This window comes from Nyctibius grandis, chromosome Z (assembly GCF_013368605.1).
Source record: "Nyctibius grandis isolate bNycGra1 chromosome Z, bNycGra1.pri, whole genome shotgun sequence".
In the NCBI taxonomy this organism is placed as follows: domain Eukaryota; kingdom Metazoa; phylum Chordata; class Aves; order Nyctibiiformes; family Nyctibiidae; genus Nyctibius; species Nyctibius grandis.
In genome coordinates, this window is record NC_090695.1 from 96,571,540 (window position 1) to 96,690,022 (window position 118,483).

At 42.6% G+C, this 118,483-nt stretch overlaps 2 protein-coding genes across 2 annotated transcripts; one reads left to right on the plus strand and one right to left on the minus strand.

Moving 5' to 3' along the window:
• The first annotated feature begins 215 nt into the window (after positions 1-215).
• On the plus strand, positions 216-98,314 carry USP22 (ubiquitin specific peptidase 22). The gene is made up of 14 exons (XM_068422701.1): positions 216-414; positions 36,340-36,472; positions 47,544-47,657; positions 48,200-48,244; positions 53,058-53,159; positions 72,481-72,650; positions 79,463-79,610; positions 85,212-85,317; positions 86,995-87,153; positions 88,957-89,083; positions 91,915-92,006; positions 93,505-93,567; positions 95,503-95,652; positions 97,435-98,314. Exons 1-14 carry the CDS (start codon positions 289-291, stop codon positions 97,475-97,477), a joined length of 1,578 nt encoding a protein of 525 aa, XP_068278802.1. The 5' UTR covers positions 216-288; the 3' UTR covers positions 97,478-98,314.
• A 5,652-nt stretch (positions 98,315-103,966) lies between these two features.
• Positions 103,967-110,229, minus strand: TNFRSF13B (TNF receptor superfamily member 13B). The gene is made up of 5 exons (XM_068423996.1): positions 110,103-110,229; positions 107,671-107,811; positions 106,503-106,619; positions 105,619-105,870; positions 103,967-104,241 (listed from the first exon to the last, which is right to left on the minus strand). Exons 1-5 carry the CDS (start codon positions 110,227-110,229, stop codon positions 103,967-103,969), a joined length of 912 nt encoding a protein of 303 aa, XP_068280097.1.
• Between the last annotated feature and the right edge of the window lie 8,254 nt (positions 110,230-118,483).

The window sequence follows — 118,483 nt, forward strand, 5'->3', positions numbered from 1 at the left end:
GCCGTGGCGGCGCGGAGCCCCGGCTCTATGTGCCAGCCGCTCCCCGCGCCGCCACAGCAGCCCGCGGGGGCGGCGGAGGCCGCGCGGCAGGCGGCGGCGTGAGGGGCCGCAGCCCCTGAGGGCGGGCGCGCGGCGGGGGGGTGGGGGGGGCGCGCGGGCGGGCGCGCGGCCGCCCCGGCCCGTGCCCGCGTCCGCGTCCGTGCGGTTGCCGGGGAGCGGGGGAAGGGGCCGGCTCGCTGCCCGCCGGCCCGGCCCGTCTGCGGGCGGATTGATGTGGGGGCGTCTGACATGAGTCCGCCGGCGGCCGGGTGCTGCCATGTGACCGGCTTCAAGGTGGAGAACTGGAAGCAGAACCTGCGGGCGATTTACCAGTGCTTCGTGTGGAGCGGCTCGGCCGAGACCAGGAAGCGCAAGGTACCGGGGGCGGCCCGCACCCACCCCCCTTCCCCTCCCGTCCCTTCCCCTCCCTCTCTCCCTCCCTCCGCCGACCCACCCGCCCTCCCTCCCTCTGCCGCTCACACGCACTCCGCCGCCTCGGCCTGCCCGCGGGCGTGGGGAGGGGACGGCTCCCCCGCCCTCCCTCCCTCCTTCCCTCCCCACGGGACAGGTGGGCCCGAGGCTCCCCCGGCCCCGGCACCGCGCCGCTGGCGGGGAAGGGGCCCGGGCTGCGGCAGGCGGTCCTGGGGGCAGGGAGGCAGGAGGCAGCAGTCAGTGTCTCCGGCCTCTGGGGCGGGGGGTGGTACAGCTGGGCCCGTCACCGGGATGGAGGAGGCAGGGGCCTCCCTGCCTGCCACCTGCCCCGGCGGCGGGGACGGCTTTCCGCAGCGGGGCTGTTCCGCAGCGCCGCCGCCTCCTCCCGGAGGTGCGGGAGGCAGCGAGGGTTTCCCGGAATACGGCGGCGGCGGCGGCGGGGGAGGGGAGGCCCGGGGCAAGGGGCACGTCCGGCCCTGCGGCGGAGCTTTGTGCCGCCGGGGAGCCCCGAGCCCCGGGGGGCTGCGGCGGGGCCACCCGGAGCACGGCGGGGGAAGCGGGGAGGCACAACGGCTGGGAGCGTGTCTGCGGGTCCTGGGGGAGGGGACTGGTGGGTTTGTTTATTTATTTATTTTCCTTAAAAGAAGAAAAAAGCTGCTCGTTGTGATAATCCACTTGGAAAAGCGGGTTCCTGCTGTAGTGGGGCGGGGGGAAGGAACTGAGTCAGTCTGGGGTACGCGGAAGGGGAGAGGGGAGTTTGCTGTGGGAGCGTGTTGGTGCTTGGGGCATGCCCTGCGCAGGCAAACACGGGAAAAAACCCTGTTCGTGACACACAACGCGAGGGGAAGAGCACTTTTCCCCCTGTATCTTCCAAAATTACATCCCTGTCCACATGCGTGTTTCTGGAGGGCTTCTCTCTTAACTATGCAATTACTGTTTTCCTAGGATCAACTAGTTTTTACTTCAAAGTGACTTGGCAAATTTCTATCAGTCGTCGTATTCATGGCTGAGGAGGGGAGCGCAGCGGCTACACGTAGCAAAACTTGGGGTTTGGGACACCACAGATTGTGCTGATGTTCAAGCAACCCATTGAAAACTTTCTAATCTAAGTTGCTTTGCATTAAGCTGCTCAGATAATAGAACTAGAGTGTGAAAGATGTACTTCAGGTATGAGGCGGCTAACCATTTTTCTGTGTTCAGTTTATGTTCTCAGGACAATCCAATTTTCCAGTTTTTTACTTAGGAAAAAAATGGATTCTGAGAAGAAACATTTTAAATGTATTTAATTACTTGATAGCTCTGCAAAATATAGTCAAACTTGTTTTCAGTATTTATAAACCCCCACAAGTCAATATTATGGAGTATATTTGTCAAAATCTGGTTTTATTTAGCCTTTAGTGTGTCAAAATACAAATTGGTATTTAATACATGGTACTTAGAGCTTAAATGGAGAAAAAATTATATATGTGTTGTGGAAGAAAAAAATGACAAGGTAAGGAGGTGTCTCAGACAAATATAAATGGTTACGTGGAAAAATGAAAATAAAATTTCATTAGCAAAATTAACTCTTCAGCTTTTTTTCCCCCCCCCCCCAGTGCGGAGCATCTTTTGTAACCTGCATACCATTTGTATGCTGCAACAGTTTGGGTTTTTTCTTCTGAAATCTAATGGTAGTGATGTGTTCATCAGTGCTTGAAGAAACAGCTGGAAATAGATAATATTCCATTGTAATCAATCTGCTCTCACTTCCTCTTTGCATAGCCAGGCTCATAAAGCAGAACAGGATTGTTTCAAAATTATCCATCATCTCGTGGAAAACGTCAGTTTCCCAAATCTATGCTAAAAATGCTTTCCCCCCCTTTCTTTTTTGAGCAGATTACCAGTCTGAAAATAGTTGGATTCCTGAATTCAGCCAACCTGAAATATGTGGGAGTACATGATCACATATAGGGAAGCATTTTGGCTAGCTGAATTTGGGGTTCAATTCCTGATCTATGTTCATAAAGATTGAAGAGAGTATGTAAACGACAGTTACGGTATTTACCTCTTCTGCATATGGACATGAGACCTTCTTCCATGGAATTTTTCTTTACTGAAGTTCTCTGTCCATGTGTATGCCTTACAGTTTTACATGAAAAATATGATAAATGGTGTTTTCTGTTTGGAGGCATGTTTATAGTCTAATAACTAGAAAACAATCCTTTGTCCTTTAATATTTTATATACACATATGTATGTATATATATATTTTAGGAGCATAGCTCTGGCTGCTTAAGAGTACCTATTTCTTAATCCTAATCAAAATGATGAGGTCAAATTAAAGGTTTGGTAGAAGGTGATTGTCTTTTCTGTTGCAAAATCAAGGACAACCTCATCACTCATGCATCACAGAAAACATTCGACGTACGTAGTTGATCGTTAATGGGAAGCGTTGGTCAGTTTATCTGTTAGTCAGATGAACTTAGCTGTATGTGAAAAATGTCTTGGCTGTCTGGTGGGAGCCAGAAGTAAATGGTACCGTCCTGTCCCTCCTAAGGCTGTCTTAAAAATCTGGATGGCGATGGGAACTGCAGGGGGCAGAAAGGGTCCGTTCCTCCTGCTCCACTCACACTGCCTACTGCATTATGCTTTGGAAGACCATTTTAACGCTGCTTGCTGTTTGCTCGTCATTTTTAATACGTAGCTTTTGTGTGAATAAGCTTTTATGAGCATCAGCTCTCGGTTCAGTATGCTTTACACCCAGAGTTTTGAATAGAATAGCTGTAAAGCACGGTTTGTGGTTGGAAGGCTGTCTTCTGAATGTGTGTTTGAATTCTCCGTCAGAAGTGAGAGGTAATTATGTGCATATCTTCACAGATACTGGAATTCTGGTGAAGGTTTTAGGAGCGTGTTTTCTTCTGAAGCATCTACACTGGGGTTTGAGCTGTCACCATGGCACGTTATTGTATCTACACGAAGGCTGTAGCTTGCCTCACCTCACTGCATCTTGGCCAAAGTAGTAAAGCGCAGTGGTCGTAGTACGTGCTGTTCCAGGAAAAGGCTTTGCCGTAGTGTCAATGCTTTGCCGATGGTAAAGCCCAAGTGAAGACAAAACCTGTCTGTCACGCTATTTGAAGAGTGGAACAGGAAAAGGGGCGGAGGAAGGAATCTGAAGAATGGCTCTTGGAATTGTGATAATTGTGGTTAAAAGTTGGAACTAGATTTCAGGGCTTAAGTTGTATGTTCAGTGGCACAAAATTAGGGTCGACCGTTTTGGCTTTAGGACTTTGACCTGTAACTCTTGATTTTTAATTTGTGATAGTTTGCCATCAGGTTATGAAACAGATTCTAAGCTTATGATTCTGTAGGTCATGGACTTTACCTTGACTATTTTGATGTGGAAATTACCTCCCACTTAAGGACCTCTTATACAGTGTTACTTAATTAAATTCAACACCTCTACTTCCCATTCAGGAATTAAGGAGCAGACAGAGGATGTCAAGGCTTAACTGCCAGCCCTTCGTGCCAGCTTTTCCCATTTTTCTGTAGGGTCACACTTGAAACCCTTTGCTTATTCCTTTAGAACTACAGATGAGAAAAATCTGTTTTGCAGTGCTGAATGTAATTTTTGGGCCCCATCAGTGAGCAGTTAGACATGTAGATGCATCTTTGTGTCTAGGAATTGGTAAGTAATGGTTTCAGTGCTTGAATTGCAGCTGAATTTACAATTAAATTCTGTCTTACTGGACTGTATGCCTTGGAGGAAAACTGTCTTTCTCGTTCTGAATGGTTCTTGTTATCACTGCTCTGAAAAGGTTCTTGATAATAAAAGTAAACTGCTCATCATGACCACAGTCATGATATGCACAAGGTCCTATCTGGAATTTCAGAATGTTTGTTCTGTGCTTCTGCCAATAGATCAAAGAATAATTGCCTGTCAGGGGTTGTACACTGGCATTGACAGCGGGTGCATTCTAGCATATTTCTTCCTGTTTGAGAGCTTCTGTTGTTTTTTCCATTATTCTCGCTTTAGATGGACCCTCCAGGCTGATGGATGCTTTCAGATATGAAGAAACATTTTGTTTTATAGGTGATGACCTTTCCGTAGGTATCCTTCTCTCCATATACTTACAACTTCAGTCCTTCATTCCTTCTAATATTCGACAGATAATTGATTCATAGATACACTTAAAACTGAAATGACTTGGTTCATTTCCTAACTTTCAAAGTAGAAAAAGCTTAATAATATCTTAGCAAATAAATGCCGTGTCATGTTTTCATTAGCAAGTATTGTGGTTCACAGTCTAAATCAACGTGTTAAATTCTTGCTGAAATGACCTTGTAGTCACAGGGTAAGCTAATGGTGGAACTTCTCATTGCATGCCTGTTGAGGCATGCTTGCTCCCTTGCTGTCTCCCTTACAGCCTTGCCCCATATACCTGTCCAGGAACGGGGAAGTGTTGCTTAGGCGATTTGCTTTGTACTGTAACAGATGGGCAAGGAACCTTACCAGGCTGTGCCGCCTTCTCAGGCTCGGTGTTTTGATTGTTTAGATTAATCAGGAAATTTTAGCTTGTTTTTCTTTGACGTTTTTAGCATATGCACCAAACTTTTGGATTACAAATCCTGTGGAGAATTTGAAAGACTCGTCCCTGATTGAAGAAGTGTGTCTCTTTTTCAGCTGCGTACTCCGCTTTGGCTGCCTCTGTGAACTGTCTGATTCACTCAGGAAGGATGTTCTTTGCCATGTGTTGTGGGGACTGCCTTCTCCCTGAAAGCCCATAAGAAGTGTCAAAATCAACGGCAAGCTTCATTGTTCAGGAGGTCTCCAGTTTCCTAACAGAACAATCTTCCTTAGTTCTTAACCTCTGAGGAGTAGAAAGGTGTTTAGACCTGCTGAAGGTAATGTTCTCTTTCCTCTTGGTGTGAAGACACCATCTTGGTGTGAGAGGTATCCAGACATGAGATTTTTAGCTCCATACACAGCTGAGCCTTGCATATGTGGGCAAGGCAGATTGAAAATGCTCCCCTGAGCTTATGTCTTTGGCACCGAAGAATAATTATAATACAAGGCCATCATCTTCCTAGTGGTGTTAATCCCTATTTTGTATCCCCTGCCATGTTTTTTTATATAAATCGTTGGTTTCTGGGCCAAAGTTTAGGAATTAGTCTTGTGCCATGAGCGCTGCTGTGGTGAATAGCAGTTCTTGAGTTGTGGGATCTGAACCATCAGGACTTACCCAAAGACTTGCTCATATCTCTCTCTCAGGTCAGCACTTACGGTCTGATTTAAAGATTACACAGACTTCTGTCACTGAAGCTGACTCATGAGTAGTGGTTGTATTGGAATCATTTCTTTCTCTGTTTTTTCAGTATGGATGGAGAGACAAACGAGCACAATAAATGCAGTTTTCCTCATACTTTTGTTTGTTCCATGTTGCAGAGAAAGAAGATGGATCTGCACAGGCTGACAAAGGAAAAAAATAGGGACATGCTGGACAAGGAGGCTTCTTGTTTTCTGTAGTCTTATCAGTACTCAAGGTTTGCTGGTAGCCAGGCTGTTTGTCGGGAGCAATTGTAGCATCTCTTTAATTTTGTCTGCAGTCAACTATCTTATTTGCTTGATGTTGAAAGCTTTCGAACTAGAATGGCAGCTAGTAGTGAGAAGGTGAGCAGAGAGGAATGGCTTTGTTTGATTTGCTGGACTATCTGTTGAGCTTTATTTTAAGCCGTCAAAGCTTTAAACCCCAAACAAAGGTTAGCTGGTATTCTTATTTTTGTTTCAGGCCTTAATCTGTAGCGTTAACGTGAAACTGGAGCTGCAAATCAGTTTCCAACCTTCTACCCTCCTTCTTTCATTTGAGGATTTTCTGTCTTAGTAACTGGAGTAACAAATCAGCGGGTAAATGCTACTGACTGATAGTGGAAATAGCCTGCTTGTGAATTGCTGACTCCCCTTCTCCTGCCTTACGACTTGATCTGAGCAAAAAAAAGTCTGTTTTCCTTTGGGACATGCTCTGGGGATCCTGCTCTGTAGCAAATGCTGTTGCAACTGTTAGTTTGATTCCCAGCGGTGGCTGTGGTGGCTGATCTGTTTTAAACCAGAGGAAGATTCACTAGGTTTAAAAGCTTGTGCTTCTCACATTAAACCTAGCACCTGCAGTTTTTCCTGTTTATGTGCAATTGACTTGGAACGGTGGTTTCTTGATGTCTTTTTCCTGGTAGATGTAGGACTTTTTTCTTGGCTGTACCTTTTAGTTTCATTTGGCTGGTAGCTACTTGAAAAGGTTGGGCTTGGGTTTTTTAGTTCTTGTATTCCCATGGTTCTCCGAGTATTTATAATGTGTCTGTAGCATCATCTAAGGTGAGGAGATACATATATACTCTTCCTTATATATCAATTACAGTGGCATCACAAGAAAGGCAATATGAAGGTGACCTGTATGCATTTTGCTGGATTTACTATAACTATATTTTTTTAAAGTAATTTTTTTTTTTTTTTAAACCCTGCAAAGAGTTGTTGTTAGAGCCTTTGTAGACTTGGACAGAAAGAGCTGCCTAGAGCAGCTATCTCCAGTCTCTTGTTAATGGGCAGTGGAGCTAAGTGAGTGAAATGCTACGATGACATTACAGTTTATTATGTTACCCTGGACTGTGTTGTCAGCAAGCAGTGATGGAGCGTAGGGAGAGCCATATGTTATCCGAGAGGCCTGAATTGGGAACCTTTTCTTAGCAGAAGCAGTTCTAGAAGCAGATAGATCTGTTCTGACTGGATGAAAGCTCTGTCTTGGTAGTTGTATTATTTTACATACTGATTTGGCAGTCCTTTATGTACACTCTGCTTAATTCAAGAGAAGAACTTTGCTGCAGTAGCTAGTAATATAATCACTGTTGTAAAGAGTTGTTGCAAAATTAACCTGCGTTCTGTTTGGTTCAAAAGACATGCAACTTATGTAGCAACTCCAGAACGATCTGTGGTTTACTGTAGTGCTAGAACAGCCTCCACCATGTTGATATCTCTCATTTAAGAAAAAGACTCATTTTATCTATTTCAAGACCTATTTGACAATCAGTAAAGTGAACTGTTACCAGACACCAGTTGGCTCAAAGTAACCTGAGATTCACTTTATCAGTTGGTAACTGATTAGCAGGAAGCGTCTGTATTGTTGCATTCTTTTGTGTGTGAAATACAGCAAATACTTGACTTTTTTTTCAGTTCTATACTTAGGTAGAATGTTACTCAAGGTTTTTCTTTAAACCCCCTCAGTTATATGTAACAGTAACTTAAAATTCTTGGTTTTTTTTCTGTCTCTGCTGCTTTTCCAAGTTGGTAAAGATAACTTTTCCCCTTCTCCTTCTTCTTTTCCTGTGTTTAATGGAGCTTGAAATTAACATGGCTGCTTTTGTCTACCTTTTGCATAGTATCACTGGTGATGTCAGCATATCCCCAGGAAATATTTCTGTGAAGGTCTACAGTGTGCTAAATTTGTCATTGAATTAAAAAATTGGGTGTTAGACAAGGTGAAACTCAAAAAAAAAAAAAAAAAAAAAAAAAGAAGAAAGTAGATGTGGTAATAAAAGAGGTTTTCAACACACTTAAAATGTAGTGTCTTTTTAGCATAAATATTGGGGCCAGTGGAAGTTCTGATGTCCAGTAACAAATTCTGACATTAAACATGCCAAATACATTGAATATCCTCATATTAAAAGAAGTAGTGAGAAGCAGCTCACTAAATGTGACACTACCTTAGTAATAACTCTGAAAAGAGAACCTGGGCTGGACTAGGTTTGCATGGTCTTGTTCTTACACCATGCTGGTTTTGCAGTCTGGCAGTTGGTTTGCACACACAGTCGAGCTCTTCTGCACATACATCTAAGATGTAAAAATATAACTAGTCATAAATTCAGTTAGTTGTATTTATGTAGAGTTAAATTGTAGAGATGATTAATCTACATTTCAGTTAAGAGGTCATTAGAATATCTCTTTTTTCATTAGCATCTTAATCTGGAGTTGTGTTGCAAGTCTTGCCCTAGTAGATTAAACCAAGTTGTTATTATCCATATATATATATATGTTAATCCACAATTTAAAAAGTAGTATGTATAAATCCAGAAAGTAAAAATGACAACATTAGTAACAACTTTATTTTTGCCTAAACACATGAAAGACCTTGTAGTACTCAAGTATAGTTAAGTGATGGGAACGATGGAGTATCAAACACTGTTGTGATGCCAAGTTCCATTTGTGGCAATTGCCTTGCTTGTCACTCGGAAGTTCACGCATCCAAGCAGCCTTTTTTAGGTAGGATTTGAGTCTGGATTCATCTTACTGAATTGACTGCCAGGGCTTTTCTAGGTATGTTTTGCTTCTGTCTTTAAAGGGCTTTTGTTTTGCATGAAGTACAGACTTGAAGTGTGTGCCAGCACAAGGAGAGAAAACAGCAGCTCTAATCTTTATTTTTGCCTTCTTCCCCCCATAATTTCTGTTGTGTTTTTGTTTGGTTTTTGTTTGTTTGTTTGTTTTTAAGGTTAATCTTCCCCTCCTTTTTTCTTTGAACCACCTAATGTTATTTCACAAAGTTTGTCTAATTATAATCTGGGCTTCTGTCCTGTGCATTCAGGCTTGTTATTGCATGCAAGTCAGACTTCAAGGGACATTCTTTAGAATATACTTGGTAAATAAAGCGAAGATTTATTGCGCAGCAGATGTATGATGACTTCATAAGTGAAGACAGCTGAGATAGCTGACTGATTTCAGTACCTCATTTGTGTTAGGTGAGGTTTTGTGACCCTGTGCTCTCCAGTGACAAATGCAAAATTAGTCTTAAGACTTTATGTTTTTCTTTGCTGTGCTTCGTTTTCCTCATGTTACTGCACAGTTTTCTTCTTAAACAGGATCGCTGTCCTGTGTGGCAGCTAGTAACCAGGGTGAAATTCTCATATAATCTTGTTTTCTGTACGTTGCTGACTTCTGTCATGCTCTTTTAGCAAGTATCCTCTCCCAAAAGGTAATTATTGAATATGGTTACCTGAATGGCTAACACTCAATTCTTTGGTAATTTGTGACTACATTTTATGTTTTTGGTTGTGGGATGGTCTTAACAGTGATGTGGAGAACAGAATGAGGAAGGCAGTGAAAATAGTTTCAAGAGTTATTGCAGTTATGTGCATAAAGAGGAATAAGGCTCTCTTCTCTCATTATGAGGCTGTTCCCTGACAAAATTGATCTTACACTTTGTCCAGCATAATTTTATATTATTACCCTTAGTGATGTGTTTCTTTGTCACACAGTAATTCTGCTGCTTATAACTTTTCTTGATGTTTAAATTCTAGTGTTGCCCCAATAGATTTAATTTCTTTCCTGCCTCTCTTTATAATTCTTCTGCATTGATTCAGTTATCTGAATTGATGCAGACTTGCACGTGCAGAAGAGTTACTGTCAACCACTTGTTTGCTGATTGAAGATATCTCAGTCGCAAAGTGCAATGGAATGGCACCAAAGTTCATAATTATATGGAGTATATCGCTGTGTATCTGTGAAATAGTGACAAGTTTAAAATAAAAAATACACATGGAGCATTAGAGAAATTGCTTTATAATGCTAAGTAAATCTTCATCCATGTGGTTAAGTATTTTACGAGAAGGAAACTTGAGGGGAGAGATCTGGGTATGTCTGAGGTCACAGGGACATCTCATAATTGGAGTGCAAGTTTTCAGGCCCTTAACGAAAGATTTCAGGCAGTAAGAGGTGGGGTTTTTTGTCTGTCTTAGGCTGTGTATTGCAGAAGTCTGACTGTAGAAAAAGAGAACTCCAGTTTAACGGTAACCTGAAGAATTACTTTATTATAGCAATTCTTTATAAAGGAAGCAATTTAATTCTGTTAGCACGTTGTACCTGTAGGTTGAAGCTCTTTTGCAGACAAGTTGTTTTAAGTAGTGGAAAAAAAGAACACAAGAAAATTGCTTTAAGGAGGAAAAGGCAAGTTAGCAAATCTGACAGATTTTAAAAGCTTGAATTAAAATTTAAAAACTAGCTATATCTGGGGGTACTGGAGAGACACAAGTATGTGATGGAATTGGCAAATGGTTTGGATGACAAAAATGCCACTCAGGTACAGGACAGGGCAATATTTGATTTACCAGAGGAGAGCAAGAGATGTGAAATTTGGACCTTTCTCTGCATTATCACCAAAAACTAGTGAGTGGGAAACATGAAATCCAGCTCTTTGGCTGTGGCTGCAAGTGTGTCTTCCCTTAACAGTCTAAGGAATTACCAGCTCTTGGCTGCATGCTCTTGCTGTCGTACCATTCACTGCATTGTGTTGGTGTGATTGTGCTGTGAACCAGAAAGAACAGATACGGATGAAAAAGATTATTTTTCTACTAATAATATTTCATCTCAATTGGCTCTATGTTACGTGTCAGTGCAGGGTTGAACAAACAGCTGTAGCGTTGGTAGCTTGAGGGGAGGAGTGCCTGGGCGATGGCAGAGGACCTGAGGGGTGATGCTCGGAGGCTGTGTGAGGCAGTTTGAGTAACAACTGCTGCCAGTGTGCAACTGCTGCTTTCCTCTGGACTTTGCCACTGCCAGACTGACTGTGTTGTAATGTTCTCCATGTACTAATGGCTTCTTCTGTAAAGTGTGGCTAATACTGACTTCATTTGAAAGGTTCCATGAAGGTACACCTCAGATTCTGCTCCAGTTGTGTGATTGTTCCTGCTCCTGTAAGCATTGCATGCTTTCACAGATGTACTAGTGTATGCTGAGCCTGATACGTGAAACTTGTCTTATGTTTGCAGTCATTAGAACTTATTCCTGTATGCAAATAATTTGCTTCTACTCCAATTTCCTTGTGAAAAATAAATGAACCAGGGAGTGTAGAATGCCTGTAATCTGTGATCAGCTATTACAGAAAATCCACTTTTCACATTACATTTAATTTAATGAAATGAATAGTGTTTTTCTAAGTAATCAAGTTATGAGCCACTTGTTTCCCTCTTTAAACAGGCCTGTCTCCAAGTTAAGATTTCCGTCTTTTATAATCAAACTCTGTTAAGATGTTTCAGTTTTTTGTTGTTGTTGTTGGTTTAAAGCATCTGGTCAGGGGGCATGTGCCTAGGTCATGCTCATGCTGCATGTAGTTGAGAATGATGGGATAATGGAATTGTAAATTAGCTCTTTATGGTACTGGTTTTCCTCTGGCCTGCTCCCTTGTGTGCTCTAGAGCAGCCCCAAGGCTGTTCTGAGCTGTACCAGCTGGCTGTAGCCCTGCAGGACTGGTGTGCCAGATGGAGACAGCAAGAGACAGCAGCACACCAGTAAAACCCTAACATGCTTCTTAGGGTCGAGGAGAAGCTAGCTATGTGACCCCATCGCAGCATCCTTGGGCAGGTGGTTGTGCTGGTACTCAGTTACTCTTGTACTGGTGCAGCCATGGAAAGGACTGGGCTAGGGAGTCTGTAGGTCCTTTTTTTTTTTTTTGAGGAGATGCATAATACAGGATTGAGCTTTTGAAACATTTTGCATGTGTTGGCATCTCTTTTTTCCTAGTTTTATGCTTCTGTTCTGTGTCTGTGAAGTGTTTAATTCCCTAGCTTGTACAGATAATCAGATTGAAAAAAATCTGTCTTAATATTGAGCAAGTGTGGTGTTCCCTGATATGTTATCCTGTTTTTTTTCCCCCCCAACTACTGAAAAATGCTGTTTCTATAAGATAGCCAGACAAGAAAAAAAGCTTGTTAATGCTGATGCTTTTTCTTTTTCTATTCGAGAACAAGCTTAGTCAGAGCAGTCTTCCAGCAGCAGCAGAACAGCCTCATCTGTAGGAGATGTACCCCACAAAAACCATGCGTTTGAAAATCTCCATCTTGGGGAGATGAGGACAGTAAATGTGTGAAACTCCTTGAAGAATTGTATTACCTGATGGCTGCTCAAAAAGTAGACATTTTCTGGAGGAGCTGAGATACACCACCTTACCTGGTGTTTCATCCCTCTCTTGCCACAGAAGACTTTGTTCTCATTGCCTCATTAATGCAGCTAACACTTCTAATCCAGCAGCCCAAAATAGCTGTCGAGCCTGGATTTTCCTCCAGTGATGTTTGCTGCACAGATAGTTGATAAAACCCAATATGCTGAATGATAGCTGGGAAAAAACCCAACTGAGGTGCATAAGCCTGAGATGTTTCAAATATCTGATTTAAATAAGCTAATAAACGCAACATGATGGTATGTAAAAAGGCCTTTCTTTTCCTCAGAAGAACAACTTAGTTTCTTTGAGACAAAAAAAAAATCCTCTATCAACCTTCACAACTATGTGGACAGTAGTGGAAATATATAGGCGAGCAAGGATGTGCCGTGTAGCTTCCTTGCTCCAGTGATTTTCTGTGCTGGAGGAGTCAACTAGAAGGAGAATGGACCACAGAAAGCAGTGGCTCTTATTTTCTCTCCCAAGTAGTATCTCTTTCTGCTCTTGAAGACAGAATGCTGGTATTTCTGTGATCCAGTAGGCCATTAATGTAGATTTGGGAGTCAGCATTTTGTCTTTGTTAGCAAAGACCAGTGGTTTAAGGCCATGTCTATCATGAAAGATACAGTAGCTTGAAGTGATGAAGTACTGGGAAGAAGGTATGGGGAGAAATAGTTTACAGGCTGCTCTGTGGGAATTAAAAACAGAACTTTCTGCTTTACCCCCTTGTAATTTCACAGGGGACGGGGGGTGGTGTGTTTTTGTTAGGATTGATTTTTTTTGTTTGCTTTTTTTGCCTTGAGTGATCAGCCATAGATGGTAGCAGCAAGTGCGATCTGTGTGAATAATATGAATTAACTGGTGTTTCAGAGCAGTTCAGTGGAGCTTAAGTGCTAGCACTCTGCCCCGGAAGACGGAGCCCAGTCTGTGCACACCTCACACTAAACTATGCCCCTTGGATAAAGGTTGGTCTTCCCAGCCAACACAGTATTCATTTCGTCATTACAAACCAGTAATAAAAAGCTTTCGTTGCACTTCCCTAATTTCTTTCCAAAGTAGATTTTTCCAAACTGACTTCAGTTACAGGATCTGCTTCAACTCAGTGTTTACTCCTCTTTGCTAGACAACATTTTTGTTACCTTCTTGCTTATAGAGAAGCTTCTAGTCTCCGGGAATTGGAGCTTATTTCCTAGCAGGATAGTAGATTCATTGTAATCACTTCCTTACAAAATTCTCAACACATATTGTTCTTCTAATTCTCTCTCATGCTGTCGTATTTGAGAGTTTGGAGGTATGTTATATCCACTTACAGGTATGTGTTTGAACTAAAGCTTTTCAAGGAAATTGTAAAGTTTTCCTTTTGTCATACAGAAATTTGTGTTCTATGTAAACCCATGCTGATTGTGACGCCCATTTGACTTTTCCTGTCACTTTAAGCATAGTTTTATATCCAGCTACTACTAACAGTGAATTAGATTTGTTTTTCTTTTTTTTTTTTTTTAAAGAGATTATATCCTTTTGTCCTGGTTTTCCTCAGTGCTGAATCCCTTAACCTCACCTATTCATATGCTTCAAGTCACACTGCTTAAATTGTTAAAGTATTTCCTTCAAGTTAAGATCTTGTAAGTAGAACACATAATCTGTGAAATCAATTCTATCAGTATTACTGTTGCACGTTTCTTCTGGTTCATGGAGCAAAGTGAAGTTGCATTAGAGGTGAAGCTGATGATTGGTGGAATCTCCTGACTGCCTCTATGGAAAAATTTCTAGCAAACCAGATCAAAGAGCAGAAGTCCTGCTTTACAGTCCTATCAATTCTGCAAAGCAAAAGAAGGTCTAAATATGGTGAGTGTTCAAGCATGAAGGAGATTCCACCATGTTTTCTTCGGCTTCATGGCTTTCTTCACTTCCCTCTGCAGTTTTTGTTTTAAGAAACTTGTGGTAAGGAACTTTGTTTTCAGGTTTCTTCACTTTGTGGTCAGTTAGCTGGAAAAGTGGAATGGATGGCCATGGATCTGCCAAACAGGACTCCGTAGTAGAGTTGGGTTTGATGTAATGTCGTCTCTGACCTTCCAAGGACACCAAAGCTGTTTCTGAATCTGCATTTAACTGACAGGTAATGGCATGCAGTGTTGGAAAACAGAAAAGATTTCACAAACTCTTTAACTTTACACGAGTGACATCCTCAGTTGGACTCAGTGGTGGTTGTTTTTCTACAATTTGCCCATAGCTTTCAGAGTAGCTTATTTCATGTTGGATTGGTTTGACTGGATGCTTCAGTGTTTTTGTATTAAGCAGGAGAAATCTGGTGGGCTGTTTTCTGATTTTTGTTTCTGGTCTGTAACTGTTCTTTGGAGCACGTCCTCCATTGTAGGCAGTACCTTGTTTTCAATGACTGGCTTTCCTTTTTTTTTTCCCTTCCATACCTTGACTTTCCCTTGGTGTTCCTACTTCTTTGGCTGTACACTGCTTTTCTCCTTAGAAATTATCTGTTTGTTTACAGTTTAGACAAATGTCTGTGTTTCTGTGCTCTTAATTTCTTAACGTGAGCCCACCCTTTCGAGTCATGGAGCACTACTTCTGACACACTCTCTGAGCAGACTGCTCTTCATGCCAAGGTTGTAAGTGTTAATCTTGCTGCAGACTGGGGTGATAATTCATTACTGTCACAGCAACACATGCTTAAAGTTGCTTCTTGCCAGATTTGTTGGCTATATGCTATGTTAGAGAAAATTATTTCAAGAGTCTTATTGCATAGCCAGATGCTGTAGAACTAGTGCAATCAACCTCCCCTCCCCCTTTTTTATGACTGTTCTGACTTCAGGGAGGAAAACTATTATATAGTGAAACACATTCCTGTGGAGCACTAGTAAAGAGGTAGAGGAACTTCTGATCATGGGTATTTTTTCTGGTTTTGCTTCTAGGGAAGTTCTGTTTTGTGTTCAGGTTAAAAAATGAAGGAAGGCTTCTAAGGTAGGGTGAGGGGAATTAAAAAAGGAATTAAACAGTGTCCCCCTTGCTGTTTTAGTTATGTTCTCTGCAGTAGTGGAAGTTTTATGTTTTCTTTAAGAACATGTGCTAATGACTAGATTGGCTTGGTTCTGAAGAACTGTAGCTTCTCCTGCTGCCTGTGTCCTTATGATCTTTCAAAAGAAACAAACTTTGTGAACTCTCATTTACTAATGGCCAACATAGCTAGGCACTGGCCTGTAAGATGCTGTTTGATTTAGTTACAACTACTTTAGCTAGGTTAGGTGGTTGTAATTTTATCTCACTTGGAATTTTTATTCTATGTTGCTCTGTGAATGCTCAAGGATACATATCCTGCTCCTGGAACTTATGGCTGTAACCTATAAACCCCTTGTTATTTGGGCTCATTGGAAGATGATACTGTAAGCCAGAGCACAGGTCACCACTGTTATTTGGTCTCACCTGCCCCCTGTAAGGCTTCTACAAGCCCCTGCAACAACAGTTGTTCTGTCTCTGAGGTGTTGAGGAGAATTTGTGTTTTTTTGGTAGAGGATCTGAGGTCCCCCAGAACAACTTAACATTTGCTTTCATATATGTACTGTAAAAAAATGCCAGTTATTTAATGCATAGCTTCTGAAAAAACTCCATTTTGTGCACAGTGGCGTTTGATTACCAGGGGAGTGAGATTTACTGATTACTTACTCAGGCATGAACTTGCTAATACACTTTTCCCAGTGTATTTCCAGCATAAATCTTATAATGTCCAGTGGCTAGGCATTGTGTCACCAATAACTTCATCCTTTCTTACATTTCAAGAGAAGTTGCCATAGAAGTTATGTTATTATGAGTGTGTTCCTGTAGGTCAAGGTCCAGGCAAAAACATGGCATAGGAAAATTTGTTCTAGAATCACCCAAATTATGTGTGTCATGCAGCCTTCCCTACTTTTTATTCTTTGTGTCTTAATTATTTGCACTACCAGATTACAGGAAACACTATCGTGAAAAACAGAACTAGGAAGGGCTTCTTGTAGACCTGAGTAAACCACCTCTTTTCTTGGCAGGGATATCTTTTAAGCAACTTGAGATACTCTCAGGAAGGTCTGAGGCAGTACTCTCAAATTCTTTTTTAATCTGGCTGTAAAACGTAAAGACCATGTATTTGTCCACAAAACACTGCACGTTAGTAACCATAGAAACAAAGCAAGAGCTCAGATTTAGAAATCTGTATGGGATCTCGTGTAATACTTTTGCTCTACTCTATGTGAGATTACTTGTTGATTTGCAGTTGGAATACTTCCCTTAAGAATCCCCTGGTTTTGCTTCAAGCTCCTAACTGGTTTTTCAAGTGAAGTATGCCAAGGCAGTTCTGTTTTTTTGCTCAGGTAAAACACTTAGTAATTCACTTTCTCTATCACTCCAATCTTTTCCCTGGTCACCTCCACCCCAACACTGTGGTTTGTGCATATGTATTAGCCTTTCATTTTTCTGTATACAGAGGCTTTAAGAGCCCAGACAACTTTATCCTGCTGCTGGGGTCGCCTGTGCAGCTCTTCGGAGCTGACAAAAGAAAGGTTGAGTTCCCTGTTGTATTTCTGGCCTCCACTGACCTGTCTGAGTAAACGATAGATTGAGGCTGAATCTGTCTTGCCGTGTATAAGTGTTGAATTTATTACTGGTACTATTTCCGTGAGTGCAGGAACAGAGATTTGTTTAGAACAGAGATTTGTTTAGAACAAATTGCACGATGAGTTGTCTGTTCTGACCAAAGTTCAGCTTGCAGTGTGGTTATTTTTAATAGCAAATAGAATTTGTTTCTTTTTTTTTTTTGTTTAGCAATGCCAAGCATGCACAAACTTCTGCTATTATGGTAACTTTGGTGAGGGGTCTGGAGCTTTAATGAGCTGTTAGTGTACCAGCTAATGCCCTAACCAGCAGAAAGTGTTGGTAAGTCTCTCTGAGTTTTGGAAACAGGGATGAGCTAGATCAATGGAAGAGCATACTAAAAAGTATGCCTCATCTGCCAAAGGAAATGTTAGTATGTTGGGAGCAATAAATAATTAAGAATTTCTGAAAACCATTAATGTTCCTGTAGTATGGGGAAGAACAAGGAAAGCAAGTGATGATAAATACCCTAGTTCTCTTTTTCCCAGTGAGCCTGCAGTTTCAGATCTTCAAGTCCAAAGCAGCTGTTCCCCCCTCCCACATTCAATTGTTCAGTTGGGACACAAGAAGCATTAAGCTTATCTATTTGCTTGGACTGATTGATTTCAGATCTCGGTCATTTGCAGCTTTGGGGCAGAGTTTGTGGATTCCTACCTTTTGATGGTGTTTCCCTGTTGGAATGCAATGTGGTAACTTTTGAGATTGCATCAAGTGGATTTGCTGCTTAAGGGGAAGCTGTGGATACCATCAGACCATCGATGTGGGGAAGAGAACTGAATTTCGGAAGGGAAGGCAAGACACACAGAAGCCATGCCATCTGTTCTCGGGCTTGTTCAGGCTTCTCTGCAATTCAATCTTCTGCTTATTTCCACTTGATATAAATTATTACCTTTGAGCACAACAAAAAAAAAAGCTTTTCCATTTCCATATGGAAAGTAAGTAAACTGAAAATAATGAGAGATGGAAGCCCATACAACATCTAATCCAAAGTGAGGGAAGGTAGAAAAGTTGAAAGCAAAACCTCTTGTTTTGGGTGGGGAGATGATGGGGGAAGAGAGTGTCATAATGTGGATGGTTCAGGAAACCCCTGGGGTAAGCAGTGAGGATACACCAGGGAAGTAACTCTAGTGACTAGCTACTCAAGCAGCATAGAACAAGCCAGAGTGCTGTTCAGGTGTGGCTGTCCCTCTGTATCTCAAAGGTGAAATACGATTTTGGCTTGATTCTGGCAGAGTGGTTTTGGTGGTATAGCTGATTCTGTCCATCCCAGCAATGTGTTCTCTCATACACGATGCTAACGTGAGGCCCTGGCGCAGACACTGTTGGCCAAGTTTCATTTCCCCGAAGGACATTATAATGTGAGCAGAAATTATTGTGTAGACTTATCCTCCCTGTTTGTGTGAACACAGCTTTTTCATGTGGATGGACCTCCTTGCTTTTTTGTCTTTCTTTTAAACGCTTAAATTCTGTGCAAAGTCCGTGTAGTTGCATGTTAAACATAACTTTCTCCATTGGTGCATGCATGTGTTGAAATTAAAATTTGAAACCACTTAACAAAAGAACATTATTCTATCAGTCTGAAAAACAAGAACCTGTCACTTTCATGTTGTAGGAGCATGTAAGAGTTCTTGATTCTACCACCATTTCTTGTTTTTAGAGAGAACGTGAAGTAACCTTATATTGGCTGATGGGAAGCCAGGTGGAAATGATAACTTTTTTTAAATTGGAAAACCATATGAGTATACTCTTATACTTGTGTCCCTCAAAAGCACTGCTCGTGGTATCTACTGTCTGTTAATAACTTCTTAGGAGAAATTATGGAAATACTACTCAACGCACTAATTTTCTACAACTTTTCTCATTACTTCATTGATTTTTGAGGCGTAGATTTGTGCCAAGGTACACTGGGGTACAGTTGAACAAAATACAGAGCAATAAAACTGTAATTGTAATTCATGTATGAGCAACAAACAAAGCATTAATTGTATTAGTTTTGCTAGCAGTCTGTGTTCGAAGCGTGTGCTTTTTTAAACTTTTTGCACTGTTCTGTCTTGTCTGTAAGGCAGTTTCTTGCATTGAATTGTTTTTTATGTAGATGTATGTGCATCTGTAGGTAATTAATTTTTTAAAATTAAAGTCCCAAAATGCTAAGTTTTCAGACTCAAGCAGGTATTTCCTTCACAGCTCTGAGTAAGCTCTGCTGTCCTCGAGTAAGCGTCCTGAGGAATAGTACGCTCTGCTTCACCGTTAGACAGACTATGGGAGTTCAGCTGGAAAGAGGAGACTTCCTTTTCTTGTAGCTTGTTTGACTTGCGGCAGCCTCATTAAAGTGAGATTCTGTTAAACAGAATTACGAGGTCAGTGACTACCAGTCTGGCTTTCTGGATGCCAGCGATACTCCCATCTCTGGATGATCAAAAAAGATGATTTGATTTCTGTCACAACTGCTGTCTGCAAATAGCTCAGTCATGTTTGCTGTAGGACTTAAAAAGCAATTTGTTCCACCAGTGCATGTTCCAATCTTGAGCTGTGTCTTTTTTCAGTTGGGAGTCCTCAGATCTATGATTTTTGCTTTCCAAATAGATTATTTAAATCACATGATTGTTATACAACTGAGATTGTCTCTTCTGTGTTCTGCTTTACACAGAAATGCATGTCCACCCAAGTACCCTTAAACTCTTCTGATAAGATAAACTGTAAATTATATCTGAGTAATTTTTTTTCTGAAAGCAGTCTGCAGCTTTACTGTACAGATGCTCTTTTGGTAAATGAAACACTACTTATCTTGATTATTAGTATTAATGGACTCACTGTGGGCACAGTATTTGCTAATGCCAGGTAGAATCTAAGATGTCTTTTTATGCTTGACAAATGTGACAGTCACTGTAGTCCTGACTGTCCTGTCTGAATGAATCAACGGCATGTGCATGAGTAGTTGCTGGCAATCCCCTGTAAAGCATAAGCAGGCTCTGTTCTTCCCTTTCAAGCATCTTTTACAGGCACGGTTATTACTGAAATGCCACATGCAACTAATTTTGTGTTCCAAAACCCTCTCTGTAACTGATGAATGTCTTGTAGTTTTTCCTTGCGCACTTACTTCTTTTTAAAGGTCTCTCTGCTCTTACAGAAACCGATATGCTTCTGTCCAAGTGTGTGATGCTAACTACTGAATGTCTATGGCATTAATATAAGTAGACATAAATAGAGCAAGGCCTCTACAAAAAACAGATCTTTTCCCATCATACAAACTATACCAGTGTTCAGATACTATTTTTGGATAGAAAATTTGCAGTGGCTTCCTGGAGCTCAAGGTGTACTCAATATTAAGAGTACATAAATTACCTTCTGAAACTATCTTTACAGGAAATTGAAATTCAAATTCCCTTTTTCTTCTTCTAAGTAAACAGTTTCACTTTTTTAACATATATATCTGTGTGTGTATATATACATACATAAGTTGAATTTTCATTTGACAAGGAATGTTCATATACGGGACAATTCTTCTCAAAAGCCAAAGTTTCCCAAGAGCCAGTGGAGAAAAAAAGACATGAATGAAGTGGGTTGAAACAGTTTGGATCTTATTTGCAATACTTCTGTTTTGCAAGATATAGAGAGGAAAATAATTTATTTTTTTCTTGAAATACAAAACCAGAGCTGGTTTACAGAATTTGAAGGGTTATGTACAAATAGCTATTCCTGCTTACTTGTTATCATGGGTGTTATTTGAGGGGTTACTGTCTTTGTTTTCATGAAACAGTTTGGAGGACGAGCTGTATGTCTTACATAAAACTGAGGATGAATCTTTACGTGAATGGTGAAATTAACTTTTAGCTGCACTAAGTGCTTGCATATTTAAATGTTCTAGTAGTTGGACAGTGCACAGAACAGCATTTATATATACTTCATGTTCCTTGTACCAAGTGCTAAAGGAGTTGCCTACAATAGTGATACCCAAGAAGTTGTCACATTCACTAGAGTTCTGTTTTCCCCCATTCTTCATAGCGTTCCTGACCTGTCCACTACGTGCATTTTTTTCTCCTGTCTCTTTTTAGTGTCATCATTTGAATTTTCTCTAGCAAAACTGTAGTGATGAGTTTGCTGTGCAAAAACATTTGTCCAGAGGGTCATGTGGAGTATGAATCTATTTGATAAATCTTTTCTTCGTTTTTCTTAGGAGATAAGTTTTACCTGGGATTGGTGAACTGGGGAGTCCTAATGCAGATCTTGGGCTAAACACATGTAGGTAGTACTGTTCCTCCACTTCCATCATCAGTTACCACTGCTATCACTTGATTATCAGAAACGGGATGTTAGGAGATCCTCCTCTGATTAAATCTTTTGGCACTTTAATTCCAAGTGTTATTTCCTTACTGAGAAAGAAATGCCTGGGCACGGATTCACAGTACTGATGAGAAACACTTGAACTTGACTGCAAACTTGCAGAAAAATTTTCCCTCTCTTAGAAAACCTTTTCTCTGCATTCTTAATTTCTGTGTGATTAGTCAAAGAATAACTGGAGTAATTCATTAACTTTGACAAGCAAATTGTCTTCTACATCAAAGTACTGTTCTAGCTCTCTGGCAGTGGACAAAATTAAATCTTTAATAGAAATCTTAATGTCTTCACCAAAAAGAAGTGGAAAATGTTATGTATTATGCAGCATGTTACTTTTTCTTGCTTACAGGGCACAGACGTAACGGCTAGTAGGTTGAAAGGTGAGAGTATTGTGTTTGAATAGTTCCGCTGATCTGATGTGTATGTAAGAGCTGGGGCTCTTCAGCCTGGAGAAGAGAAGGCTCCGGGGAGACCTCATAGCAGCCTTCCAGTACCTGAAGGGGCTACAGAAAAGCGGGAGAGGGGCTTTTTAGAAGGGCAAATAGTGACAGGATGAGGGGGGATGGTTTTAAACTGAAAGAGGGGAGATTTAGATTAGATATTAGGAGGAAATTCTTTGCTGTGAGGGTGGTGAGACCCTGGCCCAGGTTGCCCAGAGAAGCTGTGGCTGCCCCCTCCCTGGCAGTGTTTAAGGCCAGGTTGGATGGGGCTTGGAGCAACCTGGTCTAGAGGAAGGTGTCCCTGCCTGTGGCAGGGGGTTGGAACTAGATGATCTTTAAGGTCCCTTCCAACCCAAACCGTTCTATGATTCTATAATGGCAGTAGTTAAAACTGCTGAAGGTGAATCCATTTGCATTTCTTTTTAAAATCAGGTCTTTGTCTTTCGCTGAGATTTATATGCATTTTTTGTATTGGATATAGTTTTAAGATGTTCTTCGGCACCTTTAAACGTTTTTCTTTGCTGTCTTGTAACTTGAGTTCCAGTATTTTAATTTAAGAGCATTCTGTTGTGAGAATGTGAAGCAACGTGCATATTATACGTTCTGAAGTATTGTCAAAAAGATGCATCATGGAATGAAACAATGGCGTTGTGTCGAAAGCGTTCTGTCTTGATGGTTCGTGTTCTGCAGAACTCTGAATAGTTTCAAGAGTTGAAATAGTTTTAGGATTTTTTTTTAAGTTGTTAGCCTCAGCTTTTCAATCATTTAAGTAAAAGCTGTGTTCCTTTCAAAAGGTTGCTAACAATTGTTTGGAACCAGCTACCAGAAATTATTCTCAGAACTTCCCAATTGCTTTGTAAGATAAGTCTTTACCCCATGAAAGTGTTGTGTTGTTATGGTTTTTGGTTTGTTTTGGTGTGTGGTGTTGTGGTTGGGGTTTTTTTGTTTTTACTTTTCACTCTCTCCTGTAGGTACTTCAAAGGAGGCTCAGCATGTGCCGTATTTGGTAGCATGACGGTGGTTTGGTTTTTATCTCACCAGGATTGGTAGCACTTTGGCTGCAATGTCTTCTTCCTTTCCATCTTTCATATTTTAATAGGGGTATTAGAATTTTATGAAACCTAATTAATTCAGAAAGAAACTGGTGTTTACACAGCCGGATTGTATAATACTTACGGCTCTGGGTTTGCTTTCATGCTTGCTATCAAGGAAAGAGGAGGTCTTTTAGGTCCTGAAAGTAATGTTATCTGCACTTAATTATATTTTCACCCTTTCTTCTGCAGCCCTTCCAACGCCTTCCTTTGGAACAGTAGAGGGTAGGTGAAGCTTTTCTAGAGACAGGCTTCTCCTTAAAACCTGGCTAGCAAAATGGCAAAAGTGGAGGTGCCTTGTTTTTGTTTTATTTTGTCCTTTAAAGAGCAAAGAAAATAGGAAGCAAGATCTGTTGCTGATGTTATGAAACAGGCCTTCACTGTAATTAACAGCCTGGGAGTTTTTCTGCTTGCTTTTCTTATCCCTGTGTTGCAAAAGCTTGCTGTCCTGCTGGGATTTCTTTTTGGAATGCAGAGGTGTGTTCTAGCTAGAAGCATGTGCTTTGCCTAATAAGCTTTCCTGGCCATTGAGCCCAGCTGGCTGCTGCAGTCTGTATTTGTTTTGTCTTAACTAATTTTTATATCCATGCTTTAAATTAAACTAACAGTTTTTGCATTAAATGACAAACCAAACACAATGTCCATAAATGAAACCAAACACTATAATCTACTAATTTTTGTTTTCAATGTGCAACATTATGTAATCAAGCAGCCTACTAAAAAAGATGATGTGGAACTAATACTGGTGGTATGTAAATAGTGCTAAACTAAGTGATGGGCCTTTGTTGAAGGGTGTGTTTTATACTGAGTTAAGGGTTTAGCACTTCCTCTTGTAAATACAAAAGACAGGTGAAGAGAGCAGGGTCTGGCTGGTCAGCACAAAATGTTCTTGTCAAATCTTTATATCTTTTGCTGTAGGAGATCATACATGCCATCAACATGTCACGCTTAGCTGGAGTCTACTGATGGGTTAATTTGCAGGGTTGCTGCAATCTTGCAGCTACCTCTGAAGCTGATAAAAGTTCCAAGTATGCAAACTCTCTGAAATTCAGCCATGTGTCTTTCTGGTTTGGTCCAAATTATGAATGGACAGAATAAATGTTAGAAGATGAAGCATGGAATAGAAATTCTATTTCAAAGTAATCATGAATCACTATTTACAAGCCTACAACAGTGACACTGGAATTGTTACTGCAAGATTGTTATTCACGTATTCGTGGAAATGAAAAATGTTTTTGTTCTTATGCTCCCCTTGTCTCTCAGTTTTTGTAGTTGTGAGTGACATGAGATGTTTTCTTGTTGGGAAAACATTTGCTAATGGGAAAAGGAATACCTCTGTCTTCTGTGGTTGCTCACAGATTTCGAGGCGGTTGGATCGTGTGTCCTTAGCTGTAGACAAAGACAGACTTACTGTGGCTGATGCCTGTAATAGATGCATTATTGTAATGTGGGCTTCAGTCTCAAGAGATGCAGAGCCTTAGCTGCGAGGCTGGCGCTACGTCATCTTCAGTGCTCTTTTGGGTAGTGCTGCCTCTCTGCTTCTGCCTCTCTGGCCGTGTGGGTGACAGCAGCAGTGTGGGTTCTGGCACACCTCCCCTCACCTCCCCAGCCCCTTTCACTGTCACCCTTCTTCCTTTTGCTCTTCTCCTGACTGTTGGTGCCTGGCCCTGGTTTACAGCTTCATGAGCCACACTCGGTGCAATCATAAGCATGGATGAGAGATGTAGGCTTGCCTCTTTTCTGGCTTTATTGCTGAGTATGAAAATTTTTCATATAGTACCAGTCAATACAAAGCTCTGGCTACTTCTCACTCTGCTGTTAGGTGCCAGCGGAGTTTTTTTTAATAAGATGTAGCAGCTACTTGGAAGTTAAATAAAAAAAACCCCACAACAGCAACAAAAATACCTCTCTTTAACCCTGTTTGGATATTTATTCTCACAGTAGTAAGGACAGACTTTTTTATTCTAGTGAATTCATGTAGTTTAAAGCTGCTGTGAGTAGAAGCTTCTCCCTTTGCTGCTAGGGTGAGTGGCATCTGACCTGCACATAAATGCTCTCCTGCTCTCATATTCATTGTAGGCAAGCAGTCTGAGCTGGGTCAGGATGAAGATTTGAATCTATTTGATGGTTCTCCATGTTGCTCTTCAAATAATTGCATTGCAGTGAGGCTCTAGACGTTTTTTTCTTTACACAAATGTCAGTGGACAGATTTAGGGCCTGGATGTCAACTCCATTCACTTACAGGTTTGCCTCATGTTTATTAAACTGTGACTGACCAGAATCAAAGTAAATTTCCTGAAGTCAAAACTCCTGATGATGACACCTCAAAAAGACACAGGTAACTGCATTTGTAATTAAATTATTAAAAAAGGGAAAACTTTTGCATGTGACTAAATAAAAAACCCCAACTTTTCCTAATAGCGCTTCTTTTAGTAATGTACAGAATAGACTGTTTAAAAACATCAGGATGAATTTCTCTACACTTGATTTAAAAATCTCAGTTCAGAAATTTGTCTGTTTAGGCCTTCTGAACAAGGCAACTAGTACATGACATGTAATCTGTTAATGGCTTACAGGCATCTGTGAGAAGGAATATATGGATTTTTACTTAATGCTATTGTTTGGTACATTAAAAAAACCCCAACAAAATATTGTTGAGTGGTTGGGTATGGCTGGGGGCAAAAAAAAATCAGAGCATGAGAAGGAGATCTCTTTAGCTGTAGTCAACGAACTAAAAAGAGGAAAGAAATGAGAACTTCTCTTGCGAGATTGTCATCCTACACTTTCAGAGGAAGGTTTCAGCATTGTAACTGAAACTTTGTTTTAAAAAAAAAAAAAAGTAGTGTCTTTAACAGTCCTGATATCAGTGATGGAAATTCAGAAAGTGCCTCACAGCCACTATGACCTTTACAGTATTAAACCTGTCCAAGGATCGCTGTCCCAGCTTCTCAGAAGCACTCTGAAACCATCGAGAAATGGTGTCCTTGCTTTCTTGAACTTGCTGCCTGTGTATATTTGAAGCTCTACAGTATGGGAGGAATAGAGATTTCAACCAGAAAATGGGAAGATTGTATGTTATACCAGACGTTCAGTTTAAACTCGAGTAGGTTGAGTTAGAGATAGGTCAAATGTAACCAACTTAAAATGTTATTTTCTGTCGTAATGGAAGGTTGGCCTTGAGATAATTAACAAAGTGCTTGGTAGTATAGTGGAGGTGGGGGGAAAGGAGCAAATAGCTGAAACATTGTAGTTCCATGTTTCTACAAAAAGGCAAGTGTTTGTTATGGCAGCATTTTTTTTTTTTCTTAACACATGGACAAGATGTTCTAAACTCAGCTCCAAGAACTAAGTCTTACTAGTGAAGTGCCAAATTAAGAATATATTGTGATGTATTTTTGGTTTGTGTTGGGTTTTGGGGGTGTTCTTTGTTTCTTTGAGGGGGGGGGCAGGTTGGAGGGCTTTTTCTTTGCTTCTTGATTTCATTTAGGTGATTCCAAATTTCTGTACTTGGAAACCACCCCTTCCCCAAGCCCTCCTGATTAACAGCAGTTAGAATTTCACGTGCCCTGATCTTGAGAGGCAGTAACAATGTCACTGCACCTCTCCTCCCAATGTATTCCTTTGCGAGGCCAGTAAAATGAACTTACTTTTCAAAGCAAGTTAGCGTTCCAAATGCAACATGAAGTGTTAAAACATAATAGTTGGCTGTACATCCTTTGTAAAAGGACAGAATCTCTTCACTAAGAAACTATCCCCCACCTTCCTACACACGTCGTGATTATTCTGTGGGACTGCAGCAATTTGCCAACTCTTTAAATGGATAAAGGAATAAATTTTTGTCAGGAGAATGCTTATATCCCAGATTTTTTTTCTGAAGATGCTTTTATTCATCTGACCCATTTTAGTGTGAGAAACCCAAACTCCTTTTCCGGAAGATATTTTGTGCTCCTATTGCTTTAATAGTTTTTCTAAGCTGACTTGTATGTCTATAAGGCTCAGAATATCTGTCTAAATCTTAAATTTTCTAAAGAGTGAACTGCAGTTCTCACCACCTGTGTCTTATTTCCATAACTTTAGATTTACGAATTTGCATGAAAGTTTTCTAGTGAAAGACTTCTTATTTTGCTCTAGTAAAATGAATTACTAATTTGTTTTATACTGAGGTATGAGGAAATAGTAAGCTTCAGTTTACTAGATATCAAAGCATGTTCTGTGCAAGCATATTGAGAATTTGCTTTCATTCTCTGAATGTTCCTAGGCAGTAGTGTGCTAGTTGGATTAGAGTGTTCCTGTACATACTCAGCTGGGTGAACATAAATGTCATCAGATGCTGATGTCTTCATATCATAAGTGGAACTAGACAAGCAAAATTTCTAGTTTGTCCATTATAGGTCCATTTTATGCTTCACGCTAGTGAAAGCACTGTTGTTTGAGACCCTGTGAATGTTCTGTCTTATTTTCTCTGAAAGACTTGCTGTGTAATTTTAGAGGATGCACTTGTTCTGATGAAGACTAGTTAGTGTGTATGGGTTAAAGGTCTTTCCTATGTCAGCCCATTTTTCAGGCATGTTTTTAAGGGGGAATGTGCTGCTTTGGGAATGGTTTGTGGTGCTTTGGGCAAATCGGTCTTTGGAAGAAGAATTGGCAAATGTTCTGTGTAGCTCTTGTGAAAACAAAAGGAAAGTTTATTTTATTGTTTTGTAATGGTTTTTCTTGTAGGCACTGTGAGGGGACTAGAACTTGTCTTCAGCTCCTGTTAGACAAAGAGGAAGTTTTATTCTTATGGCAAGAAGTGTGTTTGGCTTGTATGCCTTCTTTGTTTGTTACGTGTATCATTACTGAAACCCACAATTGTCAGAAAAGTTGTAAGCAATGGGGTTAATTTCTTGCTTTGCTACAGTAAATATAAAAATGTCATGTGTAATAACTCTTAAAGTCTTGACAGAATGGCGCATAACTCACAGGAAGCTTTTAAAAGCAGAAATGTTTTCTACCAGACTAATGCTTTTTGGTTAGGCTCAACAATGGATCTACCCTATTTAGTGCAGCATTGGTGGTGTTTGGTTTTTTTTTAATAAAACAAATAGTCACTAATAGATGCACTCTGTCACTCTATTGCTGCTCATTTTCTACTAGTTCCTTTTTTTGCTGAGAGTATTTGTCTCATAAATAAGTCATGCCACAGAGAATCTGTGCTCTGTAGCATCATCTCATCCATCTTTCCTACTAGCAGAAGTGCTTTGACTTTGATGTGGACTAATTAAGTTCACATTTTTATGGACATCTTACAGTAGTTAAAGAAAAGATAGCTGAAAAATCTGTGCTTTTCTAAATGAGGCTGTAAGACTTGTTAGGACTTTGATCCTACGTGGAACTAAGTTTCTTTTTTTCTTTTCTTTCTGAAAGGAGTATTTCCATGCAAGTAGTATGGCAAACTTCCCAGGAGCGTACCTGTTTTCATATGAAGAATCCGGTTTCTTAGTTTTATGCAGGGCAAAATACAATCTCTGCAGCATAGACAGGGTTTAATAAGACTCTCTGCACAGCATCAGGCAGGTTTGTCTTGTAGCTTGCTCCTTGAATTGCTTCCCAAGTCACGTGCTCACAGATTAGATCAATACATTATCTAATAGGACGTTTAAAAACATTTCCACGATTTGCTGACATGGGGGAATGGTGAGGTAAAGTAATAGATTTTGTACTAGATCTGAGAATACACTACTGCGGTATTGGCAAGCCCCTTGTTCTCATGTGAAATTCGCTGCTGCAGTGGTGCATTGCAGGAAATAGATAAAAATCAACACACAGAACATATCCACGCGTCGTATATATTCAGGGAAGGAGACATGCCTTTGAACCTTAAGCAGCTCACATGTTTTCACAAGCCAAATACGCTTTCCACTTTTAAAAGAATCTTACTATAGGAGGACATGCGATTTAATTTGAACAAGATCCATTATTTAAATGGTTTAAAAACACAATAGGCTCTTAAATGTATCTTCTGTAGAGTACTTGAGAAATCATTTAGATTTTAAATGCTAGTGGTGGGGATGAGCACCTACCAAAGCAGAAGCAAATAAGCAATTTCAGCATAGTCATTCGAATTCCAAAGAATTGCTTTGTTCCTGTTGAAATACAGCTTTTTACTACTGTGACTATTTATGGGAAAACCAAAATTATATCTTTAGAGCATCCTCCTGTTTTCTTCTCTAGCTTGTGCTGTCTGTCTTTTAAATTCTGCAACCATTTTTTTTTTTTTCCCCTCCCAAGTTTCATTTCAGCCTTGTACCTGCTGTGGAATTTTGTGTGAAACAAAAATGGGAAAAAATTGGGTATTTTTTTTTAAAAAAAAAAAGATTTAATTTCCAACTCTTGGCATAATATATAATCCAGAGTAAGGAGAGCCAGAAAAAAAATCTGTGTGTAGAGGTTTAATGATAACTACTTAGAACTGTTCCACCCTCGAATACAATTCTTAATTTCTTCAAAGTTCTCTGGTTTTAGTTTGACTCGCACTGCTTTCTTGAGAAGAGCCCTTGAACCAAAGCTGTGGTTTTGGAGCTTGAGTTTAATGTACACATTACTTTGCCTTATCGAAAGACAGGTAGTTTGTGCCCTTGCAGCAACTTGAATAAGGTGTAATGGAGAAGTTTTTATCAGTTTGGAAGAGAAAAAAAAGTTTCCTCCAGTTGCTTTCTCGCATCTTTTTACATTTTTTTTCACTTATAGGCAGAAGTAGGATTTGTGGAATTAGCCTTATGTTAATCTAACCTACAGAAGGACAGCAAGTGCCTCAGATGGTCAGAATGGTATATTTTTATTTACCCTCAGTTTGAGAACTGTGATGTTAGTTAACAACTTAGGCTATTTCATCTTTAATTATAACGTGTGATTTCGTTGTCTTCAAACTTGTGCTCAGATGGTCAGAGCCAAACATCCTATTCACAGACTAGAAAAGCCGTGTGGGGATCTTCTCTGTGCCGCCCCCGATGGCAATACGGGAGCCAGCAAATAGACCAGTGCAGAGCAGGTGCCTTAGATTTAATGTTTGCTGTTGAACAGAGCCGAGACACTTCACTGTCTTTTTCTGCTGCTGTCTAAACAATAGAATAACCCAGTTTAAGAAGTTACCTGTACTTGGCTTTTTTTTTTTTTTTAAAGATGACTTTCTGAACACTTATCACAAAATTCTGTAACTAACGCACAGTTTTGCTAGTACTAATAAAACCTTTACTAGTACCTTGACCTAGTGATGCTGGAAACAAAATTTACAGTGTTGATGGAATATTCTTTTAAAAAAAAAAATTAACATTTCTAATTGGACAATACCATAATTAAGACTTAGTTGCAGGAAGTGAGTGAACAATATGTAAGTTGGCTTTTTTTTTGTAAAGCTGATGTGTCAGAAATGTGCGCTGACTCAGTGTGAATCATCCTATCAGCACATGGAGAAGTGATTTATATGACATACCATGGAGAACTGGAGCATCAATTCCTTCTTTTTGTTTCTTGAAACCTAAGAATGTGACTTGGAAGTTTTAAGTATTTAAATTTCTGAAATATCCCAGCCACTATACTAATGGATGATGGGTCCATGGCGTGCCTGCCTTAAGAAAGCAGTACAGTGAATCTTGAAGTAAATGTAGACTAAGAAGCAATAGGAATGTCATAAGGCAGATTTGACCTAAATTTGTTACTCTTGAGGTGCAAAGAGTACTTGAGAGTAATAAATAGTGGCAGCAGTGGTTTAATACTGGCTTTCTCCTCCCACAAGGCAGAAGAAACGCTGCTGTTGGAATAGCCATAGGGTCTCCATCTTCAGCAGAGAAAGCAGCAGTGGTCGATCATGCGACCTTTTGTGATTCTGTCCTTTTTTCTTTCAAAAAATAGGCTAAGGGAAGCGTGCTGTTCGGCACACAACATGCGCTGCTGTGTCTACATTACATTTGGACAAGAACTGGATGCAACGCGGATGGATAAGAATAAAAATAGAAGTCAGTGCCTAGGCTATGGTCTAGACACGGCAAGGTGAATAGCAGAGGCAAAATTGACAAAGAAGATTGACTATACCTAAAACGTGCATGTTAAGACCAGGAAGTCTGAATACATGAGGAAATGTTTAAATTTCCCTTAAATGTCTTGATCTGTGGCCCAGTGAGGGCATTTGTATTTCATATCTGAAAAGTTTCAGTTGAAAGTCTCTGACTTTTCTGTTTTGTGGTTTTCTTTTTCTTTCCCCTATTCTGCCGTTACACTAATGAACACTGCAAACTTCAAATTGGTCTCTTCACTTTTGCTCATGTGTCTGTAAGGAATTAAGAATTCAAGAAAGCAGTTTTGTTGCGGTAGCTGTCACTAGTTCCTAAGGCTCAGGGCAAGTGGACCCTCATTTGTTGCTGTCTCCTACTTGCCTCTGCCACCAGTGTGTGGAAGCATCACCAGGAAAAGGTGATTGGACTGGAAAGGATGTATTTATCTCATAACATCTAGTTTTAACTCAAAGCAAGTTTAATCATAGAAATATAAAATCATAACAGGAGGGAAAGTATTGAGAATTATAGATACTCTGCTTCCAGGCATCTCATAGCATTGCTAAATTTTGCCTCTTGACTTCAGGGCTAGCAGCTTCTCCTGCCTAAATAACTGCTGTGGTGGTTGTAGCAAGGTTAACTTTGGAATAGATTTCTCAATTTCTCACAGCAACCCTCCTTCAAAATTCAACAGCCACAAGTGGGACTCCTCAGTGTCTCCACGTGCCTGGAGTTCACCTTCTTTCAAGTCCACCTAAGTGCTACCTTGTAAGGAGTAGTCTGAGCTGAAGTAATGCTTCTGGAGCACAAATGCTTCTTGGGATCAAAGCAGAGTACAGTGACAAACTTATGCACGGAGGGAGAGTTTCCCATGTACACCTGTATTCTGTAGGTAGGCATATTTAGAGCTGTACAGCAAACACCTTCATCTGTGTAGACTGAGATTGAAGTTCTTTCTGAAGAACTTCAGAACTTGGGCTGGAAAGTGAAGCATACTCCTCCAAAGAGTTTCAATAATGATGATAACGTATTAGAAAACTGCATACTTTTCTCCTCTTGTTTCTGATGCGTTGAAATGTTATGTCTGTTTTACACAAAAGCTTACTTTAAAAGGTGGGGAAATAGAAGTAGATTTGTATTGGGAAACTCTTACTTTCCTAATACTAAGAATTTGTACACGATCAAACACTTGCAGGGATCCATAGCTAGTGTATTTGCTTTAAGAGTACCTTGAGAATCTGCTTCTTTGAGTTACTTGTGAGCACATACAGTGTGGCAACAGCTTCCTTATGATCTTTTAACCTCCCAAGCCTCCCACTGTCGTGTTAGTGTTACCTAGTTCATCTTTTCCCATGAAACTTTGTGACGAATATGGTTTACGGACTGTGAAAGGTAGGAGGTCTTTGGCTTAAAAGCTTGTAACTGACAACAGCTCTATTCTGAAAGTGCTCTGATATATTTGGTGTGAGCATAAGAGGCAAGGCTCCTTCAGTACCCTAGTGAAAAACTTCTTTAAAAAGATGTTTTCCTCTCATGTACAATTAAATAAAAATTGAGCTGCTAAAGCTACTTCTGAAATAGCTGGAAATACGAAAGGGTGATTTGCAATAGTTGAGGTCTATCGTATGCCTCTTGCTTTGTCTGCACAGTTTGCTTTGCAGGGATAGTACATTGCCACTCAAAACTGCCATTCATTGATTTGAGGAGCCAGTGTTATATGAAGTTGAAACAGGTTTGTAGGTTTTTGGAACAACTGATGCTACGTGCCCAGCGTGACCTTCTTGCTTGAGGTGGAGCTGGAGCTGGCCCAGGAAAGGAGGGCAGGAACAGGAGCTGTCAGACAGAGAGCTGCTAGGGCAAAACAACACCGGCTGGATGCACTAATTTTCTCCACTGCCGTTTCGATGGTAGGATGGTAAACTAATAATAAGATGTTCTGATAATTTGGGAAGTCTTGAAGTGTCAGCAGTCTGGTTTATGTGACCTACTGATGCCTGCTGCTTTCTTTTTAACTCACTTCGTATCGTAGCTATTAACAGTATCAAGAGCAGGTAGCCTTTTAGAGATGGGACTCCATTAACCTGTGTTGCAGTGATTACAACCAGTTCCCTTTTGTGTGTTGTGCACTAGTTTTCACATTCTCATTTGCTAGGCTGTTTAAACCTCCTCTAAAGAAGGTACAGAACCATTGCTGAAGGTCTGGGCGTGTGAGCTACCACTGTCTTAGCAGCAATAAAGGAGATCGGTAAAGGAAAAAACACTGAAGAGTGAATTGGGATATTGAATGTTGCTCAGTCCTGCAGCTTTGTCAGAAATGTTGTCAGTTGCTGCGTATGTGTGTGTGTATACACTGTTTGTATTGTGCGGGACCATTCTTTCCAGTTTTCTATCATTTAAAAAAGTGATTATAATCTTCCAGAGAGAGAAACCAGAGAAAAGGAGAAGTGACAGGTTGATTCTGCAGCCGAAATGCTGATTGACTTCACTAAAGCATCTGGACCATAAGCAGGACCTGACTTGCTTTTTAAAAAAGTTGTCGTGTTTTAAAGCAAGCTTCTGACTTTATGGATCCTCCTGATTCCGATTACCCATTTGCAGTCTTCTGTTTCGTCTTAGACTGTAGCCTAAAGAGATGGCAGCAGGGGTGGGAGTATTATGAAGCAAAGTAATTTGATTATTTGGGGTGGGGTGGGAGGGTGGCAGCTTTGTTTTAACTTAGCAAATTGTTTAAAAGCACAGACAGATGAAGAGGAGACAGCTAATCTAGTTAAGAATAGCCACTATGTTTTTGGATATTGATTTCATTCTTCACTCCGTCTTTTAACCTCGTTTTCTTACAATTTTAGAAAAACCATCTTGAGCTATTCTGAACAAACAGAGGATATGGATAAATAGCTTCCTTTAAATAAGTGATTGAACTGCTCTTTTAACTTACCACTAGTTGTTTTTTTTTTTACATTCTTTGATTTCTTGTAATTTTCATTGAAATAAAAACTCTTAGAGTATGAATTTTCTGCCTTTTAGCCTAAAATGATTGGATTTTACATGCTTGTTATGTCATCAATTTACAATACATTTAATGCTAAAAGATTTATTTTTAGCTGGCTAAATAAAATAGCGAGTTGCTAGAGTTGTCATAGCAGCAATCTTAACAGATAGGCTGATCCTATTTAGGTTTTGCAGCCAAAGAGCGACCGTTAGGCAACAGTTTGACAGTTCTGCAGTATTTTTCTAAAGATGGAAATTGTGATGGTGATTTTTTTTTTTTTTTTTGGTCCTACTTTAAAATATTTCTTTCTGTAGGTGTGTGCAGTTTGATTCAACCGATCTATTTCCATCTAACAGAACTTAGGAGAACTTTGAATACACAACATGTGAGATTCAGGATTTAAGTCTTAATTTGTAGAAGTCTGAAAATAAATTACAGGGTGCAGCATATTGCAAGCTGCTTTGATTATTTTTTTAACAGCCATAAGTATTCTGAAAGAAAAATGCCAGACTAGAGAACAGGATCATACATCATTTATTCAGCACTAATTTTAAGTCGTGGCAGACTGGACAAATATTACTCAAGAACGTTGAAGTTATTTTTGATGAAATGCAGTGCCTGGGTTAGATGATAGCTTAGTATTTTAGTAATGCTGATTTTTATTTTTTTAATATTAAGAAAAAAATGCTTCTGTATTGACAAGCAAAAGGAATAGTATTTTCAGAATAGTCTGTAAAATAAGGCATACCTCTGTAAGTGATCTCTGTAGGTCTGAGCTGTTACAGAAGTTCAGTTATTCTTAAATATATGTCTGAATGCAGTTGCTGTTGTCTGAGATGAAAAGTGAATTTACTGTGAGGAATTTCTCCTGTCTGTATCTTCCAGTCAGATGGTATTGGACCTGAATTGGTTTTGGTGGTGTTGAGCAAAAGACTTGATCCCTCAAGTTCTATTAAGTCTGTTAGTAGACAGGGTAATTTTTCAAAAGATTTGTTGAAGTACCTGAGTTTAATCTAAGAGAAAGATTTGGGAGTTGTTGGCTTAAAGAGTGCTTCAAATATGATTGAGAGTCAAAAAGTCTACTTAACCTTCTAATTGCCTTTTTTTTTTTTCTCTCCAGGCCTGCTTGTTAAAGTGTTGTTATAGAAATACAAACCCTCGCATTAGGCTTACATGCTTATTAACTTCCAGTGAATCACGGTAACTTTCATCACATACCTCCTCGTCTGGGTCGCTCTGGGGAACAGGCAGCACATCACTTTCCAAACTTGATTCAGAGCCAGTCTGAGAGTGACAAATTGACTTCTGTAACTCTCTGACTGGTATGGATTTGATGTTGTACCACTGGTTCATGGGTTGATATAAAGAAGTTTAGTGAATGAATCTGGCAGAATCTCCCAGCAGAGAAATGAAATGCCATATACCTGCAAATTTTAATGTTCAAGTGATGTTGCAGCTTTTGAGTGGATCGAGGAGCTTGGTGCTGTGAAACAGCAGAGTTCTTGCTGTGGTCCCACCACCTAAAACTCCTGCATCGTCACCCCTTTTACCTCCCTGCGGGGCATCTGCTTTCCCTGAGCTCTGTTGTTCACCTGAGTCTACTCTGTTTCCCTCATCCCCCTAAACTTACTAACCTGACAAAAGATTAGTTTTAGTCAGGCTTTAACTTCCAGGCTAGCAAGCTGAACCAGGTCAGCGAAGGGGCTGTTGAGCAGCAAAGCCCATTGCTTCAAGGTAGAGACTGTGAGTAGGGGGTGATTCTGAAAAACCGAGCAAGAACAGATCATCGAGACCTCGCTTCCCTGGTAATCAGCATCTGTGCTGCCGTTAAGTTATGCCCGTGCTGCTCTAGCCGTAACACCCAAAGGTTTTGCACCGACAATGAATGTTTGTGTGGCTCATAGTGAGCTGGATGGAGGAACTGATACAGGTTAATCTGAGGGTGAGTGGCTGGTTCACTTCACACACGTCTTTCTCCTGGCTTGCACATGGCTGTGCAGGTCATTCTGCTGGTACGTGGTTGATATGGGACCAGAAATGCCCAGGTGGAGTGGGGGAATGGTAGGATGGATGATGTATTTTAGCAGCAGTGCCTGCTTACCCCTGCTTGAAGTGTTCATTGAATTACAGGCTGAGAGTTGTAAATGTGTTGACTATCGTCTGCTCTTAGATGAGACCTGCTCCCTATCAAGACCTGGAAATGTGTTGGACAAATGGAAGAGCTTTCTCCCTTAATATGTCTGATCGGTGCTTTTGTCACGTGGGGGCAGAGCTGTTTCCCCTACTGCTCTGCAGCATTCAAAAGGCACCGAGGAAAAGGGAAAGCTACCAGTGACACCTACGCCCGCTGAGCTGGACTTGGAGATACGTTTGTCACTCATCTTCTGTGTCTGTTTCTCTGTTGCAGGCAAAGTCGTGCATTTGTCATATGTGCGGTGCCCACCTGAACAGACTCCACTCTTGCCTCTACTGTGTTTTCTTTGGCTGTTTTACAAAGAAACATATTCACGAGCACGCAAAGACAAAGCGACACAATTTAGGTAAGCTGTCATCCTGATCTGCTCACTGGTGCTTTTCAGCTCGCTGTATTATCTCTGTCAATTCCAGGCCAGTAAGGTGATATTTTCTTGTAGCTACCTTACTAGACACGGAGATCCATTTTATTTGTGTTTTGGGTAGATTAGTGGCATTATTTTAAACTTGGTGCTTAAGCTTCCACTGCATCACAGATAAGTTTATGTTCACAACTTAAAATTTGAATCATTACTGTTTAGTATCTTGGTATTTATGAATTAATGTCATATATAGGGAAAAATAATAAAAACGTGTAGACAGAGGGTTTTTTTTTAAGTGTGAAAAATGGTGGGTTTAGTGCCTTGAACTAGAGCGTTTATTTCAGTGACTTTTTTTCAGGAGGTCATGTTCACTTTTTTGTTCTTGCTAAGAAAAAAAACATTCCTATCACAATCAGAATTATTTAAACTTCTGTTTTGTTCCTCCCCTCACCCTGTCTTGGCTTCTTGTTTCCCAGTGGGGTCAATAACCTAAGTAATAAGAAAACAGTTTAACTGATACGGAGTACCTTTCCCTCAGCTGTCTTAAAAACATTGATAAAATGCCAACAAATTCTTCTATTCTGTCAGTTTTGGTGCTACATAATGTTCAAAACCAAAAGCATTCAGTTTTGTTTTAAATTACTTATTGCTTATAGTTTAGAACATTTTGGAGTTATAATGCAAAACCCTGATCATTTTATATTAAAATTCTGGTTGTGTCAAAATGGATGTATACAGTTTTGCTTGGTGTACAACACTTAATTTTTCTTCAAATGAAAATACAGTCTTGGTGGAATGATACAAGAAACAGGAAAAAAGGCATTATTTCATCAAAAAATTTTTTTCTTGACCATTGTAGCCACCGTTCTCATTTAGTTTATCTTAAGTGCTTATCGAACAAACTTGTCTTTATTTTCCATGAAGACAAAGATGCTCCAGAAAGCCAATGGTGCTGTGTACTCATGTGCTTAAGAAACTGGCGTGTAAGTTTACTATTTATGGAAAAGCTTATTTAAAACAGGAAATCGTTATAGTTTTTTCCTCCATGTGTGTCAAGAAAGAACAAAATTAGGCTCCATGGTGGTATAGCTGAAGTTTGTAAATGCCTTGACAAATAGAATACTGAAAAATAGTACTGAATATCCATAATGTTTATGAAGTTGCTAGCCTTGAGAGTGACCTGATCATAATTCTTGATGTGAAGGTAGGCAGCAATATTCAGTATAAACTGAAGCACAGATAGCTGTACTTTAAATAAGTTCAGGATCAAAACATGAAATGTACTAGTATGAGAAGACATCTGAAATTGGTAGGCACTCATAAGGCCACATCTGAAATCCTGTGTCCAGTTCTGGGTGACTCAGTAAGAGAGAGACTGGAGAGAGTCTAGCAAAGGGCCACAGAGATGGTGGAGGTACTGGAGCACCTCTTAAGAGAAAAGGCTGAGAGCACTGTGACTGTTTAGCTCCAGGAGAGATGGCTCAGGGGAATCTCATCAGTGTTTACAAATATCTGAAAGAATGGTTAAAAAAGGTGGAGCCAGGCTTTTTTCAGTGGTGTCCAGTGACTGCAGGAGGCAGTGAGCACAAAATGAGACACAGGAGGTTCTGTCTGATTATCAGGGAACACATTTTTACTGTGAGGGTGACCGAGGACTGGAACAGGTTGCCCTGAGAGGTTGTGGAGTATCTGTCTTTGGAGATATCAGAAGCTGTCTGCACATAGTCCTGGGCAACCTGCTCTGGATGGCCTGCTTGAGCAGGATGGCCGGACAAGGTGACCTCCAGAAGCCCCTGCCAGCCTCAGCTGGTCTTTGAAAACTGAAAAAAACAAACCAACCCTGTATGACAGTTTTTTATTGCTTTTTACAGGGTGCAATCTCAAAGAGCTTTTGAAGTCAGTTCATTAGGTGAAATTATTTGGACATCTTTACCAATGCAGAAGTACAAATTACTCTAGGTAAACTGTGTCTAAGGATTTCTGGTAAAATGTATGTATGTATAAAAAACCCCTTTTGAGACAATATAAGTTCATGTCCAGGTTTAAAAAAATACAGTGCTAAATTGAGACTGTAGACAGTATTTGCCTGTTCATCTGTGGATACTGTGTAAACACTAATATTTTTACCACTAAACTTAATATATTTATGGAGAGCCTTTTAAAAGAGCTTGATAATTGCACGTGTTGTGAGCTGCTGTTTATCTACATATCTGGGAAGCCTAAATTCTTCAAGGGAATTTTTGTGCAAGGTAGAATTTGCTGTTGTATGCTGTAGTTAATACCTTCTGTTTCCTTAAAGGAGAATCAAAACTGGACAGAGGAGGGAGGTTCTTTGAAGATGCACTTTGCTTAAAGACTGTTGTAGTTATTCTCATGGTACTAGACAATTAAGAATGTGTCAGATAAGGTACTTCCCAAAAGGAATAGCCTTTAGATAAAAAGGGCAAGAGTTAATTATACAAGCCAAAGTACAGAATATAGTATTGTATCATCCCAAAAAGGATTCTTTTGCAGCTAAATATAATGTACTCAGTGCACAAATACATGTAGTGTGAAGATTGTACAACTGCTTGATTTCTAGTTTTGGAGATTCCGTTTCTCTTTTTTTTTTTTCTTTTCAGTGTATGTTTTGGTGTTTAATTTCCAGCTGCATGTGAAATGAGCTGTAAAAATATTTTTGTAGTTTCGCTAGCACTTTTGGTTGCTTTTACTGCTGCAGTTTTCGTTGGGGAAATAACATCTGATAGGCAAAAACGAGTTAAGTGCTTTGAAATTTCAAAACGAACAGGAATTATTTTAAAACACTTGGTGACTTTTTGCTGAGCCAACATCAGTCTCCATGGAGACTAGCAGGAACTGCACACTTAATCACAGTTCTAAGAAATATCATAGATTTCAGCTGTAACAGCTGTCTGAGCACTGGCAGCGATGTTTTTGCAGCTGACTGCTATATGTTTCAGGAGGCTTCAGGATCATAGTCCAGAGTGTTCTTAAAATACATCCCTTGTTATCTCTGCTCTCCTGAGCAATATAAATTAGACACTCACACTCTGACCTTATAGTGATACCTGTCCTCTTCATCTGCTTGCCTGTTCAGTGTATATTAATAATACTGTACTTATTTTAATGTATTCCTTGAGTTGTGGATGTGGGTGAAGTAAGATCCAGCTATACTCTCTGCATGGCACAGTTTCTGTTAGTAGATCACCATGGCAGGCTGATATTTCTGCTGGGTTGGGAATCATTAATGCAATGTAAAATTTTTATACAGGTGTGAAAAGAGGTAGATAAGACTGACCCTTCCAGGATTTTGAAGACTTGGGACTGTTCAAACTATTCAAACTAGCCTTTTCCTGTTCTGTTTCAGTGCTGTTCTCTCACTGTGTAGGCATCCCTCATCCCCCCAAATACCTGAAAATGGTGTCAGTTATAAACACCCGTGGGTATGTCCTAGGACTGCTCAGAGATGGTCTGTGTCAAAATATGTAGTATGTGAAGGAGTTGTTGACAGCAGATAAGGCAGGGCTGGCTGTCCCCTCCTTGAGAATTGTAAGGTACTTAATCAGAGTTACTGTAATAGACATCTGATTATTCTAAGGAGACTGGCAAACAGTTGGTTTCAGAATTAGTCCTGTTAGAGTACATTCATTATTTATTAGATCACAAACTGTTTGTTGAAGAAGTTTTTTCTAACTGTATGCTGATGTAAGTTTCAGTCCATTAAATACATTTGTGGTGAGAGGAACTGGGTGGGTGAGCATAATAATAATGCTCATAAATTAATTTGAGGATTTTTTAGTAGAATTCAAAAAAGCTTCTACTTCCCCTAGAAAACAAATAACTACATTTTTTCAGCTGATTCAGAGGAAACATGATAAAAAGCTGGTTTCTATACTTGAAGTTGGTCAAAGGAAAAAATCTGGTTACTGCTGTTAATACACACCTGTCTGTTGAAATTTAATATGTAGAAACGGAACACCTACGTAAAGGAATGACAGGAAAAGTTATTTAATTTCCATTTGAGTTGGAAGGAATTGACTGTAGTGTTAATTTTGCATGTTGGCACTGAAGCAGAGTTCTCTTGTAAACAACGAAGACTTTCATTATACCGGTGTGTGGAAGGGGCAATTAAAGCCCTTCCCATGCAGTGTATTGCAGTGCTAGAGTAGCAGTTTGTTTTTTTCTTTTGCATCTGGTCTCAGAAAGGGGTAGAGAAGGTCATCTGGGCATTTTACCAGCCTCTTGTTTTCACTTCTGTTCTAACATTTTGCTTAGTGTGGGTGTTGAAAAAAAGTCTGTTGAGGCAATGAAGGCAAACGGAAAACAGGATACAGTGTTTTTTAGTTCTGTCAGAGATGGATTGTGTCAGGCTAATATGTCTTTTTGATAATATAACTGATTTTCTTAGACAAAGGAAATACACTGGACCTAATTTGTCTAGATCAAGTGAAGATTTTGACATTTTGCCCCCTTGGAAATTATTACTTGAGGTAGAGATGACAAGGATTAATAGAAGAATTGTGGTGTATATGAGGCAGGATAAAGGGAGACTGATGATGAATAAACTGAAAGCAGAGTGTGTTGGACACATGGATTTTACTACCAGAATCAGTCCTGGTTTACTTCTGCTTTCTAGGACTCGAAGAGAGGAATTGTGTCTGTGTATGAAATTTGTGATGATCACAAAGTTCAGAGGTATTGCTTATACTGAGGAGGGCTAGGTAGTCCTGTGATAAGAATTAAATAGCCTCATTGACTACAGTAATAAAAGTGAAATGAAATTTGATAGTAGAAAGTACAAACTCTTTGTACTTCAACATAATAATATTTTTGTGATGTCAGCCAGAGGAGCATTGATTGGAAGCGGAGGAGGAAGAGGAAAGCATTTGGGATATACAGATCAGCCACAGCGTATGGGTTTGAACTTCCACTATTCCTCGTAGCCATTAAAAATATCTGCTGTTCTAGGATGTATTGTGCAAAGTATTGCAAGCAAATTCTCATTTGCTTATGTGATGCACGTTCCAGCACGGCATTCTTATAGCTTAGGAAGACAGCAGGCATTTCTTCATTGCAGTTGTATTCTGCTAGGAGCTGCTCTGTAGTACAGGTAGGTACGAGCTCCTGCAAGCCATCTCTCGAAAGCTCCTCTTAGTATCAGAAATGACTCCTGAAGAGTTCTCTGTACACCTGGAATAATCTTAGCCCTCAAAGCCAACCTCCTGAATATTTACCTGCATATTGCCAGCTCTGCATGCATCTGCTTGCCTCAGACCCAGCTACTAACTTCTGTGCAGTTCTGGATCTTACTACTGCTTTTATTGAAAATAGTTCTTTGAGGTAAGTCTCCATTGTTGATCAAATGAGAATATGCAGATGAGTATAAGCAGTTTGCCTCATGTCATATGAAGCAACGCAGAACTTGGTGGCTGTGATTTTGAGGTTCTGCCCCCAAATTTCTGAAGAAAACAGCAAGATTAAGTAGGGAGTGTTTTACCGTTTCTCTTCTTTAAACCTGAATAATATTTTGTGGGATCAAGAAAAGGTGCTTTAGCCAGGAGCATTTAATCCTTTTCACTTTTCAAAGATTTGCTACAAACAAGGGAACTGTTGAAGTTTGTAGGGTCAGAGAAGGGCAGGGAGAAGACTGCAAAGCATTTTTTATAACAGGAAGTGCAGGCAGCTTTAAGTATAGGCATGCTCCAGACTCCTCTGTAGTATACTGGGTGCATGCACACGTATGTAAGTAGTGTTTGTGTGTGATATATGTATTTCTGAATGAGGTCAAGGAGCTGAAGTTAATATTCTGCTTATAATAAATTTAATATAAAATGTTTTGACAGCTTGGTTCATCTAAATTAACAGTTAAAAACATTTTTGGTATCGAGAATCTGCAGGGATACTAGGACATTTTTCCTTCATCTGAACATATCATCTTTCCTGGCTTGAATTCGCATGCTGACATAGGATGATACTGTGAACTGTCACAGAGGCAAGTGTACAGCATGGAGGTTGGACACTTGGCTCCTAGTTTTATGTGAGTGGTTTGCAGCATAGTATTGGGTACTTGCCATGTTTGGATTGCAGGCAAATCAGTCCCTGTAAACATGAAAATTCTAGATCCCTATGGGGCCAATAGGCATCTTGGAGACTTCAGAGCACAGCCCACAAAACTGCTTCTTACCTTTTGGCTGCTGGCTTAAAAGAAGAAAAAGAAGTACTTAAAGAATAGAATTCTCAAGTATTAGGAGAAGAAAATACCATTTCTCTTAAATGCTGGATGTGGGAGGGAAGGATAATACTTAACTGTGGCCATAGTTTTTAATGTGTGTTAAAAGATTGGGTATCTGATACTGCATTTTTGGCAACAAAAGGCAGTTTAAGGTTCCACCCTCTACCTCCTCATCCTGCAAGTAAGTACCTGTGATTCTCAGTGATTTCAGTGGAAGCTAGCTTGGATCACCATTTAGCAGGACTAGCCTTTTATTTTTTTTTTTTATATATATATATAAAAAATAAAACCAAACTGTATTTGTTTTGTGACTTAGGGTTGATAAGGCTGTGATCGCCTTGACAGAGGCTGAAAGGGTAACAGAAAAGCTTGAATAGCCTTTAATGTGTCTGCTCACTAGTTTCTGGCAAAAACTCAAATACATAAGTTGATCGATGTCTCAGGTGAGTCTGATAGTTTTTTGGCATCTTTTTTTTTTCCTTATTGAGATTAGTAAGACTCTTACTTAGATCAGTAAACCTTAATATCTTATCAGTTCAGGAATTCTGATCTGTGATGCAGTTTCCAGGTGCCAGGAAAACAGGAAGAATGCAATCAGGTACTTCTGTGCTAATACATCAGACAGAAGAACAAGTGGAGAGCTGGCTGAAGTTTAGAAAATCACTTCTTGTGGACTTGAGACTATTGTCTGAAACTGGTTTAATGATTAACACTTAATGGGAGAAATTAGGAAGTATGAATGAGCCTAGGATGTTGACTTAGAATGCTGTCTAAAAGAATTACCAATTTAGTCTCTTTTGTTACAGAAGATGAACAAAATGTAGGTGACTTGCACAGAGTATGAGCGTGTTGATTTGGGGTTGATAACATGCCAAGATTGAGTCACAGAAATTCACAGTGGAATTAGTTTCAATACAGGTAAAAATTGACCTGAATTCTGTGTTGCTGTATGTTTTGTTGTACTTGAATGCAACCAGTGTTCCAAGGAAGATGATACCAAACCATGATTCACAAATAATGTCCTACCTGATGGAAGGCTGTCCTGTAGTACGGTGAAGTATCCCATTTTCAACCGAGCAAAATTAGTTCTGTTCACCTGAGCCTTTAGAAAACTGAACCTACAAGTTTTGTAACTGGATGGGACGTGTGTGCACACGCACACTCTGGATGTGGCACGCTTCCCTGATTTTTTTACATATTGTTGTTATGTTCCCATCATCTCTGGTCTCTTAACATTTTCACAAGGGCATCAGTGGATATATTTGGCAGAGTAAAGTACTCAGGCTTAAACAAAACACTTCACTTGGCTCCTAGATGGAGAGTTTGAAGACCTTTCGCTGCCTAAATTTAAACTTTCACCCCTGAGCTATTGTCTTTTGAAACTTACTGTCATTTGCACCAGTAGATAAAGTTGCTCTCGTTCCCACATGATCTTCTGTGATGCCTCATTGTTTCTCCAGGCTGATGGGTTTATTTTTAAATGAAAAATGAGATATCTTTTGACTTTCTCTCGTGTTGCAGCTGTTTAGAATTTTGTATATGAAGGGGTACAAGGAGAGCTGACTTTAAAATAATGGTAGCCTGTTGTCAGCATAAAAGATGTAAAAGCAAAGAAAAATGTTACATTCCAAGAGGCCTCTTCATTCTTAAATTACTTTGCCTGTGATCCACAAGTAGGTATTTTGAATTCCTGAAACAGGAAACTACATTGATCACATTTAATAAAATGACATTATGATTCTTTTAAATTCCTTCTGGTTCTTCCCTATGAAAGAAAAAAGTATATTTCTACTGAATGTATATTTTATTTTTCCAGTGTAATCAATTCTGTACATGTATTAAGATAGAACTGAATTAAAATAGAGGGATTTCACCCCCCTGCCACCTCCCAAGAGGGAGTAGTAGTGATAGGAAAAGCAGATACTGAAAGGTAGGAATAGCAGCCGTTCTGGAGTAGCCTTTTAAAAGGGGTGTTTATTGTGAGGAACGTGGGGCATCGTGGCAGAGTTGGCAGTGGATTAATCTGAAACATCGAGGCATCATTTCTTGGTTTAGTAGTTCCCAAACTCTTTATGAATTTGAGGCCTGTTTCTGTTAGTTTTGTGATCCCAAATACTAATGCAAATGATGAAGTTTGTTACACGTACCTTCTCATACTTTATTGTTGTAGGGTTTTTTACTGAATTTTCTGGTCAGGTGTTTCAGTTTGGGGTGCAGCTTCACAGCAATTTAGTTGCAAAAAAAAAAAAAAAAATTAGCCTGTTGCTACCAATGAGGTAAAATTTGTGTTGTACATTGGGGACCCTCAACCCTGCAGGCTGGCTCTGTGGGCACGGTGCCTCACCAGAGTGACTTGGTGGTGGATATTTTGCACTTTGCCCTAAAGAAAACATTCTTTTTCACCTCCAGATGAATAAGGTTAAAGTATATTTCAAGGGAAAAATTTAAATTATACTCATTTGAAACAATTAACTTGGAAACTTTACGAGTGGACTCTTTTCCTAGGATCCTGAAACTGAGCAGCCGTGTGCTGGCTCTCATGAGAAACTCCTGCCCTTCCTTTGTGCTGTAATCAGGCCTGTATGGCTGCCTTGTCACTGGTGCTTGAGGTAATTTGTCCAAAACCTATTGCAGTCTTTTTAATGACATTGAAAGTGTTGGCATATATACAACTGTATTGTTCACTAAGCGTGCTGGAGAGAGGAAATTTTCTCAAGAGTGCTTAATCAGGCACTGGACAACTACGGCTTTTATTCCGCCAGTGTTTCTGTTCAACTTCCTGATTCTTTACACCAGGAGCTCGTTCTGCTCTGCACAAGTGGTTTGTGTAAGATGGGTCTCTTGTCGGTCTTGATCTTGATATCTATACTTCATCACTCACGTGTGTAAATGCGGAAAGTTGAGAAAAGTAAGGAATCCTCTGAGCGCAGCGTATGCCTACCCATGCTGATAGTAGATCGAGAGTATTAGCGCTCACAGAGGATCGTATTTATTTAATATTCTGCCAGTCCTGTTCTGTTATTGGGGGGGTGGGGGGCAGCTGTCTGTGGGCTCTTTTAAAAAAAAAAAAATATGGATAACAATATTTGATTTTGTGTTTTGAGACCAATACTTTGGATTTTCAACAATTTGTTGAAAACTCTGCGTAACCGGTAGTGCGATAGATCATGGAGTAAATATTATATAACTCAAATACTCTGTAGCTTGTGGTTTCCTCCCACTCCCACCTCAATTGCATAGCGTTTTGTTACTGATCTCCACCGCAGCTAAGATTCTTATCCCCTTCTGTGATATTCTGCTAAAGGAGTTTATTGAATCCTTCGGGCACCAGGGTGAAAATTCTGGTCAGACGTTATACAAGGTAATGCAAGCAGTCCTTATCCTCTTCCACAAGCTGATGGTGGTCCAAATAGTTAAAACAAAAGAATAAAACAATGAAGCACATAAGCAAGATGACAGCCAACAGATATTATGCAAACTTATTTAAAGTAATTGTTCTCTTTCTTACATAATAGGAGAAGCAACGAACAATTTGACATAATCATTGACAAAGTGATTTTGAAAGAGGAGGGGAAAAAAGGGCACACAGAACTAAAGGAGAGGGGTAGAGGCTGTGAAGGATGAAGGAGACATTGTTAGAAAGAAACCTTACCAAGCTGACCAACCTTACCAAGAAACCTTACCATGAGCCCAGCAACGGGGGAGCAGAAAAACTTTACCTTTGTTTGCCTGATGAGACTGACAGCAGAATTCCTGCTGCGTGGCGTGTGGTTTGGCTTATTTATGACTTCAGAGTAATTCAGTGTTGTTTCTTGCAGGCCACCTAATGTGGTAATGGTTTCCTTTGTTTAAAACAAGTTTCCACTGCAGTGAGATTTATTTTAATAACGCTGTTTGTCTGGAAATAAAAGGAATTTGGAAATAAAATAAATGGAGGGGACACTCTTGAGGGGGAATGGTGATGTATTTCTCAGCTGTCTGCTGCATGCAGGTTGTATTTTAGTAGCTGGCTAAGAATTTGTTAGTGCCCACTGATTTTTTTTTTTTTCTTTTTACTTTCCTTTGATTGCGGCTTTTTTCCATATCTATGTACTGAAAATCAGCAATTTGCTATGATTAGTTTGCACTTACTTCTTCCTTGGTATATATTGAAGCAAAATGTCTTTTCCCAGTTACAGATTTATTTCATTTCTTGGCTTTCTTTTGTTTAGGGTTGTAAGAAGAATATTTTTAGCATTGGTCAGTGTTCATCTGTCCGTTCTAAAAGGGCGTGTGAAACAAGAAATTGTGAGACATGTAACCTGTGGAATAAACTACCCCAGAAAGCCATTCCCCTGGACGAGTATCTTTGAGCCTTCAGTGCTGTCTTCTGTTTGAGCCTGCAGTTGGATAGGTGCTTTCTAATTATTTTAGTGTCTTTGAATAGAAATTACTGAAATCATAGGAAAAGGCAATTCAAACTTACATATCAGTTCTTACAGTACTAGTTCTGCATGTATTTTAGTCACTGTAATTATGCCTTTTGGCTACTTATGTCTTTGAAAAGTATATTGTGAATTACAAACAACTTGAAGGCAGCTAATGCTTTGTTGTCTTGCATGATTTTCTTGCTGTGCCAGAAGGAATTCAAGAACTCTTACTGTACCTGGAAAAATTTCCCTGTTTTTTTCTTTTTTTTCTTCCAGATTCTAAGGTACAGATTTTACTTTTTGTGGACTGCTGAGAAGAAAGAGTGCCTGACTTAAAAGCCTGCTTTAAAATGTCTTCTAGTCTATCAACTCACGTCTTTTTTTCCTCCTCCCCATCTTCCCTTCTGTTTTGCAGCCATAGACCTTTTGTATGGGGGTATATACTGCTTCGTGTGTCAAGATTACATATACGACAAAGACATGGAACAAATTGCCAAAGAAGAACAACGAAAAGCTTGGAAATTACAAGGTTTGGTTTTCCTGCCTGAATTTCTTGTTTCTGTTTTTAATCATACCTGTCCCTCCCATTTGTCAATGGCAAAAAACAGTAAGGGGAGGAAAGAGCTCTATAGAGATAGTAGTGCAGGGCTTGGGAGAGAGAGATGTCTAGCTATTACATTCCAGGAGTTAGACTGTTAGTTTAACATGTGCGCCACACCTAATTGTAGCTAAAATATTTTGGTTTTAATTACAAAAAAAATATTAAAAAAATCTAACATTAATCCTGCAAAACTCGCATAATATCAGAGTCAGATCTGTATTAGGTAGAAAATGTAACAGTCTGCTCTTTTAGGCTAATTTAGGTGATGTAGGCAATAAATCTGTTCCCCTCCCATGAAGTGCCACCTTTGTGTGTGATTTTATTTTTTTTTTAATAGAACGTGCCAGCTTACTTACACACCTGTGCTTTCATGGTACACACACAGTATCTATGTAGAAATATTTACACACAAATATATGTACACACATTTGTTTTATTCAGTTTGCTTTCCCTAATTTTTTCTTTTTTAGCCTTCACCCCAACAGTGGTTTCTCACTACCAGTGTACAATGACAGGTAAGAGGCGTGGGCTGGCGACGCACTTCACTAACAAGCGTCCCTTTGCTGATTATCCTGCCATTTTAGACATGAATCACAGTTAAGAATGCCAGTTTTATCATGCAAATTGTTTTCCTCTTGCTTGGATATGTTCCAATGATTGAATAATACAGCAGACTTGATTTCCTATGCCCTTTCCTTGATAGAACTACTCGAAAACAAACCTTTTCTCCTTTTTTTTGGAAAGGAAAGGAAGTAGCATTTATCTTAAACTGAGCAGTTTTTAAGCATCAGTTATAAAAGCTTGTCATCTTCCATCTCCAGTGGCCTCTAGGGGGTATGTTTTCTTAAAGTGGGAAAGTCTGTATTTGAAGACAGACAACTTCTGTCAAGTAACGTCTCTTACTGAATCCATGGCATCCTGTTTCAATGTGACAGCCATAGTCAGGGCTGATATGACTTCAAACCATTCTTAACCTCATTTCCCATTTTAAAATAGCAACTAACATCGTATTAACTAGAGCTTTTCTGATGGTGTATCAAAAGTATAGCTGCTTTTTACTTCCCACTACAGATCCCATTCTACTTTCTGCTTATTCCTCATTTTGTGGGAGTTGAGTCAGAGGAAAGGAGGATAGTGAGATTGCCAGTGAGTTGTAGAACAAGAAAATACAGTTTAAAATGCTTTAGCACAAAGCACTCGTTTTCAAAACAAGACAAAATGGAAACATGTTTTTAAACCTTTCATTTAGGCTATGCACCGATTCTGAAAACGCCTTCAAACCCTTCTAAACTGTGTTGTTTTGGGCACCAAAGTAATCAACTACAACAACACAGCACTTCTTCACGATGCTATAGAAGAAGGCGGCCCCCCAGTTCCTTACTTTTGAATATGTAAATTCAAAGAGCAATTTCTTAATTACGTTGTCCTTAGCAAATGATATATTTGTGCCTTCTGAACTGAGAGGCAGCCAGTTTGTTCTGCAGTGGACGTCAGGCTGCTGTAGGTTATGTCCTAGGGTAATTACAGCTACGAGATTGTTCATCTTGTCGTCTTGGACCACAAAGTTGTGTGGTGAAGGGAAGAATCACCGAGAGGAACTGCCAGGCAGAAAACCTCCTTTCTACTGACTAATGAATGGCATATTAAATATATATATGAATGCATATTTATATGAATATGCACTTTGAATCTTCTGTCCCCAGAGAACAAATCTGTAATGACCAATGAAGATATAAAATGAAGGAAGGGACAACAATATGCTTTAAATTACTGGAGTACACAGTATAGATATTTTTTCTTTAAAGCCATGGCATAGGATCTTTTGTTTTATGCCTTTTCATCATGAAACCATGTGTGCTTCCTCACAAATTTATCTAAGGAATGAGAAAGGGAGATACATGGGAGAAATAATGCAGAATTATGTCATCTTTTTTCCTTCTTTCTCCATTTCTTCAATCCATCCCCTCCTTCCCATAGTGACTCATGTTATCTGAAAGATTATAAAGTATAAAGGGAGAAGGAATTCTTCCTCCACACTGAACGTCAAGATTAGCACAAACCCCAAACTCAGTGTCTTGGTTTATGTTTCTACCACAGAGTTAGTTTACCTCAGATAGTTTTGCCACCTTAAAGAACTTTAGAAGTAAATCCAGTCTGCAAAAACTGAGATTGGCTTAAAAATGGAAATGCCAATGTTGTGTATTTTCAAACTTCTATCTACTTGAATAGTGTGCTTGAAGGGTATTAGTGTATACTTTAATAGATGCTCACATAACAACATGATGCCTGGAGAAAAAACTTTAAGAAAAACCCCAAATATCATGAGATTCATTTCATACTCTTATAATATTAACTCTTAGTGTGATGAGTTCCCATGTCCAGCTGTAGTTCAGGGTTATATGATATAACTCTGAACAATTTGCAACTCTACCATTTTTTTTTCCCCTCTGGTATTGAATATTCTTTAATAATGAAGGAGGTGAGAATACACAGAGCCCTTCATTCTGATTAATGTTTCGATTTTTGGGAGGGGGGAAAAGGGAGATCTGCTAACGTATAGCAAAGTAAACAATCTATATTAACGATTACTTGCAAAATTGTGCCTTTTATAAACTAGAGCCTTCATTGCCTTTCCCGTCACTCATCCATATGTCCCTGATAAATTCTCTGAAAAATGACCATTTGTGTATTTGACCTAATAAAATTAATTCTTGGATGGAGATTTCACATGCTGACTTGAATCTCTGGCTATTTTGTAGCATCATTTTTTAAATGATGAATTTTTACTCCTGCTACTTTCCTTTAATTGTAAATGGTAACCCGTGCATGTTTTGCAAATCTTTGTTTAAGGTAGTTATATTCGGAGTTTTTGGCATGTTTGTGGGTGTTATTAAACCTTTTATTAAACCTTTTTCCTTCTTTGGGGTTTGTTTGTTTTTTTAAAAACATTTAAAAACCAAACCATTCCTAGTAAGTGGTTCTATTTTTTTTTTTTTTCCAAATTTTCAAGAGTAATAAAACTTCAATATTCTCGTTAAATTATGTAGCTGGAACAGAACTCTTTTGGATTTCTGTCTCTGACTTTACTTGTGCTCTTTCTAGTGAAAGGCTTCTGTAAGAAAGTTTTCTGTCTGTTTTGCTCTGTGTTTGTTTGTGGCATTAACTGTACATGGTTTTCTGTTTGGTTTAATTTCTTTTTAATTGAACAATATTTAATTCACCCAGGATCCTGCAAAGTAATCCAGTCTGTCATGTTTAACTTTACTCAAAGAATTGCTCTTGTGAAATGCTTTGGTCCCCATCCTCTACAAGCATTTAAGCTATATAATTATATATAGATATATATAAATACATATGAATAGTCCCACTGACATACGTGGAACTATTGCATGCTTAAAGTTGAGCGCACATGTGTTTCCAGGTGTGTATTTTGTTATATTTGATCTAAACCAGGATTAAATGGTATCCAATTATTTTTTTTATGATGAGATTTCATCCCGTTGTCAGATTATACTGAGTTTGGCCGTGTTCAAACTACAGTGAACCCAAATGCAGGAGTTCACGTTTACAGCTGGCCAGTGCAATAGCTGGTACTAACACGGTGTTGAAAATTATTTTGAGCTTTTTTACAACCCAATTTATATATATTCCTAAGGGAGTATTACAAATATGAAAAGGGCTGCTGAAGACATCTAATACAAAACCTGTTGGAAGCCAATGTTTTGTCATATGTGAACTGTCCATATGTGCGTCTCTAAAGTTGCTTCATCCACTGCCTATGCATACTGTATAGTGTGTTCAAAGCATTGCAGCTGTTTTATCACATCAATCTGTTACACAGTAATTAGTTTCCTTTTCTGTTTTCCTGGGTGTGTAGCTTGATGCTGAAGCTTGGATAAAGGAAAGGGACTGTATGATTCTGGTATTCTTTCTTATGCTGCTTGCATAATCTATTGTTGAATCAAATGAAGCGAGATGGGTGCATCCATGTAAATATGAATTTTCTAGTCCTCAAGAATCTGAAAATGAGACCTTTTATTACTAGGACCTGGAGGGTCAGTAGTAACTATGAACTGAACGGTTTTGGGTGGGTAGCTTCTGACAAGCATAGCTATTTCTGAAAATGAAGATCAAAGAGCTATTAAAATTTAATGTATATTATGCAGAGTGTGTAAGCCTCTAGCTATATTTTCTACTCTCCTTTTCATATGTATGATTTATAATTTATTTTCTGTAGCACAGCACTGTTTCTGCTCCATGCATTCTGTGAAAAATAACTCTTAATTGACTTTAATCCTCAGTTTTAGAATAGGATGCTTGTCATCTTAGTATTCTTTATTTTTAATGCCGAGATGCTTTTGCGACTCACTATAACTGACCTTGCATAGTAATTTCTCTGCGCTACACAGAATGCTGCAGCAGTACTTAACTGGTCAGCACATGAGTCTTCACTGTTGTGTTTTTCTTCTATCAGATTTACACTGAACACAACTCTGTGCTTACTTGAGATCTATTCTCCGTACTACTTACCTGACTCATTTCTACTGCACTTTCCTTTGAACAAAAGAAATGTTTTGGAAATACAGTGTTGATGTTTAAAGAGAATAATGACAGATTTTAGCTGCAGCTCATGAGAAGGGGTAGTTACGTATTCGGAGAGTTTTGGTTGGTTGGTGGGGGGGAGGGTTGTGCTTAAACCTACTACTAATTGTATTTTTAGGTAATGTTAGATCTGTCAGTAAAGTGAATCTCAAGTATTGGAACTTGCTAATATTCAGTCCTACATCAGTGGTTATAAGGAGAGGTCATACTCTGCAATGGAATATCCTAAGACATGTAGTAACTGTTCAGTGTATCAAGTGACTAAATTCTACTGTTCATCTGTAAAGATTAAGCCTGTATCTGTCCATTAAGTTGGGTCAACTTTGATTTATTTAATAACTTGTCAAAGTTCAGTGATGGGATATCTTGGGTATCCTCCAAAGCATAAAGAAATGCATTTTAGAGTAATAGTGCATTTATTCTTGTGCTGGAATTTCTTTTTAACTGGAAGGAGGATTATAATCCAACAATGGAAAATTTATTTGGACCAGGTATTCTTTATAAGTAAAGGAGTGCTTTTCTTTTCTTCTAGTTCTTATTTGTTGGAAGATTAGTTGATATCTTTCTGAACAGTATTTTTGGGCAGGGTGAAAAAAAATCAATCTCTTGTAGTTGTACATAGATTGAATCTAACTTAATGGGCAGCATGTTGAAAGTTTTTACTTGAATACTGTTTTTGATCCTTTTACTAAACAACTTCCTGAAACTTTCTTTTCGTCTGCTTAGGCATTGGAGAGAAGTATTCAACCTGGGAGCCAACCAAACGAGAGTTAGAATTGCTACGACACAACCCCAAGCGGAGAAAAATAACCACAAACTGCACCATAGGTAAGTTCTAGAAATCCTTTCCGAAGCTGATTCTCAACCACTTGTATGTTCAAAATTCTGTGGTGTTTTTCTATAAATATTTTGACCCTGAGGTAATTGTAACGGATTTCCTTAACTGTTAGGATAAAAGCATAAATTTATTTTACGCTACCTTTTTCTTACTGTAGAAGGATATCTGCCCTGTCACTTCAGGTAGTGATGATGATTCATCTGTGTAACAGCTACAAAACAGAACTTTTTTTTTTTTTTGACAGTATGCATTTAAAGACTTTAGCAGAAATCAGTGATATTATCTCAACTCAGTTTTAATCAGAGATCTCATGCAGGTGTATGAAGGGAAATCCTGTAGCTGAGATGTATCGTTAACTATAGCAGTCCATTGGTAAACCTGGTTTTAGCAGACGGAATAAGCACAGTGATGTTCTGCTTCATGTTCTAAACTCTAAATGGGGTCTCTTCAATTTCATATTGACTCTGAAAAGATGTAATTTGTTCTCCATTGTGTGTCAAATAGCAGTTTTGAAATGCATATCAAACATTTAATGTTTAGAGTTCAGTAGTCTGGAGCAATGAACTCTGAAACGCGAGCAGATCTACTTACAGCTGGAGAGTATTTGGGTAAGGGTGATGAAAATGAACAATATTTTCCAATTGTCTTTAGGTTGGGGGAGTAGGGGGTTAAAACCAGCTTCCTGACAAGCTCTAGTGAACATTATTGGGCATTTTCCTACACTGTTAAATGCACAGTAACATTTTAATGGTGAAGGTACAAGGTTGGAGGTGTAGCTATAGACATTGGAAGTAGGAAACTGTTTAAAAAGTTTTTTCCTAATTTTTAAGCTACATACTGTTTTGTAAGAACGCGTCACGCTTTCAGCACATTTGCTTTTGTCAAAATACACTGAACATGATTGCTAAAACTTCCTAATGTCATGCTTCTAATACAGTAAGTCATATTTAATCCAAAATACGTGTATATTTATTTAGAAAAATGGACCAAGAAGCACAGAGTAAATTGTAGTAAGTTGAAAATGTGTGTAGAATGGTAATTCTAAAAAAGGGCCTATGCATTTGCAATGGTGGAACAGGAAAGACAGTTGGAAAAACATCAGGGCTTTCAAGCAGCCTAGGAAAAAATAACCAGGCAAAGATTGCTTGCATCATGTTCACCCTGGGATTTTGTGTTTTATGAAACTCCAGTATATGTTGTAAAGACTGTTACGAATTACTTAAGGTAATAGAACTGCACAGGGAAAATAAAAGTTTGATAGAATTTTGAAGGTGACTGTGACCTTTCTGAAGAATTGAAGCACATTTCTGTGTTTCTCTTTCCAATTTGAAGGAATGCTATGCCTACTCTTAAAGGATTTTAAATTTTTCAGTCTGCTTTAAAAGGACAAGTCTGGTTGCATGAAATCTCATACAACACTGCATGGACGGGGGAGCACTCCTGAAACACAGGGGATAAGGGAAATGACTGATCTCTTTACTTCTGCAGGCATGCTTTTAATAATTCTCCTACTGAGCCCTGGAGCTGTCTATGTGCTGGGATTTAGAAAGAGAAAAAAAATCAAAGCACCCAGGAGACATAATGCAGTTTTGGGCTACAGTTAAAAGCAAAAGACTAGCTTGCTTTCACAAAAATACATTGGGGGTTTAGCTGAAGGAAGAAAAGACCTGCCATTGTCCTTGAGCCTTTTCTCTCCATCTAACCTGCTGCTAAATATATATCTGCTTCAGAGTCTTTTTCCCTTCACTTTCCTCACGTTGACTTGTCTGTTTGCAGTTTCAGATCAGTGAAGAGCCTATATGCAGACTGAAATGCTGCAATTATCTGGACATGCCCATTTCTCTCTTTTTCTAATACTCAGTTCTTTTGACATCAAGTTTTTATCAATCCCATAGCAGATATTAGTGAATCCAGTTTATCTTCTGAGGTAGGTAAATGGCTCAGAGAATAGGCATAATGTCCACTTTTATTGGTTCTGAAAATGAAGATGACATTGATAACCATCTGTAATAAGCATCACACATCTGTTGATCAGTTCTGTTTATAAAAGAGTCTGTTAAAGCATAACCAGCTGCCTTTTATGTATAAAATGCTCTCTGCAAAGCTGTTTTAAGAGGAAGGCCAGGGGTGTTTGCTGCTTTCTGTCTTAGCTCCAGAGATACGCTGATGTCAGTTGGGAGACAGCACGTTTAACTGCTCTGTGATGACCTTCTGAAGTGGTTATTGCGCCGATGCCAGTTCCAGCATTTGTGCAAGACAAGTGTATTAGTTTTATAACTGAAGTAGGTGGGACAATACTCTGAAAACTGGACAGGCATGGCCTTGAAAGGATATACTTGATTTGTATGTGAAGGGCTTGCATATCATTTTGAGCCCTAATGATAAAATACATTAAACTTGATGTTATTTCTATATAGAACACACTTAGGTGGTAAAATATGTTTTGTTCTAGTTTCCTGTTACATCTATATTATTTGCCTGACACTCATTTAGGTGAATGTTTTACTCTATGGCAGAACCTTCTTTGTACATAAAGGGATTTTTTATTCTAGATTTGTAGTGATCTCATGATGTTTCTTAAACAGCTGGATGTGTCTGCTACATTTTGAGCTGTTTGAACATTTATACAGCTGCAAGATCCTTTGTCTTTTATTTACACCATAAATGAAATCTGAAGAATATTCAGTCATGAAATGAATATGTTATAATGGAGGATTGAACTGGTAATTCATTAGGTGAAATACTGTGCAAAGCTCCTAGCTTTTACTTCAGCGAAATTAAATTGTGTTTCCACTTACATGACAATTTGAACCCCATTGAAGAAGGAACTTCTTGTTCACATCTTCAAAAAAACCCAAACCAAAACAAAAAATCCACAAAAAACAAAAACTCAACAAAAAAAACAACAAAAACCCATAAATTTTGCTTGGTTCTTTTAAAACAGTGTGTGTTTCCATCTCATAGATATTTTTCCAGCTACTAAGAAGATAGAGTAGGTAACTTTGCTTGAATCACTATTTTGCCATCAAGCAAATTGCTCTTCAAATGAAAAGTCGGGCACTGCTACAGTCTAGAGAAACTCTGCTGATTCCTGCCTTTTGGGGTATAAACAAAGGGCTGTTCCCAATGTTGCGCATAAGCATCTTCGAAGTGACTTGGACACACTGTTAACCAAGTGGAAACGTTGAGCTATCTGCATGCAAGAAGCCATGATGAAAAATCCTCTCATCGTGTGGATTTTATGTGGGGCATTTCATATTCTGATGTCCCAGCAGACTGGAAATGTTGATGAGGTTTCTCTATTTCAAGACATCAAGAAGAGTGTATAGTCTACTTGGACCATGAACATGCTCTTTGGTAGCAATATCAGCTCAAGACATTCTCAGACCTTGTTTTGCCCCAGATGCTATAGCATGCTGCCTTTTTCATCGTGCTGGCACAGTTGTTTTCAGGTGAATTAGATCAGGCTGAAAGGAAGGCATATTGCAGGGAACGCAGAGGGTGAGTAGAAAGTAGAAATTTCTAAGTTATTGTATGTTGTTCTCAGCAGCAGTACTGAATTGTGGCCTAGACCATTCAATTCATAAAATATTTCTATTCATCAAAATGCTTATCTTGATTTTGGGCTGAACACCAAAACTTTTACATGGAAAATTAGGTAAGATTTAACAATCAGATTTACTAAATCAGATTCTACAGTGTAAAAGGAAAATCTTAATTTTTTCAGTCTCTTGTCTATGAAGAGGCTGCCCTCGGCAAGTGAGGGTAGTGATCGAGCTCCAAGCTCACAAGCAAATTTTTATTATGGGGTTGGACTGGAAGTGAAAGTGATACAGTATCTTTTGGGAACTATTTTCCAAAGCTCATCTTGCTGTGCTATCATTAATACCCCCAGCAGATCAGTTCTCCTGAGTACATGAAGTATTAGCTTGGGATCAGCTGGTCTCTGATCAGCATGTGAAGTGACTTTGTGGCTAAAGATTGGTATATTAACAACAGGAAGAATTAGACTCCCAAGGCACATGGATAATTAGCAGGAGCCACCTGGGATTCCCATTTGCAGTGTCGCAAAAAGGCAGAGGGGATTGCCTTTATAGGAGATGGAGCAAATCCTATTCAGAGAGAATGAGGAGGTGTGGGGGAAGAGGCAAAAACAAAGCTACATGGGAGCAGCAGGTGGGTTTTGCAGCTGTGCAACACTAAGTGACCTGATGTGACACACAGTAGCATGAGTGGAATAAATATTGCAGCAGAGGTCCCACGTAAAGGTGCCAAAGGAAGAGGAACAGTGGCCTGGAAAATATTTCTGATTCTCTAGACAAGTTTCCAGGAGCGTTTCCACTTCTGTAGAAGTAGTGGTAACTTGAAGATGTTGAAGACTACATTAGTACTTGGAAATTTCTGGTGTGCTTTTTCTGGTTGAATGCTACTTAACATAGCTGAAATGGAAAAGTGGAATGAAAAACATGTTTTGGCACAGCACCAAATTTAAATTTAAAAGTTACTGATTTGTAAGCAGTAAATATTACATAATTACATTAATTCCTTCTTGTCTTCTAAGATTCCAAAATCAGTCAGTTGTATTGTATTTATCAATTTACTTATTTTTTTTAAATCTATCAGGAGTAAGGCTGAAATCTAAGCTACCTTTCTGGCTGATGCTATTTACTGTTCCTGCTGTAGTGTATATGGATAACCTCAAAGTTTATGGCTCTTCCTTTTCAGCCTTTATATACAGTCTCCCTCCCCAAGAGATAAAAAAGCTCTTTGGAAGTAACTACTATAAAATGTTTGCCTGTCCTTTGCTTGACGATTGAAGAATAGTTGAAACTTGCAGGGCATGTTTTTCAGCTTGTAAAGATGAATCAAAGGAGGATACCGATTCCCTTTACCAAGAACTTTTTTCCCCAAGGGTGTAGTCCTGCTTTCAAGTTAAAATGCTGTAACAAGTTGAAGTATAAACCAGTTAACATCTTTTTTCCAGGGAGTACCAGGCAATAGTAATGGGATAACCTGGAAAATAAAATTATGTATTCAGGGAAGTAACGGCTAGTTTTGGCCTTTGTTAGGCCTCCCAGTATTTTTTGGTGGATCTTCTTGCAGTGGTGTATGGATTGTTGAAGAAACCACCAGACCTAACTTTTGTATAGATCAGATGTATTCGCATCAGCTCTTAGAAATACGATACTTTGAGAGAGCTTTTTTGCAATGTCTGTATACAGAATAAATCCCATGCGTTTGCTTTTCCAGTGAAAATTAACAAAATGTCAGAAACAACTTTAAGGGGAAGGTTACCTTGACGCTCGAGCTTGGTGGTAGGTTGGCATTGGAAACAGGTTTTGCAGTGATGTGCTAAATGTGTTCTGGAGGAGAGTCTTAGGTTCAGGGGTCTGCCTGAAGGCTTCAATTTGCATGGCTTTATGTGGGAGCAGTTTAGTTTAAAACAGAATAGCGAGCTGAGTAGAACCGTTGAGTACGTTTGCTGTCTGAGGAGCAGTGGGTTTTCATACAGGTTTTAGAATTCTTTTAAAAATATATTAAAAATTGTGAACGGTTTTGACTTTTTTTTTCCTTCCCTGTAAAGCTTGTTTTGCATGTTTTATTAGTGGGGAAATAAGAGCAGAGAGACGCCAATGTATAGTCATGTGGTAGCTGCAATAATACCAAATACTGCAGATGAAGAGATGTTGAAATAAGCATCAAAGTTTATAAAGCCGGAACTCTAATCCCCAAGGATGTTTACCTCAAATACATCCCCTGCAGACTGTACAAAGTTAAAACTGCTTGTATGTGAAACAATGAGATTGCAGTTGGGGTTGAATTTTTCTGTTATCCTGTCTTGGAAAATTGCCATTCATATTACTTGCATAGAAAATACTTTAATTTTGTAACTCTAGGTGGCTCTTGGGGATTTGAGACAAAGGAAGAACACACTGTGTGTGTTCACAATGTGAAATTCCTTAGAAGACAGGGTTCTTAATCCAGGGCTTGGATCATGTTCCAAACTTCTAACTCAAACCTGATTTTCCTCCTCTGGACTCCTTTAAAGTGGATCCATGGTTGTTACTGATCCATACACATAATTTTTAGTTTACAGACAGTGTTTCAATTTGACTTTTCTAAAATTGTGTTCTGCACTTCTTCAGGTGAAACTTCATCATTTGAATCCAGCACAAAAAAAGCCTTTTTTTCCCCCACCCTAGATGCTGATTGAACTTTCAAGTGTAAAATGTTTGACTCAATTATTGGTCTTACCCATCTCTAATGGTAGTTAATTTTTTTCCTGTGCTGTGCTTTCTTCACTAAGGCATCATATAACTTCAATATGCAATCAAAACACTAGGCTTTTAGCATGAAAAATGCAGTAAATGTTAGTCACTTGTCATCATCTGCTTGAACAGGTTTTTATGGGAATGGGAGGTTTGTTATTAAGAAAAATCCAACAGCAATATATAGCCAGAATTTGTTTCTGGCCCTCTGAGCAAGATATCTTTATTTAGATAAAGTATTTTTTTGTATGTTTAAAATTAAAGAGAATTTATCAGGGCATTTCTTTAAAGTAGTGTTTAACTGGCTTAAAACAAAAAAATCAAGACATTGGATGCTTGCAGAAAACCAGATGTGCTAAAAGTGTTTGACTTTTTGTGTGTGTCAGAACAAACAGCAGACCTTACCATTCTTCAGCAGCAAACCCTGAGGTCAGCAGGTATGTCTCCTGTTTTCTTGACCACACTATGCCAAGCTACAGACTGTTGCTCTCTCTGTCAATATCATGGGGTGGTCCTCTAAAAACCAAAGCCTTTCTTGAAGTGGAGGGTATATTTTTGCTGTACATCTGTGCAGTCATGCAAAGATACTTTCATAATCTCTAAATCAAGAGCCTGATGAGGAGGTTCAGAATTAGCCCATAGAGCTGCACTGATTACAGTCTTAAAATGTGCCTGTCATCTTGTTATGGGCGGAGATGCACCACTAGCATGAGAAGGTTCTTTTTCTTACTATTAAAAAACCCCAACCCAAACCAAAGAAACAAACTTTGGTTTACCACTGTATTTTAACCTGATTAACTCTGTGTCATTACAGAGAGCATGGCATTTTCAACAAGGCCAGTAATCTCCATCTCAGTTTTGTTCTTTTGTGGATCGCTTTGGGATTATATTTACTGTGACCTTCCATTCTGCTCTTTCATATCTGCTTCTAGAGTTGGGCTTTGTGTGGACAGAAGGTAGATACAGTATATACTGAAACTAGGAATATGCATAAACAGCATGTGGCATGGTTTGTGTTGTGGATTGTTGGAACAGCTCTGTGCCAATTCCTCAACAATAATTTGTGCATATTAATATATTTGGATGCATTTAATTTCATTGGCAGTTAGACTACTCCTTAAAGTTATTAATTTGTGAAATCTGTTTTGAGGAAGGGTAAAAACTTGTAGGCAGCATATGGTGTGATATTGGGGCGAAAGGACGGCTGCGGGTGTGAATTTTATTTTGTCAGTTTAGTGGGAGTACCTCTTGTTCTTCAAAGATGCCATCTGCACAGGATTCTCACTGTAAGTCTTATGCTTCTGTGCAGATCATGCAAGATCTCACTGAGCTTTTCAGTTTGGCTGCTTTGGGGAAGGGCAAAGAGAATATTTTATTCTGTGCCACCTTTTGAAGTATTTTATTTTGTATAAAGGCTTTTTTTTTCTTTGCCATCAAGTTGGCATATAAAAATACCTTGAAAGGTCTACAACTTAACTAGCTTTTAAAGGCTCCTTGTCTTAACGCTCCGTATCGTTTTGACAAACACAGTTCCTGTTCTTTGCTTACTACTGTTCTTTTTTGATGTTGGGTGTCTTGTATCTGTTCTCCCTGACCTTCCTGCCATTATCAGATTAATCGTTATTTTCGTGCTCTCATTCATAGGACTTCAACGTCTTGAACATTGCTTTGTAGGGTGTGTGAGATGGGGCAGCTCCTATTTCAGTTACGTGGTTGCTTTAGGAGCTTCTCTGTGCCTTTATTCAACTTCTTTAAATTCGTTCAGTTCTGTATGTCTGAGTGTACAACGAGCACCGCAGTTGTAAGGGGTCTGGCTTCATTGATAAACTGAGGCATTTTGTGCGATGCGTTTATGTGTATGTGGCATTTCATGTCATATTTTCTGCTGTGCAGAAATAGGCACCTTTTTGTTTCTCTAGCTCTTGATGTGATGTGTCCTTGGAGTGCGTCATGTTTCATCTTTCTCCTCCAGCCGATAGATCTTCATGTGTTGCAGGGATCAGATAATCAAATCTATTACTAAGTATCAAAGCATTATGTGATTATTTCCAGTGCCGTATGTGAAAGACGTTTTCCTCTATTGCATGTTCTGAACATTTGAGATCCAGATTGTATGTATGCATTCCCCAATGTGTTCACTCACTGCTAAGAGTTCCTGACAGAGATTGGATCCAGGTTGAAGCACAACAGACAAAATTTGTTCAGTGGGTCTTAATATGCCAAGATAGGAATTCAGAGAAGTTTGGTACAAGTTCTGCTGCAGAACTTAATGTCTTTTTCAGTCTTACTCATTTCAGCTGAGAGAATCAAAGAGAGAGAAATGATTGCCATGGATGATTCCATGCTGTATGGTTTTCTGGTTTTGAGAACGTGATGCATTGGTTTCTTCTTGAGACACCTGAGAGAGAAAACCAATTTTGCAATGGAGATGGTCAGTAAAAATGCTGAAGATAAGAAATCACAGATATGAAAAGTGACAGTTTCCATACTCTTGAAGGAAAAAAAAAAAAGCCTTTATTTGCAGAGTGCTCACAGGTCCTCTTCCTGCTAGATGACTCTACCAAAAGATTCAAAACTAATCTTGCATATTGCGGAGATACTTGGCTTTAGCTCCCCTTTCCCTTCCCGCCCCACGCTTACTTTAAACTTGAGTTTGGCTGTGGGAGACAGTGAATTCATATAGATACCTATTACCTATTACATTTATAAATATTTTAAGATCAGTTTTTAGGTGTGGATTTAACTATGTCGCCTTAGTTTATGGAAAGCCTTCCTTGTTTTTTTGTGGGTTTTTTTGTTGTTGTGTTGTTTTTTTTTTTTTAAATTCAGGTTATTCTTTATGCTTATAACACAAGGCAGCCACTGTTTTACCAGGAAGAACAATTCAACTTCACATCCTGGCCAGGAGAAATTGCTCCTGGAATATTTTTAATCCTACCTAGATGAAAACCCAACTCTTGTGGACTTGTCACATGAAACTTTGTGTGGTTGTATCAGGGTCATGCTCTGCGGCTACAAGACAGCAAAATATTTACTCTAAAGGGAAGTATTTTTGGGGACGCACTGGCTAGATTTGACCCACGGAAGGCTTCTGACTAGCTGTTGTCTTTTTCTCCCTGTGGGGAAGCATAGGGGGAAATAAAATTGGTCATGCCATACCCACTGAGGTGCACAGAAAGGTGGAGAAAACCAATGATACCACAGTATCTTGGATGAGTTATCTCCTCCTTCATTTTAGGAGCTTTTGTAAAGCTATTGCTATTTGAAGTATTAAAAAAAATTCTTCTAATTGAGAAGCTCTAATACTACTAGTAGAGGAGCTTATCTGTAGATTTCATAGTGTGTGTGTATCTTCCGTATTAATGTTGTTGCAGTTCTTAAACTCTGCATTAATTTATTTACCGAGATGACACTGGAACACTTCAGAATGCAAATATATTGGGGATATTGCAGGATCTCATCACTGGAGAGTTTTAAGAACAATTCAGGGAAACATTTGTTAGGAATAATATAGGTAGTGTTAATTGTGCTTTGAGGTAGAGGAATAGACCAGGTGACTTCTCAAGATCTGCCACAGCTGTGTTTCCTGTGATTTTAGTGGAAGATTCAATGCACTTTTCAGCAGTTTGGTCAAAAACACTCACTTTGTTTTGTTTTGGAAGCATGTTTCTTAATTTAAATTCACAGGGAAAAAATAATTGCAGTCTCTTGTCTTGTTTGAAACAGCTTCTCTATTTACATGGGCTGTATGAAAAATTAACCTTAAGAGGTTTGTTTGTTTGTATTGATAGATATTTTAGGAATGCTTACGCATTTTACCAGGCCAAGGGTGTGCACACATGAGCAAGTTACCATCAAATCAGAAGGATGAGAACTTAAAAGGACATCAAGTGCTCCTACCTCATCTGTGTGCTTGGTCTTAACCCAAGCATAGTTACTGCAAAGCAAATGACAGGCTGTAACCTCACAGCCTGGTTTACCGTGCCCGCACTGTTAAAAGAGTTCACTTGCCTTGTTTGAAGTGCTTTAAGCCTGGCGAAACAGAAATAAAAATAAGCGTAATTGGTCAGTACTTTTCTGGAGAATTGGGCACGCAGTGCTTGCACGCCACTGAACTCTAAGTATTTACAGGTAAATGAAATCCCAGGGAGTGTGCCCTAAGGCAAAGAATGGTCACTCCTCTGGGCTGTGAAATCACTCATGTCTGGGCATCATTAGTTTGTGAATTGGTTCAAAGTTGTACATGCTGTAATATAATATAGAGAGTACTTTGTGTCTGGCACACTGTGTGCACTCAGGAATCATTGTCTGGTTTGCGGGTTTTGTTTCATCTGTGCAATAATAATATAAAATGCTACACTTGTGTTTGACTATACTCTTGGTAAGTTGTTGGATCCGTTTGCTCCAAGGATGTGACTTGCCCTTAGGTTCATCCAACCTAAGGTCCAAATAGAATGTGTGGAAAGGCCGATCTGTTGCTCTGAGGAAGAATCTATAGTAAGGCTGCCTTTGGTGGTCATTGCTTAGAGATGTGCTTTTTTCTCCTAAATCTGGCAAAGTTAAGGGCAACCTTCCTTGAATCTCATCTCAGTTTGTTGCTGTTCCATATCATTACTAGAAATTCTTTATTTAAATAAGCTACAAACATGTATCTCCTATGCTGGACCTTTAGTCCAGTGTTGTTAAAATGTTATGTGATTGCTTTTAATGGAAGGTCCAGCATGATACAGGGACACTGCAGAGCTCCTCCAGAACTGATACACAGCACTGCTGATAGCCGCAAACTTAAATTTTTCTTAACTCACACTAGCAGGTATGACACCAAGGAAATCAACTGAAATACCAGATCCGGGCAATCTCTTTGCATTATCCTGTGACTCTTTTTTTGGTTTCTTTTTTTCTTTTTTTTTTTTGGTATTGCTAAAGTGAATGAATGATACACCGAGCCACAAATGCAAAAGCTCATACGCAGAATACCTATGCAGTCTAAAAATGACATTGAAGATAGTTAGCAGCCCTGATTCTAGCAGCAGCTGTTACCTGTTTTTCTTCCCTTCCCGAGTGGCAGCAGGACAGTTAATTTTGGTTTCTAGAGCCTTCTGGTAGGAATAGGAATACAGGAATTATGGCTATGGCTGTTTTGCTACCCAGCCTGTGGCTTTTAGACAACTGCCTGTGCTGGAAGTGTGTTACAGCGGAGGGGATACAGGGGCTGGCTGTCCCTGAGAGAGACCAACAGTCCCTGCATCTCTCCCTCACTCTGGCACTGGCCTTTTGTCCTGACCCACAGTGACCTGCTCAAAGGGGTCAAAGACTCATCACTGTTTGCAAGTGATGAGTTCATCCCCTCAAGGTGAGACTGCTTTTTCTGTCAGACAGGCAAGGTGAACCGTTTCACCGTGGAGTCAAGCAGGTGCAAGGGGAGCATCCCTTTTGGCATGGGCTGTTAGATGGGCTTAGCTGTCATGTGAAAATGCCCTCACCTTCCCCCTCCCCGTCAAAGCTGGTTCCTGTGTTTTGTACCACGCTGTAATATTAATCTGGATGTGTGAGCAGTCATGGGATGAAGCGGATGGGACATTACACACCTCTTCTGAGTCAGGGTTGATGTACTGGGCCATTCCTGATGGCTGACAGAGCCACTTTTGGAACCACTCCAACAACTGGGAGTCCCAAACTCCCTTGCTGCAATGTTTTCTAACTGTGAGACAATTTTAATATCTAATTAAATTTCACTTCTTGTGAGCTCAGTCTTTTTTTTTTTTTTTTTATTATAGCTTTGGTAGGCCACAAGAGTTAATTACAGTCCTCTTTGCAGTGGCCTGTAACATACTTGAAAATTGTCAGCCTGGCTGTTCCTCCATGAGCACTATCTTTTTTAATTAATTAACTCAACCAGTGAGTTCTTCAGTTGTTTCTCCAGTCTCAAATATTAATTTCATGCAAATTTTCACTCATGTTCTTGACTTCTCCCCAGTTCGCATAGTTCTCTCTTAAAATGGGTGCTCAATTCCAGACATCATCCAGCTGAGGTTTTCCTGTCACCAGGGCAGAATAATGACCTCCCAGGCCCCCTCATGTTCCTGTAAAGTTTCAAAATGCTGTTTGTCTCAGAACTACAGCACAGTATTAAGTCGTTCAGGTTGAGTTGCTACAGCCATTGCTCTTTATTTTGTTTGTCTACCTAATTTTTCATTTCCTACTTCACGATTGTTTTTATTGAATTTAATTGATTTCAGATAGTTTCTCCCATTTAACAAGTTGCTCTTGAATTATTGTTCTGTCTTCCAATTACGTTTGCACTATCTTGATGTAGTTTGTCCCTTCTGTAAGTATATATTATGTGATGTCACCGAAGCTATTGAATAAAAATAATGAAAGCAATCAATTCCCCGTTAACTAAGAGGGGTGGAGACAAACTAAATGCTGGAAAAATGTTATTGGTGTCTCGATCCACCCTAAGTCAATGCAAATTCCGCTTAGGCTCAGAGCAGCGTGAATGTGCGCAGTGTCAGTGTGGGTCTGTAAACAGCAGGAACATGTTCACATGGTGCTGTGCCCAAGGTAAGGAGCCTTCCAAGAAGTACTGGGAAATGCAGTGCAGAGGCACGAAATCTGGTTGCATAAAGAATGTAACCACATTTACTTGGTCTGGACTACTTAATCTTGCCTGTACAGAACCAGTGCTGCTGTTTCTATGTTGTGGTGTGGATGAACTAGATCATCCTCATAGACATGCTAGAAAAGTCTTCATCTCTATTGCTGAAAAGATGCCACAGACATCGCCGTGCATATATCCTGACAATATAATGTAGGTAGGTTGTTATCTATAGGTAACTTTTCATGGGTTTTTGGGGTATTTTAAGGGAGAAAAAGAATAAAAACAATGACTTCTGAATGGCAATCCTAACACAACATAAAAAAGGATAAATGTGGAAAGTCTCCTGTGAATGTTGAGGTCACTGCAGAGCTGCCCAGTTGCACACAAATAGGCCAGAAATTACCGCAAAAAAGGCTTCGAGTTGTCATGTGAACCTGAGCGAAGTACTTGAGCGTGCATTTAAGTGTTGCATTTAAGTCATAACGCTTAACGTGAGATTTTTCTTACAGACTGCAAAACTGGGAAATACAAACTGACATGTTGTTTTGGTTTTTTTGAACCACTTGGTAATCTGAAAGCTGGGGCAACTCAGCAGTTTTATTTTAGCATTATATGTTTTCTTTATCAAGTTTCTTCTGCATTTTGTATCTCCTAAATTTTTACCCTTTGAGGAAATCCTTTTGGATTGACAGAATAGTTTTGCCATTGTGCAGGCTTTTTCGTGAACATAAGCCATGTTAACCAGCACTGCAGTAGCCTACGCCTGTTGTAGGTATTTGGCAGGCCCACTGTTAACTGATTTTTTTTTTTGGGGGGGGGGAGGAGGGGGATGTTAAAAGTGTATAATAAAAATAACATCTCACAAAGATGACTATTGACTTATTGAAGGAACTTTATTCAGGGTTTAATGTCAGTGTCTGAAGTGTCCTCTCACCAGCAGTAAAACTGCAAGTCAAACTCGCTACGTCTTCCTGAAGCGGTACTGCTGATGTTGCCTAAAAACCAACAGAATATTGTGTGAGCATTTTTATTAACTCTTGAAATATATGTGAAAGGGAGTGGGGCAATCCCTAAACATTTCATACACTTCAGTTCTGTAAATGCTCCTCTAACAGGCACTGGAACCAAAGCCCTCCTGGTTGCTGCAGGCTTCCTCCTGGCAAAGCGTGACAGTGTAGTTGCTGACAGGTGTTTCAGTTCAGCCCTGTACCAGGTCACATAAATGTTTTCCATCCTTCTGTGTTTTTCATCAAAGCCATTTGGGGTCTGTGTTAATCTTGAATATTTTTTAATATTATTTTTGTAGCGTTTAAAAGCCAAACAAACAAAACCCCCAGTTTCTATCTTGATACCTTTCTGCAGTGTAAAGGCATAATACCTAAATACTTTACTGAAAGAATAAATTCATGCTTTTGCTTTGTGTCTTAGAAGTGGTGGGAAAAGTACAAGACGTGGTTGGCAGAACTCGGGTGAATTTCAAGATAACTTTTGAGAATTTTATGTCAAAATTCTCCTATGAAAATATGGACTAATGTGGTCAAAACTGTTTGCTTGTGCCCTTTAGGAATAAACCAAGGAAAATAAATCCATTCTTTAAAAATTCTAAAACAAAGCTATAAAACTGAATTTAAATAATACAACTTACACCTTTTTGGAAGCTCAGGTTGTGCTTAAACACCTTTTCTCCCCTCCCCCATTTTTTCTTTTGTGGTAGATTGCATGCTGTGTGTTTGCTGGAGACAGAGACGTTGAATTGTTAAGTTAGTTTTTAAGATCACGTAGTTGAAATTTTTTCATTTAATTTGGCTGTGGCAAAAGCTTATGTAGCTTTTCCTTAAACTATTGACAAAATCATTTAATACCTGAGCGTGTCATCGGTAAGTTTGTTTGTAAAAAATGTTCTGTAAAAACCTCTGAAAAAACCTTTTCTAATAGATTCAACTCAGTATTTCTGCTTCTGCAGTTACCCGTGGGTTTCATGCAGCCACTGAGAAAGGATGCTTCAGCTGAAGTGGTGTGGAATAAATTCACCAAAACTGCATGGTTATTTTTTTTGATAACTCACATGATCACTAGTGTTACTGAATGTCGTGCATTTTCCTGTGTAGACTTGTAATTTCACATATCTGCATACTGCTGCTTTCTGAAATTAGTATTTTTTAAAAAAATATTTCAAAAGGGATTACCGGTGGAGAATAATTGCTGTCACTAACCCCATTAGCAAAACTATGCTGCGTCTGGCATGCAAGTGGAACAGTAGTGTGTTGGCCTGGCTGGGGCCCCTTTTTCTAACAGATATGTTCTGGTAATGTGTGGTGTGGTCTGCACCTGAAACTTGAGAGCTGAGAGAGAATTTGGTTTTCATTTCAGGTGCTAAGAAGTAGGGCAGTTCTCCTTTGAAATAGGTTTTCAAAAAGATGCTCTTAAATAATGTTGCAGTTCCTGTTGTATAAACATAGGATAAAAACCCAAAATTGTTCTAGAAATCTTCATTGCCACGCTGCACTGTTTGCTTCCAAGGGTTATGTTGAGCTCTCTTTAAATATTTCATTGAACACTTCCTCAGCTTGTACTGACTACTGATACTGTCTGATGGAGCTTCAGGGAAGCGTCAACACCTGGGGGGGGGGACTGGTAGGGCACAAAAAATTGCTCTAAGGTGTCGCCAACCTGTGTTTAATGTAAAAAAGATCTCAAGCTGGCTACGCTTCAGTGCATCTGAATGATTTCCTCATTGTCTCAAAGTTGCATTATATAGTGACCTATGTTCTTGTTTCCAGAACCTTCGTTTAAATAAATCACAGATTTCTGCGTGGTAGTATTTGTTCAGACGGGTTTGTCTGCTGTCTTCCTATCCCAGCATGAAGCCTAGGTTTAGAGACAAACAGAACCTCTTCCAGGAGAGCAAGACAGGCACCTGATTGGTTTTTCTGTATTTTGTGTTCATGTGTGGTCCGCTCATTTCCCTGCTTCCCCACCTTTTAATAGCTGTACAGTTGCATTTCACAGAGAAGTGGAATTTCCTTATCTTCTTTTGGTTTTTTCATCTTGCCTGCGTGGGTGGACTTGCAGAACCAGTGTTCGAGATCTCCCTGCATCACAACAAGCCTTGTTGCCCAGTATTGCAGATCTATTACTTTGAGCATTTGAAAAAAACAAAACCCATTACTGGAAGAAGATTGAAGAACTGAAGCTGACAAAGGTAAGCCAGCTTTTTAGAACCCAGTTTTGAGACCAGGTGTAAAAAGAATTTCCCAGATAGGTTCACCTGTGCTCAAAGCATTGCAGGAGGAGATATCTTGCTGCTTTGCTTACGCCCTGCCTGTCCAGCATGTGACAGAATGACAGTAGTGGTCATTTTTGACCACAATTTTGTCTTGACAGCAATATTAATTTGTTCCAATATTTACATTTACATCAGCAAGATTCAGAAGTAAAACAGTGCTTTTCTGCTAACTACACTTACCACAAGAGCACACATCTGTGTGTAAACTATATTAAGTATCTCACTGGTTGCTCTTGCTCATTTCAGAAGCGGTTCATAAGAGACAGAAATAGAGATAACACTATGAAGCACAGCAGAAGTTTGCAAAGTACCACAGCTTTGTTACTAGATCTTGGATCCTGTTGGTAGTCCCTAGACAGCCCACCCCCCTGTACAAATACAGTCCACTGGTTAGATGCTGTTGGAGGCAACTGTTGATGCTAGCAAAAGTGGACTGCTGCATTTGAGGGTTTGGCATATTATTTTTCTGTTATTTATGACCCGCATGATGCAATACTTGACTATTCCAGTTCAATATTGCCAGGCTTTATTAATGGAGAGGGAATAGGTGTGGCAGACATGAGTCTTTATATTCTTAATATTTTATTGACCAGAATGCTGTATGGGCTTTAATTTTTAGCTATTTTTCTTTCCAACAAAACTCATTTTTTCCCATAAGAGGATGTGTTGTTCTGAGCTCTGCCAGCCCTTTAGTTTATGTACATCAAATGTTGATGTTTTCCAATATGCTGCAATTAGTTATGCAGTATCTTAGCTGTAGTTCAGTGCATCATATCTGTTTAATTTCAAACATCAGTTTAAGAGACAGTATAGGAGCTGCAGTCATTGCTCCCTCAGGGATTAGATTGATGTATGCTCCTTTACATTTTTCCCTTTTCAGCCAAGTAAGTTCTCATATTTTGCTACATTCATCATGTTCTTATTTTTATTAGGGTTTGCAGTATTCACGTTTCGGCCTTGTCTGTTTTGCAGGTCTTTGTCTCGATTGATTCAAGTGAAGTCAGAGTGTACGAAGCACTCCATTCAGCCCAGTGAAAAACTGATACCAAAAGACCAAGCAAGTAGAGTAAACCAAGAGAGCCTTCTGAGTTTGACGCCTCTAACTAGTCTTCTGGTGGCAACTTTGAGGAAGATTTGATTCTTGTGGTCACAGGGAAAGAAGGTCCAGCCACAGGCATGTAATAAATGATGCTTAATAAATTATTCCAAAAAGCTGCCTTTATGTGTTTGCTTTCACTTGTGATTGCTCAATTAGATATCGAGAAGTACTAGGGTGAGTCTCTAGATGTACTGCTGTGTCAGCTGTGCAGGCTGACTGAATTCTGGTGCTAACCAGAGGGACTGAGTTTTCTGGAGAGAAATAGGGAGACTCTTCTGCTTCTCAGAATACCCTGGTGCATCTCAGGTGTGTCCAGGGAGCCTTACAGGCTTCTGTTTGCACAGTCAGTGATTTAAGTAAAACCAGGAAGTTTTAAACGGAAAATCCAGCAGAGAGGGACCGACCAAACATTTCTCCACTTGCAGAATATGAACACCTTTCTGTTGTGACATTGTTCACAGAGACCTGTAGACTGGGGGTTGCAATAGGATTGTGTCCAAAGGTGAAGCATCACACCGTATTTCAAGCTGCTACATCAAATTAACTGTTTAACACTTTGCTAATGTTGTGCATACACTTGTTCCCTCCCAGCATGAAAATAAAGCAAATAATTGCAATAAGCTTGCTGCCCAGTAGAAGTTACCATACTATAATGAGAAACTTCGTCCTGCACTTTGAGCAAACAGAAGCAGCAGGAAGCTGTTGGAAGGAGGACGGTGTTGCATTAGAGACAGGAAAAAAGAATTTAAGAGGGCTCTGTGTCCATCGCCTACAGCTCAGAATACAGTTCAAGCTGATGTAGTGCCGTTTCTCTCTGGTAACATAGCAACTGAACCCACCTCCTCCTGCTGAAAGATGCTAAAGAGCCCTTTGAGCACTATCTGGTGTACTGCAAGGGAACTGCACCATTTGCAATTACCACAGCATTGCCAGCTGATACTTTTTTTTTTTTTCCCCCTGTGGAATGGCAAGGAAATTCTTCATTCTCTGTCAAGTAATCCTGTTTTTTCATTCGCTGTTTGTGTAGTAATCCCATTTATATTGCAGAAGAGGACTCTGTTGATTTTTAATGCCAGAATTGTATCTATCAGTGCATTTTATCTTGTTTCAAAGTAAGTTTTTGATTAAAAATAAGCATTCTTGTCCACCTGATGCTCTTCTCGTTTAGCACTCCTGTATGGTGGTGTTATGTTAACATTTTGGAAGAATACTCAAGGATTTGAGCATGTTTTTCTTCTCGCTTAGACTTTGCAAATGACTGAAAAGCTTTCCCCACTCCTAACCTCTCTTCTGTTGTGCAACAAAAGAGCTTTCCTTTAAGCATCTTGGTTTTCAAGCACAAGAGATCGTCTCTGGGCATTACTGAACGTTTGACTTAAGGTGTGATGAATCCTCTTATGCCAAGTTGAATTTTTTGATGTATACTGTAGATTAATATTTAACAGCTAAAACAAGTATGGAACTAGTATTGTTCAGAGTTTCTCTTTAAGGTGGTCATGTTTGGATCTCTGGTTTTGCTAAGTCTGCATTGGATGTCGTGGCCTGACTTTGTTTTGTCAAGGCTGTTTCCTTTGCTGCCTTAGATGATTGTTGCATTGTAACAGTACAAAAACCTTATTCTGGCTTCATGACCTGCATGAGGGAAAGCCTTTAAAACTATCTGAAAACTTATTGATTTATTTGAATGTATTAGTTTGTACTCTAGTGACTTAACCAGTTGTTGTCAGTGCACTTTGGTATCAGCTTGGGGAGGGGGCATGTTTTGGTGATGTATGGCAAAAGAGCCGTTGCAAAATAATGCTATTGGTGTTGCTGTACTTTGAGGTTTCCATTTAGAAAAACAAATCCTAGTGTAGGTCAGAAAGCTTGTGGCAGCTTGTGCCTTGAGTACATCAAAACCAATAGCCTACCTAAACCCGTATAAAACTTGTGTACTTGGAGCTGTGCATATGCAGTAAATCTGTGGCAATATTGTGAAAACTATATAAAAATGCAAAGATACTATTTTGTTAACTTGATAATGCTTATGCATCCCCTCCCCTTTCTGTCTTTACAGGTCTACGAGGGCTAATCAATCTTGGGAACACATGTTTTATGAACTGTATTGTCCAGGCACTTACCCACACTCCACTGCTGCGAGATTTCTTCCTCTCCGACAGGCACAAATGTGAAATGCAAAGCCCCAGCTCATGTCTGGTCTGTGAAATGTCTACGCTTTTTCAGGAGGTGAGTGCTGTTAGCCACGATAGCATTACCTTTCCACAGATGTTGGCTGTTTCTTACCCCAAAAAGGATTGTGTTCTATTTGCAAATATAAAGGGAATGCAAATTGTTTTTCCCCTCAAGGTGTGGCAAAACAGAGCAGTAAAGATTGAGACCCTACTGTCAAAAGTACCCGACGGCTGAAAAGGAAACTATTGGCCTTTTAAGTCCTATTCTTAAGTCACCCTTGTTTAGGCAAAGCTGGTAATGGAAATAATTACAGTGCTGCCTGCTCTTCTGAGACTGATCTGCAAGTCTTTACTCTTAAAGCTGAATGTGTGCTTTAATTAAAGGTGCAAATTGTAACTGGAAAATATGTCACAGGCTCTTTAGGTGATAATGGGAGTAAGAATAAAGCAATAGTGTATAGCCTTGTGGTTCAAGGCACTGGATTATGTAGGTCTGTATAAATATTTTGAAGATCTCGATTCAGTACTTTCTAACAGGGGGAAACATCTTTGCTATCATCTCTTACGTGGAAACCCATTAATGGCCAGGAGGATGTAGAAAAGTGATTGTGTTGGTACAGTTTGTACCTTCCATGTATGAGCTACTCTTCTTGCCCTTTCTCACTCAGGTGACTGGCTTTGCAGTGTGCCTTTCTCTGTAGGTCTAGTCTGTGCTGTATGAGACAAACACAGGCTTTTCCTTAATAAATAGTTGAAGAGCTTTGTTAACTCTTAGTTCTGTATCAGTAGTACAAGGACTGTGGCTAGACACGGGCTTCTAGTTTGAAGATGAGTCTTTAAAAACAAACAAATTCAGTCCTGTGCCTTTCCCTCAGTGACAGATCTGCTTTCTGGGTAAGTAAAAAAAACCAAACAAGCCCACAACCAAAAACAACAAAAAAAGGCACTATAGTACATGCTGTCACAGAGCATTTAAGATAACTGGGGATGTCTGTGTGCAGAGCATGTCTTCTGTGTATACGCTGTCATGGAAGTTCATTCAAACTGAGACCGGCCTAAAATGGCTTTACCTTTATCATGTGATTTTCAATTTGATTTTACTTCTGTGCCTTTTTCACCAGAGATTATTCTTTTTGGTCATTGCAGATGAGTTAAACATACAGGGAAGGTAAAATTCCCCTTAGCCATTCCAGTACAAAATTGTTTTCTGCTGATGCTCAGCACTCGTGAATTTCAAACTTTTCATGCTGCTTATCAGTCATTAGTTGTATGTTATACTTCTTATTTTTTGATTTATTTTTCAATTATTCCTGAGTCTTGTCAGGAAAGGAGGTAAAAACAAAAGGCAGGCATACCATTAGGTAGCAGCTGCAGGATTATTGAAACCAGATGCGTAGTTAAATGGGGAAATATCACACTGCCTAGATAAAAAAAATCCGTCATGGTATAGAAATACCAGTTTCTCTACGCTGTTAATATAGGAACTTATTTGCTTATTTAAAGAAAAGGTACTATTATAACTTGATATCCTTTCATCAAATTGTGGTACAAAGTCTCATTCCAATGAATATCACCACATTCTGTTTACACACATTCATTTTTAAAAAATCCCTTGGGAAAGGGGAAATGAGTATTACATTACAGATTGAGGGGCTGGAGGAAAGATCAAGGCTGTCTAGGTAATGGGTTTTGTTTTCATTTTTGTGTGGTGCACTGTTGATGGCCTAGGATGCCTTTCTCTAGACTATGTACAATTATGTAAAAGAGAACAGGCTGTTATCCAAAATGGGGCTTAAATGCAGCATTCACATTAGTTTCAATTGTAATCAAGTTTAATTTTACACACAACTTTGGGAATCTCAGCCTTCATTATCCCAAATCAAAATTCATGCCTACGCTTCCATTAGTTCTAATAATTAATGTTCTGTGACATGAGGGTATGTGAATGAGGGAAGAGCCGCCTTATCTGTGATATCAGGCTGTGAACATAGCAGTACAGTAGTCTCTGTCCTTATTGCACGTTGAAATATTGCAGCTGCGTGCTGTGGGAGGACAAGAAGTGACTAAACCAACTTGAAGTAAAACTAAAGCTTAGTCTTCTGCAAGCAAAACAGTAGTGTCTGTACCCAATACAGTATATTCTAAGTTGCAAGCAGTAAATACCATGTTATGTTTGTAGCTCTGTCAGCACTCATTGTAAAACTGTTTCCCAGTGAGTTTTAATTTCTCTACATTCAGAATTAAAACCAAAATCTTGCACTTTTGGATCAGACTGATTATCTTCCCGTGTCCCAATTATATGCAGTGGTTATGATGAAGATTCCTATGCTGTCTTTGCAGAGATGAGGTCTGAATGAAGGAAAGCTGAAGAGTGGAGGTTTCAGTGCTACGGTTAAAAATTCCTTTGTAACTGAATTACCGGGGAAACTTTGGTTCAGGTTCCATCTTGTAGCTTTCCCACCGGGATTAACTGATGTAGTTACCCCCAGGCGTTTTACCTGGTGACAAACGATCAGGGCAAGGGTTAACTTCATCTCCCCTCCACCCTTCTTTTCTGAAGGTGTGATCTTAGGCAAATGGAATGCCAGGGGATCTGGTGAATGCTTGCCAGTAAGAAAAACCAGGAGAAAAACAGACTGTTTTGAACATTAAATGAAACTTACTGTACATAAATAAGCAAGTTTTGCTATTTTGCTTCTTAAACAGAAAACACTTGTACCTTTTTTTTTAAGATCATTTAGTTATATAGGTTGTGTGATTTCTCTGTGATAAATAGGAAGCTACAAAGTTCTTCTACCTTGAAGTAGGTTGATAGTGAATAATGAGTGTCAGATGGTTCTCAGAATTGAGTTTGTTTTCCTGGTAGCTTTTCTTGCAACTCTGCCAAGCATTGAATCTCTGTTTGTTTTAAAAATATCTGACTGCATCAATTAACATTCTCATTTGTGCTACTTGAAACCTATTTCTCAATAGAATCATGACATGAATTACACTGCATAAGAAAAGGAATGAAAAGGATTTGGGAATAACAGATAGTGGTGAAACTGGATGGAGGGAAGATAGAACGCGCAGAGTCTGTTCATTGAGCCTTTTGGCTGAAAGGGTTTGTGCACTACTTCTTACCTACTGGTGTTTGTGTTTTACTCTTACTTCACCAATGAAAACTAATTTCAAGATGGTCCATACCCTGAAGTTTATCTAAATCCTTTACAGAGTGACCATTCAGGACGGTAGAATTAGCCGATCTGTATCTCAGTGTACGCTGTGACTGGACTAGCAAGAACAGCTGGGGTTCTAGCAGAATGCAGTGCATCTACTCAGAGGTGTAAAGAACAAAGCCTTCTTTAGGCCCATCATTATTCATCCTCATCAGCCTATCAAAGTGCACAGCACAACTATGTGGAGACTTGAGAAGTGAGGAAAAAAGGAAAAGGAATGAGATGATTTATGGCTTTGATACCTTAAGATGGTACACTGTTGAGATGGCTTATGTGTAAAAGAAACTACAAGAAAGGTACAAGGGAGAAAAGGTAGTTACATAGAGAGAGGCCTTGCATTTTGTAATGGAAAATACAGAGTTTGTGCCAATTTAGTAAAGTATTTTCTCTGAAATAAGTGTAGAACATACAGAGCGCATGCAAGCAGAATGGTTTTTCTGACTCCTTGAACCATTGCTCTTTGGGAAACCTCCAGGAGGTGTTCTTGTCTTCTGAAAGACCCATGTATTACCCACTCCCTTTGTCCATTGTACATTTTCAGTGCATTTAAAGTCTTAATTGAGAACCAATTTCTAAGAGCAGGTTTTAGCTTCTCAAATTGGACTGGAGCCTGGGACAGGATTTATGCCTATAAATTCTTGACTACAAAGCCTAGAAACTGTTCAGTTCATACTTACACAGGATAGATCAAATGCTTCTGTTCACATAACTGGGAAATTTCTGTGCACGTTTTTTTGGCAGGAGGAGGAGAAAAAGTAGTACAGATCTATGTGGTGGTGGTTTGGTTTTTTTTTTTAAACCTGTCTGATACCTGTGTATTTTGGTAACAATAATGCAAAATAAATACGCTGTAGTTTCTTCCTTTAATAATCCAAACACAAGTGTTTTAAGTGCAAAAAAAGAAAGTTACTGTTACTTGGGTTGTGTGTAAGAATGGAGGCTTTGAATTCTGGTTTGGTGGGGGTTTTTTTTCTTCTTTGTTTTTTTTTTTCCTGGAGCAGCAATTAAACAGTGTATTACCAAGCATTTTCAGATTGCTTGAACTAGTTCTCTCCAATATAAACAACTGATGCTGCTGAATTGAAGATGAATTTAAACAAAAATTGGTTTAAGTTATGTTTGGAAGAATTGTGCCATTGAAGTGTTTTAAAGGTGACTTGTAAATACATCATTATTTATATTTGCACACTTTTAATGAAAAAATTTGTATAATAGTGATTGAGTAAGACTTTACATGGACTTTTTTCCTTTTTGGGGATTGGAACAGCTCTGACAGGCTGCTCTTCCCAGCAACAAGGAAATGACAGAGATGGGATGGATATTTTATACATTCCAGTTAAAATATTGCTATTGAATATGCTCAGATTCTTTTGTTTCTTTGTTGATTTATTAGAGTAGTGAAGCTTCCCCCCACCCCCACTTATATTCAACAGCATTCTTACTAGGTGTGTTTCTAGTTTCTGTGTGATAATAGCTCATAATTTGATAAAGCTTTTTGTTAGATTCTTCTAATCCCGATGAAGCACTAGAGAATGTAAAATCTGCTGGCAGGTCTAGTGTCTGCAGTGGAGTAATTATGGAGAGTGCTGTTGGTTAAAATGACTGGAGAGCTCTGGGACTAATTGTAAGGAGTGACGGAACAGAGAAGTTTTATTGCTGCAGTTCCCTGAATTATGTTGAGCAGCAGCTGCGTCAGCAGATTTCAATTACCATCCTACTGCTCCAGTCCCTTGGTGTCATTCTTGTTGGCATCAGAGTTAACTATTGATCTTTTTATTTATAGAAGGATTTGGTGGTGGTTGGCTGCAGAGGTATATCTTCTTGTTTGGAAAAGGCAGAGCTTGCAATAAAGAAATTTCTTGGCAAGGAAATAGACTAAAACTCTTTAGAAAATGCTACAAATGTGAGGACTAGATGAGAAGATTGTACTACCTTTTGCCTGCCTTTCCCTTAAAATACAATATGTTTTACCTAGGCGGGTTTGTAGCACAGTGCCTGTGCTTGCACTGATATAAAATGCTCAGAGACTGGGCAGGGAGAAACAGGGCTGGGGAAGGAAGCCCGCTTTTCCAATGAGTGAGAAATTATATACCGCTGGGGTTTAAAATCTTATTTTTGTTCTGTGTATTTGCTGTTTACTGTCATCTTTTGGGGAAGAATAACTGAAAATAACCCACCATTGATTTGATAGGATCTTGGCAAAACATAATCATGGTGTTGCAGGCACCCTTTACTGGCAAATACCTTTTCCAAAGGTTAGGGAAGGCAAAATGACTTATAAATTTTAATAAATTATAGAAAAAAATGTTACCCCATTAAATACAACCTGAAGCCCAAGTGAGTAAACTCTTCTGGGCCTTTTCTGACTCCCTGCAGGGACACCACAAGCATTTCTGCTTTGCTTTTGGAACTGGTATCACAGTGCAGGGGTTCATGAACAGATACAGGAGTCAGCTTGCTCAAGAAGGGACTGTTAGCTCAGTCTCAGACTCTGGATGTCAGAATTGGCAGCAGAAGGGAGGACCCAGGAAAATGAAAGAGTTGCAGCAGTAGCAGTTGGATGGAAATGCAGAGGGTAAAGGGAAGAGCTGAACCTCGACCCAGGGAAACACAGACCCTTAGTAGGGGATGGGGGGGTGGTGGGGGTGTTTTTTTTTTTTAATTTTTACCCTTTTTTTTCCCTAAGTGGGACCTGGTTGTTTTTTTGTATTAAAAAACAAAAAAAAAGCATGACTTTCTGTAGGCAGTTATCTGTCCTCCTCTTCTGTGCTGATTTACCTCCCCAGCTGTGTCACCACTCAGCAGTGGTGTTTCACATCACGGTTCTGCTGATTGAAGAATTCATCTGTGCACTCTCTAATATGCTTCTGGCAAAATCACCTGGGGCAATTCAGTCGCTACAGTAGCCAGCTCGTTGGATTTTGACTGAAGCAGATGCAGGAGCTGGTCCAGGACCAGAACTCCAGCAGTGACACCCTGCAGGAGCGGTAACGGGCTGCTGACTTTGGGGATAGGTGAATGAAGTGGTACCTTCAGCTCTGCAAACAGCTGTGCTGAATAAAGTTGTTTCTAAAGCCTTGTGCTGCTGTAGCTCTACAGTGATACTCTCACTGGCATGAGGCTGCTATCCTGCTTGTAAATTTTTCCGTAAGATGGGATTGTGTGCAGCCATTGGATGCAGAAAGTTCCCATGGTTTGGTTTAGGGGCTGGATGGCAGTTGGCATCCCATATTCTCATCTTCAATGTTTGCCCTGTTTTTTAGGGGCTTGTAATTTGTGAACGAAATTGCTGATATCTTGCAAATGTAGGAATTTTTTTTCCCCCAGGTTATTTTGATAATAACCAGTGGTATCAGTAAGGAATCTTTGAGTGTTGTTTGCCCCCCACCCCTTTTTTTTTTTTTAATTTTAGGCTAATCCATCACCAAATGAAGGAATTCCAAGGGAGAAAACGGAGGTGCTCAGTTCTGAGATCACTTCTTCAGTAGTCTGTGATAAAAAGCTGTCTCTGTATTTTATTATTAAGGCCATCAGAATTAAATGGTTTAAATTTATTTGACTAATTGCACTCGTTTAAGTTTTTAATAATTAAATGCACTGAGGCTGTGTAACTTGTTAACAGTCATGTCCTTTTCTTTGCTTTGAGCAGTTTTACTCTGGGCACCGATCTCCTCACATTCCATATAGGTTATTGCACCTGGTATGGACTCATGCACGGCATTTAGCAGGGTACGAGCAACAAGATGCACACGAGTTCCTCATTGCTGCATTAGATGTGCTACACAGACACTGCAAAGGTAAGGCTTGTACTGAGTCTTCAATCAACAAGGAATATTGGATCAAAAGGAGGTAGAACAAAATCTCTTCTTAAATCAAGTGTAGTGTCTTCCAATACAGTAGCCTTAGCAAATTCATTTTAAAATGTTTGGTAGACTTAAAAGAATAAAATTATAAACAAATAAACCATTCCCACTGTCAAAAATTACCTAGTTAAAAGCAGACGAGCCTGTACATTGATTTGAATCACCATCATATTCTTCTCTTACTGGTTGTGAGTCACTGTCTTTTCTTTGAAATTGCTGTTTTAATTCTATTTATACTTGAGGTAGTTAGAACTCTTACTCAGTGTGTCATGGGACTGATGAAAATAACATAGAGGAGGCTATGGCTGTTCTGCTTAAATATTATTCCACTGTATTTATGATGCCTAATTGCATACAGAAATGTGAATAAGAAAAAAGTTAGTATTTGTTTTTTATTAGTCTGTATATAAACATACATAATTGTACAATACAGCAAAAATATTTGGTGAAATGCTTTTAGAGATGAAGTATCTAAGTCTTGAATTGATTCGGTAATATCATATGAAATTATGTATTTCATGTTAGTTAACTGAACTAAATCTGAACTGAAAACTTCCCCATCTGCCAATGTTTGATCTAGCGTGATTCACTTAAGCACAGAAATTTTTACTATTCTTTTAAGGGAAAAATAGTAGGGTTGACACTAGGAAAACAAACAACCCTTAGTTGCTAAAAATAAGCTTTAAAGCACTCAGCTTTCCTCTAGTGCTCTTAGAAAAGGCACTTACAGGTCATTTTTTTGGCTTATCCAAGGACTATCAAAGTGAAGGCTGCTACTGCTTCTTGGAAACATTTTGAAGTCTTGCTTTTATCTTTGAGATAATCTTACGTGGTAGCAGATGTGCTTATTCAGATTCATAATAGGTGTTCTTCAAAAGAGTCTTCTCCAAAAAGAGTACTTCTGAGGACAGGAGTACATAGAACAGTTCTTTTGTAATTATTAATATCTGTCATTTGACAATCACTAACTGAAATTCAAGAAGCCTGATGAAACTAGTGTTAAAGTACTGTAAGGAACAGAGTCTATCCAAATACTGACCTCTCACTTCTTGACACTGAATAAACTCAGCTGCAAACAAATACTTCATGGTTCCTGTAAAGTTTCTGAACCACTATCTAACAAATCTTGAAGCTTTTTCATAATATTTGCTATAAAATGATGTTTGTATTTCTTCTATACTTCCCGATTAGATCATGAGAAGGAGGAATATTAGCTTCTCAGATTTGTAAAGAAAAAACTTGCAACAGTAAAGGTCCCTGCACTCTTTTCAAACTGATAAAGAATCTGAAAAGGCTTTTTTTAAAGTGTGGTTTGGCTTTAAATGAAGGATCTATCTGATGTATCTTCTGCAATTACCAACAAAATCAAGCTTTCTCAACAGTTTCTTTATTCTTGATTCTGTTTGGCCTCTCTGGCCTGAATGAAAATGAAACTGTGATCTGTCCTAAAACTTTGAAAAAATTGAATGTTAGACATTCTTTGGAAAGGGCGTGTGCACGTGTGTGGATTCTTTTACTACTGGTTGGATATCACAGAGCTGTTGAAAACGTTGACTTCTGAATTGGTATGAAGTTTCATAATGGTTTCAGCCAGCTTGAATTGAATTAGGAGTTTTTGCACCTTTAGTACTGAGCTTTTTTGGGTTGTGGCAAAGGTACCATTTACATTCAGTAAGGACTGAAATTCAGTTATTTAATTGGATATCCTTAAGTTTGAGCTACTTGCATGGACATAACTAGGCTGTTAGAGGGCTGCCAGTGGAAAGGCATTAGCGCTAGATCCTTGACATCTGTGCACCCAGGTTTTTAAATTTCTGTTTCTGAAGAAATTGACTTTTATTAAACTACAGTAAATAATCTGTACCACAACAAGGTAATTTAAAAGAAGTGGTTGAGCAGTTGTGTGGGAACCAAACCAGTTCATACAAACCAGAATTTCAAGTACGGTCATGATAAACCACTTTTGGAATGAACTAGTTTGCTATGTAATGAGAAAGTTTTTCCCACTTATGTATGCACACAGACACACACGCTCACACATGTGAAGTATACATATGTAAAAATATTATTGCTAATAGTGAGAGTATGTCTGAAAGCTACAATAAGCAAATAATGCCTCCTCTATCAATAGTAAATATTTATTTTACTGTATCAAAAAAGCTTTCAAACCTTCCAGTCAATAATAATCAAGTTCTACAGTTAACACAGAGTGAAGTAAAATAAAGTATGGGGAAAATTTTGTCCAAAAGCCCTAGCTTTTGAACATTGTTAATGGTCACCAAGGCTTCAGGCACCTGAGTAAATGAAAGTGTTCCTTGTGCTAAGAACTGTATAAATACCGAGTGATACTTGTTTGGCTGATATTGGTCATTTATCCCTTTTCCATTCCATTTACTCTACTTTCTAGGAAGTGTCCTAATACAAGTCAGAGAAGGCTGTGAATGCTCATTGATAGCTGTCATTGCCTAAATTAGGAAAAATATATGATTTTGATGTGCATTTAAAGATAAGTTTTGTAATACTGCATCCTGCAAAGCATAAAAGTAACTGCCCTGAGATTCATATATGGGCTGGCCCAGGTAGTTGTTTGGTTGTTTTTTTAATGCTGGTTAAATGTATACTTTGTTTTAGTGGCATCTGTGAAGTTTTGGAAGCCCAATGTCTCGGGGGCAGTAGCTAGCCTTGTGCTGAGCCACGACATCTGTGCAGGGCATATTCTGAACACTTAACAGGGCTCCTCTATGCTGCTAGAGAAATATAAAATGTTTCTGAATAAAAGGAATCTAGTCTGTTGTGCCTGTGCATCACTATTTTTCATTCCAACAGCTAGAGAAAGATGGACTAACTGGAAAGTAGTATTTTATGGGGGAAAAAAATGCTAAGCTATTAATGACTTCTCTTTCTCTGCCATTCACCCAAAGTGTCCACAAGGTCTGTCCTTAAATGCATACTCCAACTAAAAAAGCAAGAGCTTTCTTGAATGTGAATTCTTTTTCCAACATTGCTACTATAAATGACATTTAAGGTTGTACCTGCATTTTGTGCTATTCCAGTCTCTCTTGCTGGTTTGGTAGTGCTCATGCTTCTGCAGTGTCATTGTACATTGGCGTTTGTGGTCCTTCTCACCACAAAAGCTTCCACATGAGATTTGGAGCTTATTCTACCTCAGATATTGGCTTCTTCACCAGAGTAATGCTAAAAACAGCCTTGCTGCGAAGGTAACGGCCACCTTCTTTGTGCTAAAGTCTAACCATTCACCTGGACTTTGCCATGTATTGACTTTGATCTTTAAAATGCATGACAGCTTTGATTTTTGGTCTCTGAATATGTTTGGATTATAGAAGATGCTGAAAATGATCAGACATTGATCTGTTGCTTCTTGCTTGTTTTCTTAGACTCTTCTATAAAGAACAAGTACAAAGTATACCCTGCTCTTCGTGTGGGATCCTTCAGGAGTTCCAGGGCTCTTCATTTGTTAGGGGAGTGTAAATAATGGGTATTTCTGCCTAGTGAAATGAAAAACCTGCTTTGTAAGACAGAAATGTTGAAGGGAACCTTAACTTGAGCACAACAATCTAGCAGCTTCTAGTTCTCAGCTGCATAATATACCTCCTCTCAGCATCTGTTACATATTGACAAGTGTGAGTAGGTGGTAATCTTTTTTTCCCTCCTCTCCAACCAAATGTCATGGGAAATAATGTTGAGTGGGTAATGCCCTTCTGTTTTGCTGGGAACAAGCTCGCAGGATATTCTTTTGAGACCCTCTCGTCACTGATCCTAATTGACTTGTGTAATTGAAAAGGGAGTGTTCGTTCTCTCCCGTAGGTGGAAATGGCTGTCTGTTAAAGGTGTCCAACAGGGATGTCACCTGTGGGCCAGTGACAATCTCTAGACGCTGTTTCTCTGCTTCTGCCCCCTCGAAACAAAACAGAGGGAGATAATGTTGCAAATGGTGAGATTACAGGGCTGTGGCAGTTTCATGTTGTTCCTTTAAAAAGAAGTGGAGTTTTAAAAACAAGGATAAAACCCATTAAATTCTTTTTTTTTTGAAAAGCCACATGTAGTCTTTAAAGCTTATAAGTGATCTTTTTCTAAAGGTGAAGAATGTCTTGTCCAGTCTCTATACTGTATGCTCTATTCATTAGCTTAGCATAATTAAGACCTTAAAAAGATCTTAAGTTCAGTAGGATTTAGCTGAAATTCCCTTCAAGAAGTGCCCAACACCGGTCTGATAACCCCCCACTTGAACCTCATACATTTGAAATCTAATTTTGGAGTATTTTGTTCAAGAGCCATTTTAAGGAAACAATATGCTTTGCTTGACAATTCAAACAGAAGTTTCGAAAGCAGGCAGCTGAGTGAGAGCTTTTCTGAGGCATTTAGGATCTAATTAACTGAAGTGACCCATTGCAGCTTAGTAGGTATCACCTATATCTGCTTTTCCACACTTAGTATCAGGTGGAACCTTTGTGAGTTTACATAATATTTTCCAACAAACTTCTAAAGCTTCATTGGAAAAAAACCCTTTATTTCTTCCTGCTGCAAGAGGACTCCTGCTAGAGCACCTTAGACACAAGAAGAGTGGTGGGGTTTTGCCCTATACTTTTAGTTTCTTCAGGGGATTTTTTTGACATACGTGACTAGAAATTAATTGGTTTTGAGTAATAGCTGTGATTTGAGGAGTCAGCATCTTAGTATTTTAGTTTCTGAAATGAAATACTTCCTAGTAAGTTAAAGATACTAGGAAACCTGGCAAAACTTAATTCTGTCTTAGCAGTTTCTGTTGTAGGAGACTGGAAGACGTCTCAGGATGTACTTTACAAAATAATTACCTGGTGCTGTGAGATAGTTTGTGTGTGCATCTCTGTTTAAAAAGCAAACCCAATTGCATCTGTCCTACCAAAGGAAAACAAGCAGTACAGCCTTGGCAATCAAAGAAAAAACTCTCACTCCTAGTTCTCTTGTGGGGAATGGAAGGAGTATGCTTTAAAGCTGAGAACTGTGCCAAGAAATTTTTGGTTACTTAATGCTCTGGTTAGTCTAAGAAAGCTGAATTGGTCTAATCTCAGCACAGAAATCAGTGCTTCTGTGGTAAAGAGCTGGCCATTTCTTGCACGGTGGTCCTCTAAGCGAAGTTTAAACGGTCTTTTTCGTGAACCACCTTGGCAACTCCTTCATCTTAGGAGCTGATCTTTACACCACATAGTGCAAAGCAAATCTCTGTAAAGGGAGACAGGGCTATACCCTGAAAAAGGGGTTGGCTAACAGCTGATACAGCTTAAAGCTTCACCTCTACAGGAGTTAACTGCATTTAGTCACCTTCTGATTATCTTTTATATTTTTCTAGGAGTTCTCTTCTTGTTTCCTTGTTTTTTCTTCAATGCACAACATTTTCAGGGTTCTGTATTGTCTATGTGAACTTGCAGTATGTTTATAAGTTTATGTTATAAAGAGTTACTGGAGACACAGTCCAAGACAAACCACTGTTACCTTGGAGGATTTTTGACTTCTGAGTCTGTGTTTGCATTCCTCCAGGTGATGATAATGGGAAGAAGGCCAACAACCCCAACCACTGTAACTGCATTATAGACCAAATCTTCACAGGCGGACTGCAGTCTGATGTTACCTGTCAAGTCTGCCAGTAAGTAATTCTTTTTTTCTGATTCTGCACTCTGATTTGAAGCTGTACACCCTCCAGTGCAACAGTGTACTGAATATTTTCTTTCTGGAATACCAATAAAATACCAGCAAAATTCCAGCAAGACAAGAACTGTTTAAATACAGCATCAGCTAAATGCAATCACTTACCAGTTAACAGTCATATATTAAGACATACCGAAGAAAAATCTACCTGGGAAGTACCACAGACTTATGGACATAAACTTTTTACTAGTCTGTAAAAGGTTCTTTTCCCAGTTCATGAGGAAAAGACTTCCAATATCTCTTTGGTTTTGATATGTAATTGCCACTAGATTTGAAGAAAATTCTGATACCCGACGATATTTTCCTTCAGTTAGGAGCCTCGTGTATCATCAGGAGAGGTTTCAAAGAGGCTGGTACTAATGTAATCTCAGGTGCCAGCAGATGAATGTTTTACAAGAGTAAGGAAAAATGTATTTGTTGTTCTACTCTGTGTAGTGGAGCAAGCTGACTTGTCTTACGAGATGTTTGGTGTTGCCAGAGTGCAGAAGTCAGAGTTCTTGTTTTTTGTTCTGTCTTGCATTCTTTATAATTACGCACGCTGTCCTGCAGATGGGCTGTTGTGCTGGGCTTGTTTGAATCTGCTTTTATTCTCAGTTTCCTGGAGAGATTTGCAGAAGATTTACTCTAAGGAAAACGAATGAAATTTTGTTCTTTGCCTTGTTGAGCCACAGAATCCTTATCTGATAATAAAAAGCTTGCTGTGTTATGACACAATATTAGCATTGATGAAACTTTAACAAAAGTTTTCTTTTGAAAATTGACAACTTTTGCACAAATGAAGCTGAAGAAAAGGCAGAATATTGTAGGCTTAATGAGATCACAGAGTGAAAGACACTAGTTTTAGAGGAAGAGAGGACTCAAAAAATAAGCATTAACAAGTAGAAACAGAAAATGCTTCCAAACTAGAGGCTTAGACCTGTGAAGTTCTGGAACTCTTTTAAAAAATGTAAACGCTAGAAGAAAAGATTTGAAGCAATACGAGTTAAATTTTGAGAAGCTTTCTCCATAGTCTAGCAGTTGGCTTGTCTTCAGCTGTCTTGTAGAGAAATCTGATCAAGAACACATGCTACTTGATGCATTTATTCTTTGGCCTCTCAAATTCCAAATGCTGTAGGAGGTGCTATATGAACTGCAGAGTGTAATTCAGTGCAGTACTGTATAGCAAAAGTATTTGCCTCTCTCTTTATCAAAGTAGCCTTAAGCACCATCTTCCATGTCTTGACCAGAGAACCCTGCACTAGTTGGATTGCACGTAGCTATGGTAGATGCTAGCTGGTTTATACTGGTCAGTAGTATGACTAGTACCTCTGAGTAACCCTGCTTGTTCACTTTGAGTCACGGGGCTCCAGTGAGTGGCAGAACGTATTAAATGCATATATTTTGCATTTAGTACATCACATACATTTCCTAAAACATATGGCTTTTAAATACTCAGAAAAACAGTTGTGGGAAAACAGTCCGGAGCAACTGTATTTTCTGTCATCTTTGAGTGCCCTCTAGGGGTGATGTAGATCCCATAGTTCTTAAAGTAAGTATCTGATGTGCATCCTAAAGTGAGAGAGACTGTTCATTTTACTTCCTTTAAACATGTATTAAACCGCTTTCTTTTTCATAGTGGCGTTTCCACAACGATAGACCCATTTTGGGACATCAGTTTGGATTTGCCAGGCTCCTCCACCCCGTTCTGGCCACTGAGTCCAGGGAGTGATGGCAGTGTCGTAAATGGGGAAAGCCATGTATCAGGCACCACCACGCTCACAGACTGCTTGCGAAGGTATGAAATGAGACCAATACAGTTTTGGTGGGGTAAAAAGAATTTGACTTCATTCCACTCTCCAGGTGGCACTGAACAATGGGAGTAAGTGATGCTTTGTCATTGCATTATCCCCAAACAGCATTTTTATACTTATTTTAGTTTTTTGCATAAGAGAAAATGCGAAGGCAAAGAAGGCTTAGCGCAACAGTAGCCATGACAATGAGCAATCAAAACCAGTTGCCACGCAATGCACAAAGAAAACAAATTTTAGATTGGCTGCTGCCAGGCAATGCAGTTTTAAATGATGGAAACCACTAGTCTCCATGTTCTTGGTCGTGTCAACTAAGCAAGCACATAAAAAGAGTTCACAATGCATTTAATATTTTTCTAAATTATAACACCAAGTATGAGTCTGATTTTGCTCTAAGCAGAGCTGAGGGTCACCTACTGCCAACTTAGGTGCGGGGATGGCATTAAGAATTGAAGGAACGGAGCTTTCACAAAGGAAAAGTTAATTCTGAGCAGGAAACTTAGGCATCTTGGAAACAGGTAACTGGAGACAATGTTATGGCTTCATATACAGTTAACTTGGATCTTTTAGCAGACCTGAAAGTCATTCTCTTGTGGCAAATGCAGATATTTGTCAAAGATATTTGTCTGAGGAAGAAGTTACCTGTAGCAAAGCTAATTCTCCTGAAATAAAAATCGGTAGCCTCTAACATCTGATCTCTAACCTTCTTGATACTTTTAAGATCAATAATTGTAAGAAAACAAGGGAATTAGTAGAAATGAGAAATTGCTGATGCAGGAATGCATCAAGAGGCAAAACTGGTCGAATTTTGATGATTTTCTTCAACATTCAAATGAGGGGAGACCAAGAGGCCATGATGATCATTTAATGCTGGAGGCTGCAGTGGCCATAAAGAGAATGAGGCAAGGTAGGGTTAGTGATGGGCAGATACCATGTTACCCTCATGTGCTTAGTGTGTGCATTAATGTAAAATGTTCAATTATATTTCAAAATATTTCATCTCAAAAATCCTAATTGTAAAGCAGCCTCTGGGGCAATGATTTATTTGGCCTGTGGAAGTCTAAACTTGGAGGAAAAGACTTTAGCAGTCCATCCTCCTGGCCTTTTCGGTGCTGACAGTTTCTGAAAAAAGTGAGAGATATTTTGCTTCAGTGTGTTGTGAGAACATAGAGGTAGTATATTTTCTCTAAGCAGTTCCCTGTTCTGTAATGGTCTCTTCCTACAGCTCCCTTGAGCAGTTCTGTCTGAAAATTTTGAAAGAGATTTTTCTAGTTGTCAACACTTGGGTTTTCTTGGAAGATATCTGTATTTTGAAAAGAATTCTGTGTTTACAGCCCTTTCCGTCTCAGAGCTTTGATCTTAGCCCTGGAGGGCTACAAGCTAGAAGAGTGTCCTGCAGATAGCATGCAGCTGAGCACAGAAGTTGTGTCATCTTGCTTCAGAACTTCCATATCAATGTTTTTGGTTTTGAAAACAGAAGATCGTTTCTTTCTGTATGTAAATTAGCTGTCCTGATGTAGGAAATGAACGAACATTTAGCTCCTTTCTCAGACACTGATGGATTTCAGTGCAATGTTCCCAAGTAGAGCAATGATAAATGCCGGATTTGGATATCTGAACCATAGCACTTCACATTATTATAGGCATTGGGTTTTTTCAAAATGACACTTAAAAGCCATGAACTCTGTCTCTTGTGGTGCCAGGGACCCACGAGTAAAAAGTGTTTTCAGCATGTGTGGAAAATTGTCTGATTGTTTTGTACATCCCTTTGCTTTTTAATACTTTTTCAGGTTTACAAGGCCAGAACATCTAGGAAGCAGTGCCAAAATCAAATGTAGTGGTTGCCATAGCTACCAGGAATCTACCAAACAACTCACTATGAAGAAGTTACCCATTGTGGCCTGTTTTCATCTCAAAGTAAGTTCACAGGGGCAGGCAGAGCAGAGGACCTGTATTCCTCTCTGGGAGGATAAGCTAAATTCTTGGACATACCTTCAAGCTTTCACTGACTAATCTTTTATTATATAAATTAATATAAAGAACAGCTTACATGTCCAGCTAGATTTTCTATTAAGATAGTATTACTTTATCTATAATGCAGCTTTGCAGTATGTCTGTAGGAACCTGACTAATCAGAATGTAGAAACCAAATGGAAGGCTAGTTCCACAATACCTGAGCCAGTGTAGAAACCAATGTCCAGTAACACTTACTCATCCTGCATGGAGAAATTTTTACCCAACACTTCTACTGAAAGAATGCTGCAGGGGAACTCTGCGTTGAAGGAAAAGCGTGAAAAAGTTATTGCTTGCAGTGGAGAAGGCTTCTTGTATCTTCCCAACTGTGATGTAGCTTTCAACATTTCCAATCCAGATTATGTCAGATGCAATGATGGGAGATAATGTCATAGTTGGTGCCCTCAGGTAGTTTAGTCCTGTACAATATATGTCTTAGATATGAAGAGTATGACTGTGGTGCAATGTAGGCAGCTGTTGCAGAAGATGAAGATCATTCTGTGTCAAGAGGCAAAGGGTCCTTGGAAAGTGATGCCAGAGGTCTTTGTAGAAGCAGCCACCATAGCAATTTAACTGCATCTTTGATTTGCTTGAGCTTTTCAGGTGCAGACCTCGTAAGGTCTTGGGTGTCTCCTGGGACAGAATGACAAAGTCCTCTCATTGCTAGGCAGCAACTGATGATCACTGGCCTCAGCTCTTACTATGACCAGTGTTTCGAGAAACTGCTTGTCTGATGATCGTACTAATGTCACATAAGCTACATAAAGAAAAACAGCATTTTACCTACAGCCATGGTGACTGGAAACAGATGTTAAAATGGCAGTCTGTGTGCTGTGTACAAATGAGGGCTTGAATTGCTTCTCTTTCCCGTTGGGGAACGGTGAATTGAAAGAACACACGCTCCAGCCTTTTGCTTCAGAGGCCTCGTTCAGTTGTTCAATTCTTACATGATTTCTAGGCTTTGAACTTCGGTAAAACACCTGGGTAACTTTAATAGTGTTGGAATTAGACCTTTATCGTGTGGCTGTCATGGCAGAGTGCGTGCTGAACTTTGCTGTAACATGCAGGCAGTTTTTCTTGTTTATTTTCCAGTAGCCCTCTAAACTGGGTCAGTACGTTCATCCTGGAAAAATCTAATAATCTGTGTAACTATAGTGCCATGGTCCCACAGTCACAGACTGTATGCAAGAAGTGAGTGTAGTTTGGAATTGTTAAATTACATAGCAACTCCATATCCAGTGTAGCAGCAATTTAAAATTTATTTTCAAAATCTGGCTTGTACAGAAGCTTGTTAATGAAATGCAGAGGTCTTGACATGAAAACAGAAGGCCATAGGAAGGTCTGTATTCATGAGAAAAGATTGATTCTGCTTTTTACTGGATGAAGGTGTTACAGGTGGAAAGAATTCCCTGTTCCATAATTTACCTGCCTTTTCAGACTGGGACAATCACGCCTTCAGGTGTTCACCCCCATATACCAGCAGTTCTTAGTTGCATCTTGAGTGTTAACCAAGGTGATGCTCAATGTTAAATGCCAAAGATACTCGCCTGGCTGGAATAGATAGTAGCACAGTTCCTTTGTTCTTCTTTGCCTGTTTGTGGTCTTCCTGAAGAGCATTCTTGCATGACTGACTTGAGGTTTCAGGAGTGCTTGGCTGGCTGCTTGGCTTTTGGGGGGACTTTTGGGGGTGTAGGGCTCTTGTTTTTATTTTATTTTAATTTTATTATTGCAAAGTAGTTGGCAAGGTATACCCAGGTGATTCTACTCTTTGGGCAAGGCAATGTGAACGTGCTCAAAACATTTTGCTACATTTAGTTCAGTATTTGTGTTATCCAGAATGACTGAAGATTTTTTTTGAAAATAAATTACTTTTCCTAAGTGATTGTGTTGTCCTGTCCATGCAAAATGCAAATTTCATTTCATGTGTTAAAGCAAAAAAGAAACACAAAAGATAAGGTTAACAGAAGTCTCAGCTCTTCACGTCTGGATCTGTTGCTAGGGAATTGTTGTAGCACCACAATTGGAAAATAATTAACTTGAAGTGTAAATAGAGCAGAATTTCTGAGAAATGGGGAGAGAAGCTGCCTTTAAATAGAAACTCATTCATCTCTTTCTGGTATTTGTTCGTGTTTCCATTTAATGTTGAATCAAGAAGATGAGGAGAGGATGGTGGGTATTGCAGGCTCCTTTTGGCAGAGGGACAAGGCTTTTTTATTGTCATATTCCGTTTTTGCCTTAATTTGAATTGGTATTCCTGTGTAGGCTTGACTCCTGTCACTTGAGATGATTGGATGGGTGGGTTGAGTGTGTGAATCTGATGGCAAGCTCTCATCGTCACCAGTTTTGTGTGCCAGTGTGGGCAGCAGCCGTATGTTTGAACAGGGCATAGTACAAATGACAACTGGTTTGGGTAAAGGCTGTGTGTGCTCTCTTCAATATATTTTTTCTTAATGTCAGTTGGGAATAAGTTTGTATGTATAGATAGTAAGGTAAACAATCTAATTAATACTATATTTTTCCCCCACAAATTGTGGTTTATTTTCCTGGTAGAAATGTTGTTAGCATTTACATGGGGGTTCCCACCCCAGATAGTTGGTAGAAAAAATCCGGGGATGACCCTGGATACTGACTGCTAAGATGCTTTCATGTTATTGTTCCTAAGCTTAGGACATTTATAAGACAGAAAACTTAGCTCTTCTCTAAAGAAATAAAAAATTCTTCCCCTTTCTCTGCAGCGGTTTGAACACTCAGCCAAACTGAGGCGAAAGATCACTACGTATGTCTCGTTTCCGCTGGAGCTGGACATGACACCATTCATGGCTTCCAGGTGTGTACCAAGTTCAAAATCCCCCACAGACCTGGACAGAACTGGTTACCAGTTCATACATGTGCAGCATGAAACATGGAACATCCTTGAATCAAGGTTATAGAACAGTATGTATAATGATCCTTCTGCTGTAAGCTTCTCCTTGAAATATGCACCTTTGCTAAACTAATTTTTAGATAAACTATTGAGTTTTGTGTGCCAGAAAAGGCTTTATATTTAAACATTAATATATTTTTATTAATGTGTGTTATGTTTCTGGTTGCATGTTAAATTTATAGACTCAGATCCATCGTGCCTTCAGATCTCTGCTTTGGTCCCAGCCCCTGAGTGCCCACGCACCAGTCATCTTGTGTAATTAGGCAGACTAGACATAACCTAGTGCCTAACCTAGTATTTCTGAAGTTATAGAAATCCTTCCTCTTTATTCCTGCACACATGCAAATCTACAGTTTTTTGTTTCGTCCCTTTGACTTCTGTTTAGAGAATGCTGCAAGAAGGAAAAAACATAGTCCAGATCAAAACAGGTATTTCTAATTGGTATTTAAACAGAAACAGTTAGATTTTCTCCCTCCTCCCACATCTGTGAAAGACATTACATTTATATAAATATACCTTTATGAAAGGAATTTAATCAGCTCAATTAACATGTTTTTCTCAGGTGTTCCATTCAAATATACAAGAGGATATTCAGATGTAATTTATATCTGAAGTGATGCAGAAAGCCCCAGAACAGAGCATCTCTTAACACAGGGGCTCTATTGGATGCTAAAATTTTACTAGTAATTTCAGGCTTTGCCTACCCCACCTCCCCGCCCTGCCCTGCGGAGAAAAGTAGGTGCTTCTGCCAGGAGAGAAAGGAGAGCCCTGAAGCTCTGTTAAATAGTGTTATATCAAGAATATATCGTTTATTCCAGTATGTTCTGGAGATTTTGAGACTTCCCTGTTCCTCTGTGGTGAATTCACCCTGTGTAGAACAGGCTCTGCTGATGAAAGGTATCAAGCATAATGGAATATAGATGGGATAATCAGCAGGCATAGCTCAGTAATCTGAATTTCATCGGCTGTGAAATCAACAGCATAATCCTATTGCTGCTGTCAAAACACAAAATGAATTTACAAGTCAGAGCCAGGATGATTGACCCATCACAGGATAAAGGATGGATGTAATTAGATATTTTTCCAGGTTTAAAATACAAATCTTTTCGTAACCTGTTTTTAAGCTTTTTGGATAGGACATTTGACGTAAACAGATCTGTATTTGCAGCGCTGAAGCCTTGACCAGGAGGAGAAATGGTGTTTCTTATGTAGCATTGCTGTGAGAACAAATAAAGCATCTTTAGCATCCTAATCAGCAGCCCTGCTCTGCTGCTAAGCAGCATTGTGCTTTTGACTAAGGACCTGGATTCAGCAAACAGGCTGTGTCATGTACAACCTATTTCCTCGCTTTGGGAAGCCACTGCTTTAAGTGACTGGATTTTTGTATGTGTGTGTGTTGCAGTAAAGAGAGCAGAATGAACGGGCAATACCAGCAGCCGACGGATAGTCTAAACAATGATAATAAGTAAGTGGTACATTCCATGACTCCTATTGTGAAAGGTAGTTGGCTTCTAGGAGGAGATGTACAGTCTGCTGTGTGTCCTGCAGTGCGAAGCGCATTGCTGTGTTTGACAGCCCAGTAAGTCTGAACTGTTGCAAAATAAAGCTGCATTCACGACAGTTACCAACCCTTTTTGTGGTTTTGTGGCAGCTGACTTCAGATCTGAAGGTGATAACCCCAACAATCGGTCTATGAGCAAAATCAAATCTATCATTACAGTATTAAAAGAGATGGGTGTTTCCTTTAAATAATCCTATTTCTTTTGCATTAGCAAAGGGAGTTCAAGAGAATGAAAAGAAAGTTTATAGAACACTGACACTCCAAGTCCCAAGTAAATGACCTCAGTAATTCTGGGGTCTCTTGGGCAGGTATTGATTCCAGTCAGAATAAATGACAGGCTGATATGGGACTTCTTCAAGAATGTGAAGGGAGTGTAATTGAAACCAATATCCCCAGCTTTATGGGAATAGAGATGGTCACACAAACCTTATATTTTTTTTTTTTTAATAAGGTTACAAGTTTGGTTGCTACAGTCATGTGCTGATGTTATGTATTTAAATTCTTCAAGGCACTTCATTGGGCACTGAAAGTTTCATTAAGAAACTGGAATCACACAACAGACAGATATAAAAACTAGCTAACCAGGTCGTACTGCAGTTTTCATACAAGCAGATACCAGGCAGGTGTTACGTGTGGTCCTATAGCAATTGATTCATTAGATGTGTGGTGTTTAATAGTGTTAGCAAAGATCTGAAAGAAAACACAGCTGATTACTGTTGAGGTTTGCACATGACGTAAGTTGGAGAAGTTGTTAACAGTGAAGAGGATTAGGTAATGAGGGCAGAGGCATCTGGGCTGCTTAGTAAGCTGGATGCCAGTAAACAGCTGGGGCTATCTTAGAAACCTCCATCTAGGACTGGAGAGTGGTGTCCATCCCAGTTGGATTAAAGGACTCCACTGGGAAGAGAGTGACTGTAAATCAGTGGCTCTGTAGACAGTCAAATGAATAGGTGCCTTGTGGCACCACTGTCGAAAGAGCTCTGTGAATTTTGAATGTAAGTAGGATAATATAAAGTGAGATTAGAGAGATTATTTTACCATTGTGCAGCTGTGTTTGTATCCCAGTTTGAGGATAGTGTTTTAAGAAAGAGTTAAGGAGAGTGGAGAACATTTGAAAAAAGAGCCACAAGTACGTTTAAGACTGGAAACAATATCTTACTTAGAACAAAAGAGCCAAGGACTTCAGTATTCTCCTTTTTGAGAAAAGGAAAAAAAAGTTAAGAGCAACTTGATGAGTCTGTCAGCATCTTTCTTTGGAAGAGATGTCTGCTAGTTTTCAGGCTAGCAGGAAAATCCACAGCAGCATCTGAAAGCTGGAAGTTGATGCTGAATGTATTCAGTATTTCAAAATAGGTACAGACTTTCCAGATTAAGGACAATTAACCAGTACAGCAATTTATCCCTAGAAATCTTTAAGATTAGCTATATTTAAGATTACCTCCTTCCCCATCCCCATACCTCAAATGCATTTTTCTGGTTAACTAGAGTAATTCAGGGAAATAGAAGGTCAGACTAAATAATCGGTGGTCCTCTTCAGGAATGCATCAATATTGATCTATTTTAGAAGAAAAATATTTGGAAGGCAGTGTTGGTAAAGCTGACAGCTGTCACCAGACTGGAGTGTTGCAGTAATAGCAAGATAGAAAAAGAAAAATGTGGTTCTTTTCCCTGGGCAAGGGTGGCCTCTTCCCAGTTAATGTTAAGAGCTGGTGTTTCATTGATGGATCAGATCCTTTGCTATTTCTACATGTGTTTATGAACAGAAGCTTCTGCTTGTCTAAAATATCAGTTGTTTTTCCACTTTTGATCCACTTATTCATTAACTCTTTTCTGTACCAGGTATTCCTTGTTTGCAGTAGTTAATCACCAGGGAACCTTGGAGAGTGGGCACTATACCAGCTTCATCCGGCAGCACAAGGACCAGTGGTTCAAGTGTGATGATGCCATTATCACCAAGGCTAGCATTAAGGATGTGCTAGACAGTGAAGGGTAAGTTGGGAACTGGAAAGGGGAAAGGAAGGGAAACTTTGACCTTTGGGTTTTCCTTACTTTCAGTTAAAAGAGCCTTTTATCACAGAGAAGGCTTAATTGCTCTCTTGAAATATCTAATGTCTCTCCCTGTGTATGTATCAGTGCTTCAGAGTGTTGCTTTGTAATCCTGGATTTGTTGAAAAGGAAGAAGAGGGGAAGGCCAAGGGACATGAGCTGACTCTGCAGTGTCTGTACCTGGTGCTCATGTCCAAACTCTTGCTTGCTAATGGAAGGGACTCTGAAAACCAAAGTGATGTGATCGTCCAGCGCAGGAGCAGTATTTACCTCCGTGACACAATCCAGTCTTTGTCTGCAGAACCTTTAGGTTACTGTGAGCGTAGAAGATTTGAAGAAAAACCATTAAGAAAATACTGTGAACCAGAGTGGCAGGGCTGTGTGGGAGGCAGGTAGAGAGCATGAGCTGTTTCTTAGCTCATGGCTTTAAATTGATTTCAGATTGACATTATGGTTTCAGATACTTGCAAGAGACAAGTGTTGGGAGTGCAGAGCAGTAGTTTGCAAGGGAAGCATCTTGGTGTTCCTCACTTGAGGGAAGCATTGGGGACTGGTGTGTATTTCAAGAATAAAGTAACTTAAAATCTGAAGTCTTTGCAGGCACAGATGCTCAGTTTGTAATTTTTTAAACAGATTTTCTGATTTTTTTTCATTTTTTGAACTTCAACCAGGAAGTAAAAAAATCTGTCCTGTAATACCTGAATTTTAGTGTTAAATGATTTGACAAGGGAACTTCTGCTTTGAGGTCAGCAGAAAAATGAGTTTGTTTTTCTTCACTAACAAGTGGCTAGCTCTGGTCCTCGGGTGGGGTCTGTCTGTGGGAGACACTGCCACAGGCAAGGAGGAGAGGATATGTGACACAACTGCTGCCCATCCGTCTCATTGAAGGCTGGTTTGAGCTCTGATCCGTTTTCCCTGGTTCAGATAAAGGCTGACACTAAGTAGATCTGCGTTGTATAAGGGAAGCTCCATAGGGCATGAGATGGAATGATAATAATTGGAAAGTCTCAAAAGTGCTTTGAAGGGTTTTGAGAGTCACGCAGTGACCGTGTCAGTGTGTGGTGTGTAAAGAGTATGTGGAAATGAGTCCACTTTCCTCTGACACGTAACTGCTTGAGGGCTGGGCTCTGTTATGTAGCAGTACACATAAAGTAATTAACGACAGGAAGAATTTCATCCTGTTAAAACACCAGATTTGAGTACAGATTGAGACATTAGAGATTTGAGTTGGATTTAATTTGGACACATGGGTTTTCACCCACATGCTCAGTTCTTCGTTTCGCTTCTGTAACAGTAAATGGCAGTTTGCAGTAATCCGAAGTGTCTGATGCTCTGGCAATGTGACTCTAAAGCAACAGTTGCATCTTAAAGCACCTCTGTTGTATTTTGTGTCATGACAGTGTTAAATGGATGCTGCCTGTCTGGGCACCAACATGGTCCAATCTTCCGGAGCTTTCAGGTTCGAAGTAGATTGTACAACAAGAAGGTTTGACTGTTTGATGTACAACTGTTCCATTTCCTGAGTTGCTGGTAAAATTATTTAAGCTGGCTTCCCTCCTTCTCATCCGTGGTTACTGTAGGGAACTGGCACATCCCTGGAATCGCTTCAAATTGAAAAGAAAAACAGAATTAATAGTCCTCATTTTTTATGATCGCATCAATGGAAATACTAATCTGCTCTGACGCGTAGCAGAAAGCTGAAATGGTGCCTCTGCTTTCTTGCAGATATTTGCTGTTCTATCACAAACAGTTCCTGGAGTATGAATAGCCTTATCCAGCAGCTCGTCAGATATAAACAAGGAAGAAAACAAGCAAGCCTTCTGAATCGACACACAAACCTACCTGAAATTAAAAGACCCTTTAAAAAACAACTAGCACTGAGCTGTAACAGGACCTACTTGACACTGACTCAAAGCCTGGCGGAGTAAGAAACGAACAATGTCCAACATGTACGTGGTTCCGCGAGGACACAAAGGGGGGAAAAAAAGAGGCTACAGTCAGTCACTTAACAGAGGAAATATAAAATGAAAGGAATGCTCTGGGTGGGGGAAATGGGAGCAGAGGAGTCCGGGCACTGGTACATCTCCTACGTTCCTCCAAAATGTGTGTGGGAAGGCAAGGGGTTATACCCTCATCTCCATAAAGCATCTTCTCCATTTGGTGCTTCAGCTCCAACGACCAATCACGTAACAGTTAAAATTAAAAATCCAAGCCCATTTTTTTATGCATATGGGTCTGAAAGCAGTAGAGTGGAGGAGGAGGGGATGTCACAACTAAAGGACTTCGCAAGTATCTTTTTATTTGTGAATTTTAGTTATTAAATAAATACAGTATGAAACTATTAGGCTCTTTTTTTTTCAACAACCGTAAAAGAAATCCTGGATTGTGGAACTGAACCTAAGACAGGTTTTCAAGCATGCCTGCTTGCACAGGTAATGTTTAATGCCATCGGACTGCTCATCAAAAGCATCAGCACAGATTCGTTTCTGTTTGAGCCCTTTTTTGTTTTGTTTTCTATAAATAGCTATTTTCTTAATTTTTTTCCTTTTATTCCCTTTTTTTCACGAGAATGAAATTCATAAATGCAACCATCAGTAAAAATGAATGAATTGGCGTGTTTATACTGTAAGAGTGGTCTTGGTTCTTTTTTTTTAAATCTTGTGAATAAGTTTGAATTTCTCAAAATTGCTTGTTTTGTTGTTGCTGGTTTCGGTTTGGTTTTAAACCTGCTGCCTTCCGAAGGTGTGTATGTGACACTTGAAGGAACCTCGGCGTTGAAAAATGGACCATCTGTTAGAAACGGTGGCTGCTGGGGCAGCACCAAGGGGTAGATCTGCTGCTACGGAGTGTTTCTGCAGTGCGCTCTGCTTTTAAGTAAACACCACATTTTCCTGGTATGTGCTAGGCTGGTGTTGGCTCCTTGTATCCTCCCACACGTATTAACTCCTCACGTACTCTTCTCCTCCTCACAGTATCGCAGCCTCCCTGTCGGTGCCTTAGCTTGCAGCACTTGGTGCACCAGCTCACTCTTGCGTTGTCACAGATGAAGTTTTGCTGCTTTTCTCCCCCTCAGCCGCTGTCTTTTAAAAGCAGCTCGTTGGCTTGTCGAGATGCTCTCAGGAGGCTGGGCTGTGGGTTGAATTGCAGCCTGGGAGGGAAACCATTCAGGACATGGAGCTTAAACGGGCAAAAATAGCTTTGTTCTGCCTTCCTTATGGAACCTGCAGAGCTGTAAGAGTTAGGCACTGTATAAACTGGTGTAAGAGCTGCCCCAAAAAGGTCCTTAAGCTCTGCATGTGTATCCCGACAGCCGTTCTTCAGCTTTACCAGTGTGGTTAAAAACGGGTGGGTCAAACCTTTTAGATTCTGTGCTCTAGAAATGTTACAGGTGTCCAGCCTGCCTGAGACAGAGGTTAGAAGCAATCTGATAAACACAAGAAATAGGAGGAAAATAAGGGAAGTGAGTTTGTTTGTTTTTTAAATGAGCATCTTACAAGAGCAGCTGAACAAAAGGACGGTGGAATTGCGTTTGATTTGTACAAACTGGAAGAGTACAAGGCAGTTTTGTACATCAAGAGATTTCTGTGACAGCTTGCAACAGGGAAGGAAGAAGGGACGACTAATGAAACACCTTGAATACCAGATCAGATATAGAGAAGGTACCATACGGTGGGGAGTTACCTGGGCAGCCCGAGTGCCGCAGAAGTGAGCACGTACTCTGGGTTTGTAACCTGTCTTTCCCCGTCGTCGTGCTTGAAATAATTTTCAGTTGTAATTGGGTGCCGCAAGATTTAACCTGAGCGTTCTTGTCGCAAATGAAACGTCGCTGGAGAAATGCAGATGAGCGATGCACCCGCAGGGAGGGGGGCCCTGGGCACGGTGTCGTGCAAATGCTTGACGACGCTTTCTGCTACCTGTTAATAATGCAGCAAGCTTGCGGAGGGAGACAAGAACCAGCCTCTCATCCTTCCCAGGGCTCTGCAGTCGGTGTCCCCAGCGTGTCCCGGTGCCGGAGGAGGAGTGCCACCGCGCGGCGCGGGGATGCCTTGGCTTTGTGATGCCGAGCTCTGAGCCTTTGGCTGCTGCTTTTGATGCTGGAGCCTGAACAAATGAATTCTGTTTTCCACCAGCACACGCTTGGCCACCGGAGCTAATGCAGTCTGGTTTGTTAATCCTTTAGAAACAAATTGTTTAGGGATGAGGCCAGCCGTATAAATCAGCCTTAACTTTTTTCCCCCCAAACCTTCTGAGGCTGGTGAAGAGGGCTGTGCTCTGTGCAACTGCACCAGTGCAGGTGGTTTTCAGTGGGGGATATCAGTGCTCTGTTTCTGGTTTCAAAAGCAGAACTGCTGGTGTATTAAAAGCTCTTATTCTTTTCTCCCTCCCTGCCAACTCCCCCCCGCATCTCTCCCTGAATCGCACCAGGCATGTTTCTATTTCCAGTAACAGTAAATCAGCACAGGTTGCTAGAGGAGGAGAGAGCATTTTCCCCTCTTCCTATAAAAATGGCAGAACAGCTGCTGTCACCCTACGCCTCGTGATGCTTTTCCCCAAGCACAGCCTGCTCTTACCCTTCATCTCTCCAGATGCAGCCCCGCAGCTCGTACACTGGGTTTATTCCCTGCGGAAACGGGAGGTTTCTCTGCGCAGAACTCTCTTAACATCACCTTTAGGAAAACGCCGACCACGCAACACCTCGCTGTGATGAAGTTACACCCCCCTGATGTGCAGGCAGGCAGCAGTGAAGTGCTGGCTGTGCTGCTGCAGCTGCTGACCTGCTGCATTTTGAGGAGCAGTTTGGGGTTGACTCGTTTTATTTTGAGGTGCAGTTTTGTATCGGCCCAGCTTGGTCTGTTGTGAGGAAGCATCTGCAGAAATGGCTGAAAACAAAGACTGGTGCGGTGATGCAGGCTCACGTTGGACTCTATATTCTGTTATCTACCAGCAGCGAACGCTGCTCTGCGTGGGGCACAAAAAGAACCAGAAAGGAGCTTTTAGTGTATTTTCTTGTCCCTCAGCTGCTTGACTAGAGGTAAAGCTTTAACTTGGTGCTGATGCCTAATGAAAACCTGAGCAAAAGCAGGAGTGTGAGAACTGATTAAACCCCCAGGTAGACGCTCTTGCTCAAAATCACTGCCCTTAATTCCATGTAACTTATTAATCACTGCCCTTAATTCCAGCTGTAACTGCCTCTGTGCCATCCTCCCCCTGTCCCTCAGCTATTCGGAGCGCTGGCTCCAGGTGTGCTCCAGCAGGGCTGTTGGCCAGTGGCTGCAAAAGTGATACCAAATCCATTGATTCCTCTTGGTTCTCCAGCATCCAAGGGTTGGATCTGAGAGCCTGGGTGTTATTCTCACTGCTGATTTGAGTTGCTCCATGTTACCTTTTCTTTTATGTGCTCATAATAGTAGTTACATTCCCCAAAGGAGGAGAGGGCACGTCTGTGAGGGTGAGGAACGCTCCCCTCTTGCGTATCAATGCTGGAGGGAAGGACTTGGCCTCTGATGAGCATTTTCCCCAGTTTCTGGGGGACAAACGCTCCTGCTGCTGCTGCAGGGTGTTGCTGCTTCCTCCCTGTACTGCAGCAAATGCTGGAGAAACCAGAGAAGCACCAAGCAGCAGCCTGGGCAGCGTGGTGACAGGAGGGACAGCCTCAGCCCAACACAGGCTCTGCCTCCGTGCGAGAAGGCAAGTGGCCTCCTGGGCTGGCTGGAGCAGGAGCTGCCGCTTGCCAGGGCCGCGCAGGGTGGTGAGCTCTTGTGCTAGCTGCCATAAAGGCTTTCCTGAAAGCTTTCTCATTTGAATAATTGATGCCTCTTTATCCTCAAGAGATGCCCTAATTGCAAAACTGGTGGCACGTGTTCAGTTATTTCTATCCGGTTTTTAAATAAGGTTCTGAATCTCCTTGCACAAGCAGCGTGGCCGGGGGTTCCCACGGGGGACAAGCGCCTGTCCCTGGAGGTGACACGTGAATGTCCACGGGGCACCAGAGTCGGGCTGAAGCCACCTGTCCCCAACACTGCCCACAGAAGCTCCGTGCTGGGAAGGGGCAGTGTGAGGAGGGGCCGTGTCTGCTTAGGAGGGTTTTCCTCCTCCTGGAGCCCCCGTCCTTGCTGGGCAGAGCGGGGCTCGGGGCTTTCCCCACCCTGGTGCCAGGGGGACCTGCCAGTGCTGCCCCAGGGTAAGTGCAAACCCCCATCACCCTGCAGAGGCTGGGGCAGAGGAACTGAGGAGAGGCAGAGAGGCAGCACTGTCAGTGCTGGGGAGGCCCGGTGAAAGCGGAGGACGTGATGCTGTAGGAGGCCACGGAGGGAGCAGGACCCTGAGCAGCAGTGGAGGGTGAGGAGAGGCCACGAGGCTTTGGGAGGGTGAGCAGGAACGGGAGTCTGGCAGAGAGCAGGGGCCGGGCAAAAGGCTGAGGGAGGCAGAAGGGGAGTGTGAGGCTGAGCAGGAATGCACGTGGAGACTAAAGGGTGTAGGAGATGCAAGGCAGAGCGAGAGCGGGTGCCAAAAGGCGGTGGGAGGGCAAGGAGTGAGGCCGAGCTGGAAGGGAAACAGAGGGACTAGGGGAAGCTGATGTAGAAATTTGTCCATGTAAAGGTGCAGGCTGAAGAGTTAAGGCTGAGCAGGGGTGGGAGGCCAAGGAAGAGATGAGGCTGAGCATGCGTGTAGGTCACGGTGGCTTCTTGGGCCAACAGACATTTGGAGGTTTAGAGGAATGGGGATGCTGATGATGTCGTGGTGTTTGGGGCCGTGGTGTCGGGGACTATGGGAGCTGAGGTCATGGGGCAGGAGGCCACAGGACCAGAGGCCACGGGGACTGACACCATGAGACATGGAGCCCTTGGGGTAGATTCCCCAGGAGGGAAACGACAGGAGCTAAGGTCAGGGAAGATGATACTCTGGAGTTGGAGGTCCAAGGAGGGATGGCTATGTGAGAGGAGATGCCAGGAGGGAGTGGGAAGCCTGGAGGGTCTTCAGGTTGAGAGAGTGGGAGGTGGAGGAGGTATGGAGGGTGGGAGGCCCATGGGCTGTGGGAGGTGACAAGGGTGAGGCTCAGCGGGTGGAGGTCTGGGGGAGGCTGTCACCGTACCCTGCCAGCGGCTTGCTGGTGGCCAGGGTCTGTGTTTCATTCTCTGTGCACGTGGGTAAGCCCTTGCTGTCCCCACTGCACCATGGGGTGGTGGCCTTCAGGACTCGCCCGTCGTGTTCAGGAGACCCATCTGAGTAAAACAAGATCTTGTTCTGCTCGTGCTTTCTCTAGCTGTCTACTTTTACAACACCAATTTGTGCATATATTGACTCATATTTATTCATCCAAGTTTGAAGCTTTAGTTTGAGAGAGTGGAGGGGCTGACCTCCTCCCAGGAGTGATTTCTTACCAAGCAAAAAATTCCTACACTCATTTAGTGAAAATGAGAACTTCAAGTTACATGTTGAAACCCACGTTCTTCCATAGTAGCTTTCAAAGCCAGGTCAGATAAAAATCTTCCCTCAAAGCAGCTGTATCTCCAGCTGGTTCATCACTTTTACCAGCTGTTTTGAGTAACCCAGACCAGATGTACATAAATCCAGTCTTTTAGAAAGTTCTCAGACTTGGATGAGTTTTCACATTGTGTCTTACCAAATATTCTGTCCTGCAAAGAAACTTCTGTTAAAGACAGAAAACACCACTCTTGAGAGCATGGCAGTGGCATTCAGTGGACATTAGAGCTTCCACGAGTAACTTCTTGGGTCTGAGTCCGTGTTTGAGTTGCTTACAGCTCTGGTTGTGAACCGCTTGTGTTACACGGTGGAGTGTTTGAAGCAGGGAAAGGTGAGCTCTCCATGGGGACCAGTGGACACCACAGTCTGCTCCTGGCTCGGCATCAACATCCTTTGCAGAGGCAAAGGGACACTGATGGTGGAACCAGGATGAAAAGCCCCAGTGAGACATCACTCCCAACAACTGGGATGCACGGAGGAGTCTGCAGAGGTCGAGTTGGAGGATGAAGACACTGCTAAATGGGAAGCGACTTCTATCACTGGGAGTGCACAGGAATAACAGGAATTTCGTTTCCTGAGTGGCAGAATAGAGCACTGGCTGTGACCTACGGCACTGCCTGTAGCCTACAGCCCTTGGGCAAAGGCTGTGCCAGGCCCACCAGTCCTGGGAGAAGCCGTGACAGTCACTGGAAACAGAGGGTGAGGCAGCTGTGTTTTGGGGGCAGAGGGAGCATCCCTCCTTTCTGATCCTGCACAGGAATGTTCGCTACGGTCATGCCATGGGTGTCTTCTCTTGTGAAGGAGAACATATGATTTTGAAGCAGCCGTTGTCAGGGTTGGGAATGGCCCCAGCGCTTCCTGTGCTGCATATCCCGGTGTGAGAGGGAGCAGCCCTGTCTGCTATGTGGTAGGAGGTGCTGTGGCATGGTTTGGTCTCTCGTACAGCAGAGCCATGTCCAGGGAAGCAGAAACCACAGGTTTCCACCGGCTCTGGGATCCTGATGCTGGTGGATCCATCACCAACGCTGCCCGCTTCCACCAGACGGTCTGCAAATAAATTATGTGCATTAGCTTAAGGGTTTTCAGGAGCACCTTTTACCCAAGAAATACTTTGCAGAGCTGCACTAGAGCCTACAAAAGAGTCAGTCCTGGAACGGGAGCAGACATCCACCTCCCACCACTTCGATAAAGCCCACGGCCCTCTGTGTTGTCCGTAGTGCATCACCTACACGCTCACACCTAGTCCTGCCGCCCTGGGAGGTGAGATCGGAGGGGGAGGTTGGAAAATGCCTTGAGCAGGGAGGCTGGAGGTTGAGCACTAAAGCAGTTGTAAGACTTATTACATGTAAATTGTCTTTTCATTAAACGCTGCATTTGTAGCCTATGCAAACGCGTCGGTGCAGCCCTGTGCAAGGTGCCAGAGCTCCGGCGGGTGCCAGCTGGCCGGTTCAAGGGACCCACGATGCTCCACGGGCTAGACGAAGGGCTCTGCTCCGTTACCTGAGGTCTGCTAAGCAAGGTTAGACTGGGGGTATTAAAAAGCACGCAGTAAATTTGTTGAACTTGGCGGCCTCCCTTAAAAGTGAACGTTCAAAGCCGCTGTGTCCTTCAACCAAAGCAGAAAGGGATGGCTTGAATTACAGTTCTGCTGGAGAGTGACTCCGAGCCACACACGGGCTCGTGGGCTTTTTCTCTGTGATTTTTGACATCCAGCATGGCTGGCTTGGAAGCCAGTATGTAAACATGTATGTGTATGCATAATTGTTTTTTTTTATGTTTAAAGGCAGAGAAGGAGGGAGAAGGAAAACATCTTTTCTATGTTGACTCACTGCCTGTTATCCTTTCTCTGTCTTTTCTCTCTAAAGCAAAGACTCATGAAGCCTCTCTGGTTCCAGAGCTAAAACTGTGTGTGATGTTGCAAGGTAATGCAGCAGATCGGCTGCATCATTAGCCTGTTTGAAGGAGCAAGTAGCCAGCGTTGCCGTGGCTCTTGCCAGGCAGCAGTTCACCTCAGAGCAGCCCCAGCACAGCCCCGAGCGCAGGAACCCAGAGCTGCGATTGCCACGAACGCCCTGGCTCTTCCTTGGGCGGGTGGTTCATTTTGGAGGAGGGTTGGCTTTTTGCAGCCCCTTCTCCCCACGGCTCAGCCTCGGGATAGAGATGGGAGAGGTGGCGGTTGGTGGTGCAGGGGGAAGCTGTGCCTGTGACTTTGTAAGAGAGTGACAGAGAAGGGGGTTACGATGGAGAATCTGGGCACGGGGATTCAGTCCTGCTCCTCTTCCAGGCTCAAACTGAACTGCATTGCACGTCATTTGCTTTCTCTCCCTCCCCTGCTTACAAACTGGCTCTGCTTTCTGTCCCTCCCAGCGGCATCTGGGAGCTCCCCATCCTCTCCCAGTACCCCCCAGTACAGCCAGCACTCACCTTTGCAGGGGTCCTCCCTGCGGTGGCAGGTCCCAGCGCTGGCTTGGCAGGAGACCACCTCTCCCTTCCTCCGCAGGTGGGTCCAGCCCAGGAGCAGGGAGCAGAGGAGGGCGCAGAGGCAGAGCCCCAGCAGCAGGTAAACCACCAGCCACGGCTCCTGCTCCACGCACGCCTTCTGCTCCAGCACGGCTGCGGGCGGCGAGGCCGTGACCAGGGTGGCTGGCGGAGGCGGGGTGGGACCCAGGGCACCTGCTGTGGGCCAGGCAGAGATGGGTGTGCTTAGAAAGCCCTCGGGTACACGCTTCATGCTATTATTGACTTTTTGATAGGGAAAGGGTGTTGCTAATAGCACTCGTGCACTCTGCTTGGAAAGGATTTGAAAGCAGCAATGCACAGCCTCTGTTTGCTTGCATTTCTCTTCCAAGGAGAGATAGAGGAGATCCCTTCCCACCCACATTCCCATCCTTCCCCCTTCTCCCGTGACCACATTTCAACCCCAATGTGGGAGTTGTGGATCTTGGGGAAAATAACACATCCCCTCCTGCTCCCCCTCCCCGAGGGCTGGAGGCAGCTCAGCGAGGTGGGAGATGTGGCTGCAGATCCTGCCCCGGGGCTGGGAGAGCTGAAGGATGGGCCTGTAAAACACCGACACGCAAAAGGGAAAACACACTGTGTGATGGAGAAAAAGGGAGACAGACAGACAGACGCCCTGGCTTACTTTTCCTCGGTCCCAGTGACACAGCAGCACACACACAACCTCCCGGGATGACAAGAGGGGATTTGCTGCCCCTTCCCCAACTTCGGTCCCGTAACCTGGCTCCTCTTCCAGCCCAGCCCGGGGGTCCTGCCCCGCAGCCCCGCTCTCCTGCCCTCACCAGCCTTACCCTCGCAGGACGGGGCGCATTGCTTCGGGTGCTGCCCGCAGACCGTCGCGCAGTTGATGCATCTTTTCAGGAGCTCGTCGTAGTAGAAGCCGGCTCTCCTGTTGCACTCCGTGGCCTCTGCGGGAGGGGCGGGAGGCGAACACGGTGTCCTGAGCATGTCCTCCTCCCCTGTCACTGCAGCACGAGGCTCCCAAACCGCTCTCCTCCCACCACACCCGGTGCTTGGGTTCGTGTGAGGACGAACTCGCGGCTGCGCTGAACGAGCTCGCGGCTCTGCCGGGTGCAGGGCAGGACCTGCCCGCTGCCGTGAGCACTGGCAGCCTCTCCAGGGCTGGCAGGACACAGATCCATGGGATTTATGGTGGTGTTTGACCGTATGATGAATACTGGGGCAAGGCAGCAGCACAGGGAGGGGACGGTACGCAGCCACACGTGTGCAGCCGTACCTGCCTGCGGCAGCGAGCTGCTGGTCGCTGCTCTTAGAGCTGCTGCCGCCCTGGGGCTTTCACAGCTTTTTGGGACACACCAAAACCTGCCTGAGCACCAGCTCGGGACCCCGGGGATGGCATCTCCTGTCCTCAAGGGGGAGATGTGACTTGGCACAGTGCTGGCTCCCCTGTGCCCTAGGACAGGGTGCAGCAGTCCCAGACTGTGGCTGGCCGGGGAGGGAAGGGGCCGTGCACAGGGCTGCGTGCGGGGTTTGGGTGAAAAGTGCAGGTCTCTTCCTCCTCCTCACCTGTGATCGCTGCGCCCGGGTGCCTGCCCCGGCACAAGGCTCGCAGGACAGCCTTGCAAACCTACAGCTGAGTTTATCGTTACCCACATCAACTGGACCTGATGTGTCTCGAGGCCCGGCCTTTGGAGGGTGGGGTGTCACCGATGGGGGACGTGAGTGTTGGTGCAGCTCTGGGAAGGCTCCCTGTGACCCCAGAAAGGGGAGGTACAGAGACGTGGACAGCTTGATCCCAGTCTGTGCTGAGCTGTTGCCAGACCCAGCCCATCGCGGGGAAGCTGTCACGTTCCCCCGCGGTTTTGGCTCAAAGCTCTTTTAAGCTGAGCTGGCTCGGAGCCCGCCCTGTGCTTTATCCCAGGACCTCATCTCCCCTCCCAGCTTCGCCCCATCGCTGCCTGCTCGGCCCAAGGACCGCAGGCACCACCCAGCACTCACCACACAAGACAGCACACCTCCGTGCTGCGGGCCGGCCGCACACGAGGCTGCAGGGGATGCACCGGCAAACGAGGATGTCCCAGTACTGCTCGTCGGTGCAGTTGTTCATGGCATCTGGCCTGACGCACATCCCATCCGTGGCTGCAGAACGGGAGGTAAGTAGGGACGGGGTGACCACCCCGAGGCTGCCCTGCCGCCACCCCGTCCCTTTGCTGGGGCTGGGACCCCTTGCAGGGGGATGTCCGGCTGTGCCCCAGCACTCTCTGGTCCTAGGCTTGAGCAAGAGCATGCAGCAAAATCTGCTTCAGGCTTAGTAGGCTCTTGAAATTATAACCCCGATGAGCATGTCCTGTGCAGGTGCCAGGGGACATGCAGGGAGACCACCCTGCCTTATCGGTGGCCCCGTGCTGCACCCTGAGGGTCTGGGGTGCAGGCAACTGCCTGCAGGAGTTAGAGCAGCGGGAACTGCTCTTGTCTTTAGAGGTTTTTCTGAAACTAACAGAAATACGACCAGGATGACCACCGGCAACGTCTTCTGAAACAATTTTTAATTCTGGAAACTTCTGAATTCCCCTGGGGCAGCAGGGCAGTTCGTGCCACACTGTGCATAATTTCTGACATCTCCCTTTGGTGTTCCGGCATCATAATGAAACTCAGTTTTGATGTGTAAAACTCCCCCGAGCAGCAGCAGGAGGGACGTCTCTCGGGGAGAGCTTTAAGCACTGGTGGAGGTGCTCTTGTTCCCGCGGGGAGCCCTTCGTCCCACCCTCCTCTGCCGCCCTGTGCCCACGTGGGCTGGGTGTGATACCGAAGGCACAGGAGCGAGGCTTTGGCAGCGGCCCTCCACAGCACACAAATCTAGCCGACAACTTGCAATTTTAAGGATCAGTTTGTTAATGAGCGTTTACTTATTAGCAGCTGAAATACGTGTGCGCATGTACCCATCGTTGGGTGCTGCATCTCTCTGTCTGCAGCCTCACCTGTGCCACCACCACAGGGTTTGGCCTCGGAGGCAACCCAAGTGATGGCCTCAGGCCCTGGCTGTGCCCCAGCTGATCCCCACGGCTTGGCAGTACCTGCCGGCGTGCTGTGCCGTGCCGTGCCGTGCCATGCTGTGTCACATGAGGGGTCTGCGGCGAGCGTGCCCAAGCAACTGCGGGAAGCGCCAACCCAACACGAGGGAAAACCACATGGAAACCTGCCGTTTGCTGACCGAGAGGGCTCGAGGGTGACCACATCCCTCTGTGGGGCCGTGCTGGGGAGCCGCAGCTGCTTCCTGCTGGTGCTGGCAGGACCCGAAAGGTTTCAGCCTCCCCGATGCCACAGCATGGCCCCGGCCTCCGTGTGCCCAAAGGCTGCAGGTTGCCTCGGCCGGAGCCTCTGCACGGCAGCAGTTGCAAAGCCAAACTTTGATTTTTATATAAAAACCCCCCTGTGCTCTGACAGGGATCTCTCCTTCTCTCTCTGTGGTACTTGGGAGTGTGCAGCAGTCGGGCGCGTTGCGTGTCCGTCTGTCCTGCCACTGCTTGCACAGCACCTTCCCTTCAGAGGGGCTGGGGACCGGCTTCCTCCACCTCCTGCTGCGAACTGGCTCCTACCTGGGGCAGCACATGTAAAACCCTCCCGTTCTCAGGGATAAACCCACTCTGCACAGGGACGCTGGCCTTACAGTCCCAGTTGTTCAATTAACATTGCTATAAAATTAAATAATTACTTTCTATTGAGCTGACTGAAGACATTCCCCAGGGCAGAGCGAGGCTCAGGCCGGCGCTCTCCTCAGATGCTCTTTGAGGATATTTTGTACCCAAAGAGAAGAGAGAGAAGACCTCCATGGACGGCGGTGAGCCCCGGGGATGGCGGTGAGCCCCGGGGACGGCGGAGAGCCCTGGGGATGGCGGTGAGCCCGGCCACCCTGGAGCTACGGTGGGGTTTCACACAGGGTAGCTACATGGGAAATGGAGATTTGGGGCTGTGTCTAAGCTGAGGGGCTGCAGGCTGGGCAGCTCCTTCCCCTCTGCTGCGAGGGCAGGGCCAAGCCGGGTGTTCAGCCCTATCTAGGAAAAATCCCGATGGCTGAGCTCCCCTCAAGGTACGTGTGGTGCACCCAGCCAGGCTTTGCAGCCACTTGTTTTCCAGTAGAGCAGGGTGCGTCTCCCCCTCTGCCTCTGCACCCACCAGGGACCAGCACCCCCAACTCCCCTACGGGCCCCTCGTCCGAAGCATTAAGCGTCCATTTCATCTCCAGCCCCATGGCACTGACCAATTTCAGAGGGTGGAAGCCCTTTGTGGTGGCTCTGCTCCCCCAGCGAGAGCCCGGGGAGACCCTCTGCTCCCCACCAGCACTCTGGACATGTCACCGTGGCCCCGAGCCCTGGCACGAACAAGCCCCTCACCCCCATCTCCCCACACAGCCCCTCCATGGCGTAACTCACGTTTGACTCTCCCGTGGTGTCTAGTCCCCCTCGGCTCCTGCCATTGCACTGCGAGCTCCAGCCCCGAGCCCGCGCATTGCTTGGGAGGGTTATTATTAGAGATAGATTTGATTAATGCCTGGGCCATGTGTTTCCTGGGGTTTCCCCCTTATCCCTTTGATGCAAATCGGCCGCACTCACAGTGCATTGCACTGGCTCTCCGGGCATCCTGGGGGATGAGGGCCGGGGGGAGGCACCCTGCGAGGTGCAGGGAGGGGTCCTGGGACCAAGCATCGCTCTGCGCACCCGTCCTTGCCCTATCCATGGGATGGTCAACCCACGCCGCTGGCCTGTGCCCTGCTCACGGCACGTAGAGCATCTCATGGGCCCCAAGAAGGTGCTTTAAATGCTGCTTTTGCTGGGCTCAGGGCCCGGTGCTGCTGGCACTGGAGGTGCAAGAAGTGTTAATGACCCAGCTTGGCTTTCACAGAGGGAAAGAGCTACCTCTGCACTGCTGGCAGCCTCCGAGAGTGTAGCTGGGTATTTATTTTTAGATCCCACCTCACCCCACGAGCGGAATGGGCTTGATCAGCAAACCGGCGAAGCAGCAGCCGGCGGCACCCCCAGGGCTGCCCAGCGGTGGGGTTCAGACCGCGCCGTGGTGCCCAGAGCATGGGAGGGAGTGGGCTGCCATTGCCGCCACGGCTGCCCCGGTGCCTCCAACCGGCACCATACCCCAGGGGGATCTGGCTGGTGGCACCGATGCTCCGTTGGGAATGTCTAGTGAAAGCAAAGCCAGCCTGTGCGGTTGCTGGTTTCCCACTTTTCCACAGGCAGCACATTTGTTTCTGGAGATTTCTTCCCCTTTCTCGAAGAGGTGCTGGCCTGGGGCCGTGGCCATGCCAGGGTGAGGGGTGCTGGGAGCACGGCAGGACAGTGACTCAGCTCAGCCCAGTGGGACCTTTCTGCAGAAGCAGCTGAAGGGGGAAGGAAGAAGCAATACCTGTTATTTTCTATAAACATCAGCACGGCAGCGTCAAGGTTTTTTCCATCCCGTTCAGAAACTCCTGCTTTGTGCTCACCGTGATGATCTGCGAGACCGAAAGGCCGCTGGCAGGGTGCAACGCTCCGTGTCCATTGCAGGGACACCGGAGGCTGAACCTGCTCACAGGGACCCAAGCCCAAAGCAGAGGAGGCCAGCACCTCACGGCTGGATGTGGCCCATCATGTCCCAGCTCCTGCGGGAGGGAGGGAACCAGCATTCGCACCATCTGATGGACCACGGGCTTGGAGCGAGGACGGGGAGAGGAGGCACACGGTGGCCACAAGGACACTGCAGCACCAATGCTGTGCCACGGGTCGTGGCTCTGCCCATGCAGCTCATGCAAAGGATGGATTGTTGCTGGGCTTGAGCCTCCCGCTGGGAAGACCTCTGGAGGGTCCCAGGAGGGAGCAGGGAGGCAGAGGCATGGCTGGGAGGAGGGTTCGTGGTGCAAGGGCTTGGGGGGAAAATGCACACTTGACTGTATGTAGCTGGTGCCCGTCCACGCGCAGCCTCGTCCCACCAGCGCTGTGCCCCGGGCAGACAGCGGAGCTAAAGCCAACGGCAAAGGAAATCATGATTTCAGCATTGCCTGAGCACGGCCCCGGGGCGACAGCACCAGCCTGGCCCTCCGGCTCTCGGGGTTTTGCAGGGGAAACCTGCCTCTGTAAATAGCAGCCGGAGACTTGCAGTTTCCACCCTGGTGTGCCCTCAAGAGGGAAGTGAGAAGCACTTGGGGGTGGTTTGTCCTCCCTCGCTGAGCAGAGATCAGGCAGTGTGCTTTCGGCTTGAAAATTCTCGGTGGATGCTGCAACCGGAGCTGCATCTCCTCGGCTGACCCCAACAGCCTGACCCTCTGTGTCCCGAGCGGCATCACTCCCTCCCACAGCCTCCGAGGATGGTGTGTGGCTCTTAGGCACCTCCAAATATGGTCCCTGCCCTGCCTGGGGTCATCCCTGTGCACTGGGACACAGGCAGGGACCAGGCAGCAGCCGCCAGCACCCGGTTCTGGGTTCCTGGGTCAAACCCTTCCTTTGCTGTGTGCTGCTGGTGGGAGAGCATCGATCTGCAGTTCCCCGCACAGTCTCCCAGCGTGGTGCATCCCTCTGCATCGCTTTGAATCCCACATCATCCTCCCCAGCATCACTTTGCATCCTCCAGCACCCATCTGCGTATGGCTCTAGAGGCACCACAGTGTATTTGGGGTGATAGAGCTCAGTTTTGTCCTGACTATAAAATGTTTCTTCCCTCTGGGCTCTTGCCCCAGTGGCATTGCCGCAAGGAGAGCTGCAGGTTACAGGCAGTCAGGGTGGGTGATGGTTGGGGGATGCCTCGGCTTCCCTTCGCTGTGGGATTTTCCTCCCGGCCTCTCCTCAGCCCGGCTGCCTCGTGCAGTCCGTGTGCTGGGGCAGGGCTGGGCCTTGGCCGAGGCGTTTGCTCACACACGTGCTCCCTTTGGGACCTGAAAGAAGGGGCCGTTGCAGGGTTGGAAGGGGAAGAGGAGTCATTTTGGGTCAAAACTGGCAACTGCAGCGGGCCGAGCGCAGCTGGCTCCAAGCGCGGCTGCTGAGGACTCATTTCTTTCACTCGAGCTCCCTGAGGACGCACTGGGGTCACGACACGCCCGTCCCCTGCGCGCTGCCTGGCCGTCCTCCGTGTCCTGCCACCGATTCCTCGTGGCAAACTGCAGAGCTGCTACGTGACCAACGCCACGGGGCTGCCGGTGCGCGACCGCTGCGGCAGCTGCCTGGTTTTTCGGTGCGGGCAGGTGCCCGGCCGGGCCCGTGGGTGCACGTGTCTGCGCAGGACCTGCACCCACGCACAGCTGCAGAGCCACGGCCGTGCCACAACCATCCCGTTGTGCTCATGGCCACGTCTGGAGCAGCCCTGGCTTCCCGCAATGCCGCGGCCCAGCCAGGAGCCGAGGGCAGGGATGGCTCAGCCTGGGGGGCCGGGGAGCCCCGGGGGGCAGCTCCAGCTCCCCACGCCTGCAGCCCAGGGGTGCCCATCCTGCGCCTGGATGCGATGCTGGGCCCAGCCCTGCTCCCGGCTGTTTGGGGCTCTCCCCAGGAGATGGCACCCTTGGCTAGCCCAGTCCCGCTCCCCGCTGGGTGCTTTGGGTGCCTTCATAGCCCTGACATCCTTCAGCCGCCCACTCCAGCCCTGCCTTCCCCCAGCCAGGCCAGGGCCGCTGTGCCAAGGGGGACAGAATCACAGAATGGTTTGGGTTGGAAGGGACCTCAAAGCCCATCAAGTTCCAACCCCCTGCCACGGGCAGGGACACCTTCCACCAGACCAGGTTGCTCCAAGCCCCATCCAACCTGGCCTTGAACACTGCCAGGGAGGGGACAGCCACAGCTTCTCTGGGCAACCTTGGCCAGTGTCTCACCACCCTCACAGGAAAGAATTTCCTCCTAATATCTCATCTAAATCTCCCCTCTTTCAGTTTAAAACCGTCCCCCTCGTTCTATCACTCTGTGCCCTTGTAAAAAGCCCCTCTCCAGCTTTCCTGTAGCCCCTTCAGGCACTGGAAGGCTATGAGGTCTCCCGGAGCTGTGGCCATGCTGTCCCACAGCACCCAGGCTGGCTCCTGCCCGCTCCCGGGTCCCAGTGCCTCCGTTTGCACCAGCCCCTTGTGCAAGGTGGGGTTCAGATGTCCCCCTACACCCCACACTGCTCCATTCCTCCCTTTGCACCGTGGTCTCATCCTGCCACCACCCCACAGGGCTGCAGTGGGGCATCATCCCAAGGATGCTCAGCACTTGCCAGTGTCTGGGTGACCCTCGTGTCATGGGGTCTCGCATCAGCTGTGCCACGGGGCTGCGGGCGAGCGCCAGCACGAACCAGGCTCCAGACATGCCTGTGTGCATCGTCGGGGGTGATGCTGCCAGAGCCACCTTGCCAAAACCCGGAGCAGAGCAAGAGAGGGAAGTGTTACGGAAAACCAGGTTGTGTTCAGGGCCGGCTCCCCAAACCCGGTAGCCAGCTGGAGAGCAAGGAGGGATGGACGGGAGAAGACCCAGCTTGGCCGGGGGCTGGCACGGCAGCGAGGATAAAGCCCTATAAATGCAGAGCGAAGGGGCACGGAAAGGTGGCGTCAGCGCCGGGGCCGTGTGCTGAGGTGTAAGCTTGGGTGGCAGAGCAGGGAGACGAGTCAAAGAACAATTTTTGGCCAGAGCAGCTAATGGGATAACGTGGCGTTTTTAACCTGGCGGGAGCAACTCCCCGTCCCCACCTCCAACGTCGCTGGATTTTCTGAGGACAAGAGGCGTTTCGGGCAGGACCCTCGCAGGAAGGGGCTCGCGGGCTGCCGAGGAGCTCTGCTGTTAATTGTTAACACCAAAAACCCTGGGGAAATTCCAGAGGGCTGGGGGGTGGCCAGTGGGAGACTAATATTTAAAAGGGATAAAAGGGCTGACCCTGGGAATTACAGACCAGGTAGGCTGATCGCAGTCCCTGGGCAAATTATGGGCTGGGTAATAGGGGATAGTGTCAGCCAAAAATTAGAAGCTAAAAGTATAATTAAGGTTGTTAGCTTGGTTTCATGGATGGCAGCTCCTGTCAAGTGAGTCGGCTTTGGTTTTTGGCATGACTCTGGGCTGGCTGATAAAGCTAATTGTGTTGCTGCATTATAATGGGTTTCTCCGAAGTATTTAATTTATGGCCATGTGACATTTTCATTTGTAAAACTCGCATTATATGGAGTCAGCAGAGCAGACATCCGATGGCGGCCACTGGCAGCGCTGGGGCAGTGGCCAAGGGGGCTAGTGATGGAGGAAGCTGGAGGGACCCGATTTTGCACGGGACAGTATTTTTAGCAGGGACAGTGAGAGGGGACTGGCAGGAGAGGCAGCTGCTCCCCTCGCAGGGGGTCCCTCTGCCCTCCAGCCAGGCAGGGCCCAACCGAACGGCGTGGGGACACGAGTGGGAACAACAGAGCTGGATTGTCCCTGCTGAAGCACAGTGAGGTCCAAAGCAGCCGTGGGACCTGGTCACCGATAACCCAACCGGGAGCGTAAATAACCATTGGCCCAGTTTTAGGAGAAGGGTATGAAGTCACAGGCATTCGGTGTCTCTGGACAAGAGGAAATCTCTATTTGGTGGGACATGATTTAACATGGCTTCCACGACAAGCTCAAGTCTCTGTGTGTGTGTGTGTGTGTATCGAGGGCTGTGCTGGACCATCCTCATGGTCTTTTCCAGCCCCACGGAAGGTGCATCCTCCTCTCTGGGCTGCATCAGCTGCAGTCGAGCGCTGTGGATTTCCTCCAGTGCATAATTTGTGTCCTTTTATTTTTCCCAGTGGGACAACTGGGCACAGGTGGGGCAGGGCACAGAGACAGTCCCTGGGGCAGCCTGGGGGACTTTCCCTCCATCCATGAGGGCATTTTCCACCCCCGTACAGATTTCTGACCTGTGGGTTTCACCCCTGTTAGATGTAGGGGCATCCAAGCCTCCCCTGGGCAGTGGCTGCCCTGCCAGATATTCCCCAGGTGGGGCTGGGGGCTCTGGACCCCCACACAACCAGCCTGGCCGGCTCGAGGGGCTGCATCCAGCCCCCCACGGCTGGGACTCCGGTCGGTGCAGGGCAGGAGGAGGGGAGCCCTCGCAGGCGCCGCTCGGTCCTGGATCCAGTGGGGATCTCAGGTCTTGCCGGCTTTAAACCACGAATCCTCCCCTCTCCCCTGGGCATCCATCCGTCTGGCTCCACCGTAATGACAGTGAGGTGGCGGCGCAGGGAGATTAAATGACTTGCCCAAGGTCTCGTGGGGAGCGATGGCCACCCGGGAGGAGCACCCAGCCCTCCTGCTCCTGCCCCGGCAGCACCCGGCCCCACGGGAAAAAGTGCCACATCGCAGCTTCACCTGCAAATGGAGGCACGGCCACGTGTACCACGTCCCCATCCCGGTGACATCCTCACAGGTTGAGGTGGTGGATGGTCCTGGTGTGACCTTCATGCCATGGTGGGGAGTGGGTGCTGTTCTCCTCTCGCCGGTGGGGTTTGGTGCTGCCGAACCCTTTCCTGGAGCAGGAGGGTTTCGCCGATGCCCTTCCCAGGCTGGGGCCGGTGACTAACACCTCCTGGTTTGCACCTTGTTTACCTGGCGCTGGGGCTTCGGTGCGGATCGCTGACTCACCGCAGCGCCTTCCCCCTCCGCCGCTGCAGCTCCCTGATGAATACTTTCCATTTTCCCATTAATTTAATTGCCCTCGTTTGAGAAAACCTGCTCTGGACCGGCTCTGGGCTGAAGAGACCTGTTACACGTGGCTGCCCCAACCGGGCGTCCCTGCAGCGGGGGCGATGGGGTGGCGGTGGGGTGGGACACCCACCTCCACGGCACATGTTGGGGACCCCTGTGCCGTGGCCATGCCAGGGCTTGGGGCATGCGGGGAGAGTCATCGACAGCAAGTTTTCGGTGGCCCCACTGGCTGCACACGCCGAACGCGGCACACGGGCGGCCGGCGGCGCGCGGGTACCGGCTCTGGCATGGCTGAATGCGGTTCGACAGGTTTGTGGAGAGGCCCGTCCCGTTCAGCTGGATTTTTGGAGAGGCTGGAGCCAGCCCCGGCACCAGCCGCTTCCCCAGAGGTGCTGCCGGCTCCGGCGGGGCCGTGCGTGGCGCCAGGTCACGGCCCCGAGCCACGGTGCAGCTCGGCCGCATCTCGGGGCAGGCACAGCCCGTGGCACCGGAGGTGCCAGTCCCAGCTCCATGATCTGTGCCATCGCTGCGCCCTTTTTGGGGGGACAGTGCCCCATGGCGCTGGGGAAGGAGCAGCCCCAGCCTGTAGGGTCCCTGCCCCGTCTCTGTGCACATCAGTGAGGGGACACACGCTGGTCACCCCCGTCCCCCTCTCCCCACCCACAGCCCTCTCGGAGGCGTGTTGCCCTGCTCGGCCCCACTCTGCTCGGGGAGCACGGGAGGATGCTGTGTGCAGGGGAGCTCACGCTGGCCACGGGTGCTGTGCCTCTGCCGACTCACGGGGAGCCCCGAGGAGGTGGCGAGGAGCTGGGGACCATGAGGACAGCACGTAGAGGTGTCCAGGGAGATGCACAGGAGCTTTTTGATGGAAAAAGAATGTTGCGCATCTCTGGGAGCCACGGGATGCCGGGTCCTCAGCCAGGGATGTGGCAGGGGATAATCCAACAACATCGGGGCTGGAGGGAGGGAGGGAGGAAAGGGGGATCAGGGCAGGAGAAGGGCTGGTCAGGAAGATCGTCCGCCCTTCTCTGAAGAGCAGGAGTTCTGCAGCCACGTGCCAGGTGAACCCTGGACCCACGGCGAGGGCATCAGGGTCTGTAAATCCCAGAGAGGAAAATCCTCCCTCCCTGCGGAAGGGGCATGCTGCTTGTGCAGCATTAGGATCAAGGTGGCCCCCATCACCGAGATCAGTGATGAGGGGTGCTGGTGGCCACCCCTCGGCCTGCACATCCCTCCCAGGAGCATGGCGTGGGCCAGGGCCACCCGGGCAGCCAGTGCGGGGCCGTGTGAGGGTGCAGTGGTGCCGCTGGTGCAGGAGTGGGGTCACCCCGTGGCTCTGCTGTCCCGTCGTAATCCGTGGCACACCAGCACCGTGCGTGCTGCGAGTGGAGATGGCAGGAGGGAGAGAGATGATTAAAGCAGCCTTTGATGAAGCAAAAATTAATAAACAAGCAGGCAATTGTGCCGGTCTTTATTTACTCGAGGATGACAGCGTGGAGCCGGCGCGGCGAGGCCAGGCCCCACATCAAACAGTGGGGCAGCGCCGGGTGCGAGGGGACCGCGCCGCCAACTCTTCTCCGACGGGTTTTTCCTGGTCCCAACAAACCCAGGAAGGTCCATGTGGCCGTTCCTAATAGCAGGGCCCCATCCCACGCCAGCAGGGGATATTGGGGTGAGCAGGAGATGCTGTGTGCTGCTGTGGCATCCGAGTGTGGCAGGGCGTGCCGGGCTGGGGTGTGAAGGGCATCTTGGAGGTGCCGCTCGGCACGCTTGCCCCGTCCCCCTGCTCCGGAGCTGGCATGGTTGGACTTGATGGTCTTAAAGGTCCTTTCCAACCACAACGGTTCTGTGATTCTCTGATTCTTTCCTGCCCCGGTGATGCTCTGCAGGCGCTGAGGTCCCTGCTCTGGCCCTTGTCGGATTGATGTGCAAGGGTAAAACCAGACCCAGCGAGGGTAAAACCAGACCCAGCCCGTGCCGGCGGGTCGGTGCCTCGGCCACCCCCATGGGCCAAGCCCAGAGGCCAAACCCGCGCCCTCCTGCCAGGTCCTTATCGCCTGGTTGGGTGTATTTACCTGCCGGTGCTGCCGGGTTCCACTGGATAAAAATGCACTGGACAAACAGAGGAGTTCCCCGCTGGCCCCGGGGCGGTGGCACCC

Bases quoted from the DNA above. Each gene is read 5' to 3' on its own strand.
- TNFRSF13B (XM_068423996.1), bottom strand. From the start codon at position 110,229: ATGGCCCAGGCATTAATCAAATCTATCTCTAATAATAACCCTCCCAAG. The intron at 105,871-106,502 runs GTAAGGCTGGTG...CCTGGCCCACAG, and splicing joins ATGCGCCCCGTCCTGCGAGG to CAGGTGCCCTGGGTCCCACC. The intron at 104,242-105,618 runs GTGAGTGCTGGC...ATTTATTTGCAG, and splicing joins CAGGGAGGACCCCTGCAAAG to ACCGTCTGGTGGAAGCGGGC.
- USP22 (XM_068422701.1), top strand. From the start codon at position 289: ATGAGTCCGCCGGCGGCCGGGTGCTGCCATGTGACCGGCTTCAAGGTG. The intron at 47,658-48,199 runs GTTTGGTTTTCC...TTTCTTTTTTAG, and splicing joins AAAAGCTTGGAAATTACAAG to CCTTCACCCCAACAGTGGTT. The intron at 72,651-79,462 runs GTGAGTGCTGTT...TGCTTTGAGCAG, and splicing joins TGTCTACGCTTTTTCAGGAG to TTTTACTCTGGGCACCGATC.